The 144,179-nt window shown below is 44.8% G+C and overlaps 2 protein-coding genes, 1 long non-coding RNA gene and 1 other non-coding gene across 5 annotated transcripts; 1 reads left to right on the plus strand and 3 right to left on the minus strand.

Annotated features, from left to right (window-relative positions):
* Window positions 1-30,700: 30,700 nt before the first annotated feature.
* Window positions 30,701-30,804, minus strand: LOC118551235 (U6 spliceosomal RNA). The gene has a single exon (XR_004924968.1). It is a non-coding gene; the product is annotated as a U6 spliceosomal RNA (small nuclear RNA).
* A 22,816-nt stretch (window positions 30,805-53,620) lies between these two features.
* Window positions 53,621-57,974, minus strand: LOC118551234 (uncharacterized). Its single transcript, XR_004924967.2, has 3 exons — window positions 57,819-57,974; window positions 57,281-57,411; window positions 53,621-53,832 (listed from the first exon to the last, which is right to left on the minus strand). It is a non-coding gene; the product is annotated as an uncharacterized LOC118551234 (long non-coding RNA).
* A 7,994-nt stretch (window positions 57,975-65,968) lies between these two features.
* On the plus strand, window positions 65,969-96,536 carry LOC118529508 (A-kinase anchor protein 17B). Of its 2 annotated transcripts, XM_078063947.1 has the most exons (7): window positions 65,969-66,307; window positions 67,838-67,916; window positions 72,284-72,387; window positions 85,929-86,697; window positions 88,364-88,491; window positions 89,902-90,169; window positions 91,982-96,536. In XM_078063947.1, the coding sequence occupies exons 4-7, from the start codon at window positions 85,945-85,947 to the stop codon at window positions 93,623-93,625; spliced, it is 2,793 nt and encodes a 930-aa protein (XP_077920073.1). In that variant the 5' UTR covers window positions 65,969-66,307; window positions 67,838-67,916; window positions 72,284-72,387; window positions 85,929-85,944; the 3' UTR covers window positions 93,626-96,536. The 2 variants fall into 2 exon arrangements, with proteins under 2 accessions (XP_077920073.1, XP_077920074.1); XM_078063948.1 differs by lacking the exons at window positions 88,364-88,491; window positions 89,902-90,169.
* Window positions 96,537-99,147: 2,611 nt separating this feature from the next.
* PGRMC1 (progesterone receptor membrane component 1) lies at window positions 99,148-108,823 on the minus strand. The gene is made up of 3 exons (XM_036082335.2): window positions 108,389-108,823; window positions 104,877-105,032; window positions 99,148-101,765 (listed from the first exon to the last, which is right to left on the minus strand). The coding sequence occupies exons 1-3, from the start codon at window positions 108,714-108,716 to the stop codon at window positions 101,662-101,664; spliced, it is 588 nt and encodes a 195-aa protein (XP_035938228.1). The 5' UTR covers window positions 108,717-108,823; the 3' UTR covers window positions 99,148-101,661.
* Window positions 108,824-144,179: the final 35,356 nt, after the last annotated feature.

Below are 144,179 nucleotides of genomic sequence, written 5' to 3' on the forward strand. Positions count from 1 at the left end.
GAAGCCTCACCCTCTGGCTCTGGCCCCATAAAATCCATCTTCCCCAAGATGGGAAGATTCAGATAGTGAGCCACAGATCTGTGGTTCCTGAGGTCCCCACTGCTGCCCTGGCAATACCCGGCCACTCTCTACCCCCTGAGTCCTTGATGGTACAGAAGGAAAATGCAGAGCTCCATGGGTGGGTTTCCACTCCGGCAGCCCGGAAAGTACAAGCGAAGGCAGAATCTAGTCCATTGTCACTTCCAAGAGCTAAAAAGGCTTGAGGCAGAAGTTTTACAAGAGACATGCTGGATTTTCCAATGTTGCTTGCTTTTCTCTTTTTATATCATTAGATTCAAAATTTCTACTTCTGGGGGGCACCTGGCTGGCTGAGTCCGAGGAGCAGGCCACTCTTGATCTCAGGGTCATGAGTTCAAGCCCCACATTGGGTGTAGAGATGACTTAAATAAATAAAAAAAACTTAAAAAAATATTTCAACTTCTGTCCTGTTCTCTTTCACTCTTGGACATTCTTGAGATAGGCCTTCACTTCTTATTTTATTAGTAGCTGTTAATCATACACAATTGATTAAGGCCCTAGTAACTGCTCCGGCAGTTCAGTCCCTTCAGGCTGACTGCGGGCTTCAGCAACCACCCCCTGAGTGAGCTGCCTCAGGGCCGTGTCTGTAATCACCAAGGGCACCAAGTGTCTGGCACCTAGCAGGAACTTCAGACGTATTTGTTGAATGAATGAATGAAGAAATGAGCATGTGACTGAATGAATCACTGTCGACTCATTAGTAAACTGCTTGTGGTCTAGTTTGTCCAAACATTTACAAGAAAGCAGGTTGTAACTGCTCTTGCAGTAAAGTGATGAGCTACTTTTAAAATGGTTACACAGGTAGGGAGCACCTGGCTGGCTCAGTTGGTAGAACGTGCGACTCTTAATCTCAGGGTCTGAGTTCAAGCCACACGCTGGGCATGGAGCCTTCTTGAAACAAAAAAAAATTTTTTTTTTAATTTACACAGGTAACACGAATACGTCTCATCCTAAAAGATTCAAACGTTCAGGGCACCTAGGTGGCTCAGTCGGTTAGACGTCTGCCTTCGGCTCAGGTCATGATCCCGGAGTCCCGGGATCGAGCCCTGCGTCGGGCTCCCTGCTCAGCGGGGAGTCTGCTTCTCCCTCTGCCTCTCCCCCTGGCTTATGCTCTCTCTCTTGCTCACTCTCTCTCTCTCAAATAAATAAATAAAATCTTAAAAAAAAAAGAAACTGTCTTACAGTAAACATCCTAATTCAGGTTTCCCCCACTATCCAAAAGCAGAGTGTCAGCTTGAAATCTTTCTTAAACCGAAATGGCATAAAGCTAAGAGTATCCCCCCCCACCGAACGTTTGCATTACACCACTTCAATTTTTTTAAAAAAAGATTTATTTATTTTGAGAGAGAGAGAGAATGGGGGGAGGGTGAGAGGGAGAGAGAGAATCATCTGCTCTCAAGGCTTTAAATACCACCCATATGCTAATAACCTCAAATTTATATTTCCAGCCCTACCTCTCATGAAATTCAGAGCCACACATCCACTGACCACATCCCCTCCACTCTGATGTACAAAAGGTCACTCAAGTTCAACAGGTCCAAAACCCAACTCCCAATCTTCTCTCAAAATTTGCAAGCCCTGAAGTTTTCTCCATAACAGTAAATGTCAACTCTACCTCTCAGTTGCTTAAGCTAACATCTTAGGGCTCATTCTTTTTTTTTTTTTTTTTTTTTTGAAAGATTTTATTTATTTATTCATGAGAGACAGAGAGAGAGAGATGCAGAGGGAGAAGCAGGCTCCCAAGGAGCAGAGAGCCCGATGCGGGACTCGATCCCAGGACCCTGGGATCATGACCTGAGCCGAAGGCAGACGCTTAACCATCTGAGCCACCCAGGCGCCCTCTTAGGGCTCATTCTTGATGGCCCTCTTTTATTCGCATCTGTTGGCAAATCCTGTTGACTCTACCATCAAAATAGATCTAGAATCTACCACTTCTCCCCTTGTCCACTACGATGACCCTAGTCTAAGCTTTTTGGAAGTCACCATCACCTCTTCTCTGGCTTATCACGATACTTGGTATTCCTGAATCGCCCCTTGCTCCCTGTAATATATTCTCAACACAGCACACAGTCAGTGGTTCTTTGCAAATATAAAATATCAAATCATTTCTCTGCATGAAATCGTCCCATGGTTTTTTCATCTCTCCTGCATAAAAGATCAAGTCATCACAGTGTCTTACAAGGTCCCGTGGGATCTGCCACAGACTGCTACCCTGGAAATATAGTACCTCATATTCTTCCGGTTCTCCTCCCAGCATCCCTCCCTACCTGGATCCCTGACCCACGCTCACTCCACTCCAGTCACAATAGCTCCCTTGCCGTTCCTTTAACAGGCCAGCCACCCTCCTCAGCCACTCGGAACCTTTGCCCTCACTGTTCTCTCCAATTCAGAGGTTCTCATTTGGGGGCCATTTTCCTCCCCACGTGACATTTGGCGATGTTTGGAGACCTTTTTTTAAAAAAATTTTTTTTTAAGTAGGCTCTACACCCAATGTGGGGCTCAAACTCATGATCCTGAGATCAAGAGTCACACGCTCCTGCGACTGAGCCAGCCAGGTGCCCCTGGAGACATTTTTGATGGTCACAACCTGGGGGAGGATGCACCTGGCATCCAGTGGGTAGAGGCTAGGGGATGCTGCCAAACATGCTACAATGCACAGGACAGCCTTCCCTACAGCCGAGAATTATCTCGCCCAGACTGTCAATATTGCCCAGGTTGAGAAAGCCCGGTCTACTCTTTCTCCAGATACCTACATGGCCCCTGACTTCACCTCTTGGTCTTTGCTGAAATGTCACCTTCTCAGAGATGAACACTGTTTAAAATCACAATCTCTCCAACTCCCATCTCTCTTTCCTGCCTGGCTTTGCTCTATAGGACTGATGAGTGTCTGCTGTCCTATATATTTTATTTATTGCATTTTTTTCTTCTCCATGGGAATTTAAATCCACTTAAGACAGAAATTTTGAGTGCTGCATGTCTACATCACATATGGCTCAATGAATATTTGTTGAATGAATGGATGAATGTCAACTTTATCATGTAGTACTACGTTCTCCCATATATTTGAGTCTATTTCTCTACTCCATTCTGATCCTATAAACTGCCAGTTCCTGTCAATTTCTGTATCACACTCCTTTAATTAGTGTGGCTTTATAATATCCTTTACTGTCTGGTAGGATTGATCCCTACTTATTACCCTCCTTTTCCAGATTTTAACGTATTTTATGGATAATTTTGTCAAGTTCCCCATCTTTCCCTTGAGTGAATTTCTTTCTAGAATTTTCATTATATGAGTGTTAGATTTCTAGATTAATTTATGGAGACCTGACATTGTTATAATGTTGAGTCTTTCTATTTAAGGGTAAAATGTGTCTCCGTTTAACGAAGTCTTATTTTATGTCCTACAAGAGTTTTATAGTTTACTTTCTAGAGGTCTTCCTGCTCATTTTTTATTTAGTCCTAGATATTGTATGGGTTTTATTACTACTGTGGGATAACTTCTTCTATGATAAAGTCTAACTGATTATTGATTTTATATGATAATCTCATAAGCAACCATCTTGGATAAGTCTGAGGGAAACATTTAAAATAGAGAATGTTCTTTTTCCTGCTTTTGTTCCTCTGACAGGAGTGTTTGAAGTGTCTGTTTCTGCATTCTGATATTTTAAAAGCTTCACAGTTTCTGGTGATCTTAAAGATTCTGTAAGTTTTTTTTTGGTAGTAATTGAAGTCCAGGTGCTCTATTTAGTTTTTCTTACTTTGGACACTTACTGAATTCAAAATTTACCTCTAAAACACTTGGGATACCTTGGGAAAGAAACAAGATTGAGATATCTTTATTCTGTGTGTAGCTGACAGCATTTTTGGGGGGTTGATCTGTTAATCATTAAGAAAATTGCTGTAACAATTTAGTTCATACTGAAACTTTTTGTCAGCTTTCAGGTTTAAAGAAAGTTCAACTTGCTAAAGATAGGACTACACTAGGACCCAGCAACTGCGCTACTAGGTATTTACCCAAAGGATACAAAAATAGAGATTCGAAGGGGCACATGCACCCCGATGTTTACAGCAGCATTATCAACAATAGCCAAAGTATGGAAAGAGCCCAAATGTCCATTGACTGATGAATGGATAATGAAGAGGTGGTGTAGATATATACAATGGAATATTCCTCAGCCATCAAAAGGAATGAAATCTTGGCGTTTGCAGTGATGTGGATGGAACTAGAAGGTATTATGCTAAGCAAAATAAGTCAGTCAGAGAAAGACGAATACCATACGGTTTCACTCTTATGTGGAATTTAAGAAATAAAACAGGGGCACCTGGGTGGCTCAGTCGGTTAAGCATCTGCCTTCAGCTCAGGACATGATCCTGGGGTCCTGGGATCGAGTCCTGCATCGGGCCAGGTGAGGGTTGATGGAGGGGTGGTGGGCTGGGGGATGGGCTAAATGGATCATGAGTATTAAGGAGGGCACTTGTGATGAGCACTGGGCATTATATGTAAGTGATGAATCACTAAGTTCTACACCTGAAACCAATATTATACTATATGTTAACTAACTAGAATTTAAATAAAAACTTGAAATTTAAAAAATAAATTAAAAAATAAAGTTCAACTTGCAATATTCATGTATGTGGAAGCCACTTCATTTAATGGACCAGTGGTGGTTTCCAACTTATGTAAGGCAAAAACATCTTACCTAAAGAGCTTTAAAGAAACTCGTGCTTAAAAAGTATTTTGGGGGCACCTGGGTGGCTCAGTCAGTTAAGCATTCAACTCTTGGTTTTGGCTCAGGTCATAATCTCAGGGTCGTGAGATAGAACCCCGTGTCCTGCTTGAGAGTCTTTCCCTCTGCTCCTTCCCCCGCTTGTACACTCTTTCTCTGTAAAATAAATGAAATAAAATCTTTAAAAAATATTTTGGAATGGAATTATTTTATTTCAAGTCTGCTTTATAAATGGAATGAACTGAAACGCATTCAAACCTAGAAAACTGCATTATTGCCATTTTATGTAATTTGCATGCTGCAAATGTTATATTTTACAAAAGGGCTGAAAAAGCCCATAATAGGCTGTCTTACTCATGTCTGTTCTCATGTTTGTTAGAGAAAGCACATGGTCCTATTAGCCCCTGGGCATTGTGAGGCCAAATACATAGACGCATTCATCCAGTATGCAGAAGTCTCAATTAGGTGGTAGTTTTTGCCAATAATATAAAGAGAAACATCTTGATTAAAGTTGGGGGTTGGGAGGGGCAATTTTGTTCCCATTGCAGATGTCTGATTAGCTATGAAAAGAGAACGTGTTCTCTCTAAGCTTTGGGTTAATAATCTTAAAATCTATTTCTGTGGCTCTTGTTAAAAAACGATCAGCTGTGATATGGAAAGCAGAAACCATTAAAAGAAAACAATGAAAGATTAGACCACATAGAAGAAACCCAAACGCTATAAAAACCCCATAAATAACATCGCAAGTCAAACAACATTTTGGGGAAAATATTTGCAACATATATGACATGTTTCTAACAAATGGATTAGAATAAAAAGAGGACACATGCTCAAATAGAAAAATGGACAAAGGTCTCCACTGTGACACAAAAGAAGAAATACAAATGGAAATAAACACAAAAAGCTGTTCTACTTTACTGGTGATTAAAGACATGCAAAATAAAATAACATTGCTATTTTAAAAACCTATCAGAGTGGCAAGTTGGAAAGGTTATTAGTATCCAGTGCTTTAGAAGGTGTGGGGAAAGGGCAGTTCTCATATATTACTGATGAGAAGGTCAATTGAGGGCAATTTGACAGCATGCATCAAAACTGGAAATGTGCACACTCTTTATTTAGCGATTTCAGAATTCAGAAATCTATTTTAGAGGCATATTTTGCACGTGCAGAAAAATGTTATGTTCAAAGAGATTCACTGCAGCTTTATTTATAATCACCAAGATGAACAGTCTAAATGTCCATCAAAGGGAAACCGGACAAATATAGTAATCCTTACACTAAACAACATTTTTTAAGATTTAAAAAAAATTTTTTTTAAGTTATCTCTATACCCAGCATGAGATTCGAACTCACAACCCCGAGATCAAGAGTCTCTTGCTCCACGGACTGAGCCATCTAGGCGCCCCTGCACTAAACAACTTTTAAAAATCTGTTCTTACCAGTTTAAAAATCAAGGAGATCTGTATGTGCTGATAGGGAACAATCGCAAGAGCAGGTCTTCGAACACCAAGTATGACTGATGTCTGTAATTCTGCTCCTTCCATTTTCTTGACTCATTCCGGGCAACTCTTGGTAAATGCTCCATCATCTTTGACCTCATTGATGCGAACATTCAACCTCCGGTCTAATGTTCCATTCTCAGTCCTCCCACGACTTGAAAGATCTGAACACTCCTACTTTGAAACACTGTTTTCACTTGGCTTCTAGGACCCCACAGTCTCCTGGTTTCTCTCCACCCCACTGGCTTCTTTCTCAGTCTCCATATTCATCAATGTCCCCAATGCTGGAGTTTCCCAGGGCTCTGTCCTGGTCCACCTCTGGTCTCTCTCTCTCTTTTCCCACTCCATATGCCATCTCACGGCTTCAAATACAGTCCGGTGCTGTTGTCTCCCTAATCTACCTCTCCCTCGAACTCCGGACTCCCATCTCTGCCTGTGTGCTGGCTCTTCTTTGCTGGCTAATGGACATCTTCAACTTCTCCTGTCCCAAACCAAACTTCTGATTTTCACCCCGAGAACTTCTCTTCATCTTCTGTATCTCAGTAACCAGCCACTCCACTCCCCCAGTTGGCTTAGGCCCCAAACCCAGGCATCATCCCCGACTCTTCTCTTTCTTGCATGCTCCCCATCCAGTCCCACATTCACCACAAAGTTAATGAAGCTTAAGCATCAGAGCACCTCATCTGTGGCAGCTTCGCACAAGGCCCTAACAGTGGGATAACATGACTACGTGCTTTTGTAAAATTTGCCAGAGTGAAATATTTTTAAACTTAATGATAATAATTAATTGCAATCAGTTCAGACAGCTGTCTCTTTCCACTCCTACTTAGCCTCTGTCATTCTTGCCTCCGTGGCCAGGTTGGCATTGGGTGGCTGTGGATATTTTGAGGTCATACAAAGGGGGAAGTTGAACGAGGTTTACATATATTTTGGGTTTGATCAGATGTATTTACGTGGCTTGCAGTCACTTCTAGGTCATCCCAGCATAGGAATGGTTTCTAGGAATACTCTTATCTCACATGATGCTGACTAATGGTGTAGGGCCACAGGTCTTATCTTGGGACTAATGGATCCCTACAGCACCTGGTATTGAAAATATGGATGGTTGAGGAGAAATGAGGTTTGGAATGTACAGAGCCAGAAACTAGCTTGTGAAAAATTCTGCCATTCACCAGACATGTAAAACTACATATAGAGGATTCAGCACTGCCTCATCAAAATGGGAATTCTCATCTGTCACTAATATACTCAGTAACACAGCTTTCGCAACTATAAATGCACCATCCAGTTTCTACATTGTGGTAAGAACGCTTACTATGAGGCTCTACCCTCTTCATAGAATTTTAAGTGTACAACGCATTTTTGTTGACCATGGGCACTATGTCCTATGGAAGGTCTCTAGAATTGAGCTGTCCTGTATAACTGAAACTTTATACCCTTCGAAGAGTAACACCCCATGACCCCCTCTCCCAGCCCCTGGCAACCACCATTTGACTCTCTGCTTCTAAGTTTGACTATTTTAGATGCCTCATATACGTTGAAACATGCTGTATTTGTCTTTTTGTGATTGATTTATTTCACTTGGCCTAAGGTCCTCAAGGTTCTTGCCTGTTGTAGCCCATGAAGGCGTTCCTTCTTCAAGGCTGAATAATATTCCATTGCGCGTCTATATCACATTTTGTTTATCCGCCCATCTGTGGACATTTAGGTTGTTTCCATATCTTGGCTATTGTGAATAAGGCAGCGATGAACATGAGAGTACAGAGATTTCTTGGAGCTCCTGATTTCAATGCTTTTGGATGTACTCCTAGAAGTGGGATTGCTAGAGCCTGTGGTAGTTCCATTTTTAAGGTTTTGAGGAAACGCCATACTGTTTTCCATAGTGGCTATAGCACATTTTTATGGGAATCTTATGAACTAGAATTTATCAAAAATCCCATGTCTGCAGAACACAGATTGTGATTTTTCTCCATGTATGAATTTGCATGTTTTATGCTTCAATATATCGGATCATGTTTTGGTGTATCTGACTAACCTGTTTTGATGAAGCCTTGTAGTTTCAGATGAAATGGCACGCTCGTGTCATGGACACAGCGAACTAGCCTGACGAAATGAGTGTTCTAGTGACAAAGCCTAAACATATATATATATTTAAAGATTTTATTTATTCATTTGAGAGAGAAAGAGATAGAGAGCGCACAAACAGGGGGAGGGTTGGAGGGAGAGGGAGAAGCAGACTCCCTACCGAGCAGGAAGCCCGACGTGGGACTCGATCCCCGGACCCTGGGATCATGACCTGAGCTAAAGGCAGATGCTTAACCCACTGAGCCACCCAGGTGCCCCAAAGCCTAAACATATTAATCAATAAATCAATGTATGCAATATTAAGAGTATTTAACTATACAATTACATAACTCAATACAATGCAGGGCCAATTTTTTTTAAAGCTTTTATGTTTAAGTAATCTCCACAGTCGGCATGGGGCTCAAACCCCCCAACCCCGAGGTTGAGTCCCACACTTCACTGACTGAGCCAGCCGGGCACCCCAAATTTTTAAACGCATTCTAATTGCCTGTATAAATGCCTTATTTTCAGATCAGTTTTGTATGTTTTTGGCAATTTTTAATGCACAAGAATTTAAATATGATAGGAAGGAAGCAAAATCTGTAGACTGAGAGGAAGACTAGCCTATCACAATGAAAATTAAGTACTCTGTCAATAATAAAAATGAAATTGAAGTATCAGCAATAAAATACAAATTTTGATCAACTATGCTAGAGGAGAGAATTATCCTATTCTTTTATAGACAAGATTGTAAAATCACCATAGGGACAGGTGAATAAATGGTACGCAACCGGCAATATAGGAAAAAGACCTCATAGGGGTGTGGCAGGAAGTTAATATTATTTTCCACGTTTTCTGATGTTTGTCGTATTTGTCAGCTTTTTTTAAAAAAAGATTTATTTATTTATTTTAGAGAGAGAGCAGTGGGGAGGAGCAGAGGGAGAGGGAGACAGAGTCCCAAACAGACTCCGTACTAAGCACAGAGCCCTATGAGGGGCTCGATCTCATGACCCTGAGATCACGACCTGAGCTGAAACCAAGAGTCCGTCGCTTAACCGACTGCATCACCCAGGCCCCCCTTGTCAGCTTTTAAAAATCTGTAATATATTGGGATTTCTTTTCTCATTTGAAATAGTCACTTTTGTACCTACTTTTGTACCTTCTTGTTAACAGAGCATGCCCCACCAAGTTATATAAGCTTTAGGCCACACAAAGCCTACATCTCCCCCTGCCTGTATCTAGTCCTGCAAGTGCTGTTGGCTCTGCCTTCCAGGTATCTCCAGAGTCTGAGCACTTCTCACCGTCTTCACGGCCACCATCCTTGTCTCAGCCACCGTCTCTTCCACCTGGATTACTACAATAGCCTAATTTTTCTCCTCACTTCTTGCCTTGCCCTCCTTCGGTCCAATCTCAACGCAGCAGCCAGAGTGATTTTTTTTTAAACCGAATTAATATCAGGTCCCGCCTCTGCTCAAACTCTCGCGTGATTTCCATCCTCCCTCCAAGTAAAGTCCAGAGTCCTTTAGTGGCCTTCGGAGACCCACATGACCGGTGCCTCTCCAAGCCTCTCTGACTTCCTTTCCTACTCCTCTCCCCACATTGACTCTACTCCAGCCACGATGGCTTTTTTGTTGTTCCTTGAACGCGCCAAACCTGCTTCTGCCTTGGGATCTTGGCCTTGGCTCTTCCTGCTGCCTGGAATGCTCTTCTTTCAGATCCTTGCTCAGATGTCACCTAATCAGTGAGGCCTGCCTTGTATAAAATTACAACCTCTTCATCACTCAGTTTCTCCCTTCTCTGCCTTATTTTTCTTTATATCATTTATCACCTTCCGGCATAATACACACTCCCCTGTTTGTTTGCTTTCTCCCCCATTGGAAGTAAGCTCCGCGTGTGGGAAAGGACATTGTTTTGTTCACTAATGTATTCTCAGCACCTAGACATGTGCTTGGCATATAGCCAGCATTCAGTAAATCTCTGCTGAATGACTGACTGACTGAATAATGAATGAATCCTCTATGATAACTTACACAGTGGGAGTAGGGGGTGATCTTCCCTTTCTTCTTCTTCTTTTTTTTAAAGTTTATTTTCATTCCAGTGGGTTAACATAGAGTGTATTGTTAGTTTCAGGTTTACAATAGGCTGATTCAATGCTTCCATACATCACCCAGTGCTCATCACGACAAGTGCCCTCCTGAATCCCCATCCCCTATTTCACCCATCCCTCCACCCACCTCCCCCCTGGTAACCTTCCCCTTTCTTCTTCTTTTTCTTCTTTTTCTTCTTCTTCTTCTTCTTCTTCTTCTGCTTCTTCTTCTCCTTCTTCTTCTCCTTCTCCTTCTTTTAATGCTTTATTTTTTAAATTGTAAAATATACATAACATACAATTTGCCATTTTTACGATTTTTACGTGTGCCGTTGATTGGCATTAAGTGCATTCATATTTCTATACAACTATCACCACCGTCCACCCACAGAACGTTTTTCATCTTGCAAAGCTGAAACTCTGTATCCCCTTTCTTCTTCATGCACTAGGTTAATGCCTGAATTTCCTATAACAAACATTTATTATTATAATGCTAAAAGGCTGTTTCCATTTCAGGAACAGACTAATCGGGAATTTATATTCATTTTATAAAACAATAATTGAGAAAAGACTGTGTTCCTATTCCTTGAACAGATTAAGTGTGAACCTGTCCAGCTTTAAAAATGATTCATTAATGTGGTCCTCTGGGAGCTTGAATATTCAGTACCAGCTGTTTTTCTCATTAATATTTGAATTTAATATTTTACCTTAGGAAACCTGGTACCAAAGGAATAGTAAATATTTGACTACCTATGGTATTATTTTAATTTGACATTTTTTCTTTACCTAGAGTTTAATCGGCAAAAACTATTGCAGATGTGCAACACCATTAATACAGGGAAAGGAGGGGGCGCCTGGCCGGCTCGGTCGGGAGAGCGTGCGACTCTCGATCTCGGGGTTATGAGTTCGAGCCCCACGCTGGGTGCGGAGATTACTTAAATAAAAAAAGAATCCAGGGAAAGCAGGGAGGAAAGCACTGAGGGCCTACTAGGTGTCAGGTGCTTTGTGGACATGTAAGGAGCCTCCGCTTCCTCAGACCCCGTTCACTTGTCACTTGTGTGGACTGGCGGATTTGCACCATTTCCATTTCGTGGAAATGCTCCTGACAAGATTGCCAGCTCCTGCCCTGTCACTAATTCCAACAGACACTTTTCAGTCCTCGGCAGCCTGACCTCCTAGCAACAGTCAGCACAAATGACCACACTCTTCTCATCAAAACCCCTTCTACCGTTGGTTCATCATCAGAGCTTCCCGAGTCTGCTTCCTGAACAAAAGATCCTTCCACTTCGCTCTCTCTCTTTCTCCATATCCACTGTCACTGCCCAGATTAGTCTGAGATCATCACCTCTTACCTGGACTGCTCCCAAAGCCTCTTAACTGGTGTCTCTGCCTCCGGTCCTCAACCCTCACCCCCGCTCCCACCCCACTGCCACAGCGATCCATTTCCTATACGACCACCAACGATGGCGCCCAACTATGATCACACCACTCCCTTGGTTAATAACTCCTCAATGGATTTTCCTTGCTCTGAAGTTCAATATCCTTATTCTGGTTTACAGAGTCCTTCACCCTCTGGTTCCTGTCTGCCTTGCCTGGCTCATCTGGAGCCACTCTCCTTTTTTGATCTTTCTCCTTAAGACTTCTTTGAGTTCCTTGAATAAGCCACACCCGTTTTCATCTCTGGATCTTTGCACACACTCTTCCTCTGCCCCGACCACTCCTGATTCATTGATTCATTCTTTCAGCAAATATTTATTGAGTGCCCACTATTCTAAGTACTGAGGATACAGCAGTGAGTAAAATGAAGACTCCTGTGCCTGTGAGCTCGCATTCTAGAAGGAGGAGAGATGAACATGATAAATATAATAAATAAGCCAACTGTCCAGTGTTTTAGAAAGTGATAAGTGCTATGGAAAAAAAGAAAAAGTAGAGAGCAAGGTAAGTGGGAGGTGGGTGGGTGAAATTTTTAATGGGGACGTCAAGGTAAGCCTCATTGAGAGGGTGGTGCTTAAGCAAAGACTTGAGGGAGATAAGAGAAAAGGCCATGGGGGATGTCCAAAGGGAGAACTTTCTAGGGGGAGGAAGAAGCCAGTGCAAACCTACGAGGGGAAATTTTGTGGAGTGTGTTTGAGGAACAGCAAGGAGGATGGTGTGGCTGGAGGCCAGATCACAAAGTGGGGTGTAGGCTGCTTTTCAGAGTTTGTGGTGAGCAGGATGTGAAGCCATTGGGGGGTTTGGAGCAGAATACTTACATAATCTAAATAATTGCATTAGAAGATCTCTCGGCTTTGTTGGGACTAGACTGTCGGGAGGGGAAATGATGGGGAGGAAGTAGGGGGCCGGTCAGGGGGCTATCGAGGTGGCAGCTGTTTGAGCTGGAGTCGTAGTCGTCCAGGTGGCGAGAAGGGGCTGGATGATGACTATATTTTGACAGCACAGCTGACTTGCTGGTTGGATATAGAGTGTGAGCAGGGCCACATCTACATGTAGGGCCTGAAGCTTGTGGGGCCTTGTTTTTAACAAAAAATACAAAATTACAGCAGCCCCCTCCCCACCGCCTTATCCACGGTTTCAGTTACCCGCGGTCAACCGAGGCCCAGAAGCAGATGCTCCTCTATCTGACACGTCGTCGGAAGGTCACTAGTAGCCTAACGCTACGTCACCACGCTGACGTCCTTCCCCTCACTGCATTTTATCATCTCCCATCCTCACAAGAAGGGTGAGTACAATACAGTCAGATAATTCGAGAGAGACCGCATTCACATAACTTCTATTACAGTATATTGTTATAATTGTTCTACTTCAGTATTAGCTATGTTGTTAACGTCTTACTGTGCCTACCTTATAAATTAAACTTTACCATACGCATGTACATCTGGGAAAAACAGTAAAAATAGGGTTCAGTACTATCCGCGATTTCAGGCATCCACTGGGGCTCTTGGAATGTGTCCCAAGGGGACACTATTGTAAGTACAAAAGTGAGTATGCATTTAAAGGGAGAGAAAAAAATGTCACAATGATCAGGCAGACGTTGCGAGGACAAGATGGGTCGGCTATTCGAAGACATGATTTGGTATGCTGGGATACGTCAAACAAACATGTGACGTCACACACGTACTCAGTGCTTGTCCTACGGCAACAGGGCTGTGCCCTATAAACATAGGGATTCTGGTCAATTCTACTTAATGGGATTTCCATCAAAAAAAGAGAAAAAAAGAGTAGGCTGCACTTATCATTGTGTATGCTGCATTACCCAGTATATTTTTAACAAGTGAGAAAGTCCTTTTTTATTCAGGCATCCATAAGAACCAAATCCTCTGCATGCAATTCTATACTTTGGAAGAATTTTCCACAGAGTGGCTTCTGACCACGAACATTTCAAACCTTGCGTCACCTTAACTACCCTCTATGCTTCCAGGGCCAAGTACCATGGGACAGATTCCTATCGTGATATGACTTCTGGTCCTCCACTGGTCTGTCCCAACACCAGGAAGTGTATCTCCTCAAAGCTCAGCTAAATGGATCCCCAACTCAACTTTTCCTAAGCAGGATTCCCCCAAAGTCCGTGGTCACTCCAATACCACTCAACATGAGGACAGATGCGGTGGGAGGCAAGCGGGAGTGAACATATTCCTGATGATTTTTCCAGGGCCTTGGAATATGAGGGGCCCCGAAGCTAAAACTGCATGAGTTTCAAGTAGAGCTGGCAGTGGATATGCGCTGTGACAGGAAGAGAGGCCTGCAGGAGGCGTCCGAAGTTTGGGGCCTGGGGGAGCAGAAGGAGGACGTCACCGTCTCCGACACGGTGAAGACTGCAGGAGGGAGGGGAGGGGGGAGATCCGGAGGTGGGCTAGCCCGTGTTACGTGGAAGATGCCTATTAGCCCAGCAGGGCTGTCACAGGACAGTCCTCACCCTTCCTTTCTCGGCCTGCTCCTGCTCATCGGTCACAGCTCTGCTCAGTGTCTCCTCCTCGTCCCGGTCGTCGTGATCTCGGGGTCGTGGGATCGAGCCCCGCCTTGGGCTCCGTGCTCAGCGGGAGTCTGCTTCAGGATTTCTCTCCCTCTCCCTCTGCCCCTCCCCACCTCTCAAATAAATAAGCAAACCTTAAAAAAAAACAACAAAGCAAAACACACATACAGCAAGGTGTGTAAAACACCAGTGAATTATCACCAGTTGAACACACACACGTTACTAACACTCAGGCCAAGGGGACAGCATCCTACTATTCCTCATGATTCTCGCTAAACCACTACCCTCCTTCCCCCAGAGTAGCCGCCCTCCCGGTTTCTTTATTTTTTTTTTTAAGATTTATTTATTTATTTTAGAGAGAGAGAACACGCATGCGGGGGGAAGGGCAAGAGGGAGAGGGGGAGAGAGAAAATCCCAAGCAGACTCTGCGCTGAGAGCCCGATGCAGGGCTCGATCCCACGACCCCAAGATCACCACCCCAGCCGAAACTAAGAGTCGGACGCTTCACTGACTGAGCCGCCCAGGCCCCCCCCACCATCCTGATTTCTAATGTCATCAACTAGCTTTTCCTGTTCTGGGACTTTATATAAATGGAAGAGACGGTATATATGCTTTTGTGTCTGGCTTCTTTTGCTCTGAGTTTGTGAAATTTATAAATGTGCGTAGCAATATTTGCTCATTTTCATTGCTCTACAGCAGTTCTCAAAATTTCTCGGTCTTGGGACTTCTTCACATGTATAAAAATTATTGAGGAACCTAAAGAACTTTTGTTTATGTGAGTTATACCTATTGATATTTACTGTATTAGAAATTTAAATGGTGAAATTAGAAAATAACAAATTTATTGCATGTTAATATGAATAACAAAGCTTAATGACAATAACTATATTTTCCAAAACGAAAAAGAATGCGTGAGAAACATGGTGTTGAGTATGAACTAAAGTCTTGGCAAATACGTCAGAACACCAGCACTGTGGGCATTTGGGAGGGCCTGACTTCCAGTGGTCTTGGCCAGAGCCCAGAAGGCACGGGGGTGATGGTGGGAAGGCATGAGGGTGGTGACCACGCACAGTTTCACCATCTTTGGGTTTCACGCATCAACAAGCAACAGGGACAAATGAGCGATCTAAGGAGCTGTGGCGCTGCTACATTGGAAGGCTCCCTAGGAACTTGGCATGTGTGTAAATGCGTGATTTCATGAAGTACGGTTGATCAGTTTGTGGAGGAGGGGAAGAAGATGGGAGGGCACTGGCCAGGCAAGTGGGGATGAGGGTGGTTGTGACAGAAAGTACTATCTGGTCAGGAGGCAGACGATCTACTTCTTCAGGTAAAGGAAAAACCCCTTAGTGTGGTTTTCATGGCCCCAGTCTGCTTTGCAGGCCCATCTGACACTCTTGTCCTATGCTCCTGCCATTTCGTTCCCCAGATAGGTACACAGCCACACACCCCTCTCTGTCCCTGCTCATGCTGATTCCTTTACTTGCAAGGGCCTCCCCCTCCCCTTCCTCATGGTCAGGCAAGCTCCCAGTGATCCTTCAGGACCCTGAAGAAGGCTGAAATGCCTTCTCTTGAGCACCTTCCCGGGAGCCAACCCACCTCCCTCGCCTCCCCCTGCCCCCTCTAACCCTTCTCTTGCCCATGTTCCCATAGCTCTTGGTGCCCACCCCTGTTGGATGTTGTGTCACCATCATCCAAGTGTCTGTCTGACCCTCTAGACCGTGAACTAGGACAAGCCATGGGTCTTAGGTACCTGTGAGTCCCCAGCCCCTAACATAATTCCAGGTAGACAGTAGGTACTTAATACTTGCTCAGTGAAGGACTGAATAACTAGGGTCTGGAGTGTTTGTCCTGTAGCTTCAAGTGGACAGCCCAGCTTTTCACGACCTGGGAAGACACCTGTATGGTTTTTGTTTTGTGTTGTTTTTGTTTTTGGTAACATGCTATCTTCTCTAAAGTGAATAGTGATGATCCTGTTGAAAGTTTTGAAAAAAGAATGGATAGAGACAGGAAGGAGGTAAAGAAAGCAGAAATACTCTGATTTCATATGAAAAACCATCTACCTGGGAGCTTTGTTTTGCTAAGGAAGAGTAGGGGCAGCCCTGGTCAGAGCATGTGGTAGGAAATGGGATTGTCCTATTCGACACCCTCCTCACCTCGGCGCTTCGGTCACATGGAAGGTCATCTAGGTCTGCCCCCTGGCCAGGAGCAACATCTGTTTCCTTTCCCGTACCCCGAGGCTCAGGCTCTTCTTATAGCCCAGAACCCTCCGAGGTTGTGAGTGCATTTCAACAAGGGCCATGTGGAGATCATGTCCTGCCTTTACTGTCCTTTTCAGTCAGGACATCATGCCCATCTTTTGAATCCAAGTCCTCCCTCCTCTGGGAAGCCTTTTCTGAGAAAAGCCCACAATTGTGAGGCCTCCTGACTCACTGTGCTGCACAGTTGAATGAGTCAATATATGAGAGTATCAAAGATACAAATGCTTCACCCGCAGTGTTTCTCCCAACTAGACTGGAGCCTTGTGGCCAGAGACAGGGGCACCCACTCCTCTGTCTCCAGCAGTGTCCCAGACAAAGCATCACACTTAGGTGTGCAGGAAATATTTGCTGGTTCATCAGGGATGGGCGGGGCCAGCTGGTCTGAACCTTGCTGAGACCCCCGGGTCATGGCCACTCACTTTGTCTGCGGCTGGTAAATTCACCTGCCTTTGTCAAGTTTGCCCCCAGAGCTGGATGGACAAGAAACAGTTCTGTCTCAACTTCAGATCCAAGGTCAGGAGATCTCGGTTCTAGTTCTGGCTCCTCCGTTTCCTAGCAGGAACTTGGGCAAGCCAGTTAGCTGCTCTGAAAAAATAATGGGGGATTTATGTGTCTAGAGTCAGGATGGGATAACAGGGTCCAGATTGGCCCTCGTGCATGAAGCAAGAAATACAGACAAAAATACATGAGACAATGGTTTTCCAGACACTGAACATTAGATGCTGAAGGACAGTGATCCCAGGGAGATGGGAAGCAAACAAGGGGAGCCCGAGGCTCGCCTTAGCCTATTTCCTTGCAAGAGCTTCAGGCTATGATGTAGGGGAGAGAGCTGAGGCGGAGCTGGGTGGACCCCCTGAGTTAAGGAGATGGAGCCGAGAGTCCAGGGAGACGAAGGAAGGGCAGGATGCTGGAGAGCAAAGAGCTGCACTGCGCAGAGAGAAGCTCCACCGAGCAGCACACACGTGTGAGGACACTACCCGAGGCTGGGGAAAGAACCATCTGGAACGATTAGAGGGAGATAATGCTTGTTCCCACCAAGCCGACTGGAAAAACTCATAATTCATGGGGCATTGAGCAGAGTACTCAGGAAGGTCCAGGCACTGATATATTTTGTTTTAAATAAAATTGATAGTTGTTCATGGTAAAAATTCAAACAGCACAGAAGAGTTTATTTTTTTTAATTTTTAAAAAAGATTTTATTTATTTATTAGAGAGAGAGAGAACACAAGCAGGGGGAAGCAGCGGGCCGAGGGAGAGGGAGAAGCAGGCTCCCCACTGAGCAAGGAGCCTGATGGGGGCTCGATCCCAGGACCACAGGATCATGACCTGAGCTGAAGGTAGACGCTTAACCAACTGAGCCACCCAGGCGCCTGGTGCTGATTTTTTGTTTTGTTTTCTTCCTTAACATTTTACTTATCACTAGAATTTTTAAAGAATAAACATATGGGATGCCTGGCTGGTTCAGTTGATAGATCATGTGATTCTTGATCTCAGGGTTATCAGTTTGAACCCCACGTTGGGTGTAGAGTTTACTTAAAAAAAAAAAAAGAAACATGTTATGGGGGCAAAAATGGATTTTTTATTTTATTTATTTATTTATTTAAAGATTTTATTTATTTGAGAGAGAGAGCACAAGCAGGGGGAGAGGCAGAGGGAGAAGCAGACTCCCCGCTGAGCAGGGAGCCTGACATGGGGCTCGATCCCAGGACGCTGAGATCATGACCTGAGGCGAAGGCAGACGCTTAACCATCTGAGCCACCCAGGCGCCCCAAAAATGGATTTTTTTAAATAAATAATTCTGGATATATGGACTAGCTATCTGGAAAAATACAAAGTGAGATCCAACCTTCACACCATACACAGGAATAAACTCTCACTGAATCGAAGATCCAAATGTAAGATATGAAACCTTACAAATATTAAAGAAAACATGGGCACGTTCCCCCTCCCCTTTTTAAAACATTTATTCATTTTAAGTAATCTCTATGCCCAACAACGGGGCTCGAACTCACGACCCCAAGATCAAGAGCCACACTCTCCTCTGACTGAGTTGGCCAGGCTCCCTGAGCACATTCCCCTTTATCCTTGCCATAAAGAAAGGCTCTTTAACCCTGATTCAAAAGCTAGAGGCAGTGGAAGAAAACCATGGATAAAACTGACTGGATAATCTCCTTCCCCTGGTGGCACGTTGGCCCAAGTCTGAGTTCCGCGGCCCAGCGTGCGGCTCTGGGGTTTCCAGCAGGCCGGGCCGGGCCGGGCCGGGCTGTGGCACGCCAAAAGTCATCCCCATCCAGAGCTCCCCCTCAGTGGGAGTCGTGGAGAGACACACACTGTCCTGTTTTGCCCGGTATGCAATTGGTATCAGTTGGGTGAAACATAAATCCATACATAAATCTCTTTCGGGTAAACCACAGGTTCTCAGGGCTTTAGTGCAGCCTGAATCCATATGGAAGAAAAGAAATTTGTCCCTCGCTTCCACAGCTCACAGAGAAGGCGGTGCTCACACGATTATGCAGACAAGTGCCCTTTTGCCTTTATTTACTTTCCCGTTTTCAGGGCATGAGAAATGGACACATCGAGGAGTAATAACCGCAGTGTCCGAGAGTTAGCGGGCGCTTACTATGGGCCAGGCCGTGCGTGTTCTCCCAGAGGCTCCACGACAACCCTGTGAGGGCAAGATTCCATTTCTCACCTCAAAGATGAGGAAACAAGCAGTCCCTGCTGAAAAGACTGGTGATCCCTGGTGAGCCGGAGAGCAGGGATTTAAAGCTGGGCAGTCCGGTGTCCAGACCCTCTCTGTGCTTTCTGTGACTCCAGATGGCTCTTTTGTAGTTCTGATTGTCAGTGGTGGAGGCAAGAGTCGAACCCAGACAGCTCAACTCAGGAGCCTGAGCTTCCAGTACCTTTTCTTTAAATTAAATTAAATTAAATTTTTAAAAAGAGGCTCTATGCCCAGTGTGGGGCTCAAACTTATGGCCCCGAGATCAAGAGTCGCAAGCTCTACCCACTGAACCAGCCAGGCGCCCCAGGAGCTCCCAGTATCTTAAGGTCCCGGTAAGAGCAGTTACTTACCTACACCAAGGACTGGCTTGGGAATTCCTGCTCGGCATTGCTTTCAATGACCAGATGAGGCCCTGAAGGAGTATTCTCAACATGGGCACACTTCTAAAACTGCCTAGATTTACAGCACATGAGACACTGCTGGGGTTTAGTTGTTTTTGTTTTAGCATTTCTTCCTGTGGCTCAAAGCAGAGGATCTGGAATCATCTTGGGGTAAACCTGCCCTTTCTCCGGGAGAGACCACTTCCCTGAGCCCTCTTAGTCATGCATGTATTAGTCATGCACCTGGCAGTGCTCTTGGGAGAAGCCTTAAATGCTGGGGGCAAAGGGAAACGCAGATGCTTTGGATTGAGGTTTTATGTGTTCTATTTAGTGACGCTAAAGTTGTCTTCACTGCGTCTTGCTTCAGCTGGCCGGATCTAAGGATAAGGTGAAAAGAACACAGTCTTTGGCCAAGGCAGAGGGATCTGGAGACCACAGTCAACAGATGCTGGCCATCTGTTTGGGGGTGATTTGATCAGCCTAAGGAAGAGTGGGGTTGGATGTGCCCTGCTCTTCCTTTCACTATCTGCTAAATGGGGCGAAGTAAGATGAGTACTGGAGGTAGTGGCTTGCTCCAACATTTCCTAAATGATGTCTGTGGACAACATTTTGCAATACTGAATCCCAAGGGTGTCGGGTGCAGAGTGGGGTGTTGGCTTGGGTTGAGACCAGCTGGTGTTGGGAGTCAAAGGAATTTGTCCCTCTCTGAAAGTCAAGGTGGATACACATGGACGTGAAGGTGACAGGGCTTATAATCTCTGGGAATGTGATTGGGCCCAGGGAATGGCCCTAAATCTGTAATGGGGCCAGGTGAGCTGAGACTGTAGGAGGAGAGCCAGATAAGATCGTTGGCAGATGTAGACGTCCCATGGGACTTCTTGGGGGAACCTAGAATGCTTCTAGTAAGTGACGAAGCTCCTTTTTACTGTTGAATCTCTGTAGGCCTGCTGTGTACAGTTGTGCAGATTGTTCACTGCACAAAGGGGATCTGGCCAAGAAGGCCTGTGGGGACTGAAATTCAGCCTTCACTATACTCACAAGTCATGCACCCTGGGACAGGGATGTCTGTATGGAGGAGTGCCGTTTATCAAATTTTCTCAAGGGTACCATATGACCTATGGGAAGCCAGGACTCTTACATCCAGCACAGTGCCTGGTGCATAGTAGGTAACTGACATTTATTGACTGAAGGCAAAGGATTGTGAGGCAGCTGTTTGGTATGAGGCAGAACGCCGGGATTACTGGGAAAAGGAGGTGTTCTAGGAGATGGGCACAGTGTCATAGCGAATTTGGCTTTGGGGATGTGTGTGGCTCAGTCATCTTGTTGGTAGAAGGTATGTGGTAACCAGAAACCTCCTCCAAAATCTGGGTTATGTGTTCTTTCTGGCTGTTGTCCAGGTAGCTTGTGGTGGGCAGGGGACAGGTGGATTTGGACCTGGTGTGTTAGAGGAGTGCTCTCTAGAACGTTCTCGCAAAAAGGGGTCCCCAGTCAGACGCTACAGGGTTAGGCTATCTGTGGAGGTGCAACACCTCTGTCTCTGAAGAAAAGTAGAGATGACTGGGGCAGAAAGTGGCCCAGCTGAAGGAAGAAAGTGGCCCATTCTCATGAAGGCGTTGACTTCCATAATTGTTATGCTATGACCATGTTGGGAGAGACACGGTGAGGAACATAAGGGAATGGTCCCCTGGGAATACTTGGCGATTGAAGGTCCGTGGGGTAGCTCTATTGAGCTGCTTCAGCCTTTTTTTCTTGCTGTAGCCAAAAATGTGCCTCTGTGTAGTGTCGAATGTTGACTAGGTCATGGGCTGCCAGAAGTCAGGGTGCTTCATGTTGTGTGTTTCGAAAGGGTATTGGTCGCCAGCTATGGTAGCATCATAGCATCGATGGGACTGGCATATAGACTTTGTTGTCAGGGATGAGTAGGAGGCTGTGCCTGCATAGGACGCCCCCATCCATCCCGTGTCTCTGGGACCTCTTCTCGGTGCTGCTGGACTTGGGTTTGGGAAACACTGGGGGAAGAGAGTGCCGCATGACTGTTTCCCAGCAAGTCACTTCGGAGTCGGTCTTCCTTGTTCTGGGAACAATCACTTGCAAGGGCCTTCTAGTAAATGTAGGGCAGGTGCAATCATTGTCCCAGGGTAAGGGTGCAAGAGGACGTCTTGTGGTTTGACAAAGGCCACCTCTCCCCAGATTCCTTGGTTTGTGGAGCTGCTTGCTGGGGAGGAGGTATGTAAATTTGCAGAGGGGCCATGAAGCCTCCTGGGAAGAAAGGTGTCAAGATCCCATATCTTGGGGCGCCTGGGTGGCTCAGTCATTAGGCGTCTGCCTTCGGCTCAGGTCATGATCCCAGGGTCCTGGGATTGAGTTCTGCATCGGGCTCCCTGCTCAGCAGGAAGCCTGCTTCTCCCTCTCCCACTCCCCCTGCTGTGTTCCCTCTCTTGCTTGTGTGTGTCTCTTTCTCTGACAAATAAATAAATAAACTCTTAAAAAAAATCCCCTATCTTTTCTCATATAAAAAAGTATTTATTTTTGTTCAAATTTCACTTCTTCAGAGTGATCACTCAAGGGCATATATTTATCTTGTCTTATAATCTTCATTGTACTTAATACTATTTGTACATATCTTTTTTAGGAAGAGTTACTTGTTTATTGCTTACCCCCCCCCCCAAGTGTGAGTTCCTTGAGGGCAGGAAGTTCTCTGGAAGGAAATGACTCCCAACACCAATTGCTTAGTCATGCCACATTTTAGATTGTTTTATATGTGGATCATGACTTTTTGAGGAAGTTTGTTTTTCTTAGAATTTCTGATTATTGGGGCGCCTGGGTGGCTCAGATGGTTAAGCGTCTGCCTTCAGCCCAGGTCATGATCCCAGGGTCCTGGGATCAAGCCCCGCATCGGGCTCCCTGCTCAGCAGGAGGCCTGCTTCTCCCTCTCCCACTCCCCCTGCTGTGTTCCCTCTCTCACTTGTGTGTGTGTCTCTCTCTGTCAAATAAATAAATAAAATCTTAAAAAAAAAAAAAAGAGGGGCGCCTGGGTGGCTCAGTCATTAAGCGTCTGCCGTCGGCTCAGGTTATGATCCCAGGGTCCTGGGATCGAGCCCCGCATTGGGCTCCCTGCTTGACGGGAAGCCTGCTTCTCCCTCTCCCACTCGCCCTGCTTGTGTTCCCTCTCTTGCTGTGTCTCTCTCTGTCAAATAAATAAATAAAATCTTTAAAAAAAAAATTCTGATGGTTTTTCTTTTTTTGTTGCCAAAAGAGATCTGTGCCTCTGTCCTCATGTTGCTGATCTCTTCCAGCTGTTTGAATAGATGACTTGTTACATGCTCTGACCCATACTGATTCTTTCTAAGCCTCCCTCCTATATCCCCATGCTTCGAATAATGCTTGGTACAGTAGTAGATGTTCTGTAAGTATCTGTTGAATGAATGACTGAATGACTGACTGAATGAATGAATGGAAAAACAATAAGGGAGTTATGAAATTAAAAATACAAGGGTTCTTCCTGCTTCTACCCCTGCAGTGCTCATTAGAGTATCTTTTGATATGTGTGAGCCTCTTTTGACCATTTCTGATTTCTTTTTGTTCTTCTATTGGTTATTTCTATAATTCTAAATGAGGGGCTTCTACTTCAAAATCTTGGCTTATTTCCTTTAAGCAGTATCAACTCTCCTCATGTCTGTTGAGGAATTTAGATCCCCCCTTTCCTCTTGAGCTTCTCAATTGCTTACCTTCAATTCTTTGCATAATGTACTTACATTTCCATGTATACTTACCTCTTCAGGCTCTACTCTGTAAAATGAGAAAATGTCTCCCAACTTCTGTCAGTTGTTTGATTAGTTTCACATTGTCAAAGTTTAAATCGTGTTCATATTTACATTTTCTTCTGTAACTGTGTATGTTTTTTGTGCTTTGTCTGTAGGTTGATTCTGAGCCATTAGCTCTCAGAGTCACATCATTTTGTCAACGCTAGTCACTGCAGAATCAGTGTGTGATTTGATCACTGGAGGAGATGGAATCCTATACCCTTATTCCTGAGCCACTCAAAGGAGAATAGCAAGGATTTCCAGTTCAAATGGTTTCTCTTTTCCTACACTCCACCAGTTGCTTAGTCAGGCCACATTTTAGATGGTTTTATATGTGGATCGTGACTTTTTGAGGAGGTTTGTTTTTCTTAGAGTTTCTAATTATCCTTCTTTCTGTTGTTGTTACCAAAGATATGTGTCTCTGTCACCATATGACTGATATCTTCCCGTTGTTTGAATAGACAGCTTATCAAATGCTCTGACATGTCCTGACTCTAAGCCTCCCTCCTGCATGGCTGCCATTTTAGGAATTTTTCTCATCGTGATCCTGGGTTAGTGTCTCTGCTTCTTAGATCCCAAGCCTTCGTTTTTCTTGGATCTCTTTTTTTGATTCTTGGAGCACATCCTCAAGTAATTAATTTTTTCAGAGAAGATAACTGGGAGGTGAAATTTCTGAAGAATTTCATGCCTAAAAAAAGTCTATTTTTGTTCTTATATTTAAATAATATAGAATTGTAGGTTCAAAGTAATTTCCCCTCAAACTTTACAGATATTATTCTAGTGGGTTTTTGTTTTTTGCATCTAAATGTTGCCAATGAGGGGCGCCTGGGTGGCTCAGTCAGTTAAGTGGCTGCCTTCGGCTCAGGTCATGATCTCAGGGTCCTGGGATCAAGTCCCGCATCGGGCTCTCTGCTCAGTGGGGAGCCTGCTTCTCCCTCACCCTCTGCTTGTGCTCTCTCTGTCAAATAAATAAAATCTTTAAAAAAAAAATAAATAAATGTTGCCAATGAGGATTCTTATTTCTCTGCAGATAGACCTTTTTTTTCCCCTCTAGAAGCTTTAAGGATCTTCTCTTTATTCTCAATATCTTAAGACTTAACAAGGATGGATTATTAGAGGCAAGTCTTCTTTTCTTTTATTCTACTTGCCCCTCAGTGGTCTTTTTTTTTTAAAGATTTTATTTATTCATTTGAGACACAGAGATACAGAGAGAGAGAGAGCATGAATAGGGGGAGAGGCAGAGGGAGAGGGAGAAGCAGGCTCCCCACTGAGCAAGGAGCCCGACGTGGGGCTCAATCCCAGGACCCTGGGATCATGACCTGAGCCGAAGGCAGACGCTTAACCATCTGAGCCACCCAGGTGCCCCCCCTCAGTGGTCTTTTCAAACTAAAATCTTTGTTCCAGTTATGAGAAATTTTCTTCTTCTTCTTCTTCTTTTTTTTCAATTACTTCTTCTCCTCTCTTGTTTTCTTTCTTTCTGGACTTCCATATAAATGGATATTGATTTTCCTGGATGCTATTTTATATATTTTTAAGCTTTTCTCCAAGTTTCCCTGTGGTCAAGGCTGGATGCAGACACACTAGCATGGAAGGCATGCTTTCGAAAGAAAGGCGGAAGGTGTGATTGTAAACATGGGGAGCCCAAGCTTGAGGTGTATGTATATGGAGGTCTCTACCAACAAGGTTGTCACTGTAGTCTTTTCTATGAAATTATACCTCAGCATAACCAAAAACTTGATGATGGAAAGTTTTTCTTTATAGAAATACTCCAGCTAATGAGTGAAGGAGGAATGATAGAATATCACCATTTGGCAATCCCTGATGAAAAATGGATCTAGGCAATGATTCACTAATGTCTGTGAACATCACAAGAAGAGAGACAATCAGATATTACATACTTCTAATGAAAGTACACAGCATCGTCACCTATGAAATTGTCTTGCCAAAAAACCAAACCTGGATTTTCACAAGTCTCTACATCTAACTATCAGTTTACTTAAAAAACACTATTGGGCTATAATCACCAAAATCCATGGACACTGGGAAACTCTACAGGAAAACTAGTTAACACCTGCATTAATAAATTTCAGTGGGGCGGGGAGGGGGGTGGGGAAGAAATGCTGGAGGGACCTATAGATTAAAAGAGACTCAAAAGATATTGAGGTCTTACTGTGAGTATTTTTGGTGTGATAACAATATTGTGGTTATGCTTTAAAAAATCCTTTTAGAGAAATATACTGAAATATTTATGAATAAAATAATATAATATCTAGAATTTGCTTCAGAATATCCAGGGGAGGAGAAGCGAGCGTGGGTATATATGTAATGAGATTGGCCTCGCATTGATAGTTGTTCAAACTGAGGGATAAATACATGGGGGTTCTTGCTCTACTTTTTTTTAGGGGGGTGGGGAGAGAGTAGGGAGGGACAGAGGGAGAGGGAGAGAGAGAATCTTAAGCAGACTCCAGGCCAAGTGCAGAGCCCAATGCAGGGATCCATTTCAGACCCCGAGATCATGACCTGAGCCAAAATCAAGAGTCAGACACTTAACCAACTGAGCCCCCCAGGCGCCCCTATTGCTCTACTTTTGTATGTGTTTGAAATGTTTCAGAATAGAAAGTTTAAAGTAAAAAAATTTAGGGCAGCAAAGTCAAAAGAACCTAGATGTAAATTCTACTCTAACTCCATGCCCTAGATTACATTGTTAACCTCTCTGTGGCTCTGTTTCTTCATCGACAGTAATGGCCCCTACATCACAGAGGGGTGGTGAGGGTTCGATGAGGTTTTCCCTATAAAGCCCTTCCAACACTGCCTGGCCCTCAGTCCACACTCAGTAAAGGCTAGCTCTTGTTACTGTTATTTACTTATTTATTTTGATGGTCCTATCTTAAGGGGATGGTCCTAGGTGGGTCCTAGGTAAATACTGCAATAGTATCTCCTCTATGTTCCTCGCCTTGCAGTTATAACAGGGGTACTCCTAGAACCATTGCTTTCTGGTGTGAAAGGCTGACCCTTTCTCTAGGGCAACCTAATCAGCACTGGGGAGCTCAGGGATGTTGTTCCCTGGTGGTGCCCAAAGCAAGTATGACCTCTTGAAGAGGGATTTAGAAACAACCATGTCAATACTATGCTAATGGGGGCGCCCGGCTGGCTCAGTCGGTAGAGCGTACAACTTTTGATCTCAGGGTTGTGAGTTCAAGCCCCACATTGGGTGTAGAGCTTATTTAAAAAAAAATACTACACTAATGTAGTGCAGTAAATGTAGCCAACACTCCAAATAAAAGGCAGAAGTTGCATGACCTCACTGATATGAGGAATTCTTAATCTCAGGAAACAAACTGAGGGTTGCTGGAGTGGGGGGTGGGGTGGGAGGGATGGGGTGACTGGGTGATAGACACTGGGGAGGGTATGGGCTCTGGTAAGCGCTGTGAATTGTGCAAGACTGTTGAATCTCAGATCTGTACCTCTGAAACAAATAATGCAATATATGTTAAGAAAAAAAAAAGAAGAAGAAGAAGATAGCAGGAGGGGAAGAATGAACGGGGGGAAATCGGAGGGGTAGACGAACCATGAGAGATGATGGACTCTGAAAAACAAACTGAGGGTTCTAGAGGGGAGGGGGGTGGGAGGATGGGTTAGCCTGGTGATGGGTATTGAGGAGGGCACATTCTGCATGGAGCACTGGGTGTTATGCACAAACAATGAATCACGGAACACTACATCTAAAACTAATGATGTAATGTATGGGGATTAACATAACAATAAAAAAATCTTAAAAAAAAAAAAAAGGCAGAAGTTGCCAGACTGACCAAAAAAAAAAAAAAAAAAAGACTGCCTCTAAGAAACCCAATTACTTAGGTTAAAGGATTAAAAAAATATATACTACAGGGCGCCTGGGTGGCTCAGTTGGTTAAGCGACTGCCTTCGGCTCAGGTCATGATCCTGGAGTCTCAGGATCGAGTCCCGCATCGGGCTTCCTGCTCAGCAGGGAGTCTGCTTCTCCTTCTGACCCTCCCCCCTCTCATGTGCTCTCTCTCTCTTTCTCATTCTCTCTCTCAAATAAATAAATAAAATCTGTAAAAAAAAAAATAAAATAAAAAAAATAAAAAAATATATACTACACCAGCACTAATCATAAGAAATCTCTATTATTTTAGCTATATACTATATACATATCTCAATATAGTATTTATATTATATATAACATGATTATATATAATATATAGTATATATATTAACATCCAATAAAGTAGATTTAATACAACATGCATTGCCAGAGATACAGAGGGATATTTTGTAACGATGAAAGGGTCAATGCATAAGAAGGTGTAATTCTAAGTGTGTGTGTACCTTAATAACAGAGCTGCAAAATATGTGAAGCAAAAACTGGTAGAATTTAAAGGAGAAATAGACAAATCCGCAATTATACTTGGAGACTTTAACACTCCTTCCTCAGTAATCAGTAGAGCAAATAGCTAATCATGAAGACACTATCCTTCAACTTGTCCTAATGGATATCGTTAGCTCTCTCCCTCAGCAATAGCAGAATGCACTTTGTTTTCAAGTGTGGAGCATTCGCCATGAGAAACCCTAGGCTGGGCCATAAAGAAAGTGCCCATACATTTAAGAGGATGAAAATAACAGAGTATGTTCACTGACCATAAAGGAATTAGATTAGCAATCAATAGCTCTCTGGGAAGTTCCCTCAATGTGGGGGAAATTAACCAAATGCAGGGCTACCTGGGCACTTTTGAATGACTTCCCTGGAGGCCTGTCACTACGAAAGTATACAGTTTCTCTTCCTCCTTCCTTTCCCCCAAACACACCTCAGTGTCTGTTTGCATCCAGTCATATCTGTGGAGTCATTTGCTTTGTCCCCATGAGAGAAGAAAAGAGTTTTCGGTGGTGAGAAGAGCTAGAAAAAGATAAGAAGAGCTCTAGGGGGATCATAATGGCATCGAGTCCTTTTTTGCTGGACCTGCCTAAGGGAGACTTGGAGAGACTGAACACAAGCAGACCTATTTCAAAACCCAGGTGCCAGAGTGCGGCACAGAACGGGGGATGATACCCTTCTAACCCAGAGCCATTGCGGCACCCCCGGGATTGCCAGCTTCCAGAGGCTATAGAAGGCGCTGTTAGCGTGGATAGGGGTGTTTCATTAGGGACACAAAGCGACCAGATTTCGTAAGTAGCTTTGCAAGCGGAAGATGGGGAGAAATGGAAGCTGGAACGGTGTAGGAAAATAGGGTGGGGCTCCTAGAAATCAATGGTCCGGGGTGGGGCACTTGAAAGTGGGGTGTGGTCTTACTATTACACAGAGACTTAACTAAGAAACATATAGAACTTACTGAGAACAACAGGTGGAATAGTCTCCTTTTTTTTTAGAAAGCATCTTTCTTTTTTTTTTAAAGATTTTATTTATTTATTTGACAGAGAGAGACAGCGAGAGAGGGAACACAAGCAGGGGGAGTGGGAGAGGGAGAAGCAGGCTTCCCGCTGAGCAGGGAGCCTGATGGGGGCTCGATCCCAGGACTCTGGGATCATGACCTGAGCTGAAGGCAGACGCTTAACGACTGAGCCACCCAGGCGCCCCTAGAAAGCATCTTTCAACTAACATCCTTTTTAAAATTTAAATTCAATTAATTAACATATAGTGTATTATTAGTTTCAGAGGTACATCAGTCTTATGTAACACCCAGTGCTCATTACATCACGTGCCCTCCTTAATGTCCATCCCCCCGTTACCCCATTCCCCACCCCCTCCCCTCCAGCAACCCTCAGTTTGTTTCCTATGATTAAGAGTCTCTCACGGTTTGTCTCCCTCTCTGGTTTCGTCTTGTTGTATTTTTCCTTCCCTTTCCCTATGCTCTTCTGTTTCATTTCTTAAATTCTACATATGAGTGAAATCATATAATTGTCTTTCTCTGATTGACTTATTTCACTTAGCATAATACCCTCTAGTTCCACCCACATCGTTGCAAATGGCCAGATTTCTTTTTTTTTTGATGGCTGCATAATATTCCATTTTATATATAGACCACATCTTCTTTATCTGTTCATCTGTCGATGGACATCTGGGCTCTTTCCATAGTTTGGCTATTGTGGACATTGCTGCTATAAACATTGGGGTGCATGTGCCCCTTCGGATCACTACACTTATATCTTTGGGGTAAATACCTAGTAGTGCAATTGCTGGGTCATAGGGTAGCTCTATTTTCAACTTTTTGAGGAACCTCCATACTGTTTTCCAGAGTGGCTGCACCAGCTTGCACTCCCACCAACAGTGTGAGAGTGTGGAATAGTCTCCTTTTCTGGAATAAATAACAAGATCCTCCAGGGGCCAGCCTTAGGGACTCTTTTGATAATCTAGGATCACTTGAGGGTTTATGCAGAAAGAGAACTACAGCAACTCCTTCTGATTGGTCTGTTGCCTGGACTCCAACAGATTTTTCTATACAGAGAATTATTGTGCCTTGTAGATTCTTGATGAAGAAACATCCCTTACCTTCAGTTCTTAGCAGGTTAAATTTGGAAAGGAACATGTAAGGCCAGTGATAAATGCAGGAGGCTGGTATAGACCTGCATAAACAGTGTTCAGAGGACTTAACACCACATAGTAAGGGCAACATAAAGAGCTTTTTGTAAGTTATGTCAAGAGCAAGACGACAGTGGCGCCTGGATGGCTCAGTCCTTAAGCGTCTGCCTTCGGCTCAGGTCATGGTCCCAGGGTCCTGGGATGGAGCCCTGCATCGGGCTCCCTGCTCCGTGGGAAGTCTGCTTCTCCCTCTCCCACTCCCCCTGCTTGTGTTCCCTCTCTTGCTGTGTCTCTCTCTATGTCAAATAAATAAATAAAATCTTAAAAAAAGAGAGAGAGAAACAAAGTTAGAAATTAAAAAAAAAAAGAGCAAGACAACAATAGAGAAAAGCATACAAGTGACCGTGACATAGTGATGAATGATAAAGACAGACCAGAGCTCCTCTGCTCTCACTTGGTACCTGTATTTTCTGTCAAGGAGAAATTTTCATACTGGAAAGTCTAGCCCAGTGCTCTTCAAACTTTACCATGCATATGCATCACCTCAGGATTTTGTTAAAATGGAGATTCTTTTTTAAAAAAATATGGAACGCTTCATGAATTTGTGTGTCATCCTTGGAGCAGGCCATGCTAATCTCTGAGTCGTTCCCAATTTCAGTATATGTGCTGCCAAAGCGAGCACTTAAAATGGAGATTCTGGGGGCACCTGGGTGGCTCACTTGGTGAATCGTCTGCCTTCGACTCAGGTCATGATCTTAGGGTCCTGGGATCGAGCCCTGTGATGGGCTCCTTGCTTAGCGGGGAGCTTGCTTCTCCCTCTCCCTCTGCTGCTCCCCCTGCTTGTGCTCTCTCTCTCTCTCTGTCAAATAAATAAATAAAATCTTAAAAAAAAAAAGTCCAGGATGGATAAATGGTTAAAATGGTTTTTAAAAGTTGCACCCCGATGTTTATAGCAGCAATGTCCACAATAGCCAAACTGTGGAAAGAGCCAAGATGTCCATCAACAGATGAATGGATAAAGAAGATGTGGTATATATATACAATGGAATATTATGCAGCCATCAAAAGGAATAAGATCTTGCCATTTGCAACGACGTGGATGGAACTGGAGGGTATTATGCTGAGCGAAATAAGTCAAACAGAGAAAGACATGTATCATATGACCTCACTGATATGAGGAATTCTTAATCTCAGGAAACAAACTGAGGGTTGCTGGAGTGGGGGGTGGGGTGGGAGGGATGGGGTGACTGGGTGATAGACACTGGGGAGGGTATGTGTTCTGGTAAGTGCTGTGAATTGTGCAAGACTGTTGAATCTCAGATCTGTACCTCTGAAACAAATAATGCAATATATGTTAAGAAAGAAAAAAAGAAGAAGAAGAATGTAGCAGGAGGGGAAGAATGAAGGGGGGGAAATCGGAGGGGGAGAAGAACCATGAGAGACAATGGACTCTGAAAAACAAACTGAGGGTTCTAGAGGGGAGGGGGTTGGGAGGATGGGTTAGCCTGGTGATGGGTATTGAGGAGGGCACGTTCTGCATGGAGCACTGGGTGTTATGCACAAACAATGAATCATGGAACACTATATCTAAAACTAATGATGTAATGTATGGGGATTAACATAACAATAAAAAAAAATTAAAAAAAAAAAAAAGTATTTCATTGCTGGGGCACCTGGGTGGCTCAGTCGGTTAAGCATCTAACTTCGGCTCAGGTCATGGTCTTGGGGTCCTCAGGCTCCTCGGGCTCCCCACTCAGTAGGGAGTCGGCTTGTCCCTCTCCTTCGGCCCCTCTCCCCACTTGCATGCTCTCTCTCTCTCAAATAAATAAATAAAATCTTTTAAAAAAAAGAGTATTTCATTGCTTTAGCCAGGTTCAAGTCTTTGGTCTAGACAAATGACATCTCTCAGAGCATTGGGAGTGCCTGCAAATGAGACCTTTAAACCACTCTGGGGATACTTTTATTTTCATCAATGTGGAGAGTAGGAGAGGTGCTAGAAACCTCTAGAAGAGAGGCAGATACAATCCTGGGTTTCAAAACAGGAAAGAAGTGCAAGTGGAAGTGGACAGATCAGTCAGCTTGATGTTGATTCCAGGAGACAATCTGAAATAGATTCTTTTTCAAGCATGGTTTCTGCTCACCGGACCCAGTATGATTTCCCTGAGAGCAAATCCCGTCCGACTAGTTTGATTATCTCTGATAGGTTTACTAGAACAAAGGTCAGGGCAGCTACGGTAGATCGAGAGCAAGTGAAATCGGGCACAACACTAGCTGAGGACTTTCAAGATATTATTTGTGCAAAGCAGCACAATAGTGACTGGCTGTGAGGCCAATGAGGGGGATTAGGAACGGGTTGATCCAGTCTGCCCAGAGGGCCCTGACGAATGAGTAATAGCTCCCAAAGGAGAGCATCCAGGCCCACTATAAGGCTTCGTCCTCGGCCTGGTCTGTTGCAGCAATTTTATCACTGGCTTAGATCCGTGGTTCTCAAATATTTGGGCACCTCGGGATCTCTCGGGGACAAGGGATGCTTGTTAAAATATAGGTTCCAAGGCTCCAATCCTGGGCTCTGATTCAGCAGGTCTGAATGCATTTTTTATTAAGCATCTCAAAGTGACCCTGAGGAAGGTGCTCCGTGGAGCTTCATTTGAAAAAAACTGAACATAAGCAGCACAAGACACTCTTTGACAAATGTGTATTTGGGGTTTCCCAAATGAGCGAGGGATAGTGAAGCCAAGGCTAATATTTCCTTAGAGAGCCATCCTCAAGCCCCGAGGCTGCCCATTTTCTTGATTCTGAAGGAGACTGAGAGTGGGGAAGTATTTTTACCTTTGGCCTATATTGTTTGAATTAATTATTATAAAAAGAAGTCTAGGACTTCGCTCTAGTAGACGGAAATACACATACTCTCTGCTATTTCTCTGATGAAGTACAACTAAAACCCCTTGACATTGTATATAAAACAAACATACAGGGGCTCCTGGCTGGCTCTGTTGGAAGACCATGCCACTCTTGATCTCTGGGTCTTGAGTTCAAGCCCCACGTTGGGTGTAGAGATTAATTAACTAACTAATTAACTAACTAACTAACTAACTAACTAACTAACCAAACAAACTTAAACAAGAAAGCATACAAAGGCTCTGAAAGGTGGAGAGAACAAGGTAGATCATTTAGGGATCTTTGGATGCAAGGAACAATACGGTGGTAAGTTCCCTGGGTTTCTTTCGGCCTCATGTACCATATACTTGGGGCTGCAGAAGGTGGTAACCCCAAAGTGTGGAGGCCTGAAATGTGGAACTGCCAACGAGTGCAGACAAAAAAAGGCCCAAGAAAAGGCTCGCTCTCTTTAACCAAAGACCATAAAAGAAACAGCCAAGAATGACAGCAAACATTTAGACAATAACTGCTTTTCCCCAGCCAAGCACTACAGAAAAATCGTGGCACCATCCCCACCTACACCAGCAAAGGCCAAGGGAGGAGCCTAGATTTCTGCCCTCACAAGGTTGTACCGAGGCACCCAAGCCTTCTGCCTCGGTGGCTGGTGTCAGAGGAGGCTTGGAGGAGAGTCAGGACATTCAGCACTGCCCCCTCAGCAACGGGGCCACCTCCCCCTCATGGTGTCAGTAGAACCCATGTGGAGAGCAGTCACAGGGCCCCTACACCTCCCAGCCAGGGAGGAATCAGTAGAGCCCGAGTGGGGGGCTGGAACTCCCAGCCCTACCCAGCAGCCCCTCCTGGGTGGCAGAGGAGGCCCCGGGGCTAACCTGGATGCTCACCACCGCTGGCAGTAACAGGGCAGCATCGCCTCTTTCCTCTGACAGGACAGTGTCACGGGAAGTCGGCTAGAACAGAAGGTTTAAATACGATACGGAGTCTCACAACATAATACCCCAAGTGTCGAGGTTTCACCTGAAAGTCACTCATCATACCAAGGATCAGGAAGATCTCAAACCGAAGGAAAAAGACGAAAAGATGCTGTCTTAGTGTCCCAGGGCTGCCATAACACAGTACTACAAACTGAGTGGCTTAAAAACAACAGGAATTTGTTGTCTCACCGTTCTGGAGCCTAGGAGTCCGAAATCGAGAATCAGGGTGTTGACAGGGCCATGTGCCCTCTGAAACCCCGAGAGGAGAATCCTTCCTGGCCTCTCCCTAGCTTCTGGAGTGGCTGTCAGTTCCTTGGCTCACATTGGTATCAATCCAAACTCTTTCTCTGTTATCACATAGCATTCTCCCCGTGTCTGTGTCCGAAGTTACCTCCTCTTATAAGGATACCAGTCGTATTTCATTAGGACCCTCCCTAATAACCTCAGCTTAACTTAACTGCATCTGCAAAGACCCTATTTCCAAGTAAGGACACATTTACAGGTAATAGGGGATGAGGACATCAACACATCTTTGTGTTTCAGGAATACAGTTCTACCTGTAACAGTTGCCAACACCGAGATGGCAGAAATGTTAGAATCCTCTGACAGAGATTTTAAACCTGCTGTCATAAGAATGCTTCAGCAAGCAGCTACGAACACACTTGAAACAAATGAAATAGAACGTATAAAATAGAAACAAATGAGAATTCGAGAAGATAAAGAAGCACAAAAGGAGTAAAAACTGAAAAATACAATCACTGAGATATAAAACTTAGAGGATGAGCTCAACAGCAGAATGGAGGTGACAGAGGAAAGAATCAATAAACTGGAAGATAACGTAATAGAAATGACCCAATCTGAGCAACAGAGGGAGAATATAAATTTTAAAGATTTATTTATTTATTCCGGAGAAAGGGAGACAGAGTGAGTATGGGGGAGGGGCAGAGGGAGACGGGGAGAGAGAGAGAGACAGAGAGAATCCCCGTCTGAGCGCAGAGCCCGATGTGGGGCTTGATCCCATGACCCTGAGATCATGACCCCGGCCGAAACCAAGAGTCAGATGCTCCACTGACTGAGCCACCCAGGTGCTCTGGGAGAAAATAAATTTTAAAAAATGAACAGAGCCTCAAGGACCTGAGGGATTATAACAAAAGATCTAACATTTGTGTTGTAGGAGTATCAGAAGGAGATGAGAAAGAGGGTAGAGCTTAAAAAGTACTCAAAGAGGCTCCTGGCTGGCTCAGTCAGTAGAGCACATGACTCTTGATCTCGGGGTTGTGAGTTCGAGCCCCATGTTGGGCATAGAACTTACTTTAAAAAAAGTAATAATGACCGAAGAAGAGATAATGGTTTTTGTTTGTTTGTTTGTTTTGTTTTGCATAGAAATAATGACTGAAATTTTCCCAAATATGGCAAGAAACATAAAGCCACAGATTCATGAAGCTGAGCAAATCTTAAACAGGATATACTCAAAGAAATCCATACCAAAGCACATCATAATTAAACTTCTGAAAACTAAAGACAAAGAAAAAAATCTTGAAAGCCACAAGAAACAAATGTTATCTTGGGGAAATAACAATTTGAATGACAGCAGATTTCATATCAGAAGTCATGGAAGCCAGAAGGAATTGGCACAATATTTTTTTTAAAGGGTGAAAAAAAGTTGTCAACCCAGAATCCTGTACCTAGTGAGAACATCCTTCAGGAATGAAAGGAAAACCAAGACATTCTCCAATTAGGGAAAACTAAGAGAATTTGTCACCATCAGACCAACCCTAAATTTTAATTTAGGGTTTTAGAGCTAATGGAATTGCTCTAAACAGAAAGGATATGATAAAAGAAGAAATCTTGGAACATCAAGAAGGAAGGAAGAAGAACACAATAAACAAAAATATGGGGAAATGAGATAATCTTTCTTTCTCCTCTTAAATTTTCTATATTATGTTTGATGGTTGAAGCCATAATTATAACAGTATCTGATGTGGTTCTAAATGTGTGTAGAGGAAGTATTTAGGACAATTATAAATAGGGGAAGGAAAGGGAATATAAAGAGAGGTAAGATTTCTATACTTCACTCAAGATGGTAAATGGATAACACCAATAGATTGTCATAAGTCCTCTGTATATATAATGTAATACCTGTATATATAAGGTAATACCTAAAAAAAACCTTTGCAAAGAAATATACTAAAAAACATCATAGATAAATCGAAATAGATTTCTAAAAAATGTCTAAGTAACCCACAGGAGGGCAGTAAAAAGAAAGCAAGAAATGAAAAACAGAGAGAACAAACAGAAAACAAAAAAATTAAATGGCAAGCTCAAGCTCTAATGTAGCAATAATTACATTGAGTGTAACACTCTATATACAACAATTAAGAGACAAAGATTGGCAGTGTGGATTAAAAAACAGAGCCAACTAAGGGTGCCTGGCTGGCTCAGTTGGAGGAGGGTATGACTCTTGATCTCGGGGTTGTGGGTTCAAGCCCCATATCGCGTGTAGCGATTACTAAAACAAAACAAAACAAAACAAAAACCAAAAAAAAAAAACCAGCTTAAAAAAAGAGTAAGTTATTAAAAAAAGACCAGGGCCAACCATACACTGTCTACAAGGAAATCACTTCCAATATAATGATAAGCCAAGGTGAAAATAAAAGGATAGAGAGAGAGATATTATGCAAACATTAACCAAAACAAAACAGAAGTGGCTCTATTTTAATATCAGATAAAATAGACTTTAGAGTAAAGAAAATGACCAGTGGCAGAGAGGGATATGATGATTTATATGATGATAAAAATGTCAAAATTCACCAAAAAGACATAGCAATCCTGAATGCATATACACCAAAAAAAGAGCTACAAAATATATAAAGCAAAAGCTAGAGATAGATAAGCCCCACAACAGTAGCCGGACACTTCAATAACCCCTTCCCAACAACGAATAGATCAACTAGACTGAAAATAAGCAAGGATGTACAACTCAACAACATCAACCAGCAAGATCTGATAGACATTTCTAGGACACTCCAGCCAACAACAGCAGCATATGCATTCTTTTCAAGTGCCCACAAAACATACACAAAGATAGAGCATATTCTGGACCATAAAACAAGTCTGGAAAAATTTTAAATAATTGTGTTCTCTGATCACAATGGAATCGGAGTAGAAATCAATAAACAAAAAGATGACAGACAAATCTCCAAACAATTGGAAACTCAAAACATACTTCTAAATAATCCACGGGTCAAAGAGAAAGTCTTTGGAAATAAAAAAAAAAACATTAAACCAAATGAGAATGAAAATGCAACAAATCAAAATTTGTGGCAGGCTGCTAAAGTAGTGTTGGGAGGAAAATTTACAGCACTAAATGCACACATTAGAAAAGAGGAAAAGTCTCAAATCAGTAATCTCAGCTTCCACCTCAAGAGCCTGCAAAAACAAGAGCAAAATAAACCCAAAGTAAGCAGAAGGAAGAAAACAATAATTGCTCAAAGCAGAAATCAATGAAAGCAGAAACAGAAAAACAACAGGGAAAAACAATGAAACAAAGAACTGGTTCTTTGAAAAGACCAATAGCCAAACCTCTACGACCACTGACAAAGAAAAAAGATAGAGAAGGGGTACCTGGCTGGCTCTTGATAAGCATGGGACTCTTGATCTCGGGATCATGAGTTCAAGCCCCACGTTGGGTGTAGAGATTACATAAGTAAATAAATAAAGAGAGAGAGAGAAGACACACATTATCAATAGCCAGAATCAAACAGGGGATAGCACTACAGACCCTGCAGACATCAAAAGGATAATAAAAGAATACAATGAAAATCTCCTCACATGTGAATCTGACAACTTAGATGGAATGGACCAATTCCCTGAAAAACACGAATTGCCACAACTCACCAAATATGAAATAGATTATTTGAATAGCCTTATAACTTCAAGAAATTGAATTTATAATGTAAAAACTCTCAAAAAAAAAAAAAAAAGAAAAGAAAAGAAAGAAAGAAATCTCCATGCCCAGATAGCTGTACTGGAGAATTATACAAAACATGTAAGAAAGGATCTGTACCAATTCTACCAATCTCTTCCAGAAAACAGAAGAGGAGAAAATACAGTTGACCCTTAAATGACACTGGAGTTAGGAGTGCTGACCCCTCTGCACAAAAATCCATGTATAACTTTTAACTCTCCTGGGGCGCCTGGGTGGCTCAGTCATTAAGCGTCTGCCTTCGGCTCAGGTCATGATCCCAGGGTCCTGTTCGGCGGGGAGCCTGCTTCTCCCTCTCCCACTCCCCCTGCTTGTGTTCCCTCTCTTGCTGTGTCTCTCTCTGTCAAATAAATAAATAAATTCTTTAAAAAATAAAAACTTTTAACTCTCCCAAAACTTAACAGCTAATAACCTACTATTGACCAGAAGCCTTATGATAACATCAACAGTCAATTAACACATGTTTTGTATGTTATATGTATTATATAATGTATAAAGTAAGCTAGAGAAAGGAAAATGTTATTAAGAAAATCTTAAGGAAAATACATTTACAGTATTGTACTGCAGAAAAATCCACATATAAGTATTATATTGTTCAAAATCCGCATATAAGTTCAAACCCATGTTGTTCAAGGATCAACTGTACTTCCCAATTCACTTTATGAACTAGTATTAACCTGGTATCAAAATCAGACAGAAATCACACAACAAAGAAAACTATACACCAATAACCCTCATGAACGCAGATGCAAAAATCCTTCACAAGATATTAGCAAATAGGGGGCTCCTGGCTGGCTCAATCAGTAGAGCATGTGACTCTTGATCTTGGGGTTGTGAGTTTGAGCCCCACGTTGGGTGTAGAGATCACTTAACAAAAAAAGATAATAGCAAATAGATTTCAGCAATGTATAAAAGGAATCGTATACCATGTCCAAGTGGGGTTCATTTTGGAGATACAAGGATACTTCAATATTCAAAATCAATCAGTGTAATCTGCCATGTTAACAGGCTACAGAAGAAAACTTAAACGATTGTATCAATTGAAGCAGAAAAAGCTTTTTGATAAAATGTCACACCTGTTCAGAATAAAAACTCTCAGTTCACTAGGAACAGAAGAGAGCTTCCTCAACTCAGCAGAAAGTATGTACAAAACCTCTGGGAACTTATGAGTATGTAATCTTTCATGGCAAAAGAGACTTGGTAGATGTCATTAAATTAAGGATCCTGACATGGTAAGATTATCCTGGATTATCCAAGTGTGTCAAGATAATCATGGGGTCCTTACAAGAGGGAGACAAGAGGGTCAGAGTCAGAGAAGGAGGTATGAGGATAGAAGCAGAGGTTGGGGCGACGTGCTCTGCAGATGGAGTAAGGGGTCACGAGCCGAGGAATGCAGGCAGCCTCTGGAAGGTGGAAAAGACAAGGAAACAGATACCCCCTAGAGTCTCAGGAAGGAACGCTGCCCGGCTGGCCCTCTGATTGTAGGACTTTTGACCTCCAGAACTGTAAGATAATAAATCTTCTGGTGGCGTTTTAAGCCACTCAGTTGTTTTAAACTACTCAGTTTGTGGTCATTTTTTTAGAGTAGCAATAGGAAACATACAGAGGTGATGGCAATTGCTAGCACAAAGTTTAAAAAGGCTCTCTGGCAGGGGCGCCTGCCTGGCTCAGTCGGTAGGGTGTGCAACTCTCGATCTCAGGGTTGTGCGTTCATGCCCCTTGTTGGGTGCAGAGATTACTTAAATAAAGGAATTAGACTGGGGCGCCTGGGTGGCTCAGTCAGTGAAGCGTCTGCCTTCGGCTCAGTTCGTGATCCCCGGAGTCCCGGGATCAAGCCCCATGTCGGGCTCCCCGCTCAGCGAGGAGTCTGCTTCTCCCTCTGCCTCTCCCCCTGACCCCCGGCTTGTGTTCTCGCTCACTCACTCTCTCTCTCTCAAGTGAATACATAAAATCTTTAAAAAAAGAAATTAGATTAAAAATAAAAAGACTCTCTGACAAAGCTCTTGGCTCCTGCCTGGCCTGTCGATCCCTGGAAGATGGGAGCAATGCAGATATGAATTCATAACGTATATTCTATATTGTTCTTGTGGCTCTCCGCGTATTTCCCTACGCTAAATTATACTCTTTAGATGTATGTTACCTGTGGGCAGGCTGAGTCAGTACATCACACAAGAACTTGTCTGCCTAACAGGCAGGCAGTAATAATGCTTTGTAACTAAATAATATGTTGGAGTTTCTGAAAGGTTTTCACATATGACACAAGTATCAACATACATTGAAAATATGAGGGCGGGGGGCGCCTGGGTGGCTCACTCGATCACGTGTCTGACTCTTGATTTCGGCTCAGGTCATGACCTCAGGGTTGGCTCCATGTTAAGATTCTCTAAAGAGATGAAGCTTCTGCCTCTCCCACTGCCTCTGCCTGTCCCCCCAATCAAAAAAAAAAAAAAGAAAAGAAAAGAAAAGAAAAAGAAAATCTGAGGGCAGGGATCATAGGAGGTCTCCGGAGGAGGAGGCTGTCAAAGCACCACTGAGTGAACAAAAGAGGAAGAAAGACAATTGCCAGGGAAAGGTAATGAGCTCTCCTTCCCCTGGAAAAATTGGTGAAGGCCTGCAACCTTTAAGTCTTAGCTCGAAAGACGCGGCCATCTTTGGGGGGGGGGCATTATTCTGCCTGCCATGACTTCCGGTCTCTCTACTCTGGAGGGACTGTTTCTCTCAATCATCCACTGATATCATCCCCTGTGGCATCTCCCAGAAGGCACAGCTCTGGGCTTTCTGTTAATATTCACTGTACAGTCATATCAGAGACTTGTGGCTTTTGATTTGTTGTTTTCCTATTTTGTTTTTAGTCAGATGTGCCACCGGGTGAGAGGGACTGTCTCAGTCTTCACCGGTAGAGTTCTCTATCCCGGAATGGAAGCCAGCGGATCCTAGGAGGGCTGTTCTCAGTCCTGAGATATCTGGGTCTAATTCACAATAGAATTTAAGGAATGAAGCTACTGGGTGTTTTGAAGTGGCCTGTCACTGGGAGCTCACACAAGTCAGTCAGGCCCTCCGTCTCCGCCACCCCAGCCTGCCCCTCCCACAGCCCCCCCCCCCCCCCCCGCCAATCTCGGCAAACAGCAAATCCAGTCTTCCAGTTTCTCACGCAAAAACTTGCCTCTAACATCCAGCATCTAAAACATCAGCAATCCCTGTGGATTACCTGCAACATATATTCCGAACTTAACCGCTTCTTACACCACTACTGCTAGGAGCCTGGTCTGAGCCACCAGCAGCTTTCTCCCCAGGCATTGCTTTTGTACCCAGTTTGCTCCTCCTTCTTCCATTCTGCCTTCCTCCAGTTTCTTTTCTGTATTAAGTCATCTCTACGTCCCACGTGGGGCTTGAACTCATGACCCCGAGATCAAGAGTCGCATGCTCTTCCGACTGACCCAGCCAGGCACCCCCCCCACCTCCTCCAGTTTATTTTCAACACAGCAGCCACCGTGACTCTCAAAAAATGTGCTTCAGATCATGTCACTCCTCTTCTTACAACTCTCTAGTGGCTCTGCATCTTGTTCTGAGGACAAGCTAAAGTCATGGCCCACAAGCATCTCCTTGCTCCTCCCTGACCATGATACCTCAGGTCTCTGCACTTACTGTTCCCTCTGCTAGAATGCTTTTCCTCCAGATACCTGCCTGGCTCCTCTCTTATATCCTTTAGATTTTTACTTAAATGTTTCCTTCTCAATGAGTCTTTTGCTGGCCACCATTTCGAAAATTACAATGCCCCCTCCAACACCTCACCCCCCTTTCCTGCTGAATTTCCTCCATGGCTCTATTTGCCATCTGATATAATCTATTTATCTATCTATCTATCATCTATCATCTATCTATCTATATCTATCAAATTATATATAAAGTATAATTAAATATATAATATATAATTATATATAAAGTATAACGTGTTCATTGCCTGCCTTACCCCTCCAGTATAAATTCCCAAGGGCAGGGATTTTTCTCTGTTTTGTTCATTGATGAATTCCCCAGTGCAATGAGAGGTGCCTGTCACATAGTAAATGCCAATAAACATTTGCTGGATGGACGGAGAAATGAATTTTGCGTGTTCCCCACACCCCAGCCTCCCACTAACTATTCCCTCACCCAATCTCAGCATCACAGACTTCCACCCCTTTCACTGAGGTTCACTTTGCATCTCAAAAATGTCCCAAGGCGGGGCGCCTGGGTGGCTCAGTGGGTTAAGCGTGTCTGCCTCCTGCTGGGGTCATGATCCCAGCCTCCTGGGATCGAGCCCCGCCTCCTCGGGTTCCCTGCTCAGCGGGGAGCCTGCTTCTCCCTCTCCCTCCGCCCTACCCCCCCGCCAAATAAATAAGGTCTTTAAGAAAAATGTCCCAAGCCTTGCAACTGACCACGCCCACTCCGCAAAAAGCTTCCTGCCAGGAAATAGCCCTGGCGGTGCTGGCGGACCGGTTCCAGCCGGACATGATGTCTAGAAGTCAGGGAAGGCTTCTCGGAGGAGGTGACGACTGAGTGGCGGCTGAGGGGCCAGTGGAGTCAGAGTGAAGAAGTGCTATTCCAGCAGGCCACCGGCAGCGCCAGAGTTTGGACCGCCCCAGAAGTGGAAGCTCAGAGAGGGCCGCCTGAAACCGAGGGAAGAGGGAACGGCCGCTGGAGGCCACGCAGGGGCTGCTGGTGGGAGCCGTCATCGCGGGGATCCTGGGTGACCTGGGTTCAGGGGGACCCCGGAGCTGCCGGAGGAAACCGTGCAGGCCATGGAGGTGGAGTGAAGTAGGCTGGTGCTTAGAGCTTGGAGCAAAGGGGAATAAACCCAGGAAATACAAAAACACCTAAAAAAAAAAATATGTCCCAAAAGATTAGCCCCACACCCACTGAGGGAGTTTCATGTATCCCAGCCGGAAAGTTATTGCTCTTGGTTCGGGGCCAGAGGGAGCTGGATCTGAATGCTGGCCCTGCCGCTCAGTAGCTGTGCGTCAGACCCAAAGCAAGTCACTTCACTTCTCTGAGCCCCAGCTTCTCCGGTGGAGGGTGAGAACGTTATCTGCAATCGTAGCGTTCCCGGGAAGCCTGGAAGTAGGCATGTCTTTTTGATGCCAAGAGCAATGCCTGGCACAAAGAGGAGGCCATACCCTACACACCGCTCTGCGGTTTGCAATCCCTGCAGAACTCAGTGTTGTGCGTATATCCTATCGGTCCTTTCATCTTTATGATAGATTTCCGAAGCTGGGTTGCTGGTCCCAGTGGTATGGGCTTTAAAACAGTAAACAAACCATGCTAGATTATTATCCAGACAAGGCTGTAAAAATTCATACTCCTGCTAACTATGTCTGAGAATGCTTGTTTCCCCACACACTTACTAGTACCAGATGTTATGAGTCTTTTTCATTTTTGCCCATCTGATGGGAAGAAATGGTGTTGATTTCCATTTCCTTTATCACAATGGTGAAGTTGAACATCTTTTCATGTGTGTGTTATTCATTTGCAGGTCCTCAGATGTGATTGCCTTTCCTTTGTCCAGTTGTCTTTTGGGTCATTTGTATTTTTCTTCCTTTTCTTCCTTTTTTCTTAAGGATTTTATTTTTAAGGAATCTCTACACCCACCATGGGGCTCCAACTCACAACCCCAAGGTCAAAAATCGCACACTCCACCAACCAAGCCAGCCTGGCGCCTCTCGTTTGTATTTTTCTTATCAATTTATACATTGGGGATATGGAGGGCGACCGCCAATAGGTACGAAGCTCTTTTTTGGAGTGATGAAAATGTTCTAACATTAGATTACGGTGATAGTTTCAACAGCTCTGTAAATATACTAAAAAGCTTTGAATTTACACTTTAAATCAGTGAAATTTATGGTATCTAAATTGTATCTCAGTAAAGCTGTTAAAAAATGAAATATTTGGAAAGTGAATTTTTAAGACATTTTATGTATTTATATGAGAGAGAGAGAGAGAAAGAGGGAACACAAGCAGGGGGAGTGGGAGAGGAAGAAGCAGGCTCCCTGCTGAGCACAGAGCCCCATGCAGGGCTCAAATCCAGGACCCTGAGATCATGACCTGAGCCAAAGTCAGATGCTTAACTAGACTGAGCCACCCAGGTGCCCCCAAAGTGAATTTTAATGGCTCTATAAAATTTCCTTTACTGGAATGATCATATTTTATTTGACACCTCCAATTGCTTCTAATTATTTCCAATATTGCATTCATAAAGAAATCATGATGAATATCTTTGTGCATAAATCTCTGCTTTTTCTTAGGACACATTCTTAAAATGGGAATTCCTGGGGAGAAAGATTTTTTTTAAGGGGGAAGAATGATTTCTAATAAAGAATATGAAAATAGTTGACAGTGATTCCATCTCCATTTGAACATTCTAGAGTTTTCTCCTTAAGTTCAGAATGCCATATTTAGTACCTCAAAACTAGTGGGAGTGCCTCGCTGGTTCAGTCGGTAGAGCATGCGACTCTTGATCTTGGGGTTGTAAGTTCAAGTCCTATGTTGGGTGTAGAGATTACTTAAAAATAAAATCCTAAAAAAAACCCCACAACACTATTATTGGCCTAGGTCCTCCTACTATGGTGACATCAAGTGCCATTATAACTGATCATAGAGAACATCTTCGGTTTTGGTCACTCAAAGATATAAAGAGAACTCCTCTCTTTATCACCAGTTGTTTAATTGTTACAGACTGATGGCTAGAAAAACAATATGAGAAGCTAAATTGCTTTCCCTGGCTCAAATCCATGGGGAATACAGGCTAATTTTAGTGCAGTTTTTGGCAAAAGCAGGAAGTAGTACTCAGTGGTTTCGTCTGCTACCGTTCCGTACCACCTTCCCATCTTGCTGACATATGCTAGAGAATTACAGCAATAATAAGAGTTATAAGAATAATGATAGATGCTGTTGACTGGTAACTATAAGGTCCTTCTCTGGACAGAAAAGAACCTATCTTCTTGGTTAATTGTGCTGAATGCTAAGAAAGAAATTCACCTAGAAGGACGACGAAGGAAAAAGCTTATATTTCCTACCTGTTCTCTAGACCCATCCTCTCAACCCAAGCCCTTCTTCCATCATCAAAGGTTTAGGTTTAGCTGGGTGAACTGACTGGTGGTGGTTGATTTAGTAATTTCTAGGACATTAGCAAGAGAAGAGGCTCCCTGATGTAATGGGAAGTTTATTGGGCTAAGAACAAGAATCCTGGATTTTTGTCCTAACTCTGCCATTTATCTACTATATGACATTTGGTAAATTGCACACCTTATGGGGATGTCAGTTTCCCATGTCTGGTTGATTTCTAAGGGCCCTTCCAACTCTGACATGCTATAGATTTAAGGAAATAATAGAATTAGAAGTCTTCTATTAAGTAGTAGGTCAGGGAACAGATTTGGGAGTCGAGGTCAGAAGAGAGAACCTGAGTCACATCAGACACCTATTATGATCTAGGATATTTTATGTTAGATTCTTAAAGCCATTATAAAAAATATATTTGAGATTGCACAACTCTGCCTTTACTAAAAGAACCATAGGCGCACGATGAGGCTATACCTCAATAAAGCCTTCAAAATATACATTTGATTGGCATTTTCTCTCCCAGTAATCACGGGTAGGGTGTATGGAATCGTGTGAATTGAGAATCTGCTCATTTACTTGCATGCGTGAAAATGAGTGAGAGCAAAGGGACATGTTAATAATCTTGGGAGTTTTGTTGGCTCAGAGAAGCTGCCGGGCTCTGGGGAGACTGATGGAACTAAAATGTCATTGTCGCAAGGGAGGCAACTATTGATTTCACTGACAAACCCTGTAATTATGGAACACAATGCCTAGTTACATTAATTAGAAGGGATGAGAGAGTGGAGCTGGAGGCCCTGCCGGCAGGAGAGAGGGGGAGTGTGGACCAGCATGCAGGGAGTGGGGAAGGGGCAACGGAAAAGTAGGGTGAAGGCAGGGACCAGCTTGAAGGGCTCTGTGAGAAAGCTGAAAGACTTACTCCCTTGGGCTGCCTGCGTATTCAATAAGATCATATATGTAACACTACTTTAAAAATGGCAAAACACTATATAACTAACAGGCAATCCAGGCACGTGGTAAAAATTCAGATGAGAGGGGCGCCTGGGTGGCTCAGTTGGTTGTGTGGGACTCTTGACTTCGGCTCAGGCTGTGATCTCAGGGTCGTGGGATTGAGCCCCGAGTCAGCTCCCTGCTGGAGTCTCCTTGTCCCTCTCCCTCTGCCCCTCCCCTGCTTTCTCTCATAAGTAAGTAAGTAAGTAAGTAAGTAAAAATCTTTAAAAATTCAGATGATAGAGGGGTGCCTGGCTAGCTCAGTCGGAGCTCATGACTCTTGATCTCAGGGTTGTGGGCTCAAGCCCTGCGATGTGTGTAGAGATTACTTAAAATCCTTAAAAAAATTCAGATGATATAAAGAAATGGTATAAAGGGATAGACAGTGAAAAGTAAGTCTCCTTCCCACCTTTGTCGCCCATTTGTCGTCCCCAGGAGTGCCTACTATCTCAATTTCTTGTGTATCCTTCCAGAGATATTCTATTATTCTATGCATATACAAATATATGTATACGTATATGTATATATACAAATATACATACATATATATGTGTCACAGATGGTAGGATACTATTCATATTGCTTTTTGTCTGTATTTGTTTTCACTTAACAATGTAGTCTGGAAATCACTTCTTCTATTGATCTGCCTTATTCTTTTTTAACATCTATATAGTATTTTCTTGTCCTGCAACTTATTTAAACTTTCCCCTTTGAAGGATATTTGATTTGTTTCAATGGCATCTGGTCTATCTTGTTAAAGTTCACCACTGAACAGCAAAAATAGTCCCCAACATAGTGTTACTGATGAAGGTCTTGGATTTTTTTATTTTTTATTTTTTGCTTAATGTGACAATTTATTTATGTTTGTATTTTTTCAGTAAGAGTAATAATCTCAGTATCCCCAAGACTTTTTTTTAAAACTCTATTTTTTAAATTAAGTTTTAATTTTAATTCTAATATTGTTAACATACAGTGTTATATTAGTTTCAGGTGTACAATATAGTGACTCAACAATTCTGTACATCACCAGGTGCTCATCATTACAAGTGCCCTCCTTAATCCCCATCATCTATTTCCCCCTTTCCCCCACCTCCTCCCCTCTGGTAACCATCAGTGTGTTCTTTAGAGTTAAGAGTCTGTTTCTTGGGGGTGCCTGGCTGGCTTGGTTGGTAGAACATGAGACTCTTGATCTCAGGGTCATGAGTTCAAGCCCCATGTGTGGCATAGAGTTTACTTAAAAAAAAAGGTCTGTTTCTTGGTTTGTTTCTCTATTTTTCCTTTGTTCATTTGTTTTGTTTCTTAAATTCCACATATGAATGAAATCGTTCTTTGACTTATTTCACTTAGCCTTATACTCTCTAGCTACATCCATGTTGCTACAAATGGCAAGATTTTGTTCTTTTTTATGGCTGAATAATATTCCATTATATATAGTCTATATATAATAACTATATATATAATCACATCTTCTTTATTCATCTATTGATGGACACTTGGGCTGCTTCCATAGTTTGGCTATTGTAAATAGTACTGCAATAAACATAGGGGTGCATGTATCACTTTGAATTCATGTTTTTTTATTTTTTGGGTAAACACCCAGTAGTGCAATTATTGGATTGTAGGGTAGTTCTATTTTTAACTTTTTGAGGAAACTTCATCCTTTTTTCCACAGTGGCTGCACCAGTTTACATTCCCACCAACAGTGCACAAGGTTTCCTTTTTCTCCACGTCTTGACAACACTTGTTTCTTGTGTTGTTGATTTTAGCCATTCTGACAGGTGTGAGGTCATATCTCATTGTGGTTGTGATTTGCATTTCCCTGATGATGGGTGATGTTGAGCATCTTTTCATGCGTCTGTTGGCCATCTGGATGTCTTCTTTGGAGAAATGTCTGTTCTTGTCTTCTGCCCATTGTTTAATTGGATTATTTGTTTTTTGGGTGTTGAGTTGTATCAGTTCTTTATATATTTTGGATACTAACCCTTTATTGGATAGATCATTAGCAAACATCCCCTCCCATTCAGTAGGCAGTCTTTTAGTTTTGTTGATTGTTTCCTTCACTGTACAGAAGCTTTTTGTTTTGATATAGTCCCAATAGTTTATTTTTGCTTTTATTTCTTGCCTCAGGAGACATATCTAGAAAAATACAGCTACAGCTGATGTCAGAGAGATTACTGCCTGTGCTCTCTTCTAGGATTTTTATCATGTCAGGTGTCACATTTAGGTCCTTAATCTATTTTGAGTTTATGTTTGTGTATGGTGTAAGGAAGTTACCTGGTTTCATTCTTTTTCATGTAGCTGTCCAGTTTTCCCAAAACCATGTGTTGAAGAGACTGTCGATTTCCCATTGCATGTTCTTGCCTCCTTTGTTGAAGATTAATTGACCATATATCTGTGGGTTTGTTGTTTCTGGGCTTTCTATTCTGTTCTCTTGGTCTCTGTGTCTATTTTTTGTACCAGTACCATGCTGTTTTGATGACTACAGCTTTGTAGTATAACTTGAAGTCTGGAATTGTGATACCTCCAGTTTGGTTTTTCTTTTTCGAGATTGCTTTAGCTATTCGGGGTCTTTTGTGGTTCCATACAAATTTTAGGATTGTTTGTTCTAGTTCAGTCAAAAATGCTTGTTTGTATTTTGATAGAAATTGCATTAAATGTGTAGATTGCTTTGGGTAGTATAGACATTTTTTTTTAAGATTTTATTTATTTATTTGATAGAGACATAGTGAGAGAGGGAACACAAGCAGGGGGGGTGGGAGAGGAAGAAGCAGGCTTCCCGTCGAACAGGGAGTCCGATGTGGGGCTCGATCCCAGGACTCTGGGATCAAGACCTGAGCTGAAGGCAGACGCTTAACGACTGAGCCACCCAGGCGCCCCTGGGTAGTATAGACATTTTAACAGTATTTGTTCTTCCAATTCATGAGCATGGAATGTCTTTCCATTTCTCTGTGTCATCTTCAATGTCTTTCATCAGTGTTTTATAGTTTTCAGAGTACAGGTCTTTCACCTCTTTGGTTAGGTTTATTCCTAGATATCTTATTATTTTTGGTGCAATTGTAAATGGGATTGTTTTCTTAAGTTCTCTTTCTGCTGCTTCGTTATTAGTGTACAGAAATGCAACAGATTTCTGTACATTGATTTTGTATCCTGTGACTTTACTGAATTCATTGATCAGTTCTAGTAGTTTTTTGGTGGAGCCTTTAGGGTTTTCTATATATAGTATTATGTCATCTGCAAATAGTGACAGTTATACTTCTTCCTTACCAATTTGGATGCCTTTTATTTCTTTTTGTTGTCTGATTGCTGTGGCTAGGAATCCCAGTACTATATTGACTAAAAGTGGTGAGAATGGACATCCTTGTCTTGTTCCTGACCTTAGGAGAAAAGCTCTCTATTTTTCCCCATTGAGGATGATGCTAGCTGCAGGCTTTTCATATATAGCCTTTATTATGTTGAGGTATGTTCCTTCTAAACTTACTTTGTTGAGGTCTTTTATCATGAACAGATGTTGTATTTTGTTGAATTCTTTTTCTGCGTCTATTGAAATGATCATATGGTTTTTATTCTTTCTCTTATTGATGTGATCTATCACACTGATTTGTGAATATCGAATCACCCTTGCATCCCTGATATAAATCCCACTTGATCATGGTGTATGATCTTTTAATGTGTTGTTGGATTTGGTTTGCCCGTATTTTGTTGAGGATTTTTGCATATATGTTCATCAGAGATATTGGCCTATAGTTCTCTTTTTTTGTGGTATCTTTATCTGTTTTTGGTATCAGGGTAATGCTGGCCTCATGGAATGAATTTGGAAGTTTTCTTCCTCTTCTATTTTTTGGAATAGTTTTTTTTTTTTTTTGAAGATTTTATTTATTTATTTGTCAGAAAGAGAGACAGCACAAGCAGGAGGAGTGGCAGTCCTGCTGATCAAGAAGCCCAATGTGGGCCTCGATCCCAGGTCCCTGGGATCATGACCTGAGCCAAAGGCAGCCACTTAACCGACTGAGCCACCCAGGCGTCCCTATTTTTTGGAATAGTTTGAGAAGAATATGTATTAACTCTTTTTTTTTTTTTAAAGATTTTTATCTATTTGAGAGAGAGTGAGAGAGACAGAGAGCACAAGAAGGGGGAGGGTCAGAGGGAGAAGCAGACTCCTTGCTGAGTGGGGAACCCAATGCGGGACTCTGGGATCATAACCTGAGCTGAAGGCAGTCACTTAACTGACTGAGCCACCCAGGCACCCCTTAACTCTTCTTTAAATGTTTGGTAGTATTTGTCTGTGAAGATGTCTGGTCCTGGACTTTTGTTTATTTGGAGTTTTTTGATTACTGATTCAATTTCATTGCTGGTAATCAGTCCATTCAAATTTTCTATTTCTTCCTGCTTCAGTTTTGGGAGGGTCTATGTTTCTAGGAATTTATCCATTTCTTCTACATTGTCCAATTTGTTGTCATATAATTTTTCATAATATTCTTACAATTGTATTTCTGTGGTATTGGTTATTATTTCTCCTCTTTCATTTGTGATTTTGTTTTTTAAGTCCTCTCTCTCTCTCTCTTTTTGATGAGTCTGGCTAGAGGTTTATCAATTTGGTAGATCTTTTCAAAGAACTCCTGGTTTCATTGATCTGTTCTATTGGTTTTTTTATTTATCATTTATTTCTGCTCTTATCTTTATTATTTCCTTCCTTCTGCTGGTTTGGGGTTTTGTGTTGTTCTTTGTCTAGCTCCTTTAGGTGTAAGGTTAGGTTGTTCGAGATTTTTCTTATGTCTTGAGGTAGGCCTGTATCGCTATAAACTTCCCTCTTAGAACTGCTTTTGCTGCATCCCAAAGATTTTGGACCATTGTATTTTCATTTTCATTTGTTTCCCTGTAATTTCTTCTTTGATTTCTTGGTTGACCCACTCATTATTTAGTAGCATGTTATCTAACCTCCATGTATTTGTGCTCCTTCCAGTGTTTTCTTGTGGTTGATTTCTAGTTTCATAGTGTTGTGGTCAGAAAAGATGCATGGTATAACTTCGATCTTTATGAATCTGTGGAGACTTATTTTGTGGCCTAATATGTGATCTATTATGGAGAATATTCTATGTGTACTTGAAGAGAATGTGTACTCTGCTGTTTTAGGATGGAATGTTCTGAAAATAGCTGTTAAGTGCATCTGGTCCAGTGTGTCATTCAAAGCCACTGTTTCCTTGTTGATTTTCTGTTTGGATGATGTTTGTTATTAACTGTTTTATGTAGTTGGGTGCTCCCATGTTGGATGCATAAATATTTACAATTGCTATATCTTGTTGGGTTGTCTCATTTATTATTATGTAGTGTCTTTCTTTGTCTCTTGTTAGAGTCTTTGATTGATTGATTTTAGAGAGGGAGAGAGAGCACACGAGTGCGAGGGGGAGGGGCAGAAGGAGAGGGAAAGAGAGACTCTCAAGCTGACTACTTATTGAGTGGAAGTCTGACGAGGGGCTCAATCTCACAACCCTGAGATTATGACCTGAGCTAAAACCAAGAATCGGATGCTCAACTGACCCAGCCACTCAGGCGCCCCTGCAGTCTTTGTTTTAAAGTCTATTTGTCTGATATAAGTATTGCTACTCTGGCTTTCTATAAAACTGTATTTTAGTGATGCAATAAAGAGCTGCAGGGAAATCCAAGTACAAATCAGTTCTAAAGAATGGATTTGGCCTGGCCAAATAGAGCCTACCGGGTTCGACAGAGGTTTCTATATATCCAGGCTCCAGTTTGGAAGGGCAGCTCAAACCTTCAAGAGTACTTTCTTGAAGGAGAAGAACCCAGAGGGGTAGTACAATGGAGTGGGAAGATTTCAGGGTCTGGAGTCCGAAGGCTTGGGTTCCAGCCCCAGTTCTGTCACGGACTAGCTGTGTGACCACCTTGGGTAGGTCACAGCCCTGGAGGTTCAGTTTTGTCTCTTGCGTTAAATAGGGGCAGTGATATCAAACTCATCATGCTCTTGTGAGGACTAGATGAATTAACAGCCTTTCGTAAAGTGCTTTCTAAATGTTTATAAGTATTACTTTAGGGGCGCCTGGGTGGCTCAGTTGTTAAGCATCTGCCTTCGGCTCAGGTCATGATCGCAGGGTCCTGGGATTGAGTCCCCACATCAGGCTCCCTGCTCAGCGGGGAGCCTGCTTCTCCCTCTCCCTCTGCTGCTCCCCTCTCTTTCTCTCTCTCTAATAAAGAAATAAAATCTTAAAAAAAAATAAGTATTACTTTACCCTAAGGGATGGAGACATAAAACCAGAATAGCTAGAGCTTCAGGTAGAGTAAATATGCAAATATGCACAAATTGCAACCTGAAAACAAAGAGATAGGCTAAGAAAGAAACAGCCCCTTCTTGGCTAGATACATATTAATTCAGAGCTTAAAAAGGGGCCAGGTAACGCTTTTTAAAAAAGTTCCTGTAGGTCTACAATTTAAGTGTCCATCTTTGTCACAAACTGTTGGAAGGCATACTGCTCTTCTTTAGATACAAATAACTTTTTTCCCTTTATAGTTGCCCGCATTACAACCCACTGAGCAAGGAGAGAAGCCCATAAGTGTCAGTGGGAGTGAGAGAGAGGATTTGCATTTCCAGGGGGAAAACGATCTCTGCTTAGATATACCAGCACAGAAACCCAGCAGATGTTTTTGAAAAGAATTGGACCGTTTGATATTTCATTGGAACAAAACCTAGAAACAGTACTAGGCAGGAAAAGCCAACCAGCACCATGTAAGACAAGGAAAGGAGAGAGACCAGAGTGTAAACTGATGTAAGATTTTTGGAGGGTAATTTGGCAATATATATGTTGAACATAAAAATGCACATACTCTATCCTTCTGCCTCACGTTCCTGAAAAATTCAGTCCCAAAGCCATTAGGTGAAGGGGCGCCTGGGTGGCTGAGTCAGTTAAGTGTCTGACTCTTGATCTCAGCTCAGGTCTTGATCTCAGGGTCTGGGTTCAGCCCTGAGACCCTACTTAAAAAAAAATAAAGCCCTTAGGTAAAGCAGAGCAAGGTAGCCATCATGGTGGGGAGTGTGGGGTCTCCCCGTGGGGGTATCAGATACTGAACATGGTGAGGAGGGCGTCCCTGTGGAGGGCAGCCTGGTAGGAGGGATCACAGTCCAAGTAGGAGGATGCAGGGATCCCCAGCAAAGGACAGCCTGGTGTGGGAAGCAGAGCCTGAGAGGACTGATGAGGGCATCCCATGATGGAGCGGCATGAAGTGTCAGAGGCTGAGTGGGATGAGGAGGTAATCTATGTTGGGGAGAGGTGATGTGGGGAGTCAGAGCCTGAGGGGGCAGACAAGGGCATGACAGGAAGTGTCAGCCTGAGCAGGACAAGGAGGGAATCTATGTAGGGGGGCAGCAAGTGATGGGGAACGAGAGGCCCGAAACAGGGTGAACAGACATGGTGTCGGGGAGGGAGGCTGTGGAAATGGGAGATGGCTTACTATATTAGTTACCTATTTGTGTATAACAATTTACCCCCAAACTCAGTGGCTTAGAACAACAGACATTTATTAAATCAGTTTTTGTGTGTCAGGAATCTGGGCATAGCCTAGCTGGGTGCCTCTGGCTCAGAGTCTCTCACAAAGCTCCAATCTGAAGGCTCAGCCCGGGGAGCATCTGCTTCCCAGCACAGTCATGTGGTTGTTAGCAGGATTTAGTTCCTCGTGAGCTGTGGACTGAGGGCCTCAGTTCTTCCATGGCTGTTGGCCTGGGGCTCCCTCAGCTCCTTGCTACATGGGACTCTCCATAGGGCATCTAGCTTCTCTGAGAGCAAGTGAGGGGTGAGAGAGAGAGAGAGAGAGTGTGCAAATGAGCAAGCCAGGGTCAGTTAGACAGAAGCCAGAATCTTCTTGTAACCTTGAAAGTGAGTGACATCCTATAAATTTTGCTGAATTCTATCATTAGAAGTGATTCACTAGATGCAGCTCACAGTCAAGGGCAAGTGATTATACAAGTGAGAGAATACCACTAGGCAGGGATCGTTGAGGGACATCTTTGAAAGATGATCCATACTATCCAAAGTGATCTACAGATTCAAGGCAATCCCCGTGAAAATCCCAATGGCAGAGTTTACAGAAATAGAAACAGTAGTCCTAAAATTCATATAGAAGCACAAAAGGCTATGAATAGCCAAACCAATCTTGAGAAAGAAGAAAAAAGCTGGAGGCAACACACTTCCTGATTTCAAAATATATTACAGGGTGACAGCAATTAAAACAGTCTGGTACTGGCATAAAAACGGACACATAGACCAATGGAACAGAATAAAGAACTTGGAAATACAGCCATGCATGTACAGTAAACAGCCAACCAGCGTGCCAAGAACACACAATAATGAAAGGATAGTCTCTTCAACAAATGGTGTTGAGAAAACTAGATATCTACATACCAAAGAATGAAATTGGACCCTTACCTTGCAGGATACACAAAATTCAACTCAACATGTATTAAAGATTTAAATGTAAGACCAGAAACAATAGAACTCATAGAAGAAAACAGGGGAAAAGCTTCATGACATTGATCTTGGCAATTTCATGCCTATGACACGGGTGGTGTTGTACAAGCAACAAGAGCAAAAATAGACCAAGAAGACCACATTGAACTAAAAAGCTTCTGCACAGCAAAGGAAACAACAGAGTGAAAAGGCAGCCTATGGAATGGGAGAAAATATTTGCCAAACATATATCTGGTAAGGAGTTAATATCCAAAATATATAAGAAACTCTTATAACCGGGGCGCCTGGGTGGCTCGGTTGGTTAAGCGTCTGCCTTCGGCTCAGGTCATGACCCAAGGGTCCTGGGATCGAGCCCCGCATCAGGCTCCTTGCTCAGCAGGGAGTCTGCTTCTCCCTCTGCCTCTCCCCCTGGCTTATGGTCTCTCTCTTGCTCACTCTCTCTCTCTCTCAAATAAATAAATAAAATCTTAAAAAAAAAAAAAGAAACTCTTATAGCCATTTAAATAGTAAAAAACCAAATAACTTGATTTTAAAAATAGGCAAAAGAATTAAATAGACATTTCTTCAATGAAGACACAAAAATGGCCAATGGGTATAAGAAAAAGTGATCGACATCACTAATTGTAAGGGAAATGCAAATCAAAATCACCTCATATCTGTTAAGATGGCTGTTATAAAAAAAGGCGTCAGATAAGTGTTGGCAAAGATGAGGAGAAATTGGAACTGTTGATAGGATGTAAAATGGTGAGGCCACTATGGAAAAACAGTATGGGGTTTCCTCAAAAAAATTAAAAATAGAACTATCATATGATCCAACAATCCCACTTTTGGGCATATAGGCAAAAGAATTGAAATCAGGATCTCAGAGTGATGTCTGTATTCCCAGGTTCACTGCAACATTATTCATAATAGCCACAGTATGGAAATGACCTGTGTCCATCAACAAATGAATGGATAAAGAACATATGGTATACACATACAATGGGTTATTATTCAACCTTAAAAAAGAAAGGAATCCCGCCATAAACAACAACATGGATGGACTTTGAGGACATGATGCTAAGTGAAATCAGCCAATCACAGGACAAATAGTGCATGCTTCCACTTAGATGAGGTATGTAAAATAGTCAAATTCATGGAAACAGTGAGGAGAATGGTGGTTGGCAAGGGTATGGGGGGGGAATGCAGAGTTGCAGTTCAAGGGTATAAAGTTTCATCCTGTAAGATGAGTACATTCTAGTGATCTGCTGTATAGCACTGTGCTTATTGGATGCCTAAGAATCTGTTAAGAGGGTAGATCTCACGTGAAGTGTTCTTACCACAATAAAAAAGAAGAAAGAAGAATAGCACAGTGTTTAGGAAGTCACTTAGATCTTTGTTTAACCCACGCTCCATTTGAACTAGCTATCCTACCTTGAGCAGCTTAACTCTCTCTCTGCTTCAATTTCCTCTCTAAAATGGGGATAATCATGCCCACATCACAGGGGATACTGAGAATTCAATGAAATTTTCCAGGTAAAGCAGGTAGAACAGTTCTTGGCACACGATAAGCACTCAATAAGTGGTAGTTACTGTTAAAAAAGAAAAGAGGGGCGCCTGGCTGGCTCAGTCAGGGGAGCATGCGACTCTTGATTTCAGGGTTCTGAGTTTGAGCCCCACGTTGGGCTTGCAGATTACTTAAATAAATAAATAAATACATATATAAATAAATAAATAGATAAAAGGAAAAAGAAAAGAAAAGACACTTCCCAGCACAGTTACATACAGGGGGATTGATAAAATGTATAACATATATTAAGAATAATAGAAACTGGGGCGCCTGGGTGGCTCAGTTGGTTAAGCGACTGCCTTCGGCTCAGGTCATGATCCTGGAGTCCCGGGATCGAGTCCCACATCGGGCTCCCTGCTCGACAGGGAGTCTGCTTCTCCCTCTGACCCTCCCCCCTCTCATGTGCTCTCTCTCTCTCTCTCTCACTCTCTCAAATAAATGAATAAATAAAATCTTTAAAAAAAAAAGAATAATAGAAACTAGTTATCTTATTGTCTTAACTTGTTAGGAATACAGAAAGTGATCAAATTAGAATGAGCCCTGTGGTGTTGGATGGGATATATCATGGTGTTGGATGGGATATATCATGGTGTTGGATGGGATATATCAGAGTGAACTCATGGTTAGATAGATAGATACAGCTATAGATGCAGTTGTAAAATAAAATCTGTGAGTGTGTAAGTGTATGTATGTGTGTGTATAAGCATGTGAGTAAAGGTATATAAGTGAAGCCTCTGAGAGGATCAGGGAACAGTAACACACTGATAGCAATATCTACAACTAGCACCCAGATTTGGCTCCTAAATGCTATTTTCCGCTAAAGGGAACCAGGGCTTCTCAGAAAGATGGCTGATTTCAGGACTGAGTAAGTGAAAGCACAAGATGAGCCTGGACTATCTTGGGCCAGAAAGTAAGGAAGCCCTCAAGGAATGATGGGGACATGTCCAAGGGACACAGAAGCCAGCTCAAAGGAGCCCCCAGTGGCCAAATCTAGGACAACTTGAGCATCAAAGTAAACAATGAAAATAATGCATTACAACCCATTGAATAAAATAAGAAACCATAAGGCTATCCCGATATAAATAAACAAATGAATACATTGAAAGTTTGATGAGAAATGGAAGATTTACACAGTTTCAAAGCACTTTCCCACAATATATTCATGAATTACAAAGCATAACACCCTGGTGGAGAAGCCTGGCACATACCGCTTGAGTCAAGTGATCATCCACTGAACATCGTCAGTAATGGTGCACATAGAAGTCACACTTCACCCTGATGGGATGCAGATGACAGTGTCCCTTCTGTCATAGTCCCGCCAAAGATGCGTAACCTGAACCTAATCATGAGGAAACATCAGACAAACCCAAATTGAGGGACTTTCTCCAAAATAACTGGCCTGTAGTCTTCAAAAGTGCCAAGGTCTTGAAAGTCAATGAAGGACCAAGGAACTCAAGGAGGTGAAGAAGATGTGACAATGAAAAGCACCATATGGTTCTGAGCTGGATCCTTTTGCTATAATGGACCACTGGGGACAACCGATGAAGCTTGAGTGGGACCTGAGGATTAGATGTTAATAATCTATTAATGCTAATTCCCTGATTTTGAGGGCTGCATCATAAATAGGAAGATACCCTTGTCGGCCACAAAACCCACACTGAATTATTCAGGGGTAATGGGGCACCAGGTCGGTAACTGATACTCAACTAGTTCAGGAAGAAAAACCCAGGACATTCTGTACTGTACCTCCAACTTTTCTGTAAGTTTGTGATTGCTTCATCATCATCATCACCATCATCATCATCACAAGGGGCGCCTGGCTGGCTCAGTCGCTGGAGCATGTGACTCTGGATCTCGGTCGGGGTTGTGAGTTCGAGCCCCACATTGGGTGTAGAGATTACTTAAAAATAAAATCTGAAAAAATATAAATAATAAATAATGAAAAGAATGGCATGGTCTGAAAGGCAGAGACACTCTGAGGGACTGTTTCAGATTAAGGGAGGCTAGATGGAAATGACAAATGTCATGTCTGATCCTGAATTGCATCCCCACCCCCAAGTTCTTTTTGCTGCAAAGAATATTATTTGTACAACTGAAGAACTATGACTATGGCCTATAGGTTCAATAACAGTATTTTATCAATATTAATTTCCTGGTTTTAATATTTGCGATGTCCTTATGTAAGAGAAATATTTTGTTCTGAGAGATACATGCTGAAGTATTTAGGCTTAAAGGAACACTGTGGGTAAATTTATTTCCAAATAGTTTGGGAAAAAAAGGAATATCATATTATTGAAAGGAAATGATAAAGCAAATTAAAAAACTGTTAACAATTGAGGAAAATGGGTTAAAGAAACATGGATGTTCTTGCAACTGTCTGTAAGTCTGAAATTATTTTATAATAAACAGTGCCCAGGGGGCACATGGCTGGCTCAGTCGGTAGAGTGTGAGACTCTTGGTCTCAGGGTTGTGAGTTCGAGCCCCATGTTGGGCATAGAGATTACTTAAAAAAAAAAAGTTCTCAGGGCATAACATCTTTGATCTGCTCTAGAGATAGGACTGTGATTCTCAAACATTTCCTCCCGGGCTGACTTTTAGCATGCAAAAAAAAAGTTACCAAACACACACACACTCTTTGTCCTGGCAATTCCTCTGCTAAAAAGTACCCAGCATGTATATAAAGATATTCATACATGGGTGTTGATTACAGCATTATTTGAAATAGCTGAAGACCAGCCTCCATCCAACTGTCCATTGATAGAGGTTTTTTTCCATACCATGAAACACCATGTAGCTGTTAAAAATAAGGAGTCAATCACCTCACACCTGTTAGGATGACTACTCTAAAACAAAACAAAACCAGAAAAACCAGAAAATAACAAGTGTTGGTGAGGATGTGGAGAAATTGGAGCTCTTGGGCCCTGCTGGTGGGAATGTATAATGTTGCAGCTGCTGTAGAAAATACCATAAAGCTTCCTTTAAAAAATTAAAAATAGAGCTACCATATGACCCAGCCACCCCACTTCTGGGTATATATCCAAAAGAACTGAAAGATATTTGGACACCCATGTTCATAGCAGCACTATTCACAATAGCCAGGAGGGAAGCAGCCCAGATGGGCACTGACAAATGAATGGATAAATAAAATGCCATGTGTCCATACAATGGAATACTATTCAGCCTTAAAAAGGAAGGAAATCCTGTCGCCTGCCACAACATGGATGAACCTTGAAGACATTATGCTAAGTGAAATAAGCCAGTCACAGAAGGACAAATACTGTATGAGTCCACATATATGAGATATCTAACCTAGTCAGATTCATAGAAACAGAAAGCACGATGGTGGTACCGGGGGCTGGGGGACAGGGAAAACAGTGGTGAAATGGGTATAGAGTTTCAGATTTGCAAGACGAAAAAGGTCTGGAGATCTGTTTTACAACAGTGTGAATATACTTAATGCTACTGAACTGTACACTTTAACATGATAACAAGGGTAAATTTTATTTCTGTGTTTTTTACCACAATGAGTAAGGTTCCCGAGGGAGATCATTAAGTGAAAAACAAGGTGTAAAATGGTATGTATGCTATGATTCTGTGTTTGTACACAAGTGTGAGTTTAAAAGATACGTGTTTGAGGTGGTCCTTAAAAATTCTGGAAGGATAACGTAAGAAGCTGTTAACAGTGATTACTTCTAGAAATAAGGCTGGGGGTTCAAAAGGGGAAAACTATTTCTACTTTCTCATTTTACCTTTTATTTTAACATTTTCTGTACTATTTTTTTTTACCACATGCATACATTATATTTATAATAAATGTTTAACCTTTTAAATTATGGCTAATATTGAGTGCTTACAATGTGCCAGACATTTTCTAAGCCCTTACCTGGAGTAGCTCATTTAATCTGAAAATTACTCTATGAGGGAGGTTCTTTTTTTTTTTTTTTTTAAGATTTTATTTATTTATTTGAGAGAGAGAATGAGATGGAGAGAGCATGAGAAGGGGGAGGGTCAGAGGGAGAAGTAGACTCCCTGCTGAGCAGGGAGCCCGATGTGGGACTCGATCCCGGGACTCCAGGATCATGACCTGAGCCGAAGGTAGTCGTCCAAGCAACTGAGCCACCCAGGCGCCCGAGGGAGGTTCTTTAAGTATTATTGTTATCTTATAGATGGGAAACAGTCTCAGAAGGATTAAGTAACTTGGCCAAGGTCACACAAGGTCACTCAAGGTGGTAAGTCCTCCTTGAGTCCAAATCAGGCAATCTGACGCTAAATCCTACCATTTTAAATACTACTCTATGCTGTCTGTAAAAAGGATTCACTCTTCCTTCTGTTAAAGAGATATATATATACATATAATATATATATATTCTTACTATAAACACAACGCATGCTCATTAAGTGTAAAAACTCAAAGCTAAAGTGGAGGGGAAAATCTAACCCTCAGTTCTGCCAGCTAAAGACCAGCCTGTTAACCTTTTGGTCGATGGCCATCCAATCTGTGGTAGATGCACTATTTTTTAGCCTGGTTGAGATTATATTGAACATACAGTTTTGCGTTCTGCTTTTCTTCCTCTCTGTATAATGTCATTTTCCTTTCAAAATACCATTTCTTGGGGCACCTGGGTGGCTCAGTCAGTTAAGCATCTGACCCTTGGTTTTGGCTCAGGTTATGATCTCAGGGTCCTGAGATCGAGCCCCACGTGGGGCTCTGCATTCAGTGGGGAGTCTGCTTCTTTCCCTCTGCCCCTTCTCCTCCGCTCACATGCTCTCTCTCTCTTTCTCTTTCTAAAGTAAAATAAATAAATCTTTAAAAATAAATAAATAAATAAATAAATAAATAAATAAATAAAAGTACCTTTTCTCAAGTCCTCTTATAAATAGTCATAGTGTTTTCAGAGCTGGCAATGAGGGCCCCACATTCATTTCAGAGAAGAGGCAGAGTAATAAAATCTTTGGAAAAGAAAAGCATGGAAAGAAAGGTGGGAAGAGGAAAGTATGGGCCAGCAATTTCTAAGGAATGGCTTCCCTTGTTCATGAATGTGGAAGTCTAGATTTTATTTTTTCCCTTCTTTCTGTATCTTTATCGTATTTTCCTCTATTCATATTGGGACAGTTTTGTGGGGGTGTCTGGGGAGCAGCAGGACATTGTGGAAATTTTTCCCGGAATCCAATTTGAGGAAAACTAAAAGTGGTTGATTGCTGTTTTAAGCTACTAAAAAAAAAAAAAAAAAGTATATGTATAATGATGGGGAATCCTAGAGTGTTAGAATGTTAGACCAGGGGCGCCTGGGTGGCTCAGTTGGTTAAGCGGCTGCCTTCGGCTCAGGTCATGATCCCGGGGTCCTGGGATCGAGCCCCGCATTGGGCTCCCTGCTCAGCGGGAAGCCTGCTTCTCCCTCTCCCTCTGCCTGCCTCTCTGCCTACTTGTGCTCTCTATCTCTCTGTCAAATAAACAAATAAAATCTTAAAAAAAAAAAAAAAACTTTAGAAAAAAAAAAAAAAAAAAAGAATGTTAGACCAAAAATAGAGAGATAGTCTAGCCCAATTCCCCCTCATCTTACAGATGGAGAAACTGAGCCCCAGGGAAGGAAAATAAATCACTATAGGCCACAAAGCTACTGAAGGCAGAGCCTGGACTAAATCTGGGTCTCTTGATTCTTCGGCCTCTGTTTTATAAAACTTCTGACACCCTTTAAAACCAATTAATTAATCATCATAAGAACTCAGTGAAGTAGGTTAGTGTTATTTATTCTGACTTTAGAGCCATTTACTGAAAAAAATGATTAGACGTCTGTAATTGAAAACTGATTCTACTGTAATTAAACATGCTTTTAAACGCTCCAAAAAGAACAGACTATTAAGTAGGCTTATCATCTTAGGAATTAGCTTTTGGTTTCTTGCGCAACCAGTTTAAAGATCACCACTTCTCACCTGGCATCTTAAATTCCTTTTATATTAGGCATAAAGCCTGTCTTTGCTTAGTAAGATTAAGCAAACACAGAGTCATTAGATTAGCTGCATCTCATGCTCTCAACAAATGAATGAGTGGGGGAGGGGTAGTGGGGCACCCCACGACTTGCATAAATTATTAGAATGCATCCATTTGCCTGTTGGTTTTCCTTCCAAATGACTTCCTTAGGCTGCAGTTCCTTATCTGCCCTTTTGTTATATGGAATAAGCAGGGGGGGAATGCACAATAGGCTTATGGAATTGAGTGTGGTAATTTTTATCTGAATATGATAAAACAGTTCGCCAAAGCAGACTTTAATTAAGCTTTACATAGAAGATTCTTTCAGCGTTAGAGCAAATGGGTTGGAATTTTTAGTTCAAAATCTGAATTGAAGTGGTTGCATTAGAGACCTAAGGAATAGGTAAGTTTGGAGTTCAGGGCGTCTTGTCTTTCCTTTCTCAGATTTTCTTCCTTCTAGTTTTCACTGCCCTCATGCAGGAGCTTCTCCTCTCCAAAATGTACTTCTGGTGCCACCATTATTTGCTGCCACCACAAAAATGCCCAGGGTCCCAGTGTCCTGATCTCAGCCAGCAGGAGTGGAAAGATTATAGACAGAGCTGAAAGAAACCTTGGAAAGCATCTCATTTGATTTTATTGATGGGGAAACTGAGGCCTAGAGTGACCCGGTCCCTTGCCCGAGGTTAATAGCAGAGCTGGGATTTGAATACCCTGAAGAACGATTTAACGGAGATGAGTCTTAGCTTCCTCCCCCATAAAATGGAAATCAAGAGATTTTACACAGGTCACTCTGAGGATCTAATATGCCAACATAAGTGAAACCACTCTAAAAACTGCACCTTAAAACGTTTCTTTTTATTAAGCTATGCTGCTTTCCTTGTGCTAAATGTTAATAATTAAAAAATGTTAGCATGTGGCTCTTCCAAGTGGGGTTTGCATTTTGAAAGGGGAGATCCTGAGGACACATCTCACCCTAGAGGAAAACAGTGGGCAGAGAAGCACTCTGGGTGCTCCTCAAATGCCTTAGTTGTGTGGAGACAATATCTTAACAGTAAGAGCACGGCCTGTTTTCAGAGGCCGAGGAGCTAAGAACTTTGTAAAAAACCCGAAAAACTGCCCACATAGTAGTTTCTAGCATCTAAGGTGGAGTTTGATTAAATTAACTTAAAAGTCCCTTCTAACACTGAAGTTCTGTAGTTACATGATTCCAATGGATTCATTTTTTTAAAGATTTATCTATTTATCTGAGGAGGGGAGGGGCAGAGGGAGACGGAGAGAAAGTCCCAAGCAGACTCCTTGCTGAGCATGGAGCCCGACACAGGGCTCGATCCCACAACCCCAAGATCACGACCTGAGCTGAAACCAAGTCAGATGCTTAACTGACTGTGCCATCCAGGTGTCCCTGGATTAATTTTTATAACATACAGTTAGTCCTGTTCATGTGCTTTCTCTTCAGATCCAGAAACATCAATGCCTATGGTATGTGACAAATTGCTATCCTGATCTGTTTATCTAATTGTTTGAGATATAATTGACATATAACATTGTGTAAGTTTAGGGTGCTTGGGTGGCTCAGGCGTTAAGCATCTGCCTTTGGCTCAGGTCATGATCCCAGGGTCCTGGGATCGAGCCCCGCATCGGGCTCCCTGCTCAGCTGGGAACCTGCTTCTTCCTCTCCCACTCCCCCTGCTGGTGTTCCCTCTCTCGCTGTGTCTCTGTCAAATGAATAAAATCTTTGTGTGTCTCTCTGTCAGATAAATAAAATCTTAAAAAAAACCCAACATTGTGTAAGTGTAAAGTGTACAGCATGTTGGTTTGATTTATTCTGATCTTAAAAAATAAAAGGGAAAAGAATCCAACATACGCAATAAGCACATATTCTCTCACATACAGAACATCTTAACAAGTTGGGGTTTTGTAAATTAAAGTGAAGGAAATGAAGGAAAGGGCCGTGACCTCTGGCCTTCAAACTGCCAACCTTAATGGAATGAGTCTGAATATTATTTAATGACACTCCACAGGAAGACAATCCCAGTCTCAGCTGCCTGGAGGAATCTGAAGTCCAATCATTACAAATAGCTGCCTGATGTCTGTGTGGCAATGGGAATGGAAGCAGCATCATTACCCTCTACTCGGAAGCACCTGATGAAGGGATCAAGTCAGATTTTTAAAAATCACATTGTTATGCCTCCATACTTGACACATGTAGGTGCTCAGGATATGTATTCAATGAATGAATCAAATACATCAATAGGTCAGGATTAGGAGGGTAGGGAGCAGTTTATTCCAGACTTTGTATCAAAGGCATAGAAGTGGTTGGAGACTGTGGCTCATTTGAGAAACAGCAGGAAGTTCAGTGGATCTGAAGTATTGAGTGCTCTGTGATGGGGGTAAAACAGCTAGGAATGAGGCTGGGCAGGTGAGACCAGATCACCAAGGGTTTCACATGCTCTGTGGGGGTTCTGGATCTCATCCTGGAGGCAAAGGGGTGGGGGGAGCTGGAAAAGGAATAGGAAAGGATTTGAAGCTGGGGGTGGGCTTTTAGGCTGGGTGGGGTGACAGGATTATCTTTGTGTTTTAGAGACCACTGTGGCTTCTGGTGTCAGATGGATGAGGACAGGAGCCCTGGCAGGCCACCCAGGAGGGTACAAGCCTAGAGGTAAGGTGCTCTGTGAGGAGACTCTTTGGCAGTTGTGCACACAGGGTGAGGGCCTGAGCTTGGCGGTGGGAGCAAGACAAATGGAGAGAGATTAAGTACAGAATGAGCTGGCAAAGAGGTCTTGATAGAAAACAGTGAAATTAGCACCCCCCACAAAACCCAATGACATTTACCAGCTAATCAAGTAGAAAACAGAGCCTTGTGTTTAGCAGCAGCAGTGAGAAATAGCCCCGGGGGTTAGTTGACAGTAAATCTAATATTTGTCAGCTATGATATGGCAGTCAGGAAAGCAAATGCCATCCTAGGGAGCTGGAGTAGAAAAATCTACTGTCTAGACAAGGGACGTGACTGTCCCAGTCTGCTCTATGCAGAAGGGTCTGTGCCTCGTGGCTGGCGGTTAGGGGGGAGGAGAGACTTATTTCCCACCTTCCACTTTTGAAAGATAATAAAGGAATTGGCTTAAACTCAAAGAAGGCCTTGAACTCGGTTCCTTGGAGCAACAGAGCCTGGAAGAACTGTGGGGCCAGATTTGTCTTCAAATTGCTGGGCCCTTGTGGGAAGAGGGGCAAAGCTGCCTTTGTGTGGCTTCAAGGGGGCAGAAGTTACCAGGGGGCCGGTTTCACTCAGCCTCGTGCTACCTAAGGGGCTGTTCGTGGTGCCAGTAAGTCCTTGTCCCTGGAAGTCGTCCAGCCTAGAGGGCAGAGCCCCTGTACATAGGACAAAAAACAACAACAAAACACAAACGCAACACGCAGCATTGCGGGGACAGGGTCAGTGGATGACCTTCGAGATTCTTGCTGACCCTGTGATGTGCAAGTTCTGGCCAGGCGGGTGCACGTTTCGCGGCAGCCCTGCTGGGGGATGAGGAAGACAACAGTACCTCTCTCATTAGCTCTTTAAATACTCACTTATTCAAAAGAATAGGTCGCGTGGGGGGGTCGGCAGACCAGGTGAGTTGCAGCCTTGAAATCAGTGTAACTTCGTGCGGGGGCTTGAGGGTGGAGGGGGCCTGGGCACAGCCTCGCCATCGTCAGGAGCAACCGCGCAGTGGGATAAACTTTGGCTGCAGCTTTGCCGCACGAGAGGGGCGGGGTTACTTGAATGGGTCCTCAGGAGAAGGCGATTGGCCCCGGGGGAATCGAGGGGGCGGGACTAGCCCATTGTTGCCATTGGTCCTGCGGGCCAGTTGAGGGATGGCAGCGAGGGGGCGGAGCCGGCCAGGGGAGGCAATTGGTTTGGCGAGAGCCCACCGAGGGGAGCAGGCGGGCGAGCGAGCCCGCAGCCGGGAGCCGGGAGCACGGGGCCGGGAAGCAGCCGCGGCGAGCTCGCCAGGGCCGCAGCGGGGCGAGGGGCGCACGGGGCGTTGGCACCGGGGCGCGCGCGTGCGTCGCCGACTTGGATGCGGCGGGGACGCTTCTGCGCCGGGTGCGCTCGGCGCGAGCCATTCAACAGCTGGCCTCGCGGGCCACAGTCGCAGGGAGCGACCGGGAGCGTTGGCCGTTGCGACTGCGGCGGCTGGAGAGAGGCGGCGGCGGCGGCGGCTGCCGTAGCAGTCCCGCTACCCCAGCGGAGGCCGGAGTGGAGACGCAGCGGCTCCTTAGACTCCCGGTAAAATGCCGCCTCCCCCCCCCCCCCCCCCCCCCCGCTCTGCTCGCAGGCAGGCAGCCACGTCCCGCTGCGTCTCGGCCCGCTGGCCGCCCCGGCCTAAGGGAGCTCCGGGACCTTGCAGACAGAGCCACGCGGGGCCCTGGGTGGGCGCCGGGGAGGGGATGCGCGGGAGACCCGGGCCACCCCCACCTGCCCCTGCAGAGTCAGGTTTTCCAGAGATGCGCCTGGGCTCTTCCCCTGCTCCTCTCCCTTCTCCCTAGACCGTGCCGCACCTCCTCGGGCCCTGGCGCCGCACTAGGGGGCGCTCTGGCACCCGCTCCGGGGCTCCCTCAGGCCGCTGTTCCAGCAGAGGTCACTCGAGGCACTCCCCTGGGCTACGCTGGCAGCGGCATCCCGCTTCTGGGAACTGAAGGTGCCCTCTCCTGTTCGAGCCACACGCCAAGGGCCGGGGCTTCCTCCCCCTGCTCCGCCGGCACTCACTCACTTAATCCTGAGCAGGGCTCCACCGCCTCCGCCCCACTGGTGACCGGCTCCTTGGCTTCACTTGTCAAGAGTCTCGCTTGAGGTTTCTGCTACGGGTGCAATAATACCATTTCCAGTCTGACTGGGAGAGCGGGACTCAGCCACAGGGCACGAAGCCCCGGGTCCTGAGCTTGCGTTGGGGGTCAGCGAGGCGAGGGGAAGAAGCAAGTTGGAGAGGCCCAAGCTGTGGGAGAAGCTGCGATTCCCGAACTGGGGGCGGGGGGGGGGGATCGAGGGTAGTCTTGGTCCTTGGGACCCGCGTCCTCACGTTTGTTCTCCCGCCTTTTCTGCGGTTTTTTTTTTGGAAGCCAACCGTTACCGGAGAACTTTTGAGGGCCGCTAACACTGAGGCGGGACTTACTTGTATTGGAACACGGGCTTCTTAACCTTTGGGGTCTCTTCGTTTTCCCCGCGTCTTTTCCAGTTTGAGAATAAGGTCTCGAAGATCAGGCCCATGTTGTGCTTTTTTTCTTGCCCGCCTCTGCTGCTAACTTCGCAGCTTGGTGCTTTGGGAGTAGTGTATACTTGTCCGGCGGGATCGGTGGGGCTCAGCCCTCAGGCTGAGGAGACCACTCCTTGGGATCATCTAGTTGGGACCTCTCAAGGGTTTTGTTTGGTTGGTTGGTTGCTTGCTTTTTAAAGAGTATGGCATTCCAGGAGTCACATTTTTCTGTGCTCGGTTTTTGTTTGGGAGGGAGTCACTCGAAGCACGAGTAACTGGAAGGGGGGCGGGGTGTAAATTGCACGAAGGTATTTTTACTCTGATTCTTGTTAAGCCCAGAGAAAAGTGAAAGTGGCAAGTGGGACAAGCCCTCTGGCACCGGTGCCCAGGGGATCCCAGCCATGGTGCTTGGGGCAGGATGAATGGGCCTGACCTGAGGTGGAGTAACAATGGGGGGGGCAGGGCCTGCGGAAGCCATCTTGAAGCCATCTTGGCTCCTGTTGAGTCACGGGCTTCCCATTTAATCCCAGCCAAAATGACGCTTGCTGTGTGGCCCATTTTTCCAGGTTCCCCGCATCATACACTCGTGTGAGGAGAGTGGACACTGACTGGCTTCGTGTATCATCTCCAGCATCAGAAGGAAAGGTGAGGAGCCCGGAGCAAGGAATGTGAAGGAGGCGGTGTGGGGGAGGGGGAGCGATTTGTTTCTCTCTGTCCCTGGCTACGTGTGTCTCTTCCCAGCAAGGATTTCTGCCGCTGCTTGAGAGAGGGACTTTTACGGAGTCGGTTCAGAGCCAGGGTTGGGTTACTTGGGCAACTCTCGGATTTAGTGTCCGCTTGGTTCTCTGTGAGTTCTAGGTTCTATCCAACATGGCCCTGGAACTTTAAGAAGCGTTAAAGCCAAGCTGGGAACTGAGGTAGACCAACGCCCGGGGCTCGTTCTGAGCCAATGTGGGCCGTGTGGAGTCCATTGGTGCTTTGCCCAGAAGAGAGAGACAGTGTAAGGCTGGAACACTTTATGGGAGGAGAGGGAGGTCAACCATAATAGGAATAAGAGTTCACATTAATTGAGCACTTACTGGGAGTTAAGTATTTTATTTGTATCATTTCCCTTAATCCTTCACAATTCTGTAAGGTAGGCACTATGACTGATCATCTTTTGAAGCTCAAAGAAGTTTGGTAAATCATCCAGCTGCTTGATGGGAGAGGCGGGATTTGAACCCAGGTCTCCTAGGCACCAGCCCTTGAGCTCACAAGCATTTTCCTGTTTACTGTCACAAAGGCTTCCTAAAGGAGGTGGGAGGTGAGCCAGGCTTTGAAGGGTGGGTGGGATTTACATAGGGAGAGAGGACGTCTGGCTGAGGGGATCACTGGTTTTGACTTTGAAGGAGCTCGAGGAATGCTGGCCCAACTAGAATGGGGAAGGGACACAGGAACACGATGAAATACAAGGCTGCTGAGGTGAGGTGGGCTCACGTTTCAGAGAGCCTGGACAGGAACTTGGGATTTGATGTCGTAAGAATTAGGGAGATGCTGGGAATTTTTCACCAAGGAAGAACACAGTGAAACCAGTGTCAGTCCCTTGGCGGGCCCTCCTTGGGTCCCCGAGCCTATCCCTCTATCCCCCGTCCTGCTCTTTCTTGAGAACCTTGCCCGGTTGTCAGCATATTTAACTCTTGTTTTTAAATTTCCTGAACCCTCGGGGAGCATCAGTTGCCTGCAAACAGATTCCGGGGTTCAGTGTACAGAAGGAGCAAGCTAGGAGAGGGGCCCCAGATCAGCCTCAGATGGGTGTGCTTCAGCCTCCACAATATTTTAAAAAGCCATTGAATTAGGGGTCAACATTGAAAACCCAAAAGATCTTGGGGCGCCTGGCTGGCTCAGTCGGTGGAGCATGTGACTCTTGATCTCAGGGTCATGAGTTTGAGCCCCAAGTGGGGAGTAGAGATTACTTAAAAAAAAAAGAAAAGAAAAAAACCAAAAGATCTCAGTAAAAATCGGGATTTCCAGTTTCTCTGGAAACATCAGAAGGCTTGATCCGTGTTCCACCTGCGGAGGGCAGAGCTGTGCCTGACGGACTCCCTTAGCGGGGGCCTGCGTGCTCCACATCCGCCCAGTCCTGGGACCTCCTTGCTCCCTGCTGCTGGAGGCCTCAGACCACCACTCTAGAGAAACAACCCCCACTCGGGAAGACTGATTCAGGATCAGCTTCTTGTCTTACTAATTGCTGGACATGCAGTAGAGCCGACTCAGAAATGCAAATAAAGATCCCCCACAGGGAGGTCGGTGTCACTGGGGACGGTCTGATGGCCAGGAACTGAGCATTATCCACAGGCGGCACCTTTCTTTTGGGCTGGGATTTTGAAGCCCACGTTGCTAGGGCCCCAAGGAGACATTTTGGTGGGCCTTGCTGTTCCCCTCCATCCTTTGCTTGGATTCGGGTTTTCTTTCTGCTGCGGACCTGGTGGATACGTATAGCAGGTAGGTGGAAACGGGAAAAAGAGTTCAGGGGGAGAAAAAGAACTCAGGAACGACTACCTAGTGACCAGCATGTTAAGCATGTCAATCCAGAAGTCCCCGAAGGCACTCCCTGTGTTCTGGATGGACAGGCGTAAGCCATTTCTGCATTGGCATTTGGGGTGGTGGGCTCTTCATTGTGCAGAGGACGTTTAGCACCTCTGTGGCCCCCAGCTGACCACATGGCAGCGGTGTCCTTCCCTCCGCCGGCCCCTGTGACAACTATAACCCACTGTTGCTACACGCGTCCCAGTGCTCTTGAAGGGAGCATATTCCAGAAGCCCAGAAGCATATTCCCAGGGCCTCTCACACTCATTCCATGTGAAAGGGTGTTCAGACCCTTTTCACTTACCTGTGGCCCAGAAGTATCCTCTGCTTCTGGTGGCATTCGCCATTTGATTTCTCCCATTCCAGTTTGCCTTCGTTTCTTTTTCTCTCAGACTCAGTTCTTTGAGGGTGACTCCTCACTGTAGCCCCCAAAGTATCACAAACAGTGTAGTTGCTTGGTAGGTACACCTGATGGATCTTGACGACATTCTTTCCCTGATTAACATTAATAGCTCTAGAAGCCCAAAGGAGCCTTTCGCTGTTCACCTCTAGGTGCTATTATTAGTATTTTCAATATGGAAGTAACACCATTTAAATGTAGCTGATGTGCATCATCTCTGAGGTAAAGTTTAGCATTATGAATGCTAAATGCCCTCGATGTGCCAGACACCATTCTAGGCTCTGAAGATAAACTGGTGACCCAGACAGATGCCATCCCTGCCCTCAGGGAAATTCCAGACTGGGGGTGGGGGCAGGGCAGATAAAAGCCACGTTAACAAATGCACCGGACGCTTGAGCCTGTCAATGTGACAGTGGAAATAAGATGGGCGTTATGCCTCAACACTATGGGCGGGGGGGGGGGGGTGGGGGTGGGGTGGGGAGCTGTCTATTTAAGATAGTGTTCTGGGAAGGCTTCTTTGAAGAGGTGACATTTAAGCCAAATCTGAGAAATGAGAAGGAGCCAGCCATGAGAAAATCTTAGGGGAGAGAGCACTTGAGCCAGAGGGAACCGCAAGTGCAAAGGCCCTGTGGTGCATTGGAGGACCAGTGAACAGGCGGAGATGGAGAGAGAACAAGAGCAGTAGGGGAGGGGCGCCTGGGTGGCTCAGTCGTTAAGCGTCTGCCTTCGGCTCAGGTCATGATCCCAGGGTCCTGGGATCGAGCCCCGCATCAGGCTCTCTGCTCCGCGGGAAGCCTGCTTCTCTCTCTCCCACTCCCCCCACTTGTGTTCCCTCTCTCGCTGTGTCTCTCTCTGTCAAATAAATAAATAAAATCTTTAAAAAAAAAAAAAAAGAGCAGTAGGGGAGAAGGGTACAAAATGAGTTGAACCAGGTGAGCAGGGGCTGGATTTGAGGGTAAGTAGTTTGAATTTTGTTCAGAGCATGATGAGAAGCCCCTGGAGGGTTTTGAACAAGTGACACAATCTGATTTAGGGTTAAAAAAAAAATCATTTTGCCTGTCACTTAGCATAGACTCTATGGGAGCAAGGACAGCAGGAGAGACTAGTTGGGAGGCTGGGGTCAGGAAGACTTGGCTCAAGGATCGAATGTGAGGGGAAGGGAGGGCCAGCTCCTGATTTCGAGCCTGAGCACCTGGGAGGAGGGTGGCTCTGGTTAGGGAGATGGGAATCACTGGGTGGGTGGGGGGCAAGTGGAGGCGGAGAGCAGATTGTGGGGGGGGCATGGAACTTAAGAGTTCTGTTGCACTTGTTAGCTTGGGATGCGAACAGGACCTTCGGGTTGGAGACCTCGAACAGGCTGTGGATTATCAGTGTGGGCTGGAGCCAACCTTTAATTTTTATTTAATTTCATAAAAAGCGAAATGCAAACTCAAGTCACTTCAGGTGGGCCCTTTAATACTACTGATGTCATGATAAATTGTCATCATCTTTCACAAGAGCAGTTTGCCAATATGTCATGAGCTATATAAGCCCATTCCTGCCCTCCGACATGGTAACATGTTTTGAGGAAATGATGTGTTAAGAGACGTGTACAAAGATGTTCATAGTGGTTCTCTTTCCCGTACTAGTAGTATAGAGTAGCAGTGGTACCCCTTTGGAAAGAGTGCTCTTTCAGTCAAAAAGACTAATTGGAAAATGCAAATCCCTGGAGACGGGGGAATAGCTAACCAAATACAAAGTAAGTCTCTCCAGCACTTCTCTATAGAGTTTCTTTCTATATAGAATTTCTGCAGAAATTTGCGGTGGCCTCGAAAAATGAGAAGTGTGTTCACCACGTCGATATCTGGAATTGCTATTAAACAGGTACAAAAACAAAACAAAACAAAACAAACAAACAAAAGGGTACAAAAACCAGATCGTGATGGTCTGTAAGCACGACTATATAAATCTCAGCGTTGTCTGTGCCCAAAGTCGTAAATATACAGGTGCCTTATTTTTTCAAACCATTTCATCTGCTTTTGACTTTGTCCCCCTTTCTCTCTTACAGCGTTCGGTGGTCCACATGCTACGGCGTAGTAGGCTACCGTGACGAGCTCATGTGAACTGTGGCTTCTCCAATCATTCCTTCCTTGATCACATTTTCGCCATAAGGTATTGGGGAATATCCTCTTCTGTAGGACTTGTATTCAAATAAGTTCACCTCGGGATTATTGAAAGGTGGGGAAATAACTGCTTAGTTGTACAAAGCCCAGTCCCATGTAAGGCTTGCTTTTCCCCTGTAGGTGGCGACTGGCGGGCAGGGATTTTGACGGTCCCTTTCAGATGGGAAGGTAACCCTGGGAAGGAAAACATGGGTTACGCCATGAGATGCACTTCCCACAAATCATGCCCTGACTGTTCAGTGAGTGAGGCAAAAAGATTCCCAGCCACGTTGCTTTAAATCCCTGGTAGCTCTTATTTTGTAACGTGAAGGAGAGAAAGCAACAAGTCTGCCTCAGTAGCGTGATAGTATATTAATCCAAGATATGAAGTGGTGTTCCTGGCTGGAAAGGGTTGTTCTACAACAAGAATGTTTCTGGTGCTGAAGAAGGGGCCAAAGACCACAGGATCAGTCAGCTGGGTCTGCTCACTGTCCTGTGCATATTTAAAAAAAAATAGTGCCCCCCCCTCCAAATTAAAAAAGAAATAAAAAAACAGCTTCCTCCCATGCTCCTGTCCTCACCAATATATAGCATTATGTAAATGCATTTGCATGGAAAGGCCTAACACAAATCTTTCCTTAGGTTAATTTATTTTTATTGGTTTTATTTATTTAAGATAGAGCATGTGCACACAAGTGGGGGAGGGGCAGAGGCAGAGGGAGAGAGAGAGAATCTCAGTGTGGGGCTCGATCTCATGACCCTGAGATCATGACCTGAGCCAAAATCAAGAGTCAAATGCTTAACCGACTGAGCCACCCAGGCACCCTGATTAATTTTTATCAGTTTTAGAAACTCTTTGCTTTTACAAACATTATCACACCAAGGAACCATTAGTATGAGCTTTCAAAATAAGGAAACGAAAACAGGAAATTAAGTTGCCCAAAGAGATGAATTAACAGGAATCCAGGTTTCTTCAGTTCAGGGTCAGAATTTCCTGTACTATTAGGGAAATGCAAATCAAAACCACCATGAGCTGTCTATCACCTCACACCTCACCTGTCAGAATGGCTAGTGTAAAAGACAAGAAATCACAAGTGTTGGCCAGGATGTGGAGAAAAGGGAGCCCTTGTGCACTGTCGGTGGGAATGTAAGTTGGTGCAGCCACCATGGAAAACAGTGTGGAGATTTCCTCAAAAAAATTAAGACTAGAACTACCATATGACCCAGCCAGTCCATTACTGGATATTTACCTGAATATGAAAACACTAATTTGAAAAGATATATGCACCTCTATATTTATCGCAGCATCATTTATAGTAGCCGAGATAGGGAAACAACCTAAATGTCCATTGAGGGATGAATAGATAAAGAAGATATGGAAGATACGTACACACACACACACACACACACACACACAGGAATACTACTCAGCCATAAAAAAGAATGAGATCTTGCCATTTGTAACAACGTGGATGGACCTAGAGGATATTATGCTAAGTGAGATAAGTCAGAAGGAGAAAGACAAATACTCTATGATATCACTCATACGTAGAATCTAAAAACTAAGCCACACGAAGACAAACAAAACAAAACAAAGCAAAAACAAATTCATAGATACAGAGAACAGATCAGTGGTTACCAGAGGGGAAGGGGGATGGAGGATGAGCAAAAGGGGTACAGGGGGTCAAGCGTAGGGTGATGGATGGTAATTAGACTTTGGGGAGCGATCACTTTGTAGTGCAAACAGATGTCAAATTACAGTGTTATACACCTGAAACTTAATAATAAAGAAAAATGGTCGAACTAAACTCTACCTTAGAGCAGATTTTCTTTGAGTGCTGTTAGAAGAGATTCTCCCTCAGCAGGACTCCGGAATTCAGTGGTCACTAATTTATCATTGCTGCGTGGCTGTGGGTCCCCAGAAGTCCCTTTCTCTCTGTCCCCAAAGCCCCCAGTGCCCCAATAAACCCTCTGGGATCATCTTGATTTGTAGTCATTTGACGAGTCCCATATTGGCTCTATTTCTGTTACTGCAATACTGAGTGCCATTCATTTTAATGATGTGATTTTTAATTTTGTCAAGATCAGAGCATATGGTCAGCCTCAGTTTGAAAATTGCTGTTTGGGTTAATGGTGTGTGAAAACACGTGAATGTTTATCTAGGACCTCTCAACTGGAGAGCCAGGGAATATTTCTCTTTGGTCAAGAGTCCCTGGGTTCTGTACTAGCCAGGAAACTGGAAACTGGCTAGGTGGCTTTGACCCGAATACATTTTGGCTGCCCCACTGACTATAAATATGTTGATAGAACCTTATCCATCTTAAATGCTTTCAAAATGACTTTAAAGGTTCAAAGGCCTGGAAGGAAACAGAAAGGCAGCAAAGAACTACTTTGAAAGACGATACGCAGTTGTGCAGATGGTCCCATTTTTTTTTCACTGTTTTTTAAAAAAACCTGCCTCGTTGACATGGCCTTTGCTAGCACTCTGATAGCAAATATGAGTGTGAGGAAGAGCGAGAGAGGAGGAATAGCGCATACTTTGCTTATGATTGACATGCTTTTCGAGTCGTAAAGTTATACTTCTGATCTAAAAGCCCCGTGACATGGAGGCGCCTGGGTGGCTCAGTCGTTAAGCGTCTGCCTTCGGCTCAGGTCATGGTCCCAGGGTCATGGGATCGAGCCCCGCATCGGGCTCCCTGCTCAGCGGGGAGCCTGCTTCTCCCTCACCCACTCCCCCTGCTTGTGTTCCCTCTCTCCCTGTCTCTCTTTCTGTCAAATAAAATGAATAAAAATCTTTAAAAAAATAAAAATAAAAGCCCCAAGACATAGCAGAGGACTCTTTCTGAAAGAAGGTATTGGAGTGGCTTTGGATGCAGACCCGGCAGAATTTCTGGAATTTTCACTGCTGGTCAAAAGAACCATTTTAAGCTTGTGAGAACATCTCAAGACCGGTTTCTTTTCTCTGTTCTCTTATCCGGCTGCTGTTTGGTCAGCTTTGCCACCAGGTATAGAGACAAGAAAGGTGAGGTGAACAGCTGACTAGAGAAAGCAGTCTTTTTCTGTGCGAATCTGCTAGAAACGTTCCGGCACTGGGAGCGGGTTGAGTGAAATACCTGTGCACACGAGATACCGCTGGAATGCACGCTGGGTAAACGTTATTGAATGGCCATCATTTTTGAAGCCTGGAGGGGCTCTCGTTCGCCTTTGCAAAGAATAGGAATAAAGAATAAGCTTTCTCAGAAGTGTTGCTTTTAATCACAAGGACTAGAAGAAAGGTGTGGGCATGTGGGAGGGGGGACTGGGGAGGTCATGGTGGAACATTAAGAGAATGTGAGAAGAGTTAAACTTTTTATTAAAATTCAGCTTTTTATAATTTACGGAGGCATAATTATGGCATTCCTTGCCATCCGGGCTTGGTTGATAACGAGGCTCTCAAACCTTCGTCGAATAAAGTGATCTGTGCCGCTGACAGCGATGGGTGAAAATGAAGGGAAAACTGTCAGTGAATTCTACCATCACTGTTAGTTGAAGCACAGATATATGAAAGGGGAATTTAAAGGGCCAATTAGGATGTGCTAGAGAATCAATGTTGTCATGGCCTAATAACTTGATCTCGGTGAGTCCATTTTTTTTAAGTAGATATAGGTTTATTCCTATGTATAAATATGCATAAAGTATATAACTGTATCTACTAAATAATATATCTCATTTAGAACAGATTGTTTTTTGAATGTTTGTTTGGTTTAACCAGGGTTAAGAACAGGGATTGTATGGGGGACAGCATAAACCTTTTTAGATCTATTTTTCAAGAGCAAAGTAGGGCCCTATACAGCTTTTTAAAACATTTTAAAATTTAAATTCAATTTAGTTAACATACAGTGTATTATTAGTTTCAGGGGTAGAATTTAGTGGTTCATCAGTTGCATATCACACCCAGGCTCATCCCAACAAGTTACCCCATCCCCCCACCCACGGGCCCTATGCACTTTAACTAGATTCAAGGACTGGCACAATTTAAACTTGGAGTTGAGAAACTATCGTGACAAAGAAGAAAGCACCTGTTAGTTGAGTACTAAGTGTAACTATGAGTATTTTCCAGTAACATCTGTGTGCTTTTGCTAGAAAATAAATATCAGTTGTGACTTAAACATTCTGCAGCCAGATCAGTGGTTGCTGGGGGCGGGGGAAGGATTATGAAGGGGCACGAGGAAACTTTCGGGGATGATGAGCATTTTCACTATCTTGATTGTAGTGATGGTTTCATAGGTTTGTGTACATAGGTCAAAACTCATCAAAATGTTTAGATACACGTGTAGTTTGTTATGTTATGAAACGTGGCCAAGTGCTGCCTCATTATCCAAAGTTCTAATCTCCCAGGCTTCGGTCATGACCCACACAGATTTTGGTTATGGGAGCAGATGCCTGTGGGCCCTTCCAGTGATGGCGGACTGAGGGGTGTCTCCGACTGGGGAAGGGAGGTGCTGTTCTATGACTGTTTTGATCCTTTCTGGGCAAGTTGAGATCAGCAGTTGTGAACTGCCTCCTTTTAATCGTTTATCACCATGTGACTTTCCTCTTTTTCATAAACAATTTTAATATAGGGGCGCCTGGCTGGCTCAGTTGGTAGAGTGTGTGACTCTTAATCTCAGGGTCATGAGTTCAAGCCCCACGTGGGGTGTGGAGCGTACTTAAAAAATTAAAAAAAAACCCAAAACACAAAACAGTTTTAATACAAAATTAACACATGCTTATTATAAATATTAAAAATCAAAGGAATAAGTGTACAAAGTAAAAAGGGCAAGCCCATTCCTCTCCTATACTTTCAGTCCATTTACCAGTGGAGATAGTGTTCACAATTTGATGTCCATCTTTGCAGACTTTATATGTAGAGGGGCATGTGTGTGCCTGTACATACCCATGCATGTGTACTTATATTACTTTTATTACTTTATTATATTACTTGTACAAAAACAAGATCATATTGCACCTTATTATCCTGCAACTTACTTTGTTTAAAAAAGATTTTATTTATTTATTTGAGAAAAAGAGCACAAGCAGGGGGAGGGGCAGAGGGAGACGCAGGCCCCCACTGAGCAGGGAGCCCGACATGGGGCTCAATCCCAGGACCCCGGGATCATGACCTGAGCTGAAGGCAGACGCTTAACTGACTGAGCCACCCAGGTGCCCCGTCTTGTAACTTGCTTTTAATTTTTCCCTGTAATAAGTATCACCGGCATCCTTCCATGTTAGGAAGTATGGAACTAGCCCTCCCTTTCTTCTTTCTTCCCTCTTCCTCTCCCTTCTTCTGCCTCCTCCCTCTGTCCCTCCTTCCTGTCTTCATGGTAGTAATCCTCCTCTTCTCCCTTTGTTTTTTGTTAGTTTTTGGCTGAGTTCTCCTTAAGGAAAAAGCATCACAACAGGAATTATTGTGCACCTATAAGCCAGGCACTGTCTCGTTAATTTTTAGTGATCTGGCAGAAGTTGCCAGTGACATTGTGGTAACACTGAAGCCATGACATACGTAAAAAGCCTACTTCTTGGTACAGACTTGGTCCTATATATATATATATATATATATATATATATATATATATATATGTATATATATGTATGAGAGGGGGTATGAGGGAGAGGGAGATATTTATATATAATATATAATATATAATACATAATATATAATATATATATTTATATTATATATACTTATATATTATACATATATATAATCTATCTATCTATCTATCTATATATATATATATTAGAGAGGGGGTGCAGAGAGAGAGAGAATCTCAAGCAGACTCCACACCCAGCGTGGAGCCCGATACAGGGCTTGATAAGGGGCTTGATCTCATGACCCTGAAATCATGACCTGAGCACTGAAATCAAGAGTCAGACACTTAACCGACTGCACCACCTGGACGCACCCCCCCCCATATATATATTACAAGTTGTTAATTGAAGTATAATTAACATACAGTGCTATATTAGCTTCAGGTATACAACATATTGATTCACCAATTCTCTACGTTACTCAGTGCTCACCACAATAAGTACTGTCACCATCTGTCACCAAAGAACGCTATTACCATCTTATTGACCATATTCTCTATGCTTCAATATTTTTATCTTATTATTTTTTACACTTCTTTTATGGAAGCATAATTAACATACAGCGTTACATTCATTTCAGGTGTACAATATAATGATTCAACAATTCTATACATGACTCAGTGCTCATCACCATAAGGACACTCTCAATCCCCTTCATTTATTTCACCCACTGCCCCCCTTCTCTGGCAACGAGCAGTTTGTTCTCTGAATTTAAGAGTCTGTTTTTTCTGTTTGTCTCCTTTTTCCGTTGTTTGCTTTGTTTCTTAAATTCCACATATGCAGTAGTCCCATCCTGACATTTTATCCTAGGGCAATAGTTCAACAGAAGTTTGACTCTAGATTCACAAAGGTACATATTAATAATAATAATGCCCATATTTATTAAGTGCTTACCATGTGCCAGGCACCGTTTTAAGCACGTTACAGTTATTTACTCATTTAGTCCCTGCATCAGTTAAATTACATGCTGTGATTGTGATGATACTTATACTAAAATGAACAAACCAAAGTATAGAGGACTTACACAGTTTGCCCAAAATTACAGAGCTAGTAAATGATAAGAGTTGGGATTTAAACCCAGGCAGTGTGGTTCCGGAACCCACAGTCTTATCCCTATGCTGTATTCTGCCTCTGCTCTAAAGGCAATGTCTACAAGAGAAACAAAGTGAAAATAACCCAGACCCTCCATGAGAGGAATGGTTCTATAAATTATGGTAAGATCCTTCATAAACAAGACATTTCTAAAACAATACAGCATGAGTTTAAGATTATTCAAATTCTTAGCATCATCCCCCGAAATTCTGATTCAGGGGGCCTGAGGTGAGACCCTGGAATATTTATTTAAGACAAGCCTGTCTGGATGCAGGTGATTCACACGACTATATTTTGTGAAACACAGCAACAGACCATGAAGTGCTTGAGGTCAGGGAATCCAGACATTCCTTCTTAAAACCCCAGCACTGCGGGGCACCTGGGTGGCTCAGATGGTTGAGTGTCTGCCTTCAGCTCAGGTCATGATCCCAGGGTCCTGGGATCGAGTCCCGCATCGGGCTCCCCACTCCGCGGGAAGCCTGCTTCTCCCTCTCCCACTCCCTCTGCTTGTGTTCCCTCTTTCGCTGTGTCTCTCTCTGTCAAATAAATAAATAAAATCTTTAAAAAAAAAAAAAATCCAGCACTGAAGGACAGCACATAGAGCAGAAGAAGTGCTCCTCTGTCTCTTGAGCTGAACACCTCTCAGAGTCTCTTCTTCCTCCACTCTCTAAATGAGGGTGTTCCCCAGGGTTGCGTCCTTAGCCATCTTCTTTCTGGATTTCTCTTTACACATATGTAGCAAGTTACAGTTTCCAAATCACTTTCTCATACATTATATCCCTCGATCCTTAAAGCCTCAACTGACCATATAACATGCTCCCAATATTGCCCCCTTCTTTCTTTCTTTCTTTCTTTCCTTTCTTTCTTTCTTTCTTTCTTTCCTTTCTTTCTTTCTTTCTTTCTTTCTTTCTTTCTTTCTTTCTTTCTTTCTTTCTTTCTTTCTTTCTTTCTCTCTCTCTCTCTCTCTCTCCCTCCCTCCCTCCCTCCCTCCCTCCCTTCCTTCCTTCCTTCCTTCCTTCCTTCCTTTCTTTCTTCTTGTGAGCTCTATGCCCAATGTGGGGCTCGAACTCACAGTCATGCTCTACTGACTGAGCCAGCCAGGAGCCCCTGCTCCATTTCTTAAAATCATAATCCACACACTATCTCTGCTTCTCTACTTCTTTTTAACCCTTCAACTTACTATAATTTGGGTTTTGCCTTTAACAGCCTCTATGCTGCAAAATTCTGTGGACACTTCTTGGGGTGCCTGGCTCAGTTGGTAGAGCATGTGGCTCTTGATCTCAGGGTTGTGAGTTCGAGTCCCACGTTGGGTGTAGGGATTACTTAAAATCTTAAAAAAAGTTTAGTGGATGTTTCTCTATTCTCATCTTACTTGACCTCTTAGGAATAGTTAAGATTGCTGACTAACCCTCTTTCTTCACTCCTACATGTCTGGCTGCTCCTTCTGTCTTCTTGCTGAGCTCTCCTCCTCTCGGTGACTGCCAGATGTTGACTTTCCATGGGGATTGCTTCTTTGTTTTCTCATCCCAAGAAGAGCTCATCTCCACCTGTCATTTTAAACATGATTTATTTGCTGAAGACATATTACATATAGAAAAAAAACCCCAAAGGCACAACCAAAGTTAAGGGGAAACCAAAGGCAAAAACCAAGGCACAACAAATAGTTGAGGGAAAGGTAGATGAACAGGGACCCACAAAGAAGACGAAGAGGACCAACTAGGAAAGTGAGAGGAAAGCCAGAAGAGTGTGGTGGCCTGGAAGCCAAAGGGAAAGCAAGCTTCAAAAAGGCACAAGTGTCAGCTCCCATCTGTATTCACGGATGCACAGAACGAAGACTGTAAAGAGCCACTGAAATTTTATAAAGAAGGAAGTCATTGGTTAGTTAAAGAGATAGGCAGTAGAATGGAACAATAACACAAAGAGAAACAGAGATGAGAAATCATATGGTCCCTGAGACAGATGAAAAAGTAGCAGCTTCAGTCCCTTAGCAGCTTCAAGAAGAAAAGTGAACTTGGCAACAGTACAAAAAAAAAAAAAAAATCTAGTGCCTTGGTGGACCATAAGTTCATTATGAACTGACATGTGCCTCAATATTTTTAAAAAATAAGATTGGAAAATTAGCTCCATATTCTGGAAGAGTATTTTAAAATATTCTTAAACATTTAATCTTAAAGCCTGTGAACAACAGGGGAAGAAATGAGAACAACTGTTTCATTTCTTATTGTTTTTGGGAAACAAGGATTTGCATTGGGGATTTTATTTTTTTAAGTTTGTTTGTTTGTTTGCTTGTTTCTTTCTTTCTTTCTTTCATCTCTACACCCAACCTGGGGCTTGAACCTACCACTCCCAGATCAAGAGTCACACGCTCCTCTGACTTGAGCCAGCCAGACTCCCGTGTTGGGGATTTTTTTTTTAATATTTTATTTATTTATTTGACAGACAGAGAGCACAAGCAGGCAGAGGGAGAGGGAAAAACAGATTCCCCGCTGAGCAAGGAGCCTGTTGTGGGGCTCGATCCCAGGACCCTGGTATCATGACCTGAGCCGAAGGCAGCCGCTTAACCAACTGAGCCACCCAGGTGCCCTGGGGATTTTTTTTTTTTTTTTAGATTTTATTTATTTATTTGACAGAGAGCACAAGCAGGGAGAGTGGCAGAGGGAGAGGGAGAAGCAGGCTCTCTGCTGAGGAGGGGGAGCCTGATGTTGGGCTCAATCCCAGGACCCCAGGATCACAACCTGAGCCGAAGGCTGTCGCTTAACCAACTGAGCCACCCAGCCGCCCTGTGTTGGGGATTTTAACGGAGGCTGGGTTTTGATTTTTAAGAACAATCGGGTCCTCTTGGGCAAGTCCGAAAATAACTCAGATGCTTCCTAATCCAGATGTAGAGTCCTATCCCTGGAGAAACAGCTGAGAAAAGATACTCTAGAGCAGAGAGCTCAAGGACTGGCAAGCCCGTGAGTCATGCAGATATGTTTATTTGCACCCGGCAGTGCTTTTAAATTGTTTAAATTGATTGCCAACATCTGAAAATCAGATTTCACGTAAGGACCTAGATTGCTGGTCTCTTTGGAATAATAGGAGTATCTGGCCATCCCAGGCCCTTCTTCCATCACTGCGGCTGGGGCTGAGGAGTGGCTGCCCCTTTAGATCATCCCGTTCCTCTGTCTCTCTGCTCAGTACCCTTTGCTCCCTGAGACCATCTTGCTGTTTGCTCTAGTTACCTGAGTTATATCCTTGGCTATAGAATTTACTGCTTATTTTGACTTCACTTTGAGATGGAGGTGATAACCAGTTATTTGAAAACTGTCAAAAATTCAGTTCATCAAACACTGTAAAATAGTATTTGACTCATTTCTCTCCAAATTTGATAAAAGCCTTTTTGACACTTCAGAAAAATGGAGAGGTCTGGCTAAAATATAGACACTTGTTTTATTCTGTAGAAATTGCCCTTGTGAGGGACATGAGGCATATGGCAAATCTCAAAAAGTTTATGATTTTTAGTAGTCTTTGTGAATTTAATTTTAAGTAGAAGAACTTTTTAAATAAGATCCATTTATAATTTGAAACGAGTGACTAAAAAATGCATCTATTGAAAGTTTGATTAAATAGAATGTTTTTATTAAAACTACAAAAAATCATAACTCAATTTCTGGACTTTATTCCCGTGCATACATGGTTAGGACAAATTCGTATCCAAATGACACTGTAATAAGCAGCTTTGAGCATTTTTTTTTTTTTAAAGTAGGCTCTATGCCCAACGCGGGGTTTGAACTCACACCCCTGAGATTAAGAGTCACACGCTCTACCTACTAAGCCAGCCAGATGCCCCATGTTTTTTTATTTGCAATTATTTCTCTAGGATAAGTTTCTAGAGTAGGTTACTTGATCAAAGGAAATGAGCCTTTTTTATGGTTCTTGGTTTGTTTTGCTAAATTATTATAGAAAAAAAATGATTTACATTATATCTAGCAAGATATGGATATGAAGGTACCTGTGTTTTTTCTTCCCAAAACCCTCCCAGAAATTGGTTTTTATGATTTTTACTCATTTGTGTAAAAACTATTAAGTGGAATTATGTATCTTGAAATTAATTAGGAGCTAGATGTTTGTATCAGTTAGCTATTGTTGTGTAACAAACCATCCCCAAACTTAGTGGCTTAACGGCGATTTATTATTTCTCACAAGTCTATAGGTTGGCAGGACTGTTGTGCTTGCTCACAGGTCCATGGTTAGTTGGTGGGTTGGGGACTGGCTGGTTTAGGATGGCTCATCTGCCACAAGGGGGCTCTTTTTCATGTGGCCCGGCATCCTCCAGCAGGCTAGCTCAGGTGTGTCCTCATGGCATGGCTGGGTTCCAGGAGCGTAAAGGCCACTTGAGACCTAGGCCTAGAACTGGCACTTTGTCACTTCTGCCACATTCTAGTGGCTGGGAAAAAAAAAAAAGGCCAGCTCACATTCAAAAACTGGGGGAAAATTGTCTCTCAATTGCGATAACTCAAAGTCACATTGCAGAGTATGGATATGGGGCTGGGTGGAAACCTGGGGTTGTTTTTGCAACTGTTATACCACGACATTCAAATGAATGTTGTCTTTCAGAGTTGTCATCTTTCAAAGCTCTAAACTCATTCCAACGATGTACAAACTAATTAAAAAAGAAAGAATTAGAGCCTTTATTGGAATCTCCTTTTAAGGGGGGTGGTGGTGGTTATAAGCCAATTAAGAAAATCAGTTTTTTTTTTTAAAGATTTTATTTATTTATTTGAGAGAGAGAGTGAGAGAGAGAAAGCACGAGAGGGGGAAGGTCAGAGGAAGAAGCAGACTCCCCGCTGAGCCGGGAGCCCGAGCTGGGTGTGGAACTTGATCCTGAGACTCCAGGATCATGACCTGAGCCGAAGGCAGACGCTTAACCCACTGAGCCACCCAGGGGCCCAGGAAAATCAGTTTGTTTTTTATAGTCACCCATTTTATGCAACATTCTTGATTCTAGGTAATTTTTGATAATTTCTAAATATCAAATCCATGAGAAAAGAATTTCAAAATTGACCTCCATCAAGACTATTTAAAAGAATGTAACCCAGACTTTGAAATCAATCCAAAAGGAAGCATTCTAAAATGTTTAACACAAAGGCAGTATCACTGGAATAAGTGGGAAGAGCATGAGAAACCTGATTACTTTGAAGTGATTAACTATGTGTGTATTTTTTTCTGGAATGTTTTTAAAAACCTGTTGCTTTAAGGGCGCCTGGCTGGTTAGTGGGTTAAGTATGTGCCTCCGGCTCAGGTCATGATCCTGGAGTCCTAGGAGTCCCAGGATCGAGTCCTTCAGCAGGGAGTCTGCTTCTCCCTATGACCCTACCCCCTGCTTGTGCTCTCTCTCTCTCTCTCTCTCTGTCAAATAAATAAAATCTTAAAAAAAAAAACAGCTTATGCAAACTCAAGGAAATTGATTTGGATTGTCCTTTATGGACAGCTATTTTGTAAATGGGTATTACATGCAACTGATGAATCACTAAATTCTGCCCGAAACTAATAATACACTATATATTAACTAAATTGAATTTAAATAAAAAATTTTTAAAAAGAATTATGTACTTATAAAGTTAACCAAGATTTAATAGTAAATTTTGTGTTAGAATTTCCATCAGCTAGTCGTATATGTTTGAGTCTAAACCTCCCTCAAGCTGACGGTGAGAAATTCAGGTTATATGGAGTCTGAATATATACGCTTTAGAAAGAACTCCTCTTTTGGGAAGTTCTCTTTGAAGTCAGCAAATAGGAGCAGAAATCCTTAAGTCCCAGTATTAGCAATCTTATTCACCTTGGGGCAGCTTAAAAGAGTTTGTTAATATGAAATGTCAGTTTTTATGGGAGTCTACCTTTGAGATCAGTCACTCAATAGATTGGAGATTTGGAATCTTGGGGTTTCAATGTGTGGGCAAGTCATTTCATTTTCCTGAATCCATCCGAATTTCCCCATCTGTAAAACAGGCATGAAAATGCCTACTTACAGGTTGCTTCATGAATCAGATGGGATAAAGTAAGACCAATGCCACTAATAAATAATCATCATGGTTTGTGTTTTTTGAGAACTTCCTGTGTGCCAGGCACTATTCTAAGGATTTCACACGTACTCGCTCACTGTATCTTCTCGGAAATCCTAGAATCTCTATTTTTCAGTGAAGGAAATGGAAACACACAGTACAGTTGACCCTTGAACAGCATGGGTTTGAACTGCATGTGTCCACTTATATGTGGAATTTTTTTCGATAAATACGGTACTGTAAATGTATTTTCCCTTATGATGTTTTTTTTAAAAGTAATCTCTACCCCCAATGTAGGGTTTGAACTCATGACCCTGAGATCAAGAGTCACACACTCCACCAACAGAGCCAGCCAGGAGCCCCTATATTTTTTCCTTCCTTATGATTTTCTTAATAACATTTTCTTTTCTCTAGCTTACTTCATTGTAAGAATATGGTATATCACACATCTAACATACCCAATGGGTGTTACTCGATTGTTTCTGTTACTGGTAAGGCTTCCGGTCCATGGTAGGCTATTAGGAGTTAAGTTTTGGGGGAGTCACAAGTTATACGTCGATTTTTGACTGCACAGGGGTGGGGGGGGGTTGGTGCCCCTCGCCCCCATACGGTTCAAGAGTCCACTGTATATGGAAACTCTTTGAAAGCTCTGAAACACATTAAACAAATGTAAACTATTGTCTCAATTCTCCCCAAAGTACACTTTCCCTTATTGATTGAGCCGAAGTCCGGGAATGCTAGCACCATTCAAAATCCAAATCTGTGTCTTGCTCCATCTGTATGAAAATGTTCTCTTTCGCCCTCTAAGGTCTCCGGGGACTACCATGATGGTCACCGTGGTATATGATAACTCTGAGGCGACGGAGCTGTGTGCGGCTCAGCACCTCTACCTCAAGCCCATAGCAAAATTGATGATCAATGTCTTGGTGCCAGAGAGCTCAGAACCGACGCGGCCCTTCTCCAACTGGGAAGTGCTTGACCAGCTGAAGAGCCTGATTTGCCCTGACCAGTTCACCACCGTTCGGCTCTCCAAGAGCACAAAGGACTTCATCCGATTTGAGGGCGAGGCTGAAACGCGCAGTTTGGTTCAGATCTTGAAGGCCAAGTTACATGGGAAGATCATCAAGCTGAATGGTTTGAAAACAGACTTAAAAGTCGTGGCTACAGATGCCCAGGGAGAGTGGGAGCGCTTCCCCAGGGAAAAGGAGGCCTCAGCGAGTGATGGGGCCGAAGAGCAGGACCAGGACAAGAGCCCAGATTCGATCTATTTCGAAGGCTTGCCCTGCAAATGGTTTGCGCCCAAAGGCTCCAGCGGGGAGAAGCCCTGTGAAGAGATCCTTCGGGTGGTCTTTGAGAGCTTTGGGAAGATCAAGAATGTGGACATCCCTATGCTGGATCCTTACAGAGAAGTGATGACTGGTGGAACCTTCGGGGGTTTTAGCTTTGGCTTGCAGACGTTTGAGGCCTTTATCCAGTACCAGGAGTCGACTGACTTCGTGAAAGCCATGGAGTCCCTTCGAGGGATGAGGCTGATGTTGAAGGGAGATGATGGAAAAGCTCTGGCCTGTAACATCAAGGTAAGAAGGAGCCAGAATTTCTTTCCTTTCCCATCATTCGGGTGGTCCTGAGCAAAAGCTGGAAGGAAGCATCTTAAGGAAGCATTCCTTAAACCCCATTAGGCTCTGATCAGTAGCTGATGTAGAGATTTGTGTTGTCACTCATAAATGGATGTTTAAGAAGAAAACTAATCCTGATGTGGACATTCTTCTGCCAGCTATGGTTTGGAAGGGATGGGTCTTATAATCCGGGGTCCTGCCTCAAACTTCTTGAGGGCACTGAAGAATTCTTCTGGCCCTCATGGAGCTACCTCTTATGCATGTTCCATCTGACGAGTTGCTGAGAGAGAGGATCCATGCAGTTTGAACCCACAGGAGAGCAGGTTACTCCCCTTTACTCTTGGGGGCAACAGCTTACATTTTCAGGATGTCTGTCAGGTAAATTGCTGGAACACACTCTCAACAAACTGGGCTCCTTTCCTTTCTTTTTTTTTTTTTAAAGATTTTTTATTTATTTATCTGAGAGAGAGAATGGGAGACAGAGAGCATGAGAGGGGGAGGATCAGAGGGAGAAGCAGACTCCCCGCTGAGCAGGGAGTCCGATGCGGGACTCGATCCCGGGACTCCAGGATCATGACCTGAGCCGAAGGCAGTTGCTTAACCAACTGAGCCACCCAGGCGCCCTCCTTTCCTTTCAAGATCATCCTGTCTATCCAGTCATGCCACCTCATTGATGTCTGAACACTTGGCCACCTCCTTTTTGACCTCTTAATCCAGCAGAGGAAAAGATGCAGTTGAATACTCCTTATTCTCTCAGTTAGCCTTGAGCATGAATTTGGATTTTCGGCTTAAGTAGCTTCCTATGTATAAGTGTGTGTGTGTGTGTGTGTGTGTGTGTGTGTGTGTATGGTGTGAAACTACTTATGTTAAAATATATCTTTTAAAATTGTGAGCTATTCAGCCAGACAAAAGATAGAACACGTACTATAGTGATCACCCATGTACCCACCACACGGCGTAAAAAAAGAAACATCCCCCGTGAGATGAGCCACCATCCCCCTCCCTCCCCGCAGAGGTGGCCGTGATTGTGAATTTGGTGTTTAGCATTCTTGTGTACATTTAAAGGGCTATTTTTGCCTCCTTTTATTTTTTAAGCAAATTTGTTTGTAGCACCTTGACCGGACTTTTACTTCATTTTGGGGATTTCCAAAGTAGCTTAATAATCACTACAGTCTGATCTCGTATCCCATCAGGTCAGTTCTCTTGCATCTTTGCTTCCCCGATCCTTCCTCCACCCCCAAGCATTTTTTTTTTTTTTTTTTTTTTTTTTTGCCTATTTTTGTCTCTGGCGACTAAAATACCTGAACTCAGTTGATCTTAATAACGAGCCAGAGGTAATAAACTCACATCCCTCAGAGCCTGTGCCCATGATGACCCCGTGATGCTGTCTATAGCTATATGAGAACTCCTCAGGGGTTCTGCCGAAGACAGTTCTAGAACCCACAGGGCTGTTGTGCAGGTGACCAAGAAACAGCGGAACAGTATGGGGATGGGGATGCGGGGAGGACATTTTGAACTCGCCAAGTTTTGAGTTGTTCTGTACATACTGGTTTCATTTCCCTGGCCTGGGACACACCCAGCCAGCTGGCAGACTTTTCTAATGGAACTCTGAATTGTTTGTGGGCAGGTTATGTTTGATACGACCAAACATTTCAGCGAAGGGGCTATAAGGAGGAGAAATCAAGAAAGGCTAAAGTTACAAGAGCTGGAGGAAGAAAGGAAAAAAGTAAAGAGAGACGAGGAAGAGGCTGCAAGGTGAGGAGACCAACGTTAACCAAGAGGGGTTTTCACTTGTGACGTGTGGGTTTGTTCCTTCGGGTGACTGGCTGCACTCGACAGATAACATTGAGGGGGGAGGCGGCAGGAATTGGTACAGAAATGGAAAACTCAGCGGAAGCCCACAGTCTTCCAGCTGTGCCGTCACAAAACCAAAATGGCCAAATGATTGAAAACGAGAAACTTAAAAAGAAAGTTCTCAGGGAGAACAGGTAATGAGCTAGATTAAGATATCTTACAGTGAAAATCCTAGCCCACCGAATTAAAAAGTTGACCAGTTTACCCCAAATTTACCAAAGTTGACCTTGCCTACTAATTTAAAAATAAAAAAAAATCTTTTTAGGTCTGGGAGAGATTTTCTTGGTCAACAGTCAAAGCAAGCCTTTGCAGGAAGGCATGGATTTCTTGGCCTTCTATTTCTTGTTGGCTTAAGTTCTTTCGGTGAATTTGAGGAGCCTCTGTGTTTATTTCTTTGAGCTTATCCTTGGATTGCCAGAGGTTTGCCAAGAAGGTACAAATGGGCTCTCAAAACCAGTTTTGCCTCTTGGCCCCTCCCCTCGCGTGTTTATTCTTTGAGTCATGTAAATTAGAGTCATTCAAAAAAGGAGATAAAGAGTCCCCTTCCGTGTGCCTTTCATTTTTTTGGCTGGCGGGGTGATAGGAATTGCCTGAGATCATGTCTGTGAAACTCAGCCAGAGTTTGAGCCCACTCAAGGCAACTATCCCCCCAAATTTCCGGACTAAACATGCAGTTGAGATAATCTTCCAGCTTTTGGCTAAGTCCTCACTCAGGTGATTGTCCCTTCTTTCCCCTTCCCCACGGTTCCATAAGGGCCCAAGCAAAACAGTTTGATTTTTCGGAAAATACCAGTAAACAAAGCCCATATTCTCCTAAGCCAGTATGCTTTTATGATAGTATCCTGTGTTAAGTAATAGGTACCAAGGACCAGTTCTCAGCCATAAGAGTTTCTGAGTGCCTTGATTTCCCTTTATTTATAAGCCTACTTGAAGCCAGCTCCATGGAAGGTTTTGATCTCGGAGAGAAATGAAATCACCACTGTGATGGCTAAATCCACAAGCTGGACTGCTGGTGGTTTGAGAGAGTGGGGACTTCTAGAAGCCCCTTCTTTGAATTCTGTAGCCTTCTTCTTGTATACTCGCTCCTGTACCAGCTCAGTTTTGTGCCCTTCCCCTTTGACTGATGCACCAACGGTGCCTTATTCCCTAAGTTGTCTAGGTCAGACCCTGGGGTTAGCACTGCGTGATTCCGGGAAACCTAAATGATCCGTGCCCCGCCGCACCCCCCCGCCGGCAATGGGGAAGGAGCTGGAAGGAGAGCTCATGCCTAATCCATGCCTTCTGAATGATTGAATCTTAATCGTTGTCCAGAAAAAGAAAAGAGGAGGAAAGGAGAGCCCAGGAAAAGAGGAAGAAGGCCAGGGTGAGGAGACGAGGCCCGAAGGAGAGAGACAGACTTCGGCACAGGAAAGCCAAGGCCCGAGCCCCCGCTGACAGCGCCCGGGAGCCCGACTCTTCGGAGGGATGGGAGGAGCGGAAGTTCCTCCTGGCCCAGAGGCGGGTGGAGGCTCTCCGGTTGCTCCGGGTACTCTTGAGGAAACTTGCAGTAAGGCACCTTCTCAATCCGTCTTCACGTTTGGTAGGTACCTGATCTTTCGGAGACGCACTTTGACACTGACGCCATGGCCCATTTAAAATCGACTCCATGGAAGACTCTTTGCCTTCCTTGGGGTTTGTTTTGAATAGGCTGATCTCCAGTAAACCCAACTGTGGATTTACAAAGGGGGGGGGCGCCCAAATGCTCCAACACAGTTGTGTCTCACCCCTGAGGTCTGGCACACCCACACTTTGTGGTCCTGAGCTCTGGGACCGTGCGACCCTGAGCAGGATAGCCAGTGAATCTACTCCTCTAGGCTCCTAGTGCCAGGGGGCGGGGATGGATGGCGTGGGTGTTACGTTGGTAGGAGTCTTCCATTAACTTGACTTGTCCATTCATCTGCAACGGGTCTGGATGGAAAGGAAGAGCCTTGGACGGAGACCTTTGTGTAGCGAGCTCCAGTTAGTCTAGTCTTAAACTATTTGCTAAGGAATTTCTGACTTCACAGAGCAATTTGTTTTGTTTGGAGAGTTTCCATTTTGGAGTTTCAGGGTTTTGGGGGGTTTTTTTTGCCCCGCTTTACTGACCTCCTAAAGATAACCAGATTCCCGCAGATGGCCCGGAGGAAAGGCCGGAAAGGTTCCCAGATTGTTCATTTAAAAATGCATATTTAAATATGCAGAGTAAACGGCATCAGGATCAGATAAGAGGTCCTTTCATGGATATCTGCATTCCCAGCCTTTCTCTCATGAATGCAGACGACCAACCTTGGTGAAATCAGGATCAGAAAAATCTCGCATTTACATTTATAATAAGGCTTGCTGAATCTTTTAATTTACCGTGATGACCTCCAGGGGTGACTCCTTTATGAGAATTTGTCTCTTTAAATGGACGTGGTGCCTAACTCTTGGCCCCACTGACGGGGCCTCACACTGCTGACGCAGTCCCCAGGTTCGAATCCCGGGTAATGGGTAGGCACTGTCCCGAGGTGCGCCCTGTGTGAGCCCGAGCACAGGGTGATCTCTCCCAGCAGGGTGGGGCCCGTGGGTGACCTTTCACCTGGCCTGCAGTTCTGCAGAGCAGACATCACAGACCGACCCATTGCCACGGCCACAATTTGTACCTGCCGCTTTGCTTCCAACTGAAGCAGGTGAGGGGGTACAGCTCAGGGACATCCGCACCAGCAACCCATGGGAAGAGGCTGGGATGACAAACAGAGGCAGGTTCTCTTTTAAACCAGTTGATTCCCTTTTAGACACACATTTCACCCATCAGTCTTTTCCTGTTCTAGGATTTTCTGGGAAGGCTGTAGAGCATTTCTTATTCTTCTTTCTATCCCCAGGCCCTAGCCTAAGACCTGGAACTGTAAGTCCTCACCAGTTTGTGAACAAATAAAAAAAAAAAGGGGGTCATGTGCTTTGGAGGTACCTAAATCATGGCGCACAGACCTCATAAACATGGCTCACGTTCGCCCGAGAGAGCGAATCCTGTACCTCTTTCCTCCATGCAATATTGTTCCTAATTTGGATCTACCTTACGTGTTAGAAACCTCTTCAGGGGCGCCTGGGTGGCTGGCTCAGTCGGTTAGGCATCTGCCTTCGGCTCAGGTCATGATCCTGGGATCCTGGGATCGAGCCCCGCATCGGACTCCCTGCTCAGCGGGGAGCCTGCTTCTCTCTCTCCTCCCCGCTCATGCTCTCTCTCACTATCTCTGTCTCTCTCTCTCAAATAAATAAATAAGATCTTAAAAAAAAAAAGAAACCTCTTCAGAACCACGTCAGAAAGCCCAGTTTTCTTTGAGATTTTTACACTGTGAGGTTTTTCATGTGAGATTTTTAACCTTTTTCTTTAAAGGTATCCACACAGTTTAACCCACAGGGGGTAGATGACGCAAGCCCAAAAGTGAATCATGCTCCAGGGAACACGTTGGAAACTCTGAAGAAAGAAGAGTTAAACACTCAGTGTCTTCAAAATCAGGAAGAAATGCCAAAATATCAGGTTGCCAAGTCAGACAATAAACGAAAACAAAAAATGAAGAAAAGAACTAGAGCTCACTTACGTAAATCTTCCCACCACCTTGGGAGAAAAAAAATAAGATATTCAGCTAGAAAAGAGAGAACTGGAAAATTATTAACCGAGGAATACAATCACAGTTTGGTCTCTGACCAGAATTCTTTGCAGAATGCAATGATTCAAGATCAGTCTCTTGAGAAAGAAGACCACTGCAGTTCTAATAAATCCGATTCTTCCACATTATTTGAGCCAGACCATGGCAGGAAACAGAAGATCTATGAAACAGATGAATTTATTGATTACCTATTAAACTACTATCAAACTCCAAAGTATGCCCGGATCTGCCTAGAACCAAGTCACATAGCAAGCCCATGTCAGTGGCAGAGGGCTGTCCATGCTAAGGGAAATGGATTTCAGATCAATCTGAGAAAACGTAAACATCATTCCACCAGTCTGAGCCAAATGCAAAACCTGGCAACAAGAGAACGGGTTCAAGAAGATGACTGCCCATCAGAGATCTGTACTAAGGATCCTGAGCATAAACCACAAAAGAGAGGAAAAGTGGATTATGCCAAAGCATGGACCAAGGAGTTAAAAGATCATTGCCAGGACACAGCTAGTGAAACTGGTGATCACCTGTCCCCAGCTGATGGAAAGAGCCATCTGTTGGAAAAGACGCAAGCTTACCAGGTCAAAGATTCCAACTCCCTAAGTCAGAGCCCCGTTTCCTCACCCGGCCGGTCAGGCGACTTAGATTTGGAGTTGACAGATTTCTTAGAGGAAATCAGTAGTGATTCCGAGTGCTTTAGTGAAATCCTTAGCATAAACAAAGAGGAGAAAGAGCGGTCTGTGGCCACAGATGATAGCTCCCCAGAAAAAAGATCTCTTAATGACGACGAGATCACCACCAGCGATCGAGAAATGAGGGCACGTCCGCAGACCTCGTCTTCAAAGTGGAACCGTCATGGGGAGCACAGCTCCTCTAAATCCAAGCTGAGGAAACCAGGCGAGAGGTCCAAGTATGAAGTGAGATTTTCATGGCTGGAGGGCGAAAACAGTTCCAGTAGAGGTGAGAAGAGCACCAGCAAAAGGAGGGCAACACTAGCCCCCAAATACTTGCTCGACGAAGGCTCCTACCACCAATCCGGTCCTAGCAGTCTGTTGGACCACATCACAAGGAAGAGGAGGAGGTTCGGCGATAGCCCAGCTGGCCGGCAGGTGCACTACGGGCCCGCTCACGTGCCAATGGCATCATCCCAAAGTGCTCATGTTTTCTATGTGGGGGGCTTGCCCCAAAGAAGAGAGACTCCACGGAAGTCGGAATATAACCAGGAGGCCAGAAGGTTTAAAAGAGACGAGCATTCTAGAGAGTCCATGCTGAATTCTGGTAATTATTATATTAGACATAACAGTCAGGAGCACCTCGACTACCGAAGCTATTTTGGAAATGGCTACACTAGTTCTCTATATTTTCAAATGTTTTGAAGGCCTCTTAGAAACACCCCCATTCTCAGCAAACAACGTGCAGGATAGAACATTTAAAACCAAATACAGTTATGTGGTTAGCAACTACAGAGAAAGAGAGCAGCACTTAAAAGCTTGAGCAAGGTCAAATGCAAAAACCTTTCTCTTGCCAAAGTATGAAGCATAAATGACTGCAGGTGTGTTGGCAAACTTTGAGAAATAGGAAACATCCAGATTCCAAAGGTTGGCAAAACAACGTGCCTGTACAACTCGATCCAAGGACAGACTTTTCTACAGTTTGGCTGCACCCTGAATTTGGTGCCAGTGAGGAAGCAAATGAGCACCGCGAGGAGGTGATAGCCCTCTGTGGCTCTCTAGCTGTTAGAACATCATCATTTAGTGTCAGCTGTCTTCAAAGGGGACAGCAGCGAATGGCATAGGATCTTTTTACAAGTGCTTGAATTGGGTCAGAAACGCCAGCCACAAAACTGTCCTGACTTTTATCTAGAAATAACTACAGGTAGCAGAAGAGATGACAGCTAGAACACATCATAGACTTCTTCGTGACATTGGAAGGTTTCGTGACCACCCACCAGAAGGAAATTAATCTCATTCATATGTTCATAGTACTCAAAAGAGTTGTCCTTTGAGAAACGGAACTTGGAAGAATCAACACAAAGGGGCTCGGATTCTCCTTTGAGGCTTAAACGGATGGTGGACCATTTGCGGAGCTGTTTTTGGAAGAACCCCCACCCCCAAGTCATTCCATCCTGGAAAAGCAAGAGAATTGAAGTAAAATGACCAGTGGGATTTGCAAAAGGCAACATGGAAAGATCCCGGGACACCACTAACGGCACTTGGCTAGATAGGACATGGCAGTATTCCATTTCAGGTTATGTAATTCTTTCACTCAGGGTTGGGTGACATCAGTTTGTAAAAAGCCACTGACTATCCCCGAACTGACTTTTATAAAACATTAACAAGTGCCTCCTCAATCCTCAGTAATGCCATGGAGTTAGGAGGAGTCAAGGGCAAAGCCCTAGTTTTCTAGCTGGGGAAAAATGGTATGTGTGCAGGATTTGTAAACTCTTAACAGAAGCAATTTATCTTTTTACCTACTGGTTTTGGACTTCTTGAATATGTTTTTAAATGGAGATATTTTATAGATTCGTAAAGACTTACGTCTTAATGCAGTGCATGTTCTATTGAAAGCTCGGCTGATTCATTCTGCCTTATATAGGATTTAGGACCTCAGGGGCAGGAGATGACCTTCTTTTTTTCCCCAACAAAGCTGTACCTGACTCGGCAGTGGGAGACATCATCAGTGAGATCTCAGACTGGCTGCGGCAGGAAAAGGAGATTTCCATTCACAGAAGTAGTGGAAGGCAACCTTTTCATAGGGCATGATTCATTTCAGTCTTAACTTGACATTCTGTAGAAAAGTACCAGCTGGTAGGGCCAAGGGCAGGATGCCGGTCAGTGTGGTTGCCCTGAATGACGAGGCACGTTCTGTGCTCAGAACCAGCCCCTTGAGCAGCCTGATATCTGAAGGGGCTACGCCATCTTCTAATTCACCGCAAGTTAAGAACCGCACACTGTTTCATCGATCTCTTCTAATCACATGTAACCAAGATATGCTAGTTCATGCAAAAGTTCAAAAATGAATGTAATGTAGCAGGTCATGCTTATTATTAACAAGACAATAACCAACGAATGATTTGTGGGCTTCCATGTATTCAGTTCCACTTTCAAGCTAGTGACTGCCATCAAAACTAGGTTTGGCTTGTCACATTTGAAAAATCGCTCATGGGGTGAGTGCCTTTTCTCCTCGGAGGACTAGCAAGGACTATTAATGTTCAAAGTACTGTTGTCCAGAGTAGCCTTTTAAAATGCTAAGAGCTTGTATTTTGTCAGACAACTTTTGGTAACTAGGTATTTTGTCTCCTCCAGTGAGACCCTGCCTCATTTTTTTTTTTTTTCATGTTTCATGCCATTGAAACAAAGAACATTAGGGGTTTGTAATGGAAAGCAGTTATGCTTGTTTTGAAAACAAATCTTCATTTTTTCTGCCATTAGATAATTTTTCTTTGCAGAGATTTTTAGGCATGAAAACAATTTGCTGCTCAGTAACCAGACATAAAAGAAAGAAAGTGCAGAATACCGCATGTGCAATTTTGGGGGGGGTATAATAGAACTGGTGCTAAGTCACTTCTATCTAATATTTTATCTGGGTTTGTTTGTTTGCTAAGTACCATCCTGGGGCCTAGAAGTAAGTAAAAATACTGGTTTCATGTTTACTTTCTGTACAACCTTGGATTTTTATATGTCTTGTGGTAATGCGTTTTAGATTTGAATACACCTTTTTGTGTGTGTGTAGGCCTTAAATGAGGAAGAGAACAATTCATCCTGTACTTTTCGGTGGAATGAATGGCTTAGTAAGGAATGAAATAGAACCGAAAATATTGTGATCACTTTCTATTAATTAACATTGTTCTTCTTCATTGTGCTGTTACTTAAGTGGTGCAAAAGTATTTTCTCATATCTTTTTTCTATGACCTATTAAGTAAGTAAGGGCCTGAACTTTAAACTCTGTCTTTTTAAATAGGTGTTTTCATGTGTTTCCCTTGTATGTGCTGCTGAAAGCGCTTTAAGAAAACGAAAAATCTGTCAATGTCTTTTTGTTCAATTTGTTTGAATTTCTCAGGTAGAAAGCCACATAACCTGGTAATTTTGAAAGTAAGAACCAAATAAATGTATTTTTATTTGTTGCAAGACTGTTTAAAATGTTTTAAATAAATGCTAATAATCCCACTGGCGGTGGGGGGGGGGATGAGTTTCTACTTGTAGTAAGCTGCTTTGCACTCCTGTGGCCGACCCTTTGTCTCATTTGCATTGTTAGAGAAATAGTACATAGTTAATTTTCAGATATATTAAAAATAAAATGGTCGTGGTGACTAGAGTCTGTTCATTTACCATGCACATTGGCTAGGATGTTGCACATCTCCATTTTCTATGAAAATATATACACACATCCAGTTTTAATATTCTTTTTTTTTTTTTTTAAGATTTTATTTATTTATTTGACAGAGAGAGACACAGCAAGAGAGGGAACACAAGCAGGGGGAGTGGGAGAGGGAGAAGCAGGCATCCCGCGGAGCAGGGAGCCCGATGCGGGGCTCGATCCCAGGACCCTGGGATCATGACCTGAGCCGAAGGCAGACGCTTAACGACTGAGCCACCCAGGCGCCCCTTTATATTGATTCTATGCAACTTTTCCCTATATGATGCTAATGTTTGGGAATGGACTATGTCAGAGCTCATGCAGCTGAAGATCACAGTTTTATCTTCATTTTGAATAAGTTGAAATAACAGTATTGGACTGAAGACTATCCTCCCTTCAGCAAAGGTTTTATCAATAATCTTAGAAGGCAGCGAAATGGACCCCGTGGCGTTTCCCCTCACCCCTTTAGCACCTGGTGGCAGTGTTCAAGTTCTACAATCTCTTGTTATCAGTGAGGGTGTGGGATGGGGGGGGTTCTAGTCAGAGAAGCTAGGGGCTTCACTAGTCAGTCTTTGATCAGCCAGGAGTTACCTGCGTTTTGACGTGACGCGTACAGCAAACTGCTTCCAAGTGTTCTATAACAAAGACTGTACCTTAGAACGATCTGGGTACTTTACAGCTGAAAGGGTCCTTGGTGGTGGGGGGCAGTCAAAGAGCATTCTCTGAAACAGCAAGGGCTGTCTGGATGTTTGTTCTAGATCTTGGATTAGCCTCTTGGGCCCTCTGAGGTGTCACTATGCAGAGAAGCCACAGATCTGGAGAGGTACGGAAACCACGGAGAGAATGCTTAGGACCCAGAGGTGCTACTCCTGAGAACACAGTGCCTCTGCAGGGGAGGGGGGGGCTGGTTAAAGCAGGGGAACCAACCCGTGGGGTTCACCTGACACCGCCTCCACTGGCTGGGCACCTGTAACCACCACGCCCCCCATCTTAAATGGTGCCTTTTATGTAATGTGGTTTCTGAATATGCTAGCTGGATTTGAGAAGTTTTTAGCCCGAAGTCCTGCCTTATTGTAATATCCTTTTACGTGTAATCAATACAATGTTGATTTCATTCTGAATGGTGGGGAATCCGGCTATTTGAGATCGAAGCTTTAACCAGGCTCTGGACGGTTTCCTCTTGGCATCAAACCCGTTTAACTCAGAGAAAGGAGTAGCCTAATCTTCGCATCTGAATGAATTTTCAGGCTGCAAGGTGGCCCAGCTTCTCTCTCCCACCCCTTCCCCGAAGCACTTGGTGTAACAGGGTGCTTGGCACAAAATGGGCAACTCGAATATTGGTTGAATGAAACCTAGTGGGGGGGGCAGGGTTCTTTTAAAAACAATAGAAACAGGCAATGGTTTGGGAACATAAAAAGCGGAAAGCTGAGCTTCCTCTCCCGGTCGGAGTACATCCCTTGTAAGAAAACTCTGCCGATTTGAACGTTAAAATGGCAAAACACTAATATTCAGAGAAAGAAGTTGTGCTGACACAACGAACTGCAATATGCAAATCTGATCTTTTGACAGGAGGTGAATTAACTTTGCTAGCATGTAAGAATTTCCGAACGCTTTCCTGATGGATGGTATCTGAACACAGAACCAACCAACCCTGCCCAGGCACTTTTAATGTCGTCCTTAGTAAAGTTACCCCTTAATAACCTTGCTATGGACCTCGAGGCAGAGGTGCCTTTGAGTTTAGAAAGTTCTGATTTAAAGAGGCAGAATTTGAAACAAATAATACATTATATGTTAAAAAAAAAAAAGTAGTAAGGGGAAAATGAAGGGGGGGGAAATTGGAGGGGGAGACGAACCATGAGAGACTATGGACTCTGGGAAACAAACTGAGGGTTCTAGAGGGGAGGGGGGTGGGGGGATGGGTTAGCCTGGTGATGGGTATTAAAGAGGGCACGTTCTGCATGGAGCACTGGGTGTTATACGCAAACAATGAATCATGGAACACTATATCAAAAACTAATGATGTAATGTATGGTGATTAACATAATAAAACAAAAATAAAAAAAATAAAGAGGCAGAATTTGACAAGTCACAAAAAATAAATTCACACTAACTTTTTAAAAAGTCTGTTTGCACATTTTCATTAGGGCAGTTTAGCTAATGTCAATTCACTGTTTTTTTTTTTTTTAAGATTTTATTTATTTACTCGAGAGCCTGCACGTGGGAGGTAGGGGCAGAGGGAGAAGCAGGCTCCCCGCTGAGCAGGGAGCCCAGCATGGGGCTCGATCCCAGGACCCTGAGATCATGACCTGAGCTGAAGGTAGGGGCTTAACTGACCAAGCCACCCAGGTGCCCCTCAATTCACTGTTTCTTAACAGGACAAGCTGGTACTTGGTTTGTGGTGTGAGATCTCTGAAGTTTTGCCCCTTTACTGGTTTCTTTTGGAACACACACACACACATACAGAAGGGAAGCGGAGTATTAAGCTAAAGTAAAATGATCGAATCTGGTTTCTTAGGTTAAGGTTTAAAAACCCACCACACTATACTGGGTAAAACCATTTTTATTAACCGACCAAGCACTTCATTTTGTTTTCTGATTTGAGGTAAAACCATGAAACACGGTTCACGAGAAAATACAAGGACTAGTCAACTACAATTACAAGAGTCTGAAACCTCACTAGTTGTTCATGTAATACTTTTACAAATTCATACAACTGTACAGTCTACTTAAGCGCAGTGTATTGTTAACCAGAAGACCAGTATCAAAGACCTAGACGCCTGGCTCCTACTCTCGCAGTGGCTATGGTTTTGGAACAGAAGGTAACTGTTACCTTAAGGAATATACTTTAAAAACCACTTGGCTAGTGATGTGTACTTTCTTCTTCCTGTGGGGTGGGGTGTGTGTGTGTATGTGAAGGCTCTCTGGAGAGCAGAGGCCTGGGGGTGGGGTGGGGTGTGTGTGTGTCTGTGAGAGTGTGAAGGCTCTCCGGAGAGCAGAGGCCTGGGGTGTGTGTGTGTGTGTGTGTGTGTGTGAGAAGGCTCTCCGGAGAGCAGAGGCCTGGGGGTGGGGTGTATGTGTGTGTATGTGAAGGCTCTCTGGAGAGCAGAGGCCTGGGGGTGGGGTGGGGTGTGTGTGTGTCTGTGAGAGTGTGAAGGCTCTCCGGAGAGCAGAGGTCTGGGGGGTGGGGTGTGTGTGTGTGTGTGTGTGTGTGAGAAGGCTCTCCGGAGAGCAGAGGCCTGGGGGGTGGGGTGTGTGTGTGTGAGTGTGAAAGCTCTCCAGAGAGCAGAGGCCTGGGGGTGGGGTGTGTGTGTGTCTGTGAGAGTGTGAAGGCTCTCCGGAGAGCAGAGGCCTGGGGGTGGGGGGTGTGTGTGTGTGTGAAGGCTCTCCGGAGAGCAGAGGCCTGGGGGGTGGGATGTGTGTGTGTGTGTGAAGGCTCTCCAGAGAGCAGAGGCCTAGGGGTGGGGTGTGTGTGTGTGTGTGTGCGTGTGAAGGCTCTCCGGAGAGCAGAGGCCTGGGGGGTGGGATGTGTGTGTGTGTGTGTGTGTGTGTGTGTGTGTGTGTGAAGGCTCTCCAGAGAGCAGAGGCCTGGGGGTGGGGTGTGTATGTGTGTGAGTGTGAAGGCTCTCCGGAGAGCAGAGGCCTGGGGGGTGGGATGTGTGTGTGTGTGTGTGTGTGTGTGTGTGAAGGCTCTCCAGAGAGCAGAGGCCTGGGGGTGGGGTGTGTATGTGTGTGAGTGTGAAGGCTCTCCGGAGAGCAGAGGCCTGGGGGTGGGGGGTGTGTGTGTGTGTGTCTGTGAGAGTGTGAAGGCTCTCCGGAGAGCAGAGGCCTGGGGGTGGGGTGTGTGTGTGTGTGTGTGTGTGTGTGAAGGCTCTCCGGAGAGCAGAGGCCTGGGGGGTGGGATGTGTGTGTGTGTGTGTGTGTGTGTGTGAAGGCTCTCCAGAGAGCAGAGGCCTAGGGGTGGGGTGTGTGTGTGTGTGTGTGTGTGTGAAGGCTCTCCGGAGAGCAGAGGCCTGGGGGTGGGGTGTGTATGTGTGTGAGTGTGAAGGCTCTCCGGAGAGCAGAGGCCTGGGGTGTGTGTGTGTGTGTGTGTGTGTGTGTGTGTGTGTAAGAAGGCTCTCCGGAGAGCAGAGGCCTGGGGGCTGGGGGGTGGGGTGTGTGTGTGTGTGTGTGTGCGCTTGAAGGCTCTCCGGAGAGCAGAGGCCTGCTCCTGTTCAGCATACCCCCCCTCTCTCGGCAAACTGTGTGAAATCACCGTTGTCCCACCGTGAACGTGGGGATAGGGGAGATAGTTCTACGTTTTCTTCATACATTTCGGTTTTTCGGCAAGCCAGTGGATCTCTTCCAAAGCTTTCTTTTGAATGTTCAGATCCTGTTTTAAGTCTTACTGTATATTGCTGTGTTAGTGGGGGCATCTGAGTGTCCAGAGGACAAAAAGAATGATGCAGTCTACGAACACAGTGAATGTACTTTTCCCAACCGAGCCCAGCTTTGAGATTTCTTTTCTTTTCTTTTTTTTTTTTTAACTGGGCAGCTCTCTTTCATCAATACCAAAGAAGGCTCTGGAACACTGCAGATTTGCTTTAGAGGTAGATAAAACAGAAATCATGCAGTTAAGTCAATTGAGAAATAAAGGATTTGCTATCTTGAGGACAGCGAGACTAGAAATTGATCCTTTGTTCTCGGGGCTAGAAGGACTTTGCACAGTTAACATTTTTTTTTTTACCTGTTTGGGGGAAATACCCAAGCCTTACCTGTCTCGCTCAGGAAAAAACGAATTTAAAGGCAGCCTGCACTAACTACAGACAGAAGGGGAGAGTCCTAACATTTGGATGGCAGCACTGCAGTTCACGGTCGGGATTTGTGACACACAAACACGCCATGCACTTGAAGACAGAAGGGTTAACTGGTTCAGTGTCACTAGTGATGTTAATTACAAAAACTTAACAGCAAGTTCGAAACTGCTCGAAATATCGAAATCACCATGTTTTAAAGACAGACTGGAATGTTACAAATGATTCTGCAAAATACAAAAATAGATATGCTTCCACGGGATGCTTTAATCATTTTTCCGAGCGTTCTCATCTTTTGGCTCTTCCTCGTCAGAGTAGACAGTGGGCTCCTCCCCCTCCTTCAGCAGTTTGCCCACATGATGATACTTGACTGGAGGGAGAGAAGAAAACACAAATGAGCACTCTCAGGCTTCACACAGGGGCACTACATCTCAGCTGAAAGCATTCGGGAAAGGCCTGCGGACCTCAAAGCTGTCGGTCACACAGGACTCACCCCACTGTCCTTGCCCACGGGGAATTAAGTCTCGTTCGGGAGAAATACCAAACGGGCAGCGATGTCGGGCACCGAGTGTGCAAGGGAAGGTCAAAGTGAGTCGTGTCTGCGTGCAGGAGGGGGTGAGAAGAGCAAGGGCTCGTGAGGAGTTCGTTGGAAGGATTTCAGAACACCTGACGAAGAAGGCTATGCTTTGGAAAACGCATGGAAGGATCTGAGGCGAGAGGGGTTTCCAGAAAATGACAATGCCGTGTACAGAGGCATGCAGGCGAGACTGAACCGATCTGGGGAGCACCAGAGAGACCAAGCTGACAGCAACAGAGCGGGAGTGAGTGTGGGGGGGAAGCAGTGTGGGGAAGATACTATGGTTGTGGAACGCCAGCCTGAAGCGTCTGGACTTAATCCTATAGGTGGCAAGGATTTATGACAAAGGAAGCCAGTGCTCTGGCACACGTGGGGTGGTGGTGGCCCGCCAGGCGGATCACAGCAAGGAGACCAGGCGCAGGCTGCCCACGAGGCCAGCGGGTGGATGTGTGTGTGAAGGAACGAGAGCCAGGAGTAGGGTGTCCATGGGAACGGAAAGGCTAGGATATGAGCTACTTTAAAGGAAAACTGGAAACATGAGTTAATGAAGTTAAAACTGGAGCTTCCGTGGACCCAGCTGGGGACTCTGGAGAGGGAGCCCCTCGGCGGGGGTGGGGTGGGGAGGGCACCCGACAGGAAATCCACAACAAGGGCTGGAGAAGTGAAGTCAACGCTGGCAAGAGGCAGGTCTCTGGAAAGCTCTGAGAAAGAGAAGCCCAGTGGAACTGGGCTGGAAACTGTCGCAGGGGGTAAGGAGGTGTGGGGAGGAAATGAAGCAGTGGTTAGGGACAAGCACTTCGCAGGCGGTTGACAGTGAAGGGAAGGGATGAGGAGTCTGGTGGATGGAGGGAAGCAGGAGACCAAATTTTTTCCCAACACAAGGAAAAAGCTATGCCTAGCAGTTCAAGCGAGTGGTGAAGGAGGCCAGGAGCGCACGGGAGATGTTGGAGAACACAGATTTAAGAGTGCAAACCAGAAACCCAGCCATCAGGAAGAATGAAACCTTGCCATTTGCAGTGATATGGATGGAACTAGAGGGTATTATGCTGAGCAAAGTCAGTCAGTCAGAGAAAGACATGTATCATATGATTTCATATGTGGAATTTAAGAAAACAGATGAACACAGGGGAAGGGAGGGAAAAACAAAAGAAGACGAAAACAGGGAGGCAAACCATAAGAGACTGGTAACTGTAGAGAACAAAGGGAGGCTTGCTGGAGGGGAGGGGGCGCGGGGCTGGGGTAACTGGGTGACGGGCGTGAAGGAGGGCACGTGATGGAATGAGCACTGGGTGTGAGACACAACTGATGAATGACTGAACTCTACCTCTCAAACTAATAATAGAGTATAGGTTAAGGAAATTGAATGTAAATAAAAAATTAAAAAAAAAAAAAGACGTGAGAAGGGAGAGAGTCCGCAGACCACCATCCCGCCGGCCGCATCCTTGCAGCGCAGCTAAGGCAGGGTTAATCCTACCGCTGTCCGAGGCCCAGAGAGTCTCCTCTTTCTGCTCTTTCTGCGTGTGGGCAGGAATCAGAGGAGTGACCAACCTGTCTAACCAGGTAGGCGGACCTGCTTTTGTGTGGAATAATCGCCGGGAACAATGGGAACTTTCCCATTTGAACACGTTATAAAGGCCCCTAGGGTGCTCGGGCCGCACAACAAACACAGGCCGGCTGGCGCCAGGGCAACCCGCTTCAAGGGGCTCCCACGCCAGTCTTGAGTGGCGCTCCGGCGTCACCACAGAACTGGGGGCTGGTCTTAGTGTAAGGGGGAGAATGTTTTTAACACAGTTTTCGCCTCCTTGGGGAAGGCGAGCCCTAGGAGACAAGAGCTCTGTGAGTTAGAAATTACAACTCGCTGGTTCCACATAGAAAAATCTATGTTTACAAAGGCATCCTGAGGATACCAAAGAAATCAGGGGCGATGCTAGATAGCTGAATTATGTTTTCCAAGTAAAAAGACCTGCCTCTAGGCTTGAAAGCTCTACGTCTGTCTGCTTGGGACCCAGAACCTAAAGGTAGAGCCACAGCTGGCTAATAATTAGCCCAGAACTCTGAAGTCAGCGTTATTTTCAAAGAAAACGGTTGGGTTTAGCCAAAAGAGTCAGTAATATTTAACTGGCTATAGAGAACAACAAATAGCAAGGATACATTTTTAAAATAAAAAAATCTTTCAAGCGCTGGTCATGGTCTTTATATACTGTTTTAAAGCTGGGAAAGATTAGTCAAATGCTTAGCAGTGCAATGTGGCTAAAGTGATCATTAGACACTTAGGTTTGACAAAAGCCAATTCCTCAATTCTCGACATTTGAACTTAACGCCCATCCTCACTGCCCCCTCCTCCCAAAGACCTCAGCCTTATAGCATAAGCCAGGAAACAAGCGGCTCCTTTTTTTTTCTCTTTTTAAAAATGCAGACACCATTGTTGCTGGGCAGATTATAAGCATCATTTGTAGATGAGGCCTACAGTTAGGCTCAATTAGATTCAAAGAGAAACTGTTTTGTAGAACACAAGTCTCCCATTCTTCGACAGAAATGTGGGCTGCTTTTAAACAGCAAGCCTTACTAGTGAGGACTTCTGAAAGTCCCTCTCTGTAGCCTACAGATCCTTTCCCCTACACACCAAGCACCAAATCCTAGTGTGGAATCTATGCGAACCTGTCAAAGATTTAAATAACAGAAACCCAAGTTTCCACAGAGAACTAGCTAAAAATTGGATGCAATCACAGCAAGTGACTCAGCATTGTTGCAATTACTTCAAGCCATGAACTTGATCCGTCCAAGATTCAGGAGCCTATCAAAATGCTCCCCAGTTTCAGGCTGCTTTGTAATAACTATTGTACTGCTGTGAATCCCATTACTGGTAGAAATTTGATCCAGGCACAATTTTTAAAAAATGCTTACAAGTGAACTGAGAGTCCCAGTCACTCAGGGTCTCCTGCTGGGCAGGAGTGAGGTCAGAAAGGTCATCGTACTCGTCCTTCAGTGCTTCCTTATCCAGGCAAAACGTGGCAAGGCCCCGGGATGCGTCTCTTCCAGCAAAGACCCCGTATGGCCCCTCTTAAAAAACAAACAAAACCAAAGACCAATTCTTTATTAGACAGTCAATTTCTCTGTGGTTCATACACAGAAAATGGCTTCCTTACCCATCCACAAAGACAGCCCTCTTTTGCAGTCTCAAATTCCATTTGGAAACCAGAAGTGATGTTGATACTTTCATCATTATGTAGTGGATCCCCCCAAGGACCTGCTGTCATCAGACTTTTACAAATCAATATGCTATACATTATCATCCATTTCCTGTGATTCTCAAATAGCTAATAAAAAAGCCACGAATGATTATCTCCTGGGGCAGGATGGGGTGGTGGTGGTGGGAAATCATCCAAGATAATACTAAATCCAAGGGTCAGAATTCAACTTTAGGACGTTGAACCCAGAGCCTGTCTCTGTTCTAGGCATTTGGGCTACACCAGTGAAAGTTATGGCTCCTTAAGGTAGTAAGTACTAAGACAAAAATGAGAACATTTCCTTATGAAATGTATTCTGATATGTTTTAATGAGTCAAAAGTATCTCATAGTGATCTTCGGTTGTGAGACTGGCATTTGCAGCAAAAATCATTTGATAAGAGTATCAGTGGTCCAGAAATCTATCCCCATGTTACATAATCTACACTGTCAGTAAAGAAGAGGTAGCAGAGGAGATCGGCTCCATCACTGATGAGCTCGAAGACTCAAAATACTTAGATTTTCATGGAAAAAAAAAGACTGAATTAATATCTCCAAATAATTATATAAAACATTAGAATGTTATTATATATTATACTGAACTTTTGTCTAAGAGAGTGGTGAACTATTTGTAGGTACTTAAAGTAGATGTTTAGACTTATTTAAATATTGCACAAGTAAAGGAAAAGAAGCCAGTGTACTTTAAACTATGTGTTGTTTCCCCAAGGTAGATTGGATAGCAACTCTGACATTAAAGTTTGTAGGTAACCACTATGCCAAGTATGAGAAGAGATCAAATTTCCATACGGCCTGGTCACTGGAAACCTCAAGTTCCCTAGGAATTTTTTTTTTTTTTTTTACAAATTAGACAAAATTTATGATCAACTTTTAAATGCAAATAAGGTTCTAAAGAAAACTGGTTGTTTGCGATCTTCATTATATATCATGTCTACTAATGAAGGTTAAAAAAAAACCCATTACAGTTTTCACAAATATGTGTGTGTGTGTGTGTGTGTGTGTGTGTGTATACACTTCTAGTGGATATGGTAGCATCTAGTACTTGAAAATAGGCCAACTGTTCTGGTTTGGGACCAGAACAAGGGACCTCGATACTTCAGAGATTATGGTCACAGAATACTTAAAAATGGCTCAAGGGGAGCACTAAAAGTTTTTGGAGAATATAGATTATTCACCCGAATGTATCTTCACTAGAATATAAGCTCCACGAGAGGAGATGTGTGTCTGTTTTGCTCACAGCTGTATTCCCAGTACCGTATTCCCAGTACCTACAAAACTGCTGTGCATTGAATAATGGGCACTGGAATGAGTAACTTTTAAGAATCCTCTGTAACATGAACGATCATTTGCACATGATGTCACATATTCATGGGCTCACGGGATGATACCGCAGAGCAGAGACTGAGGAGATCTCACAATGGGCCATCCTTAGCATTTTTCAGAGGGACAACTAAGGCCCAGAGAGAACAATGCTTTGCACCAGGTCACACAGCTAGGCAGTAATCCAACCAGGATTAGAACTCTGGTCGCCTGACTCCCAGAGTTTTGTGTTTCTGTGCACAGGCCTGCATTCCTCTCAATGACTTTGCAAATTACAACCCTATGATGTTGCCCCATGTACCCGGCTGGACTCCTTGATGGGTGTAGCTCAGGAGGGACAGCTATTTACATGATTATGTAAAGTGGAAGTGACAGGGAAAGTGACAACAACAAAGGTGTGGTTCTCAAATTCTTTGGACAGTTACACGGCCTACAGAAAGCAGGGCTTCTAAATCAGCGACAAGGAAAAACCGCTAAGGGGACCAGGGTTCCGGAAGAACCTGAACCCATCTGATTTTGATTAGTTGGGCTGGGCGAGTAAAAAAACAAAGCAGGAGTGGAGATGATGGACATCACCGCCTTCTAAATCCTCTTCCGTCTCTCCAGACCAGTGGGGCAGAGGGCCCTCCATGTGGACACACTCCCTGAGCTCCCTGTTTTTAGGAGTCCATATTAGAGGAGCTAAAATCTCTTCCTCCCCCTCTCCGGAATATTCTACAGGGCACGACTTTCCAAACCTGGCCGCTTCTCAAATGCGCCTGGGGGGAGCCGCTTAAAATGCAGATTGCTGGACCTCCCCCACCGTGGCTGCGATTAAGCCGGGAATCGGTGTTTTTGCTCAAGCGCATCAGGTGATTCTGATCCGCAACCAGGCTTAGAAAGCCTCATCCCTAAGGCCCTCCAAGCCTGCCCCCCTCCAACGGCTCAGCAGTCATCCACCCCCATTTCCCCTCTGGTTGGCTTTTCCTGAAATCCCCACACCCAGCAGCCCTCACAGCCCTACCCCTTTTGTTTCCCAGGATCCTCCCACTTCTCCCTCCCTCCATTTTTAATTTTTTTTTTTTTTTGGCTTCCAGTCCTTTCTCTCCCGCTACAGAGTAAAATGCTGTATTACCTTCTCATCTCGCCACGTTCCCATTGTCCGCTACGTTCAGCCTCCTTCCGCCCTCCGTCAGCTGCACCCCCCCCCCCCACGGAGGCTCCCCGTTCACCTTCCAGCTTTTCGGTCGGCCACACACAGGACGCGCACGCACATACCAAACACATGCCACACACATACCTGACACATGCCACATTCCGGGCGCGCGCACGCACAGCCGCGCCTGGCAAGCCACGGCCACGGCCCACGCACTCACACATCACCCGCCGGCACGCACTCGGCTGCTACCTGCCGCCCATCCCACCTCCGCTCTCCTGCTCCCGCACCTTCACACACACGCCGCGGCGGCCTTCGCGTCTTCTCCCAGGCTGGACCTCCCCCCTCCGCTTCCCTCGAGACGCCCACGTTTCCCTTCTCCAGCCCGACACCGCCCCTCCTTCCAGGAACCCCCAAACCCCATGCCCTCGGAGCTCCCTCAACACTGCGCGCGGCCGTGCCCCCCTTCCAGGCCGGCGAGCTCGCCCCCACCCCCCCCACCCCCGGCCCCGGGCGCTCCAGCCTTCTCTCCGCCCCCCCCACCCCCCATCCCGGCGCTGGCGGCGTCCCCCGCCGGCCGCAACCCTTCTAGAGCGCCCCTCGCCCGCTGCCGCCGGGGAGCCGCCATTCCTCCCCTCGGGGGCGCCCCGCTCCCCCTCGCCTCCCCCGGCCGGGGCCCCTTCTTTTGTCTCCGCGTCCCCTGGGCGGCCGCCGTTACCGGGCCCGTAGAACTTGCGGCCTTTGGTCACGTCGAACACCTTGCCGTTGATGGCCATGAGTATGCGCGGGTCCTGGACGCCGTCGAAGCGCCGCAGTTCGGCAGGGGTGAAGTCGCGCCGCTTAAGGCGGGGCAGCGGGGGCGGCTCGTCGTCGTCGCTATCGCTGCTGGCCGCCGGCTGGTCCCCGCGCACGATCTTGTACAGCAGGAAGACGCAGAGGCCGAGCAGCAGCAGGTTGAGCGGCGACGTGAAAATCTCGTGCAGCAGCCCGCCACCCTCCAGCTCGCTCGGGTCGGCGCCGGTGGCCGCCACATCCTCGGCAGCCATGATCTCTGGAGCAAAGGTTGGGCCGGGCTAAGGAGGGCTCCGGAACTGGCTGCTTCCTCCTCCCTCTCAGCGAGCTAGTGGCGCGCGGGCCTCAGCGGACAAGGACTAGCCGGCGGAGGAGGCGGGGCGGGGCGGGGCCGAGGCGGGCGGAGCCTCCGGGCCCCGCCTCCCCCGCCGCCCGCCCTGGGCGCCGTGACCCGTCCGGCTCCGGCCCGACCAGCTCCGGGCCCCCCCACCTGACCCCGGGACGGTCGCGCCCCTTCCCCCGGCCGGATCCCGCCGCCGCCCCTCCCGCCCCCGTGGAGGCGGCGGGAGCGGCACCCCCCCCCGGCCCTACCTGCGAGGCGGTGGCCCCAGCCTCACGCCATCCCCGCGCCAGCCTCTAGCTGAGCGCGACGCGGCGCGCAGCCCTCCTCTGCACCCTCGCCGGCTCCTTGCACCACGACCCGCTCCGAGAGCCTCGGCTTTGGCGAGCTCGGTTCGAGGCCCGCTCGGCCACCTGATGCGCGCCACACACGACTCCATTTCTCTTGCTTCAGCTTCTCCCTCGCCTTCCATTCTGAAGCTTCACCTTTCCCCGCCCATCCCCCGGGGACCGCGAGGCTCCCTTGGGGGACGGGAAGGAAACTCTCCTCGAGCTCCTCTTTCCACCTTGGAGGCCCAGACTACCCATTTCCACCTTGAGAACCCCCTTTTACTCTCCTTAATGACCCTTCTCCAGTCCTCCCCGCCAGAGGCTGTGGCGTGGACACCCCCGTGTAGCTCAAGTCAGCGCACAGGCCCCTGCCTGACAACTCTCCCAATATCTGGGGGAGACCGATCGGCTCGCCGGATGAAATTGGATTCATTCTCGGAAATCTAAACCCTTTCGCAATCACAGATTTGCTCAGTCCCAACGCATCAGCAAGCAGCCTTCTGTTGTTGCCTTTTTTTTTTTTTTTTTGGCTCAAAATAATGACTGAAGTTTCTTTGTTGGCAGAGTTGTTTTATTTGAACTCTGTCGAGCTACCCTTGGCAGTCTCAATAACCCTGTGCTGGAGCCCAGACGAAAGCGGGAGTTTGGAAAGATCCTAAGTTTGGTCCCTTCCTTTCCTGGGTATTTCCACCGGCTATTGATGGGCTAACCGTCTGCACGGGAGCAGGCCTTACGGAGGAAGGGCCGTCTCTACCCTTTAGAATCCTAATCCGGCCGCCCTCTTCAGTGTCACGGGGTGGGGGGAGGGGAGCGGAAGAAAGGATAGAGAGAAGGGGGGGAAATAATTAAAACCAAGCCCTGCACACATCTGCAACCCAGAGCAGTACTTTTCCATCAAGAGTTCTGTTCGCTTGCACATAATTTACTCCCCCTCTCAACACGCAAGAGATTTGAGAGAATTGGCGTCTTACCTCAGAATTCTAAAAATTTCTGGCACCAACTGCTTCCATCCCTGCCCCCACCCCATCTTCTTAAATCCTTTAAAAGTACGTATGAGCGGAATAATCCTTAAATCGGGCCCACACATTTTTCCCCCCACAGATCTAAATTTAGGGTTAGCTGAAATGGCCCTCACAGATCTTTTGTCAAACCTCTTCCATGTAATCAAGGGAAAACAGGCTTAAACTGAGGGCCCAAGGCCGGAGTTACACTCTAATTATCTTTTGTTTTAAAAGTCTATGGCCAAGATATTTTTAAAAAGCAACAAACTTGTGAAATATATTTTCATCTAATGATAGAGAAAGGGTTAATACCTTGTAAGAGCTCATTTTAATTGATAAGAAAATCCAGAAGATGCTAGTCAATAAATGGGCAAAAATGGAAATAGGTAGTCCACAGAAGAGGGGCTACCAATGGTGAATAAGCATATGAGAAATGTTCAGTCTTACTGGCAATGAAAAATGGAGATACCGTTGTTGCATACCGCCTTCCTGTCAGAAAGATGCAACAACAAAAAAAGGATGATCTACAAGGCTGGCCCGAGAGTGATGAGACTCTTGTACACTGTTGAGAGTAGAAATTGATATAATCTTTGTCATTCATAGAAATACTTTCTATCCATTAATCCCACTTCTAGAAATCTACTTTTTGGTCCAGTTCTTTGACCTCTAGGAATCCATGCCAAGGAAACACTTAGAAATGCAAAGATTTCATTACTAAGATGCTTATCAGAAAAACTTTTTTTTTTTTTTTAAGTAGTGAGCTCTATGCCCAATGTGGGGCTCGAACTCATAACCTCGAGATCCAGAGTTGCATGTTCTGACTGAGCCAGCCAGGTGCCCCAGAAAATCACTTTTAATATGAGAAAATTGGAAACAACCTAAATGTTAAACTTTAAGAAATAGCTAATTAATCCACTTGAAATATGACAAAACCACAAAATATTATTATGACATGCATGACATGGGAAAATGCTTATGTCTTAAGAGAGAAAAACAGGATACAAAACTCTGCAGTATGAAAACTCAACTATGTAAAAAAACATGCATTAAAAGGAAGCCTAAATGGAAACATGCTAAAATGTTAACTGTTGTGATTGTTAGTTTCTTTGTACTTTTCTACATTTTCTGCAATGAGCACATGTCACTTTTAGCCTCAGGAGGAAAAAAAAATGATTTATTATTACTTTTGTGAAAAAAATGTAGAACGGTAATACATGCTCATTGTAACAAACTTAAACAATATGTAAGTGCATAAAAGAAAAAATGAAATTCATTCTCTCTCTCTCCCAGCTCCCCAGGCAATCTTTAAATGGGGCCCACACATTAGTAGGTTGGTTTATATTCTTGCAGACATGGGAAACACACACACACACACACAGATTTTGTTTTACAAAACTGGGGAAATTTAAAAATTATAAATGGTTTACCAGGTTTTTGTTCTAATGAAGAGAGATACAAAGTAAAAACTAAGAATAACTCATTAGCTCCCACCCAGATAACACATGTTGAAATTTTTTTCTAAAGTCATATTTGTTTGTCATAAAATTCAAACTATGGAAAGACACAAAAGGTAAATTAAAGCCCTTCTCTTCAGCCCTGATTCTCTCTCCTCAAAAATAAGCACTATTGGAAGTGGGGGAAATGTCAAACACAGAAATACAATACTGTGTGATATCTCTTATATGTGGAATCTAAAAACAGACACTGAACTCAAAAAAACAGTGGAATGATGGTGACCAAGGGCTGGGGGTGGGGGAAGGGGAGAGATGTTGTTTAAGGGTGCATACTTACAACTAGTAGATAAATAAGTCCTGAAGAGCTAATGTACAGTACAGTGATTATAGACAACAAAACTGTATCTTAAACATTAAACTTGCTAAGAGACTGGATATTAATTGTGCCCACCACTAGAAGAAATGATAATTACATGATGAGACAGAGGTGTTAGCTAATGTTACAATAACAATTGTATTACAATATAAATGTATCAAATGTACACCTGAAACTTACACAATGCTGTATGTTATCTCACTTATGCTTTATTTTATCTTTTTTTTTAATTTGAGAGAATGGGGGGTGGAGAGCGGAGGGAGAGGGAGAGAGAGAATCTCAAGCAGACTCCCCGCTGAGTCTAGAGCCTGATGTGGAGCTCGAGCCCACAACCCTGAGATCATGATCTGAGCTGAAATCAAGAGTCAGCCACCTAACCCACTGAGCCACCCAGGCGCCACTATATTTTATCTTTTTTTTTTTTAAGATTTTTTATTTATCCATTTGACAGAGAGAGGCACAGCGAGAGAGGGAACACAAGCAGGGGGAGTGGGAGAGGGAGAAGCAGGCTTCCCGCTGAGCAGGGAGCCCAATGCAGGGCTCGATCCCAGGACCCTGGGACCATGACCCGAGCCGAAGGCAGATGCCCAATGACTGAGCCACCCAGGCGCCCTATATTTTATCTTAATAAAAAGTGGGGGATATGCCTTTATGGAGGGCTGGGGAATTTCTAATTTTCTTCCCCCACACAGAGGGTAGAAAAGTTGTGCAACTTGAAACCCCAAGCAGTGATACAGCTTGAAAATATAAATGCTCTCAAAACATATTTGATATTGGGCGCCTGGGTGGCTCAGTTGGTTAAGCGACTGCCTTCGGCTCAGGTCATGATCCTGGAGTCCCTGGATCGAGTCCCGCATCGGGCTCCCTGCTCGGCAGGGAGTCTGCTTCTCCCTCTCCCGCTCCCCCCTCTCATGCTCTCTCTCTCATTCTCTCTCTCTCAAATAAATAAATAAAATCTTTAAAAAAAAAAACATATTTGATATTAAGGTGGGCTCTTAAATAACCCTGGGATGTTGAGATTGTTGAGGAAAAGCATCACCTCCACCTCCCCCCCCCCCCCCCCGCCGCCCCGCCTCATTCTGGCTTGTTGTTGGTGAAAAGGTCCAGAGTTCTCAAATTCTGTGGAAATTGGAAGGGAGCTCCTGACTAAAAAGCCCTCTCCAGAACATGAGAGTTGCGTTATATGTGCTCTTTGGCTTCAAATCAATTTCTAAAGCTTATGTACTAGACCTGAGGGCTACTTATTTCACAAGATATATATTAAGTCTGTTGATGTTTCCAAACTCCTGCCTCCTTTAAATTATTTTCAAAGGTTTTCAAAAGCTTTTAAAGAAAAATAGGACAATTGGTTGATTAGCTAGAAAATGTGTGGGAAGTAATTCAACTTCACTAGTAATCAAATCCAAAAGAACATAATAACAACGTACCACTTTTCATCATTCAAATTACTGGAGCATTCTGTTTTGCCTTTTGTTTCTTGAAGCTTTTTAAGAATGGTAATTCTTGGTGTTGGCAAGCATACAGCAAAGGCAAGCACTCTGACACAATGCTGGCAAGAGTGAAATTGCTAGAACGAAAGATTCGTTTTGTTCACCGGTGTATTTCAAGCCCCTAGACCATGTCTGCCTCAATAAAGTGGTAGGCACTCAATATTGTTGAACTAAATTATATTTTAAGTGAGTATAGACTTTCTAGAAAGCCCTTTTGGCAATATGCAGCAAGAGCCCATTATTCCTAACCTGTGACCAAGGAATTTAACTTCTAGAACTTTTTCTTAGGGAAGTGCTCAGAGATGTGAACAGAGGTTTGTATAGAAAAATCACAGGGGCGCCTGGGTGGCTCACTCGGTGAAGCGTCTGCCTAAGGCTCAGGTCATGATCTCGGGGTCCTGGGATGGAGCCCAAGTTGGGCTCCCTGCTCAGCCCGGGAGCCTGCTTCTCCCTCTCCTCCCTGCTTGTGCTCTCTCTTGCTATCTCTGTCTCTCTCTCTCAAATAAATAAATAAAATCTTAAAAAAAAAGCAGAAAGGAAAAATCACAAAACATGATAGATGGTAGCAAAAACTGGAAACCACCTAAGTGTTCAAAGATGTTCCCCATCTCACTCAGAGTAAAAGCCCAAAGGCCTTACAGCAGCTTACAAGGCCCCACAGGATCCACACCCCCCCCCACCTTTACCTTTAGGACTTTAGCACCTCATTTTCCAATTCCTTCCCTGGTCACTCAACTTCCAGCCACAGTCATCTCCTTGCTGGCCCTGGAACAACCAGGCATGTTTCCAGTTCAGGGACTCTGTACTTGTGATTCCTTTTGCTGGAATGTTCTTGCCCAAATATCCTCATGGATCATTCCTTCACCGCTTTCACATTTTGAAACATCCTGCCCCGCCTCTCCATCCCCCTTCTTGGCTTTATTTCTCTCCATCGCATTTACTGCTTCCTCATTTATAATATCCCTTACTCACTTTTTTGGTTATCTCCTTCAACTTGAATGTGAGCCACACAAGAAGAGAAATTTTATTTCTTTCTCTACTGTAGCCCCTGTACTTAAGATAGTGGCTGACGCATAGCAGGTGCTCAGTAAACATTTGTGGACTTGAATTGATTTGAAAATGGAAACCCACTATGTGAAACATACACGCACAGACAAGACATGAAGGAAATACACCTAATAGTTAATGACAATGGCGCTTCCGCCACCGCTGTGGCCGCCTCGTGGTTCCCGGGGCTCCCGGGGCGGCGGTGTCCCTGTCCACCTGTCTGCACCTGATGTCTGGAGGCCTTTGGAAGGCGCGCTGCGCAACGACTCCAACGTGGAGCTGAGCCAGTACCGGGACCTGCCCTTCCGGGGTGACCATGAAGAACAGGAAAAATTACTGAAGAAGAGCTGCACCTTGTACGCTGGAAACCTTTCCTTTTGCACCACGGAAGGGCACACCTATGAACTCTTCAGCAAAAGTGGCGGCATAAAGAAAATCATGATGGGCCCGGATGTGGGTTCTGCTTTGGGGAGTCCCATTCAAGAGCAGATGCAGAAAATGCCATGAGGTATGGACATGGAACTTGACTGGGTGACCGGATCATTCGCACAGACGGGGATGCAGGCTTTAAGGAGGGCGGGCAGTATGGCCGTGGGCCATCTGGGGAGAGCCCCATCATGAAAACTCACTCCTTTGGCCTGTTGAACTTGTGGGGCACTACCCAGGGTCTGCAAAGCTGCCCACTTTTACCAGCCTTTTTTATTTTTTCAAGAAATCTCTACATTCAAGGTGGGGCTCGAACTCACAACCCCGAGATCAAGAGTGGCTAGATCCAGGGACTAAGCCAGCCGGGCGCCCCCACCATGCTTTGTTCAAGGTCTCTACTGAGCTGGAAGCCTTTTCATGGTTTTCCTATTAAGGGACAGAATCCAAAAGAAAGCCTTTAATTCTATAGTCTTAGAATCTTGGCCATTTGTCAGGTTACCAGAATGATTTTATGTTACCAGGTTGCGTTCGATGGCAACAGATTTTTTTTTAAGATTTATTTATTTATTTATTTATTTGAGAGAGAGAATGAGATAGAGAGAGCATGAGAGGGGGGAGGGTCAGAGGGAGAAGCAGACTCCCCGCTGAGCAGGGAGCCCAATGCGGGACTTGATCCCGGGACTCCAGGATCATGACCTGAGCTGAAGGCAGTTGCTTAACCAACTGAGCCACCCAGGCGCCCCGATGGCAACAGATTTGATCTCTGATGTTGATCTATCAGCCCCTAAACACCACACTTCTTCCAGGAAGATGGAAAATTTAAAAAAATTGATAGTAGATTCATGGTCTACATTGGGGCCTGGAGTTATTATGTAAACATTTTTAAGTGTGCAGAAGATAAAATGTAATAAATGGGGTTTTGCTGTGTTGTACAGCTTTGCTCTAAATTAGTAGCTCTTTGACAGCTGACTTTGCTTTCTGTGTTGAGTTCTCATCTCTAAAGGCAAACTCAGGAGTCAAAGGAACTTCCTAATTTGTTGGGGCAAAAGTAAGGCTTAGACTGTCCCAGGGGAGACTGCCAGCTTATGTGCTTTATGTATTAGGACTTGAAAAGTATTGACTGTACGCATTTTTCAAAAGATGTGTTTTACTTAAAGCTACCAGAAAAGGGTTTATGCATCACACTGATGCATTTTCATAGTGATCTTAGGAATGGACTGGGTTTCAAAAGAGCTTGAAGATCAAGAGAACACTTAACCAGGACAATCCGAATTGCTTCCCTCAGGAAATGTGTGTCGGCCAGTTCTCATATTGAGGTTTGTCCACCCCCCCCATTCTGCTTACTGAGTTTCAGAGCCTTGTTAGTGAGCTGATGGCCTCTACAGAGAAGGGGGTCTACAAAATTTATTTTGCCTTTGTAAAGCATGAGGTGATTTCTCTACTATATGTGAACTCTTGCTCACTTAAACTGTTTGCCTAATACAATTTTCCCTGACATAAGTGTAATTTTTTCATCTAGCAGCAGAGCATCTCCTAACTCCCACTAGAGTCTGTGGAAGTTGGGGCTGAAGTATCTCGATGTGAGCACCTTTCCCATTATGGGAAGAATAGGTTCTCTCATTAAGTTCAAGCTGAATATTTGGATTTTTAAAAGCTGTGTCTAGTTGTATGTGTTTAGGTAAGAACCATTTGCAGATGTTTAATGAGGACGTATCCTTCATTTTAAAAATTTCTTTTACACTGTAGTTTGAATGAATGTATTTTATAATTTTGTAGTAAAACATAACTCAGATTTCTATAGGCCTTAACACAAACAGTGGTTCCTGCTTGAATTGTTGGACTGAGTTATCATTGTCTCTGCCATTACTTCACCTAGAAAGAGGGACATTGGAACTCTTAAAAAGAAAAAGTTAATGGAGGTCCTGGGTGGCTCAGTCGTTAAGCGTCTGCCTTCGGCTCAGGTCATGATCCCAGAGTCCTGGGATCAAGCCCCGCATCGGGCTCCCTGCTCCACAGGATGCCTGCTTCTCCCTCTCCCACTCCCTCTGCTTGTGTTCCCTCTCTCGCTATGTCTCTGTCTGTCAAATAAATAAATAAAATCTTTAAAAAAAAAACTTAAAAAAATAAAAAAAATAAAAAGTTAATGACATCTAGTATGTTAACTACAGTGGAATTAAAATTTTAAAAAAGTTAATGACAACTATTTCTGGGTTGTGAGATTATGGATAATTTTGCTTCCTTTTTTGTACAGTGAGCATAAATTACTTTTATTATTGTAAAAAGTAATACAAAGTTCAAACAATGAAAAGGATAAAACCCAAAACTTCAAAATTGCCAACCATGTCTTACATAGTAGAAATATATGGATTCTAAAACAACCAGCCAACCGAGCGTATGGATTCTACATTTTCAATTTCAGAGGTTACAGTAGGCAGCACTTGGTGCTGAGATTTTAAAGAGACCCAAAAGGGGCCTGTCCATCTATATTCATTTGACCTTGCGGACCTCTTGAGACCCTGCCCCGTGCTAGGCTCTGTGGTAGATGTTAAGAATGCAAAGTCTTTGCCCGTCAAGGAAGGACCTCACTGTCTAGCAACAGAAGACAGTCAAAAGGTCATAGATGCTGTGATCATGGTCTGCGCACGATAAGGAGGAGGTAGAGAAAGGAGGGATGGAAGGTCTGATCTAGGAAGATTTCACACAGGAGGTGACTCTGAGCTGAGCCTTAAAAATGTTCACCAAGTGGACAAGGAAGCAATGAGTTTTCTAGGGAAACCAGTGGTTCTCAAACTTCAGTGAGGATCAGAATAATCTGGAGCGGGGGGAGGGTACTTATTAAAAAGTCTATTCCTAGGGTCGGCCCCCAAAGATTCTGATCCAGTAGGTCTAAGGTAAAGCCTGAGAATCTTCATCTTTAGTAATAGCTAACATCGTTGGAGCACTTCCTAGGCAATGTTCTAAGCCCTTTGTATGGAATGACTCATGTCCTCTTTTTTATTGCAATATATTTGACGTGTAATATTGTGTAAATTTCAGGTGATACATTTATATATTGCAATATGATTGCCATGTAGTGATAATTAGCGCCTCAGGCACATTACATCATTAGCATTTCTTTTTAGTGGTTGGATAACTCATGTACTCTTCATAAAACGCTGTGAGGCAGGTAGTTTGTGGGGCAAACTCTGTGGGGCCACCTCAGTGTCAGAGCTCCCTGTGGGATCGACTGAGGCTGTGTTGTGACTGCTCTCTGGATCCTGCTTCCTTGCCTTACCCTTCAGGTGTAGATCCCAAGAGCACCCTCCAATCAACTTCTGATAAACTAACTCTCCATCGTAGAATCTGTTTTCCTAGGGAACCTGACCGAAGACTCTAACCTTCCGTGATCTGGCCTCAGCCTGCCTATCTAGCTTGATTTTTTTCTACTTCCTTCTTATCTTACCTTCAACAACTATACGAAAACTAGGAGTGATGTGGCCAACGTCACAGCTAAGGCGTATCGAGTGCTACAAACACTTTCCATATATTAACTCATTTAGCTCTCATGAGTTAGGTTCTATTATCATCCTCTTTCTATAGATGAGGAAACTGTTACACAGAGAGGTTAAGTTATTTGCCCAAAGTCACACAGTTAGTAAGAGGCAGAGCTGGGATTTAAACCCAAAAGTCTGGCTCCGGAGTCCAGGCTTTACATGAGATCATTTTTCTTTGTAGAAGTATTATGCTGGTAGGAACCTTGAGGATGCATTGGACGGATGGGTACTGGAGCAGGGACGCCAATGGGGATCCTTCCTCCGGAGGAAATGGGGACGTGAATCGAGGCTGTGATAGTGAGGACATAAACACAGGGATGAATGTGACATATGCCAAGGAGTTGGATGCAACAGGGCTTAGGATTCCTCCTCTACTTCTCCTTTTCCCTCTACAACAATAATTTGCCCCAAGCCCTTGTTTGGGTGAGTGGGTAGATGGTGTGTCATCCACCGAGAGGGGGTATACAGGGGAAAGAGCAAACTTGCAGAAAGGACCTTGCATTCAGATGGGGGTTGTGTCTTAAAGTGTGATTCATGGATCAGCAGTGTAGGCATCAGCTGGGAGCTTGTTAGAAATGCCCCATCTTTGGGGCGCCTGGGTGGCTCAGTCAGTTAAGCGTCTGCCTTGGGCTCAGGTCATGATCCTGGGGTCCTGGGATCAAGCCCTGCATCGTAGGGCTCCCTGCTCAGCTGGGGGCGGGGAGCCTGCTTCACCTTCTCCCTCTGCCCTTCCCCACCCCCGCACCCCAACTCGTGCTCACTCACTCTCCTTGTGCTCTCTCTCTCTCTCAAATAAATAAATAAATAAATAAATAAATAAATAAATAAAGGAAATGCCCCGTCTCGGGCAATATCCCAGAACTACTGAATCAGAGTCTCTAATTTTAACAAGATGCCCACATGAGTCACATGCACATTACTGTTTAAAAAGCACAGGCATAAGGAAGATCTTGGTGGAGATATCCAGTAATGTGTCCAGTTGGATCTTTGGGTTTGGAGCTGAGGCTAGACGTGTGCAATGGAGAGGTAAAGAGAGGAGAACCCAGCCTGCGAGCAGATCACCAGGGAGAATGTACACGGCAGAGGTCTCGCCAAGGCTCATTGTACACTGTGCTAAACCAAGGTTGAAACTTGTTGGCCCTGGTGATTAGCACTGTCTCGAATGCATGTTTATTTGACCTTCACACTGTGTTAATTTTTAAAACACTAAATGTAAACATTTAAAAATATTAAATGTAAACACCAAAAGACTTTTACGTAAACCCGTATTTCCTACTTCTTGTGAAGAGTCAGACAATCTGCAGTCAGATCCCTCTGTGGCAGCAACCGGCCGGAGCTGACTGGCAGCTTGCCTCCACTTTTCGTTTTACTGTACCCCCCCCACGCTGAGACCAAATATCAGTTGTCTTTTATAGTTGCTCTGTTTTTATTAATAGTGAAGAAGAGAGTCAAATGTTTTTTGTACTCATGACTCTATCAAAAATGAAGAGAAGAGGGTTACTGTTTCCTTTTTTTTTTTTAAAGATTTTATTTATTTATTTATTTGTCAGAGAGAGAGAGCACGAGCAGGGGGAGCGGCAGAGGGAGAGGGAGAAGGAGGCTCCCCGCTGAGCAGGACTCGATCTCCCAGGACCCTGGGATCATGACCCGAGCGGAAGGCAGACGCTTAACCGACTGAGCCACCCGGGTGCCCTGAGGGTTACTGTTTCTTTAAAAAGGTGGGGGGAGGTATATTTCTTTGTGAATTGCAGCACGTACGCCACAGTCACGCACCCATCATCCTCCCATTACGCATTCATATTGTTTGCCAGGCATCTATAGGGGGTTAGTGGGTTGTGGAGAGAAAAAGAGGGCCAGGATCCAGTCTCGGGGAAGATTACCATCGTAGGGATAGGGAGAGAAAGAGGAACCCACCAAAGAGATTGAGAACAACAACTGGGAGAATTCGGTCAGACCAAAGCAAAGAGAGGAGAGGTTCACAATGTTGAGCACTGCTGAGTCAGCAAGGAGTCAGACTAAGGAGTAAGTTGGCCAAGGCCACTAACAAACCCCGGGTTACCTAAGCCAGAGTCCTTTTAATGTTGCATCAGGAGGGAGGAAGCCTGGTTCCAGTGGCTGTGAGGGTCGGGGAGATCTAGCTCTCAAACAGTAAGCTTTAGAAGCTTGCCTCCAGGGAGCGGGATGGAAGACAGGAAAGTTGGCTTTCTTGGTTTGATTTTTTTTCCTAAAGCGTAATAGACTTAGGCCAGCGGTGCCCATGGCCAGTCAGCCGATGCTCAGAGGCTGAAAATACAGGAGGGGGAGGGATATTCACCAACCTTGTGGCAGGAAGTGAGACAGGAGACCTTGAAATCAAAAGGACAGGCACAGGGATGTGCCTTGTCCTTTAAGAGGGGAGGAAGAGATGTGGGGACCTCAAGGTTGAAGGAATTTTCACCTGATAGCCTCAGTGTTTTCCCTGAAGTAGGAGGGCAAGGTTAACTGCTGGGGGAGTTGAGGGGGGAGGGGGAGGGAAAGAGCAGGGACTTGAGTGCTGGCCAAGGTTAATATTTTCTCCATTCCCTCCATAGGGGCTTTTAGAGACAGGAAGAAACAGGAGAAATACAGGCACTATGTTGCCTAGGAAACTCAGTGGTTTGCTAAAGCAATAGTAGGGTTGTTTTTAATCCGATTAACCCATTCCTATCCATTGTCACATAAAAGAGGAATGGTGAATAGGGGCGGAAACACAATCCGACATCACAGGGGACACAGAGGCATCCCTCTGTAGCTAGGGAAAATATGGGGGCATGAGTAGCCCTGGGACAAGAGACTTAAATAAGATGGGAGGAATCATCAAATCAGTGACAGGTATAGGATATCAAAGACAAATTTCCCCTATCTCCTTTTGCTTGTGTGTAAACACACACACACACACACACACACACACACACACACAGAGGCTGCATACTTCAGCATGTATATACCTGTGATCCTACTATCCCACCTAGAAATATCTAGGGTTAAACTTTGGGAATTATTCCTTCTTTTACTTTTTGTGCGTGGCAGGATAATCTCATTAATTGTGGCTTTGCTAAATAAAATTGATTTTTCTCTCCCTTACTCAATCTTGCCACAAAAGGTGGCCAGGGCTGGTGACAAGGCAGTCTGGACTTGAACTGCCTGAGGACTTGAATTCAATACTTGAATTGCCAAAGAGGACTTGGTTTCCATACAGTCACGGTTAGGGAGAGCTTGCAGCTGGATTGTCTGAGATTGGCAGCCTCTCAGGGTGGAAGGACTGGTGTGTGGGCCAGCCCTGGCCAGTGCTTGATCCCCTAACTCTGAGCACATATTAGGGAGGGGGGCAGAGTCCCAGAGTGTCTGGGATCTACGCCCTGGGCCCTTCCGCCCTCTAGAAGCCCAGAACAGGAGGTGTATACATTCTACTGAGGGAGCTTTTTCCTCCAGACTCAGTTGTCCCCCCTCAAGTTCATCATTCTTGGTGACTTTAACATCCACGTGGATGACCCATCCCATACCCTGGTCTTCTACTTCCTTGATGTTCTTCAACTCCAACCAGCTTTTCCATCTAGTCTCCATTGGCCACCTTCCCTCTTGGTCACATATTAGGCCTTTTCAAAACCTAACCCTGGTGAAACTCAACTGTCCCCCTATTCCCTAACTACACATAAACTGCTGAACATGGTAGCGGGGAGCACAGCACCCCACTGGCTGGTCTCAGTTGAAAAAAATTATTTTTTTTTTGAAACGAAGAAGTAAAACTTTTTTTTCATTGATTCCATGCTCATTTATACAGGAAATCCAATGGATTCTACAAAGAAGCTACTAGAACTAATGAGTGAGTTTAGCAAGGTTGAAGGATACAAGATTGACACAGAAGTATCAATTTTAGTTCTAGATAATAGCAATGAACAATGAGAAATTGGAATGAAAAAGATGCCAGAAGCATCAAAAATATGAAAGATTTAGGGACAAAGAGGTGTACATGATGTATGATTCCATTGATATAAATCTCCAGAAAATGCGATCTCATCTATGGTGACAGAAAACAGATCAGTGGTGACCTGGGAACAGGGGATGGGGAAGGACTCACTTGAAACTTTCTGAGCGTAATTCACCGACGGACAATGCAGTCCAACAGTGATACCACATTGTCACAGTCCATCCTTCCTCCCTCTCTCACGCTTTATCACACCACCCCCCTGCTTTGCAGACCTCCAATATGCCCTCTCTGTTTTCATTCACAACTGATGAACTTGCATTTTATTTCATTAGGAAAATAGAAGAAACTAGGTGGAAACTCCCTTATCCTCCCGCCACCAAACGCACCGCCCTCTCTGTGTGTCTATGTTCTCTGTCTTCCTTCTTGGTGCAATGCAGAGAATGTCCTTCCTCCTGTCAATGGCGTCCCCCTTGGGCTCTGCATCCATTTGCTTTGTGTACCGTCAAGACCTTGGCGCCCACAGTTATCTGTCCTCTCTCCTGCATGTTAATATCATCCTGTCTGCTTGATCATGCCAGTGTGCAACAGACATGCTCTGGTGTTTCTTCTCTTTTAACGTGACCCCCCCACCTCCGACCCCAGATCTTCCTTCGAGCTACTGCTCCATTTATCTGATTCCTTTATGGCCATACATCTCAGAAGGTTTGTCTATCTGCACGCACTCTCTGCGTCCTTGACTTCCTCTCCTCCACTCGCTCCATGCGGCTTTGCCCCGCCTATGTTCCCAATCCCAGAGACATTTTTGTAACCTTGTCTTTGTTTCTCAACAGCATTTGACACAGTTCATCAGTGCACCTTGAGTTACTTTCCTTATTGGGTTTCTGGGATACATATTCTGATTTTTTTTTTTTTTCTTTTTCTCACTGGCTACTCCTTCTCAACTTGGTTTCCCATTCTTACCTCTTTTGTCAGACTTTTAAGTGTTGGGGTGCCCCGGGCATGTCCCGGGCCAATACCTGTTCCCATTCTCCAGCTAGGTGATTTCATCTGTTCTTATGGCTTAAAATGTTATTCATATGCTTATGACTCATATATTTAAACTATTCACCCTTGACCTACGCCTAGATTTTAGACTCCTATGTATGATTAGACACACCCAATGTCAAAAGGCGTTAGCATCTTTATGTGTCCCAGACAGACCTTCTTATTTCATCCCTGTATTAGTGTTCAGTGGTAAGAAACAGAAATCGTTTAGTACTTTTGAAAAAGGAACTTAACTCAAGGAATTAAGTGCTTACAAAATCACTGGAAAAACTGGAGGAGCAAGACTTCAAGAATGACTCCCAGGGCTCTACCACTCAATAGACCCATCAGGGGTGCTGTGACCTCTGCCCCAATCAGGGAAGTGGGCCATCTGGAAGCTTCTATAAGGATCGTCCATTTCAAGAATATATCACCATAGCTGCAATCCGCGGAAGCTGAATGACTTCCACTGCCCCATAAACTGCTTCCCAACATTCATGAAACCTTTGCAGAGATAGAGGAACATGGAGTTGGGTGGCCACTGTTATTGCAACTGTCTTTTAACCACCACTTCTCTCTCTCCTCAAATGTGCGCGCATGCGTGCGCACACACACATACTCACCAGCTAATACATAACACTTTGTATGTGCAAGGCACTATTCTAAGTTCTGTTGTTATATTATCCCCATTTTACAGACGAGTAAACTGAGATAAAGGTTCGGTAAGTTGCCAAAGATGATACAGCTAGTGAGTTGTACATGTGGTTATCTGCCCTGCTTTTATTTGTGAACATTCCTTTGTCAGTTTCTCTTGCCCGGGAAACATTCTCTCAATAGACCTTGGTGCCCACAGCTGTTTTACCCCCCATGTTAATACCATCCTCTCTACTTGAGCAATTTTAGTTATGTCTAAAATTCTTCATAAGCATAATTTTAAGGACTGCATAATACCACCATGTGCATTAGCCAACCATAATTTATTTAATCATTTCCTTATTTGCATATTTAAGCTTATTTCCATTTTTTTTTTTTTTTTTTACGAACGATAACTGCAACGAGTGCTATGTATACAAGTTACTGCTTATTTCTGATTATTTCTTTAGGACAAACTCCTTAAAATTTAACTCCTAGGTCAAAGGCTACAGTGATTTATAAAAATAGAATTATTGGGTCAGAGGTTGTGAATATTTTTTTAACATTTTTTTTAAAAGATTTTATTTATTTATTTGACAGAGAGAGAAACAGCGAGAGAGGGAACACAAGCAGGGGGAGTGGGAGAGGGAGAAGCAGGCTTCCCGCGGAGCAGGGAGCCCAACACGGGGTTCGATACCAGGACCCTGGGATCATGACCTGAACTGAAGGCAGATGCTTAACGACTGAGCCAGCCGGGTGCCCCACTTTTTTAAAACATTTTTTAATTTAAATTCAATTAATTAACATATAATGTATTATTGGTTTCAGAGGTAGAGGTCAGTGATTCATCAGTCTTATGTAACACCCAGTGCTCATTACATCCTGTGCCCTTCTTAACGTCCATCACCCAGTTACCCCATTCCCCCACCCACTTCCCTCCGGCAACCTTCAGTTTGTTTCCTATGATTAAGAGTCTCTTATGGTTTGTCTCCCTCTCTGGTTCTGTCTTGTTTTATTTTTTCCTCTCTTCCCCTATGATCCTCTGTTTTGTTTCTTAAATTCCTCATATCAGTAAGATCATATGATAATTGTCTTTCTCTGATTGACTTATTTTGCTTAGCATAATACCCTCTAGTTCCATCCATATTGTTGCAAACAGAGGTTGTGAATATTTTTAAGACACTTGGTGTGATGGTTGATTTTTATGTGTGAAGCTGACGGGGCCACAGGGTGCCCAGATTTTTTTTCTCTTTTTTAATTAAATGTTTTATTTTAATTCCAGTATAGTTAACATACAGTGTTATATTAATTTCAGGTGTACAGTGTAGTGATTCAACAATTCCATACATCATTACTCAGTGCTCATCAAGATGAGTGTACTCTTTTTTTTTTTAAGATTTTATTTATTTATTTGACAGAGACACAGCAAGAAAGGGAACACAAGCAGGGGGAGTGGGAGAGGGAGAAGCAGGCTTCCCGTGGAGCAGGGAGCCCGATGCGGGGCTCGATCCCAGGGCCCCGGGATCATGACCTGAACCAGAGGCAGACGCTTAACCGACTGAGCCACCCAGGTGCCCCAGGATGAGTGTACTCTTAATCCCCATCACCTATTTCTTCCATCCCGCACCCACCTACCCTCTGGTAACCATCTGTTTGTTCTCTAGAGTTAAGAGTCTGTTTCTCGGTTTGTCTCTCTCTCTTTTCCCCCACTTTGCTTGTGTGTTTTGTTTCTTAAATTCCACATGTGAGTGAAATCATATGGTATTTGTCTTTCTCTGACTGACTTATTTCGCTTAGCATAATACTCTGTAGCTGCGTCCATGGCAAGAGTTCATTCTTTTTTAATGGCTGCGTAATATTCCACTGTATATGTATATACACCACATCTTCTTTATCCATTCCTCTATGGATGGACACTTGAATTGCTTCCATAATTTGGCTATTGTAGATAATGCTGCAATAAATATAGGGGTGCATGTATCCGTTTGAATTAGTGTTTTTGTATTTTTGGGGTAAATACCCAGTAGTGCGATTACTGGATCATAGAGTAGTTCTATTTTTAACTTTTTGAGGAACCTCCATACTGTTTTCCACAGTGGCTGCACCAGCCTGCATTCCCGTGAGGTACCCAAATGAAACATTATTTCTGGGTGTGTCTGTGAGGGTGTTTCTAGATGAGATCAGTATTTGAATCCGTGGACTCGCCATCTCCCTGCCTGCTTGCTGGAGCTGGGGCATTGGTATCTTCCTGCCCCTGGACTGGGATTTACACCATCAGCGCTCTAGGTTCTCAGGCCTTCGGACTCTGCCTGGGATTACACTTTTGGCTGTCCTGGGTTTCCAGCTTGCCGATGGCAGACTGTGGGACTTCAGCCTCCATAATTGTGTGAGCCAATTCCTACAATAAATCTCCTTTTACATATTTCTCCTACTGGTTCTGTTTCCCTGGAAACCCCTGACTAATACACTGTTACTAACAAAACCGGCAATGTGGGAGAGTATTCTTCTCCCTGCGCCCTCCTCACCTAAACTAGGCATGATTGTCTTTTCAGGTTTTTGCTTTAAGTATGTCCCATGCAATATTTGCATACTTATACTAAAAAAAAAAATTCAGGGGCGCCTGGCTGGCTCAGTCGGTAGAGCATGCGACTCTTGATCTCGGGGTTGTGAGTTCGAGCCCCGTGTTGGGGTGTAGAGATTACTTAAAAATAAAATCTTTAAAAAAAGCATTCATTTCCCCCTGAAATTGGCATTTAACTGGATGTCCTGCATTTTATCTGGTAACCCTCCTTGAGGGGATATCCGAACCCTCTATTATTTTTTGAAGATTTAAAAAAAATTTTAAGTAATCTCTACACCCAACTTGGGGCTGGAACTTACAACCCCGAGCTCTACCAACCGAGCCAGCCAGATGCCCCTAAACCTTCTTTTTTTGAGGCAATCCTTCACTGTGAATCTGTGAGGCAAGGCCTCACCTCCCACCATGAAAACCAAGGGAAGCACATAGTGTGTCTTCACACGCCCTGGGCACTTAGGGCACCACTAGGGGACCCAGGGTCTCACCAAAGACTTTGAGTCTTGAGAGACTTATACAGCAAGTGGCCGTGTTTGAATTCATTCATAGGACCTGCATCTAGCAGAGGCCCCAACAGTGTCAGATCAGCTGGGTCCAGAGGCAGCGGTGATTTCTGGTGGTGGTATCTAGAAATGGTAGAGGTAGCCCTTTGCTGGTAGTGACATACTAACCAAGCCAGTCCTATGGCATGACCTTCCCTGGGGTCCCCCCTGCTCAGCCTCCCTTGCTTCCTATCCATTTCCCTAGGCTGGTTCATCTGCCTTCCTGTTGATTCTGTGAAAGGCTCAATAATCTGCTTAATTCAGCCCGAGTCAGTTTTTCTGTTGTTTGTAATCAAGAACATTGACTGTTATAAATACAAGCCCAGAGAGACTAGAGAAGAGTTGAAATCAGAAGATATTTCCAAAAAAATATTTGTATCCCTAAAAATGGTTCTTATTACTTTCTAAAAGATATTCTCTTGGGGTGCCTGAGTGGTTCAGTCGGTAGAGCGTGCAACTCTTGATCTCCAGGTCGTGAGTTCAAGCCCCACGCTGGGCATAGAGCTTACTTAAAAAAATAAATAAAATGTTGTCACAAGTAAAAAAAAAAAAATATATATATATATATGTATATATATATATATATATGTATATAGACACCTGGGTGGCTTAGTCTGTTAAGTCTCTGACTCTTGATCTTAGCTCAGGTCTTGATCTCAGGGTTGTGAGTTCCAGCCCCGGGCTGGGCTCCAGCTGGGCTTGGACCCTACTTTAAAAAAAAAAAAAAGAAAAAAAAGATACACTCCCAAGCAAATGATTGTTGCTTGGATAGATTTGGAATTTCCCCAAACAAGCACTAGATGGTGCTATAGGGTAGCATAGACCGAGTGAGGAGGTTGAAGACTATATCCACCCTCAAGGGCACCGTCAACAGGAATAGCTAATGTTAGTTGAGTGCCTAATATGTACCAGAAACTTCTGTCTTATAGCACGAACTCATTCCTTCCAACCAATAAAGCAGGTACTTTCTTTACCCGTATTTTGCCGAAGAAACTGAAGCATGTTCAGGTTAGGTAACTTGTCTAAGATCAGAAAAATTAGTGATGAAGGTAAGATTTGAACTCAAGAAGTCTGGCCCCAGAGCCTGTCTTAAACCATATGCTTTACTACCTCTCATAATTCTGCTATAGCTACCATTTACCCATCGCTTACTCTGAGCCAGGTTCTGAGCCAGGCATTTTGCATAATGAGATCATCATCACCATTTTACAGATGAGGGAACTGAGGCCCAGAGAGGCTAAGTCACTCGTTCATGTTCCACAGACAGAAACAAGTCCAAGAGCATTTGTAAGTGTAATTCCATCATGGTACCAATAGAAGTAAATTAAATAAAAATAATATTTGCCACTTGAGGGAGTAATTCTACTTTGGAGAGAGGGAAAAATAGACTTTGAAACTGGTTGGCATGGTAAGCTATTCCTTTTCAGTTCAGCTTTTCAGACAAGTGTGGCCGAAATATCCTCCCTCTTTAGATCCCTCCCTCTACAAGCTAAAGACGGCGTGAACTCTCACGGCGTAATTGGAGCCTGGTTCATTTCGTCTCTTGCGTTGTTCATTATGAGGATGTTGTCTGAGGATCCAAGCAGGGGAATTAGGCAGCCCCCAAATGGTGTGACTTAGGTGGGCTCCGGGGAGGAACCAGCCTTCCTGACAAAATGATGGTCGTATTTATCTGGAGGAGTAACCAATATAAAGAGCTAAGAAACTTTGAGTCAGAGGACTAATGTTATCAAAATATATTACAAAACCACAGCGTTTAAAACAGTATGATAGTTCCAGCAACAAGATAAAACCTAGAGAAATAGGCCCGTAGGACTGAGTTTCTCAGAAATGCCCATGCTGCCTCTCAGTCCCTCTTAGCACCGGTCTTCAGTCCTGCCTTGGGAGCCGGAGCCTGGGTGTTTGGGGACATCTTGCTCAGTCATAGGATTCTTTCCCATGGGCTTGATTTTGCCCTGAGTAGTTGGACAAAACTCTGTGCGGTCCCAGGGAGTAAAGCTGTTCCTCACCAAGGCACGGAGCTCTGTGCGTGGACCTGTTTGCTTCCACACAGCTGGGCCTGGCTTGTACCCCTTGGAGCCTGAAGCTTTTCAGTGCTCCCAGGAGGCGGCATCCGAGAAAGACATCCTGAATTTAAGTGGCTTGACACCCTTCTCCAGGGAAGCCCTGTGAACCTGAGCCAAAGGGCTGGTGTGCACTTGTTTACCCTGTAAGCAAGAGTAGAAGAATATCTAATGTATAGTGGAAGCTTGTACAGAACAAATACTAGTTTTTTTGTTTTCAAAGATTTTATTTATTTTCTGACAGAGAGACAGTGAGAGAGGGAACACAAGCAGGGGGAGTGGGAGAGGGAGAAGCAGGCTTTTCTGCTGAGCAGGGAGCCCGATGCGGGGCTCGATCCCAGGACCCTGGGATCATGACCTGAGCCGAAGGCAGACGCTTCACCGACTGAGCCACCCAGGTACCCCAACAAACACTAGTTTTGAGAAACAGAAAGACAGTATAATAGTGGTGCAAGATGAGACAAATTAATAGAACAGATTGGACAGCCTAGAAAATAAACAAAATAAAAATATGTGCATATGTACATATGTATACGTAAATATACAGGAATTTATAAGGTAAAGGAAAGATCACAAATCAACGGGAAAGGGAAAGATTATTGAATAAACAGTGGTAGAATGATTTACGATCTGAGAAAAATAATCACATCCTACACTGAACTAAATTCTTCATGTATAAAAGATACATTTTTAAAAGGAAAAAATGAGGGGTTATCCATCTAATTGCTGGATGGGAAAGTGATTTCTAGGCAGACATGTTAGAAGAGATCATTAAGGAAGAAATTAATTGGTATGCTTACAGAAAAACGAAGCCTTCTGGACCCTAAGAAACAGCATAAACAAAATTAAAGGCAAGCCCCCCCGAAAATTCTTACAATAAGTATTGAAGATAATTGATTAAAGAGATGATGTACCTCAATAGGAAAGACACTGGGGTGCCTGGATGGCTCGGTCAGAAAACTGTGCAACTCTTGATCTTGGGTCATGAGTTTGAGTCCCATGTTTGGTGTAAAGATTACTTAAATAAATAAATACACTTAAAAATTAAAAAAAAATAGGAAAGACACTAAGAGAGCAAAAGACAAATGGACAAAGAACTGAACAGATGAATCACATATGAAGAAATACAAATGTGTAATGAAATAGTATCAAACTTTGATGTCACTCGAAATTTCAAAATGACAGCTAAAACTAAGGTAGCATATTTCACCTGTCAAATCAGCAAAGATATTCTAAAAATCATAAGCCCCAACATTATAAAGCACTCTTATGTGTTGAAGAATAAAACAAATGGGTCTGGCCTTTCTGGATAGCAATTTGGCCCAGATGCTTCAAGAGCCGTCTTTTGTCCAGGAAATTCCATGTCTAGGAATTTATTTTAAGGAAATAGTAATACAGATAGAGATTTTTGTACAAAAACATTCATTTCAGCCCTGGGAATAACCTGAGGAGAACCATTAGGAGTATGGTTAAATAAATCATGGGATGGCCATACAATAGCATATTATACAGCTATCAAAAATGATATTTACAAAGGACTTTTAATGGCACAATGAAATGTACGATAATAAACCAGAGAATCCAGATGAAATGGACACATTCCCAGAAACACACATATTACCAAATTGACTCAAAAAGAAACAGAAAAGTTGAACAGACCTATACCAAGTAAAGAGATTTAATCAATAATTAAAAACTTCCCCTTGTCACCCAGGCCACTCCTACTCTAGGTCTGCATCTTTTATTTTATTTATTTATTTATTTTTTTAAGATTTTATTCATTTATTTGCCGGAGAGAGAGTGAGAGTACAAGCAGGGGGAGCAGCAAGCAGAGGGAGAAGTAGGCTCCCCGCTGAGCAAGGATCCCGATGCAGGACTCGATCCCAGGACCCTGGGATCATGACCTGAGCCGAAGGCAGACACTTAACCAACTGAGCCACCCAAGCATCCCTAGGTCTGTATCTTTTATAAAGAAAAGTCATTTTTCAAAGAAACAAAAACTATAAGTAGTTTGAGGTTCAGGCTCTGGACCAAGGAAACACTGGAGGTAGAAAAGGTTTGTCTTCACCTCCCTCTTTATAAGCTTTTTTTTTTTAGAGAGAGAGTGAGTGCAAGTGTGCAAGGAGGGGGGAAGGGGCAGAGGGAGAGGGAGACAGAATCCTAAGCAGGCTCCCCGCTGAGCACAGAGCCCAACGTGGGGCTTGATCCCACAACCCCGAGATCATGACCTGAACTGAAATCAAGAGTCAGATGCTTAACTGACTGAGCCACGCAGGTGCCCCTTTATATGCTTTTGCATTATCTCAGGGGCACTCTTTCCTCTTTCCAGTGGTATCATCACTTTCCCCTCCAGCCTCCTGATATCATCACTTTCCCCTCTAGCAAAATTTTCCCTAAGGCAAAGAGCAAGTAAATGAATTTATACTCAGTCCTACTTGGCTGATAACATACTTTTCCTAGGAATATTTGCATCTTGATAGAGGCTGAGGCCTTAGCCAACAGAATGAATCCCTAAGTGGCCTGACATTCAAGGCAATTCCCTACCTCCTCCCGCCGGTCTTTTATTTGGCTACCTCCCCCCCGCCCCCCTTTGCAAGCTGAGTGATGGTCTTTTGCTCTCAGCCAAATGGATCTCCTGGCTGTATTCCCCCGAGTACCTTATGCATGCTCAGTTTTCTCAGGATTTCCATTTGGAATCCTCCTTGCCTACCTACCTATTCAACACTTACCCATCCTTTGGGACCACCTAAATCCCACATCCCTACCTGAATACTTCTTTCATTTATTCATTAATTCAACAACCATTTCGTGGACACTTGCTATCTTCCTGGCACCATTTCAGGCACAGGAGATACATAGAGTGGTGGCTAAATCACACATGGGCCTGGCCTCATGGAACTTAGTTTACTGGGAATGGCTGACACTAAACAAGTAAACAAATACAGGTATGACTACAAAGTGTGGTATGTGTATTGAAGGAAGACAACTGGGTGCAGCGAGGGACGCCTGGGTGGCTCAGTGGGTTAAAAGGCTGACTCTTGGTTTCAGCTCAGGTCATGATCTTGGGGTCGTGGGACTGAGCCCCACGTCGGGCTCCATGCTCAGCGGGGAGTCTGCTTGAGATTCTCTCTCTCCATCTCCCTCTGTCCCTGCCCCCTGTGCACATGCTCTCTCTCTCTCTAAAATAAATAAATAAATCTTAAAAAAAAAAGAACTGGGTGCAGTGAGAGAGAATACTGAAGTCAGGGGAAGCAGCATCCTTGCGTAGCCCCACTGTCCCTGACTTCTCCCTAATTCAAGCCCTTAAAGCTTTATTGTGTGAACCACTCAGATACTCACATACTCATATGCGGCATCCTTTCTATGCCAGGGCCTGTGCAATCCTAATACTAAGTACCACTGACTGAGCAATTATTATAGACCAGGCACTGAGCTGTGCACTTTAGAGATATGCTCACACTTAATCCTTAAAATGATTCTATGAGAGAAGTACTACTATTATTCCCATTTTATAGAGGAGACAACTGAGTCACAGAGTGAGTCAGTTACTTTCCCAAGGTCATTCATTTAGCGAGGGACAAAGCTGGGTCCCAAACTCAAGCTGCCTGGTTCCTGAGTTCACCCACTTAACCACAACCATCTACTGTGCTCTGTGAAATGTGCACATGCGTGTGTGCTGTGTGTGTGTGTTTGGGGAGGGGACAAAGTTGAAGAGATGGGCCTAGCTGGGGAGTCTGCCAGGTCACACTGATCATACTTGCCATATTCTAGACCTCTCCTTGGTGCACAGGGTAAAGGGAAAGAAATCCAGTCTGCCGGAAGTCGGGGAGCAGGGTGCATGGGCAGTGGGGTTCCCAAGATGCAGCGACAGTATTTGAGCTCTATCTTGGCTGAATTTGGAATGCAGAGAATGAGAAGCCTTGAGAACAGCCTGCCCAAAGGCACAGAGGTAGAAGGAACACGATGTGTTTGAGGAATGGACAGTCTGCACTTGACCCTGCTTGGGGCCGGGGCTGGGGGAAGCTGGGTGATGTTGACTTGTCTTCTTCCTTCCATTTTTGAAAATAAATGTCCTCTCTTCCCAGGGAAGATCTTTCCATTTCTTCATTTTGCAAAGCACAATTCTTCCTTTCACAGTGCAAAGCCTGGCGTTGAGAAGGCACGGACACGGGAGGCCACATGCCACCCCTCTGCTCTCCAGAGAGTGAAACACGGTCACTGTAGGAAGCACAATAAAACTGTTAAAAGCGCATTCAATCTCTTACCAAAACCAAGAGAGACGAGTTATGGTTCTCTTCGTTCTGGGATAGTATAAAAATGGGAAATTTGTCTTCAAGCTAGAAGATGAAACCATCACTAGCAAACCGTCTCTGATCTTCTTCAGCTCTTGCAAATCCTTTCAGTGACTTTATCCTAGGCAATCGACATAATTTTAGTTTGCAGAACCGCTGTAGATGTTAGGGAATGTGCCGTCCCGCGCCTCTACGCTTGGTAACACCCAGAGCTCCTGGAAGAGTGCTGAGCGCAGGTGAGGTGCCTCAGTTTCCCCATCTGCAGGACAGGCATAGTGATAGCCCCTACCTCATAGCATTGTCGGGAGCATTGTCCAATAGCATTGTCCATAGCTATTGGATGGAAATAACGTTCTCAGCACAGTGCCTGGTATACCGGAAGCCCCTCCCTCCTTCGTGTGAATCTGATCATTGAGATCTAGTGATTGTGTGTGGGCTCTTTGTTTTGTTTTGGTTTGGTTTTGTAATGGTAAACTGGGAAAAGAGGTATTTGATGGGGGCAAAGGAGTCTTTCTGTTCCCAACACTCCTAAATGGAGACAACTTCTAAGGTCCAACCTCCTGGAGTTATTTTAACCATTATTGAACTTAAGAAAAGCTCCTAACCACTCCAGCAACCCTCAGTTTGTTTCCTGAGATTAAGAATGCTGGAGTGGGGGGTGGGGTGGGAGGGATGGGGTGACTGGGTGATGGACACTGGGGAGGGTATGTGTTCTGGTAAGCGCTGTGAATTGTGCAAGACTGTTGAATCTCAGATCTGTACCTCTGAAACAAATAATGCAATATATGTTAAGAAAGAAAAAAAGAAGAAGAAGAATGTAGCAGGAGGGGAAGAATGAAGGGGGGGAAATCGGAGGGGGAGAAGAACCATGAGAGACGATGGACTCTGAAAAACAAACTGAGGGTTCTAGAGGGGAGGGGGTTGGGAGGATGGGTTAGCCTGGTGATGGGTATTGAGGAGGGCACGTTCTGCATGGAGCACTGGGTGTTATGCACAAACAATGAATCATGGAACACTATATCTAAAACTAATGATGTAATGTATGGGGATTAACATAACAATAAAAAAAAATTAAAAAAAAAAAAAAAAAAAAAAAAAAAAGAAAAGCTCCTAACCAGTCGCCAACATAACCCCCATTTCCCTTGGCTTGCTTCTTGATCCAGGGCAAACATAAATACCCCTCAAATCACTTCAAATTCTTTCTCCGTGGAAATCAGCCTATATAAACTTGAAACTGAACCAGCCACACCTTCTTGCTTCCTGCCCCCTTTTTCTTGGCCTCTGGAAGCATCCCACTGATTCTCAATCCTGGTCTCAGCATTAACCCCCTCCTGGCTGCTCTAAGTTGATACACTTCATTAGCTATGGTTCTATAAACCCTAAAATGGCCAAGCTGGAAAGACCCTTAGGTAACAATTTGTCACGCTCCTCTCCCTCATTTTACAAAGGAAATGTACCAGGAAGGGGGGAGGGGCGTGATTTTGCCAAGGCCACACATTGAATTTGTGGCCGAGCCATGCCTAGGGCCCCGAGACTGTGCACGTCCAGCCCGGCCTTGGTTCTTTGGGCTCTTGGGGCAGACCCCAGTGTTGACAGCAGTGTTAAAATGATTGGCCAGGCACGTGTCCTGGCTATAAATTAAAATCAAGTCACAAGAGCGGCCAAGCATGACCATGAACTATCCCACAGAGCTGTTTCAGGGCTCTCCGCCTGACCCAGCAGCAGAACTAGCCTGGGACAGGAGGGAAGGTAAATTTGGGCATGCGTTTGTCACACCGTTCAGTTCTCCCTGTGGAGTATCTGGCACCCAGTAAGCGCTGCTCTGGAGAGCGATTATGCAGCCAGGGGGAGAAGATAGCCTGATGAGCCGTCTTGTTCTTCTTATGGTGCCTCGTGCACGGTGGACACTCACTAAACATTTGTTGAACTGAGTTTCATATAGTTCTAAGGAGGAGTATTCACTGCAGTGTGGATGAGGATGTGTGCAGGACCGTGCGTTGAAAACACCCACAGCAGCCCATTCAAAATGAGGAGGGGAATCAGATGTCAGCCAGATGCTGAGGGAAGATACATTCATGCCTAGAATCCCAGGGAAAGGGATGAGCGCAGTTCATTTTGATGCCAGGATTCCTCCACAGTCCTGCCAAGGCCAATGAAAGTTTACGTGATCTGAAACGTAAGCACTAATCACTTTCCTGGGGTTTGTTGGACTTTGGTTTTGTTTAGGACTTTTTTTTTTAACCCAATAGCCTCATCATCAGAGAAAACAGCCCTCCACCCACCTACCTTTATCCCATCCCTGGGGTTTCTGAGTTTTAGCAAAGGACAATTTAGGTAACATAAGTGCAATTGCCAAGTATTAATAGCCATACCAGCTCTTATGAGCAATAGGTGAAGGAGATTAAGAGGTACAGTCTTCCAGTTATAAAATAACAGTTATAATATAAAATAAATAAGTCGTGGAGATGAAAATTACAGTGTATGGAATATAGTCAATAATACTGTGATAACGTGCTATGGTGACCGATGGCGACTGCACCAGCGTGGTGAGCACACAGTAATGTATAGAATTGTAGGATCACTATGCTGTACACTTGAAACTAATATAACACTGTGTCAACTCTACTTCAGTAATACATTTTTATTTTTTTAATTAATTTATTTTAAAGATTTTATTTATTTATTTGACAGAGAGAGACACATCAAGAGAGAGGGAACACAAGCAGGGGGAGTAAAGGAGGGAGAAGCAGGCTTCCCGCGGAACAGGGAGCCGGATGCGGGGCTCGATCCCAGGACCCCGGGATCATGACCTGAGCCGAAGGCAGACGCTTAACGACAGAGCCACCCAGGGGCCCCCAGTAACACATTTTTAAAAACTGCGATCTGTCAGTGAAAACGCAGCTACCCCTCAGTGTGTACACATTTTTGTGGGTTTCGCATGAGACATGAATGCAGAAATCTGGTTGATCGTTTTCTTAAATAACAGCTTTATTGGGATAGAATTCACATATCGTAAAGTTCATTCCTTTGAAGTGTATCATTCAGTGGTGTTTTAGAATATTCGCAGAGTTATCTGGCTATCAGCATTATCTAATTCTGGAACACAGCAGTCACCCTTCACTTCCTCTCCCACCCCCACCCCCGCCCCTGGCAACTACTTATCTGCTTCCCATCTCTATGGACTTGGCTATTCTGAACATTTCATACAAACGGAATCAGACAGTATGTGACCCCTCTGATTTCTATGTCACACACATTAGCCTCTGAGCACTTTTGTCTATGTCATCTTCTCGGCAACAAGCACAAGCTAAGACGTCACTCGGGTTATGACAGGGGAGTTAGGAATGTACCCAGAGTAATGAAGACCTGAAAAGTTGTTAGTATGAAGGTCATCTCTGCCCCAATCCAGGGAGACCTGGCGCAGGGGCTTACCCGGCAGTATGGTGTAGCCGAGACCTTCCAAATCTACCTCCACAGCCCGTCAGGGTGCAGCCTCGGGTCTGTCCCTCACCCTGCTCACACTATTAGGCAAATCGAGCTGCTCAGAAGCTCTGTTACCAGGCAGTACAAAGGAACCCAACCCCAAGATAGGGTTGATGGCCAAAGCATCCCGTTTGTCCTCATGGTCATGACAATCCAGACAGTCCCTAATCTCAAGTCGGGATCTAAAGCCACATTCTGCTTCTCCCTCTCTCCTTTTAGGCAGATTTTTTGTCGTTGTTGAAAACATTGGAGGGTCAGAAATCCAGGGAATGGGCCCGGTGCCATCTGCCCTATCTCGGTCTTCCCTAAGGATATGTGTGCAACCTTTTCAGTTGCATTCGTTCCATTTATAGGAAGCAGAATCAAGCTACCGACTTCAGTGGGATGTTTTGCTTCCCTTAGGTGTCTTGCAGTCCCAAGGACACAGATGGCATGTACCCCTATTTCCCCCACCAAACTGAGCCCCATTTGCTCGTTCTCTTATAGCCCCAGTTCCCCCGACTAGAAGCCCTATGGTCACCTGCAGCTCATCCCTTTCCTCTGTGCCCACCAAGGCGCTGGCTCTCAGAACCTGTCCCCATGATGCAGTCCTTACTGTTCTCTGTGCCTCTCGTCCTGTCTCCTTCCACGTCAGCCTCCACGCCGCTCCTATATGAGTCATGTCAAACATTGCTTTTAGCATGTCATGATCATGCCCACAAACTGTCAGAGAGCCCCCCCTCCCTGCTCCCGCCATTTCCTACCCTAGCGGTCAACTGGGAAGCTCAACCCCATTGATTCAGTATCAGCTTCCACGTGTGGGTAATGAGCCCATCTGGTCTCTCTCTCCGCCTCCTCCCTGCTCCCACTTCTTAGAGCTCATGAACCTGTCACTACTACTAGCTTCCACCATACACGCACCTACACACACCCCCACCCCCAAACACTCCCCCCAACACTCCCCACTCCACTCACTCATGCACACTCACACACTCTCACACACCCGCTCACACACACACTCCCCCCACTCTCACAACCCCCCCCACACTCCCACACACCCCACATCCCCTCACACATATATTCCCTCCCCACTCACTCACACATACACACTCACATAATACCCTCCCCCACACTCACCCCCACACACTCACCCCCCACCATGGGCCCAAGTTTTATGCAGTTTTCCCTATGAGAAAGCACAACCAACCCACTTCTGGGTGCCCACTGTACACCGGGCGCCGCATCTTCATCATCCTGCTTACTTGGCGCCATACGCCTCTGGTAGCGAACGCTGATCTCCATGTTACAGAGGCAGTCACTGGCCTCAGACAGGTGAAGGAAATTGCTGGAGCACTGGAGCTGGCACTGGAGCCTAGGTCTACGGACTCTGGGGACGTTTAATCACCAGGTTGCTGAAGACCAACAGTCCTGAGGTCACACTTCTCCCAGCGTTTGAGGCTTTCCATAAGCCAGCCCATGAATCCCCAGTGCACCCCCATCTGCTGGAGCCATTTATTTCGGGTGCGTAGTCTCGGGTCGCCAACTAACAAAGACGTTCCCTCAGGGCAGTGACAAAGGCTTTACTCATCTTGGGGTCCATCACAGGGCCCAGAGCAGGGTGCAAAGGATTAGCTCTTGTGGAATAGGATCGAATTGCTTAAAACGCAATCCAGGCAATAGCGAGTTTTGTAGAGCAGCGCTTCGCAAAGATGCTGAGGTCTCTGATTACAAGCAAAGAACAGGCACTTCCGTGGAAATGCGGGGAAAAAGAAGCCCCAATGAAAACTTGGAGAGGAGGTAATAAAGAAGGAAACAAAGTGTCAGCGGAAGGGTAGAAGAAGAAACTGCTTATTAGTGCCTGTCTCCAGTGAGAGAGCCTGAGGAGGAACAGAGGTGGGAAGGCTTTTCCCTGAATGCCTTCTTGCACATTTTGAGTTTTGGACCATGGAACTGTTACGGAAGCTGGACTGGATCGGCCGACGGAAGAACTGAGCAGCACCCGGAGATCTTGGAGGATAGGAGGTTTATTTAACGCCGACAGGCTCAGAAGAGAGTGGTCTTCAAAGGTCTGAGCCCCGAGCACAAACAAAGGGGGCAATTTATACACTTCTACTTCCGCATACTGGGCACTTTTGGCGCGTGCGCGAAGCGGGGCAGGGAGAGGAGCCAGGATTGGCACGTCTGGGAAGCAGAGTAGGGAGAAGAACCCGGAAGAGCCCCGGGGCAAGGACTGGGACTCCCTTGCTGGCCTGGTCGGCCATCTTAGGACACAGATTTTCCTTATCATTCCCCCCTTTGATGCCCCTTTAAACACCTAGTTTACAGGGCATCATCTTCATCTTCTAAGGGATGATAGTGAGTAAGGAGTAACTGGAGTCTGATCTTCGAAATTTGAGCAGTGATAAACCTAGTAAGGGCATTAAGAATACAAGGACCAAATGCTGCTGTGAGGAGAAGCAATAGGAGGGGGCCGACGAGGGGGGGCGAACCAAGGGAACCATTGTGAGAGGGAATCCCACCAAGTTGTCCGCTGGTGTGTTTCCCACCGGCAATGTACTCATTCCTGTAATTGGGTCAGAGTTTCTTGGATGACTCATTAGCATAGAAACAACATTCCTCCTGTGAGAAGAGGCAGAGCCCCCCTTGTGGGGCCGTGAGCAAGTCGAGCCTGCGCCTGTTTTGGAGGACCACTGGGGCCAGTGAATCGAGTTGGCGCTGCAGGGCCAGGGTCAACTGAGTGAGGGCGGAAAAATCCGCCGTGAGTTGTTGAGTTAACCCCTGGTACTGAACCTGGGACATCCCGACGCCAGTGGCGCTGAGGGCAACACCTGATGCAGCCAGCAGGCTCACGATAAGAGGGATGGCCATGGGGGAGCGTCGAGGGCGGCTAGGAGGTCCCCATATGAGTGGGGCATTACCTGGCAAGATCGGGTAAGAGACTGACAAGCGTGCATGATTGATCGCGTGGGGTGATGCAGATGTACACACCTTGATCACAAGCCAGAAAAGTGTTGTTAGGCGCACAGACCCGACTGTGGCCCGTGATGGGAGAGGAAGAGTTGCCATACAGCAGTACTGGAGCCAGAAAGGGATAATCTGAGGTCCCCGGTGCCAACGTGGGAGGTGACACAGTAGATTGGTTGAGGATGACACCTAGGTATTGGACGGGACCGGGCTTCATACAGATCCAGCAGTCAGACGCTAGGGGTGGATTTGAGTGCTTAAGCGCTTGGTGGGAGGTGTTAATCATACCTAACAGTTGCTCTATAAATGCTTGCTGCGTGGGGATGGGGGGCCCCGGGATGCGCCAGGGCGAGTTATTTTCTGTCTGACTCTGGAGGTTGACTGTAAGGCTTGGAGTGAACATGGACTTAATCATAAATTTGGCCAAGGGGTCGGTTCCCATAGGGTGATATTGGCCCAACAGGAGAATGATTCCTGTAGCCCATGATGTGGCATTGGGTTCTAAGACTGAGAGGGTGAGCGGTATACAGTGATTGTTAGAGCAAGAGGATGGGGTGGCGCTGTGTGCCAGGGAAATCCGGATGTCACTGCACTGTTTGAGGTGCCACCACCTGGTGGACCATTGTTCCATTCCCGGCCAAGTCGCCACCCATGACTCACATCCCCAGGCTCGCGAGCAGAACTGAGGGCAGGTGTTTGGCTGTTGAGGCGTAGGGCCCGCACAGATGTAGATATCTACCAGCCGGTAACCTGAGTGAGCATCGTCTGTGAGGTTCCCAGGAGGTATCAACAAGCTGGCATCCATCAAAATGGAGGTTAAACTTTGGTGTGTGCCCATCCCAGGTAGAAGTTAATGGGGGCGCTGGTGTGGGATTGAGGGGGATAAGTTGGAAAGTCCATTTGCCAGTAATGGTGATAACAAGAGTTTGTCCCCCTTGCCGGGCCGGGCAGCTAGATGCAGTGCGGAGGAACAGCACACCAGGCAGCAGAAGACTGGGACTGACTGCTCTCCAGTTGCTGTTGGAACTGGGGCCGGGAAAACCATGGTGAAATGTGCTCAGGAGTAGACAGCAGAGGGCCAGTAAAAGTGGGGTCTACGACCTTAGGTAGAGGGAGCCATCGGGGCTAACCCGACAGCAGATGAAACCCGTGGACGAGTAAGTGCAGTAATACACCCTAGGGACACCCAATAAGCAATGACAATAGCAAGCCTCTGGGGGAAAGTCCAGTCAGGAGGGGCAACAGTAGAGTCCGACTCCCAAGATGAGGGAAATCACGCCGATGAGAGCTAGGGACCATGATGAGCAGGTGTCCATCAGTCGGTGGGGTCTCGTTGAAGGTGAAGCCGGAGTGGGTTTGTGAGGTCTGGCTGGACTCTCCACTGGCGCGGCTCCTTGTCCGAATGATGAGCTTTCTTCTCTCTGGAGTGGTGGACCCACGGGGTGACACCTGAGACCTTGAGGGCAGTAGGGGCGGTTAGAACAACAGTGTGGGGCCCTGTCCACTGCGGTTTGAGGGGGTCTTTCTTCCAATCTTTGACCCAAACTGAGTCCCTTGTTTGGAAGGAGTGTACCTGAGACCCTAAGGAGATTGGGGCCCTCTCAATGGTGTACTTCTGTAATTTATTCAGGGTGGCCCCCAGGGCCTGAAGCTGCTCCTGTAGCCCTTTATCTCCAACCTAATGCAAGTTTCCTGGAAGGCTTCCCAAGCACGGGGGAGGCCGTCCATATATTAATTCGAATGGGGAGAAACCTGATGTCCCGGGCGTGCAGCGAGCACGCAGGAGAGCTGGGGGTAGCAGATCCGGCCACGGGAGGTTAGTCTCCTGACAAAACTTTGCTAAGGTTCCCTTGAGAGTGCGATTCATTCGCTCTACTTTCCCTGAACTTTGGGGCCGGTAAGCAGTGTGGAGTCTCCGGGTGATGTTGAGAGATTTGGTCAAGACCTGTACAATGTCCGCCACAAATGCGGGTCCATTGTCACTATGGATTGTTAATGGCAGGCCGAACCGGGGCACGATCTCCCGCAAGAGGACTTTAGCCACTTCCCGGCTTTGCTCCGTCCTGGTCGGGAAGGCTTCGACCCACCCAGAGTATGTGCATACTGTTACTAGGAGAGATCTGAACCCCCCGCTCGGCTGCACATCTGTGAAGTCTACCTCTAGATCTTCGAAGGGGGCTGCTCCCATCCTCTGGACACCTGGGGGGGGGGGCCGTGGTGCAGACCGAGCATTATTTTTAGCACATGTTGTGCACCGTTCACTCGCTCGGCACAGTGCCGGCAGCTGACTGACGTAGCAGTGCTTCCTGAGAAGGGCTCTAATGCAGTTTCCCCCAGATGAGTGAGTCGGTGGTGCTCCTTGACTAGATGCCCTCCAGTTGCTGTTGGAATGAAGACGCGCCCATCTGGCATCATCCACCGTCCCTTTTCAGGCAGGCTGGCTCCCTCAGCCATGGCCCATTCCTTTTCCTTTTTAGTGTAACTGGGTGGAGGGAATTCTTCCGGGGGTGTCAGGGCCATGGTGAGGGAAGGGGCTCTGTCCATGTCCTCACTGGCTGCGGCCTTGGCTGCCTCATCTGCCAGATGATTTCCCTGCGCTATGGGGTCGTCGTCTCCTTTCCGGTGTCCCTTACATTGCAGGATTGCTACTTCCTTTGGAAGCCAGACAGCTTTGAGGAGTCTCAGTCTCTCCTCCTTGTTTTTGATAGCTTTTCCTGCAGCGGTTAGGAGGCCCCTTTCCTTGTAGATGGCCCCATGTATGCGCACAGTAGCAAAGACGTACCGAGAGTCCGTATAGATGTTGACTCGCTTGCCTTCACTGAGGGTGAGGGCTCGGACTAAGGCATATAGTTCAGCCTGTTGAGCTGACCATCCAGCTGGTAATGCCTTAGCTTCTAGGACTTCAGTGGTTGTGGTTACTGCATAACCCGCTTTCCGGGCACCCTCTTGTAGGTAACTGCTGCCATCGCTGAACAGCGTGAGCTCTGGACTCTTTATGGCTTGAGCCCGCAGATCTGGACGGCTCGCGTAGATGTCATCAGTCACCTCGGAGCTGTCATGGTCTGGTTCCCCCTCCTCCATGGGGAGAAAGGTTGCTGGGTTTAATGTCTTTACTGTTTCAGGGGTGACCTGCGGGTTTTCACAGAGGAGCCCTTGGTATTGTGCTAGCCAAGAGTTGGAAAGGAAGCGGTGTCCCTGTGCATTAATGAGGGACACAACTGCATGAGGGACCTTGACGTTAAGTTCTTGCCCCAGGGTAAGTTTGTCTGCCTCCTTGATGAGTAGGACCGTGGCTGCCAGCACCCTGAGGCACGGCAGCCATCCCACTGCTACGGGGTCCAGCTTCTTCGACAGGTAAGCAACTGGCTGTTGCCAGGGTCCAACAGTCTGGTTGAGTACCCTGAATGCTATTTTTTCCTTTTCATGCACAAAGAGATTGAAGGGTTTTTCTACATCTGGTAGGCCCGGGGCTGGAGCCTGCCCCAGGGCGGTCTTTATCTCTGTGAAGGCAGCTTCTGCTTCCTCAGTCCAGGCAGGAGGTTATCAATCGGGTCCCCCTAAGAGATCGTAGAGGGGTCTTGCTATTGCCGAGAACCCAGGGATCCAGATGCGGCAGAATCCTGCAGCCCCCAGGAATTCTCATAGGCCCCTTTTTGTCTGGGTCTGTGGCAGGGAGATGATGACTTTCTTTCTCTCCGGCCCTAGTTCTCTCTTCCCTTGGGTGAGGAGGAAACCAAGGTATCGGACCTGTTGTTGGCAGAGTGTGCCTTCTTCCATGAGGCTCGGTATCCCGAGTCTGACAGGAGCTGTAGGGGGGCCTTTGTGCCTCTTGTGCAGTCGTCTTGTGTGTCACTGGCGAGGAGGAGGTCATCCACATACCGGAGGAGGGTGCATCGTGTGGCCTCTCTTGGGAAGCTGGCGAGGTCCGCGGCCAGTGCTTCCCCAAAGAGGGTTGGTGAGTTTTTAAACCCCTGCGGGAGGCGCGTCCAAGTCAGTTGCATCTGGCGCCCTGTATCAGGTTCAGACCATTCAGAGGCAAACAGTGGCTGGCTCTGGGGAGCTAAGCGGAGGAAGAAGAAGGCATCCTTCAGATCTAGGCAAGTGAACCATCTGGCCCACCCTGGGATTTGGCTGAGGAGGGTGTATGGATTTGGGACCACTGGGTGCAGAGAGATGGTCACCTTGTTGATGGCCCGCAGGTCTTGAACTGGTCGGTATTCC

Source organism: Halichoerus grypus, chromosome X (genome assembly GCF_964656455.1).
Source record: "Halichoerus grypus chromosome X, mHalGry1.hap1.1, whole genome shotgun sequence".
NCBI classification, from domain to species: Eukaryota; Metazoa; Chordata; class Mammalia; order Carnivora; family Phocidae; genus Halichoerus; species Halichoerus grypus.

Bases quoted from the DNA above. Each gene is read 5' to 3' on its own strand.
- LOC118529508 (XM_078063947.1), top strand. From the start codon at position 85,945: ATGATGGTCACCGTGGTATATGATAACTCTGAGGCGACGGAGCTGTGT. The intron at 86,698-88,363 runs GTAAGAAGGAGC...GTTTGTGGGCAG, and splicing joins CTCTGGCCTGTAACATCAAG to GTTATGTTTGATACGACCAA. The intron at 88,492-89,901 runs GTGAGGAGACCA...ATCGTTGTCCAG, and splicing joins GACGAGGAAGAGGCTGCAAG to AAAAAGAAAAGAGGAGGAAA.
- PGRMC1 (XM_036082335.2), bottom strand. From the start codon at position 108,716: ATGGCTGCCGAGGATGTGGCGGCCACCGGCGCCGACCCGAGCGAGCTG. The intron at 105,033-108,388 runs GTAACGGCGGCC...TTGTTTTTTAAG, and splicing joins CCGCAAGTTCTACGGGCCCG to AGGGGCCATACGGGGTCTTT. The intron at 101,766-104,876 runs GTAAGCATTTTT...CTCTCCCTCCAG, and splicing joins CTGGGACTCTCAGTTCACTT to TCAAGTATCATCATGTGGGC.